This window comes from Tachypleus tridentatus, chromosome 6 (assembly GCF_004210375.1).
Source record: "Tachypleus tridentatus isolate NWPU-2018 chromosome 6, ASM421037v1, whole genome shotgun sequence".
Taxonomy (NCBI): domain Eukaryota; kingdom Metazoa; phylum Arthropoda; class Merostomata; order Xiphosura; family Limulidae; genus Tachypleus; species Tachypleus tridentatus.
The window spans coordinates 99,573,076-99,717,254 of NC_134830.1; the positions used below are offsets into that span (position 1 = coordinate 99,573,076).

Genomic DNA, 144,179 nt, shown 5'->3' on the forward strand with positions numbered 1-144,179 from the left:
CAATCCTTACAAATCTACATATTATTTAGATTTTTGTAAGGCATGTTTTGAAAGACTGAGTTAATCATAGGTGTTCGTCTTCTAGCAAAGAGTGCCTTCAGTTCCAGAGTTTCAATTTAAAATGGCAGGCTGAGTTATAAATCTACAAATGTTCGTGAGGGATGGGTTAGTTATACTTCTTCTGATATAAGTAAAATCTTTCATCTGCTAGTTACGAATGGTTAACCAATCTACCAGAAAGAACATTTTGAAAAGCGTATCTGTTCTATGTTTATTTTTTTTTAATACCAATTGTACATTTGTCGAAGATCGGGTTTAGTGAACTATTAAAACATTGAATATATGTTACAATAATTTCATACCTGGCTTAAAAATATTCAGTATACCAGTAATTTATGTGCATACAGCGGAAACCATAATTTGACATGTTAGTATGAATTGTATTTTAGCGCCTTTCTCCGGTTGTAACTTTTAGTACATTTTTCTGTCACCTTTGTTTTAACCTCTTAAATATTACGTAAAAAAGTAATTAAAAACAGGAATTTTATAGTAACACTTTAAACGTTTTCCAACTCATCTCTTTTGTAGAAATATGAGAATGAATTAGAATCAACGCACATAAATTTTATTAATTGTTACTTGGAGATGACTATCAAGATTAAAATTATAAACAGATAAATCAAAACGTAGCCTCACACAGATAAGCAGCAGCAAATCCTCAATCGAGGTACTTTCATCGTTCCTTTCAAATAATATTTTTTTCTCGAGAGAAGGTTAGGCCTAGTAATGAAAAGCATATCACTATAATTGTTACTTGTTTTATGTTCTTGTTTGATTCTTTTGAAGAATCATCTGACTGGCAGACATATTTTCACTTCCTTAGCGCGCATGAAATTTGTATACTCGCTCTTATACGTCTCCCATATCCAGAGGATCGTCTTTGCAGATGCCCCGCCTCCCTCGTCATTCTTCTCTTGGCTTTTCGACAAATGTCCACCTTATTTACAAAACCGGCGAAAGATTTGCCTACGTATCTTCTGCATTCTACTTCAGTCACAAAAGAATAGTGAGTCCAGGAGGAACATTTGCGTGTCTAAGATCACTGACAGCTTCTTGTCGTTGGCTGTTAGTAGTGTTATGTATTATAATTTATCTCGAACTAGTCTCCGATTTATTATGTTACGTACTTTAGGTCTTACGATTTCAAATAGTTGAAAGTTTTAATTTTAATTTTGAAGTAAATGAAATGTTAATATGCATCAAATTTATTATATCTGCCTACAGGAGTGATGTACACAATTTTCTTTCTTAATACAAATATGTTTTAATATACAAACAATACTATAATTTATAAAAACGGTTCATACAAATAATAATTCATGTACAAGTGTTTTACAAACTTATAGGCTGTACTGAGTCGTCTACCTGGTCTAGAAGTGAGTATTTTAATCGACGAGCAAATTAATTCTGAGTTGATATTGTTACACTTCGCTTAAGCTAGCTGGTTTGGCTGGCCTCATGCTACTTGTAAGCTGACTTTTTACCGAAGAAGATTGTTTTGGAATTTCGCGCAAAGCTACACGAGGGTTATCTGCGCTAGCCGCTCTTAATCCAGCAGTGTAAGACAAGAGAGAAGACAGCTAGTCATCACCGCAAACTCTTGGGCTACTCTTTTACCAACGAATAGTGGGATTGACCATCACATTATAACGCCCCCACGGCTGAAAGGGCGAGCATGTTTGGTGCGACGGGGATTCGAACCTGCGACCTTCAGATTACGAGTTGAAGGCCTTAACCCACCTGGCTATGCCGAATCCCCGCGGAAGATATTTAATGTTTTCTTATAAATACTAACGTCCGAAGTTATTTCATTGAAAATGAACAGTTTGTAACGTTGGAAATCTATAACAGTCCTGGTCAAATATATGCAGTTTTTCGATAAATAAGCATTCATCACAATTATAGCTTTAGAGACTTATAGTGTACTGACTGTAATGACGAAATAAATATTTTGTTCTGTCTCTCGGTGCGTTGGTTTATATACTTTAAAGAGAAATTCTAGAATGTTCAACAATGTTCGAAGACACGCTAGTGTTTTCGTAGACCATATATTGTTGATTCTTGCTGTCGAGATTCTTGCTTCTACAAATTTAGAAAATAGGCAGGAGTTGCGCAACGCACTTCCAACAATATACGTCACATGCATCAAACTGAAACTGCCTACTCAGTTTCAGTAAATCTGTTACAGCAGGATGGTGCTTCCCATTCTTTTTCATTTTTTTCTCTTTTCTCCTTCTCTCATAAGTTCAGTTGTTAAGCCTGCCGTCTGGTTACCTTCGTGTTTCACCCTCTTCTAATGTTTATTTGGTCCTCCCTAGAACCACATTAATTTTTTCAGGTATAAATATCTTGAGTCAGTGAGACTTCATAACCAGCTAGAATATGCCTTAATGATCACTTTTTTCACACTTGTGACAATTATCCTCGGTTGTATTTTTATATATATGTAAATTATGGGGTGACAGTAAAGCTTAATACATGGCATCATTACGATACTAAAACACCAATGGTTCCATCAACCAGTTTGTTCCAGGTCACTCGACTCTATTGCATCACAAGACATACGATCATTATGTTGGTCCCAAACATGAAGTCTGTATTTTAGCTTCACATTACACTTCACTCTACCTTTATAAATTTTCGAGGCTTTGATTGTTCTTAAATAACTTTCTGCTTATCCGACAGCTAATCGGGTAAACATTTGACCATTAGTCCTAGTACTGGTACTGACCGTGAATAATAAAATCAGTCGGGTTCAGTTAATCGTCTTCTAGCCTTGGGGGTCGTTTCAGGAGTATAGCTTCACTAAATTATTTGTAAAATGTTTAATTCTGTCTTCCAACATGAGGCCTAAGGTAGTAACCCTTACCTTGTCCGCTGGTCTACTTCCGGTTGTCACACAGCCTGTTCCTGGTTTCATTAAAATGAAGCAAAATATTAGAACTGAGTATGCTTCAAATCCCGCATCTGACATAAAATAAATAGGAAAGAATAACTAACACAAGCTAATTCGTATATATTTATAAACAAAGTTCATACTATAGTGCTAAAATCCGGGATTTGCTTCCTAGGGATGGACAGAGTGTAGATAGCCCACTTCGTAATTTTCTTCACTAAGAAAACAAACCCATTGTAGATTATATAGATTTTAAACAACAATTAATGTAAATACTAATAGTCGAAGATTTATTCTACATGTCAATTTATTCATCTGTATATGTGTCAGTGTATATAAAATATAAGTTTTTATCATGTTATCAAAATAAAATATGTATGAGATAGGTTATAACGCTAACAAACTTATTTTATCATTTCTGTATTAAGTGCCTAAATATTAAAACAGCCATAAAATAACGTATGAAGCATCGTAATCGCTTGTATAAAAGCTTCTAGAATTCTGCCAATCATCTCGCTTATTTGTCAGTAGTAAGTAATAATAAAGATAGATATTATTACTGCACACAGTTCTTTCTTCTATATTTATCTAATTAAAAACACTGGGTGTAAAACGAGGCCGCCAAAAAGGATTGAACGTGCGACGTGAAGGAGTAAAACCTAAATTGGTGGCCAAATGTATTACCGTGTTTCTCCGAAAATAAGACAGGGCTTATATTAATTTTCACTCCAAAATATGACACTAGGGCTTATTTTCGGGGGGATGTCTTATTTTGATATATTAAAAAAATGAAGTTACAAAGTAAAAATTATAAGACCTCTAAATAAATAGAAATTACGAAAAACATTTCTTTACAGAAGGCAGTAAGATTCTTGCCCTGTGATTCCTCCACTATGCTTCTTTTATACTCGATCGAATAGCATTTTCTTACATTCATCTTGTTCTGGAGTGAAAATAACTAAAAAAATTATATTCTATTTAATGTTGCAAACTATTAAACTAACCATTTAAAATAAACTATTATTAAACTATTAAACTAACTGATTAATACTTAAACAAACTAATTAACTAACTATTAAACTAATTAATAAATTATTTTTTTTTATTTCTTTCCTCTTCCTGCCACTCTTAACTAGGGCTTATTTTAAGGGTAGGGCTTATATTAAAACTATCCCCAAAAATCACACTAGGTCTTATTTTATGGGTAGGTCTTATTATCGGAGAAACACGGTAGTTAGCTTGGCCACATTTTTTTGTTTACTTGGAGCATGATGGTGGTTAAAACACTGGATACCTAACTGTAGGTAAAAAAACATTTATTAGAGTACCAAATTAAAAGAAAATTAATCAGTTTTTTATCACACGTGATCGGTACAAAAGAGAGAGAAAAAAAAAAGAATAAATTCAATTAAAATTGGAGATTTTATATCTTTCGTACTTCTGAATGGATTGCCATGAAATTTCGATACGTGAAACAAATGTACCCCAGAGTACTTCCACCAAAATATGGAAAATCTTGTGTTTCACTCTCTGAGCTATAGAAAATGGAAACATACCAAACTATCACTCTTCTTAATACCACACGGCTTTTCGTGCGGGTCGTCTGATCAACAAGAAGAAAAAAAAACGTTATAGTACATCATCACTTTAGGTTTAATATCTTCCATTTATCAACGACAGTATATAAAACTTTTTAGAATGATTGTAATATTGAACAAACGTCCATCTTTATACATGTAAGTAGCACACAATTTTACGTAGTTTATAACTTATTTACATAATTTTATTTCATACATTTATCAGTATCTATTATTCACACCTTTTTGAAATACAGCATATCTATCGAATTCTGTTTCTTATATACAATAACAGTTCATACGTTTTTAGTAACAGTAGGATTTTTATTGCATTTTTCTTAGAAATTGAACCTGAATTGAATTATATTAAGACTGCGAGCTTGCCTCAACCTTAAAAGCTCAATTTGTTTACATAAAGTCGTGGCTTGGCACAATGCGTCGGTGACAGAAAAATCAAAACATTTATATAATAGATAATTAAACATTAAATTATTGGTCGACTTTCCTCCTTTGTGAGATGATAAATTATATTTTTTGTTATGGTTTTGTTTACTGTTCATTATTTATTCTTTTTATCTTATGAATTCTTATTTACATTAAAATACTGACTTGAATTCTAGCTGGTCACGTTTAAGTAAATGCGTATGTATTATAAAAATTTACGCCAGCTTCCCTCATGGTGACGTAAATATACTATTAAGGTAGCAAAGGAATATTTAAATTTACGATCACAAGATGTACTCTCGTGACTTAACACAGTGAAAACAATACCCAATTATAAGTGTCATAAACTGAGTCACGAAATAGTGAATTATTACTGTCTGTTACCTGAGATTGTTATTAATATAGGAAGGTGATTTTGGAATACTCGACTTATTTCTTTTGGAACTAGGGTTTTTATTTTCCTAATTCCATTTTTTGAAGTTCGTGGATTTGCAACGCTAGAAACAGTTTCGATTCCCGTGGTGGGCAGACCACAGATAGCCCAATGAATAGCTTTATGCTTAACTTTAAAACACAGAAACAAACCATTATTTGAAATAATTAATATTAATATTTTATTATTCAGTAGCATTAGTATAAAGCCATAGTCAGGCACGTATTTATTTGCTGTGTATTTAGTAAGGGCTAAATTTTATTTCAAAATTATTATAAATTTAAACATGGTTGTAATAGCTCGTTATTTTAGATTGTTGCAACTTCCTGCTATACTATTCTGTTCGTATCTACACTCGAAAATATTTTACTAAAGGTACCACAGCTGTTTTATGTTTTTTAGAAAATACAATCACAAGCATTTGTTTTGAAAACGAAATGACAGAACTTACACAAAACTGAAACTTAGCAGACTACACTGTGTGGTATCGAGAAACGATTATTTTGTCTGACACATACCCGCGAGTTCTAAGTGGCTTTATTTTTTGATTAGTGGTTTAAATAATAATAATAAAAAAAACACACAGTTGTTGAGGTGACATTAGAATAGTAATTGATGTTATTAGTCAAGTGAGTTTTAAAATGCAATGATGTCGTAAAGCGTTCACTTTACAATTCCGCTAGCATTTTAAAAAAGGAATGCAAGTTGCACCTTGAAACTACTAAAAACTGAAGTTTTTTAAACAAAGTGTAGAATTCGTATCTTCTGCTCTCTAATCTTTTCTCCCTTGATTTCAACATCATTCAAACTGAAAAGACCTATCTCACTCCTACCCCAGCATTCTTTAGTTTGGACCTGTTATTAATTATGTGGTTCACGTTTCAGGTTGTTTTAGCTCTCTCAGCCTTTCGAAGTAATTACTATTTCTCATAAAATGGTTTCTTAGGAAAAGTATGTATAGTAACCTGTGAAAAAGTGAAGGAGATTCTGGTTTTTGAATGGTGTCTGGGTCATTTCAACACACGACTTTGTTATTGATTTTCTGTAGGCAGGAGGCCCTCGCGTGGCCCTTTATATTCTAATTGGCTAAGTTTAACTGAATGCCAGTATTGACTGTCTCCAATGGGTAATGTCTCATGCTGATATCCTTCCGTTGTTGTGCTACTGTATTTTTTTTGGTTTGTAGAAATCTAAGAAGGGCGGAACAGTGGATGATTAATATTTACTTTTTACGTATTGAAACTCCAACACCAAAAATCAAGCTAATAAAATAATGGTCACATATGAATGACTGTATGCACACAGTTATCATGTACCAATATTGCTATTGTTCCATTAACTAACAGGTAATTCAGAATCCATTATATTTACCTGTTTCAAACAAAAGGACTCGGAGAACTCGTTAATTATCCAAAATCAGAAAAAAAATATATGGGACCTGTTTGTCTGAAACACAATAACAAAAGAGCAAACATATCTTGAGCCAAACCAACTTGCTGATTTAAAGGCAGGTTACTTGAAATGCAAAGCCATATGTTCCAAAATATTTTCATTGTTTGGCTTTCTAAATAATTCTCGGCCAATATTCTGGAGTTTGCATTCATTGCAGTGACAAGGGCAATGACAGCAACAACTGCCAGTTAGCGATAAGCTGTATTAATTGCATTAATTTCCACGTCTTACTTTAAATCGTGCTAAAAATGGATTGAAGAGAAAAATGTACATAGAAGAAAAATTCTCAATAACATTTTTTACTCTTTAAAACGCAAAATGGTGACATCTTCCGAATCAGAATTATGTTGCTGAATTTTGATGTACTGATACAGAGAGAGTGCAGGCAAATATTTCTGTTTCCTAAAGAATTTTTGTGTAATGCTTTCAAAGCTTTGTTAACCTACACAGAAAAATGAATGAAATGACCAACATCCACTTCTGTTTCCATTTCTACTGGTAATACATTACGTGAAACAAACTTTTGACTAAAATTTGCAAGGCTATCATTCATACTCTTTGTTGTCCTAGCCATCTGATAGGGACCTACTCTTTCCACCCTGAACTGAATGTATTGAAGTTTGTAAGCCTACCATAAAGAAAACAAAATGCACACCATTTATATAATATCCATAAATTCTAGGTAAAAATGGATACGCTTATGCAGAGGAACTATAAACAGCTTCAAACTAATACTGATGATATCAAAGCCTTGATCAATTCTTATCACCTTGTATGCCTTTCTTTATGCAAGACCTTTCTTATAACTGCTAACACTATTACCATTCAGTATATTTCATTGCTAAATAGGAAAGGTTATGTGAGAGCTGTGTTTATGGAGTAACAGTATTGGAGGTTGACCAACATATTTCCTTCAGGTCTATTCAATTTTATATACCATTGGACGTTGTTGCCATATGTCTTTACTATGATCTTAGCTTTTGCGTCACAAGTAAAAGATGTTGATATAACAGATCATTATGATGTTGAATAGATGTCATCTTTCATCATAATTGGGTACCTAAATGGATATTGTCTGATTCTGGGTAGTTAATATTATAGATGGGAAAATTGCATTTGCTCTTTGATCAGGATATTTCTCTCTCTTTCTGTATTGAACACATGTGACGCCACCTATTTCCATGCCAATGGTTAGGCTTTTAATACTATTAATTTGTCTCTATATTCACTTCGTATTTTCTTTCATAGATGGGCAGTGATCCATGTGTTGCCGAAACTTTTCACACCATTAAATATATATGCTACAATGGAAACTAAACAAGTCCAATCGGTTCTTCTAAATTTTCTTAGAGCTTGAACTGTTCTAATTAACCTATACCTATTACTGTTTGCATGGAAACCCTAACAAATAATATTGTCCATGCAGCTTAACTTATTACTAAAACCTGATATTCTTACATAGTATAGACATTCATGGCAGATCTCTGCCAGATAAAAAGAGAGTCAGAATATCTTCAAGTATCACATTCTAACTGAATAATCATAGCTTATTATCTCAATAATACTATAAGCAATGTTGATAAATATGTTCCCAATTGAGCTTCATGAGTGTCGTAGTTCAGAAAATGTATGCATTTTGTTGTGATTGAAATTGCGTTTATGTGCGTTAAAAACACCAGATGTCTAGATGCATTGTCCCTGTACACTGTTCCTCTCTCTCATAGTTATTTGGGTATTTGTGTTTGTATATCCGGGAGGGTTAGGTTTCATCGACCTCTTCCTCCTTCCTTTGCACTGGTATTAGCAACTGTCAAGTTTATTTATACATTGTACACGAGGGCCAGAGTAGCCCGTACTTACTCAGGCCCCTATCAGGGCAATGGTGCAAATAAATCATTTCTCTTTATAGTTCCATAATTATTTGCACTTTTATTAGATAGGTATCAACTATAAAATATTCACATAAATCCCCTTCAATGTTTATTAGATAACCTCTAATCTAATGTGGAGTATAGTTTATAGGTGTCCTTTTTCTTTCATTCTGAAAATATATATTTACTGGGGAAAGGTGTTTAGGACTCTTCTAATCATGTATGCAGTATCTGTCTAGTTCGCTTACTAGTTCATTTTTTTACTCCAATTTTTGTCAATATAACTTATTGTACAATGTAGGAGTCTATCTGCTATTATTTCTATGTGTGCGTATTTATGCATGAATTCTGATGATTTAGTTGTGGGTACTTTATAAGCTGTTGTAAGTAGTGTATTTTGTATTGTTTGTAGTAGTTTACTTACATTTATCCATGCAGGGGATGCATGGTCAATTACGAGTCTAATGTATGCTTTATATATTTTTATGATGTTATCTGCCGTTGCTCCGCTATTTTCGCCAATTAGAATCCTAGCATAGTTTGTTATTTGCCAAATTATTTGTGTAGTTTACCCATATGTTAGCTTATAGACGAATGTCAGTCCTAAACATTTTGCAGATGTAGCAGTCTGAAGGAGTGCTCCATTCATATAGATCTGGGGTTTGTTTTTTTGTGTTTAGTTAACTTTGTGAATACTACTAGTTGTGTTTATTTTGATTCTATATTTTTGACAATATTCACTTATTCTATTTAATTGTGGTTATATGAGTACATAGAAGAATGGTAATGAAACAAACTAAAAAGAAATGACCCCCTTGGACAAACCAGATCTCATCATGGATAAAAATTAGGCATGAAGACAGTATATGAAGAAAACACTGGTAACTGAAGTTGATATAGAAGGGATCGAGTAAGAGGAAAAGGTAATAAAGGGCAAACTCGAACTGGAGCAACCATGAAAAACGCAGTAGTGCTGACCAGTATGGAGCAATCAAATTGCCTTGACAGAGTAGCATGGTTGACTGAAATCACCCTGTAAAGAATAGAGATGGTAGGATAGGTATACAGTTATTTGCTGGCCTAATCTTGTCTGAATGCATCGACAGCCAGAGCAAGAAAATGAGGAACCAGAGTTCAAAACAGAGATAACTTGATATTGAGGGTGTGACAATACCATCTAGGTAATGAGTATGTTACTAAAGACATAGCCACTGGAAAACAAGAGGCCACTTCACTGGATAAAGTTTCTCAGTATGGGAAAGATGGTATGTAACAACAATGAATGTACCCAGAATGACGCAAAGATACGAATATCGAGCATATGGAACCAAAAAAAGAATATCCAAGGTATGACCACAAAGCAAACGAAAATAGGTGCTGCTTTAGTGATTGATATAAAATACCACTATAGAGTTGTTGGAATGGATCAAAACCAGACAAGATGAAGAAAATGATCCAAAGCATGATGTAAAGCCAGACGCTCTAGAATGTTGATATGGTATGATCTCTTAGCTGAAGACCATCGATCTGAAACTTCCTGCTGATTGACCCACAATTTCAGCACTGGGAACGTCTGTGAAGATATGCAAATCCAAATGAAGGGTAATAGAGCAGAACATCTGCAAACATATGGGACTTATCCAACCACCAATGTAGTTGTCCTACAAGGGAAGGAAGGAAAATAGGACCTTCCAATGGATCCAGCACGATATCACTTTGGTCTTATACAGCTTACTGAATAGACCTCATATGCATACACCCAAGGGGATAAGTTCTTCCATGGAAGAATATATTCCAAAAGTGATATAACTTTGCAAGCTATAAGAGAAGCAGCAGAAAGGGCATGGAAAAATGAACTTTTCATTACATTCAGTCAAAGAGAATGTTGGGTCTGTCTAAGATAAGTGTTAAAAAACAACTCAAATAGACAAATATTGAGTAGGTATAAAGAATGACTTCATTAACTAACCCACAGAAGCTGCTTTTAGGAGCAGCAGATAAATGTAATGGACTCTTGTTCATAACAAGCTAATAGAAGCCAGTCATCCATGTAATGATAGAAGTGCAACCTAAGAGTATGCAAATATCAGACAAAACACTTGACTACCCAAAGAAAGACACACAGGGTCAAAGCAAGCGTGAAGGGCTAGGAGCAAAATTGATAAACTACACATTGATGAATGAACCAAAGGTAGCTCGTTCACTAATGAAATATAGGGGCATGCAGTAAGCATTCACAACGTCTACCTTGTTCATCCACAAACCTGAAAAAAACGATCACACAAGGGTGAGAAGAAACTCTACAGTAAGTAGGGGTAGAACCAAAATTGATTGAGTAGGGCAAGTTGAGCAAAGGCCCCTAAGTCCCTGGTTATCTTGAGTATCACAAACAGTCTGAAATAAAAACCTGGAGAATGGTGACTGACAAATTCAATGGCCTGCTCGGTAGGATACTGAGGTAATGGGTATATGAAACAATGGAAGAGGGGGAAAAAAGGATGACAAGTCCCTCGGATAATACCAGAATATCTTGGATACCTGTGACAAAAAGTTGTTAAAGGGGAACAAAACTGGTCAGCTGAGCCCTCACTGGACTGGAACCCACTAGGTAGTCACTGATATGGTGGAAAGATGTCCATCTGTATTGAATAAAATGAGGTGAGAAGCCAATAATTGCTGGGGAGGAGTTGAACGGAAAACAGTGTGAATGTATAGGCTCTAAATGAAGCAAACAATCCATCAAAGAAGAAATAATAGTTTGGTGTCACACCAACTTTTCAAATAAGATTTCAAAGCCTTAGTAACATTATCAAAAACATACTTCTGTAGAAAAGAGGCCATATGCAAGTTCCAAAGATAAGTAGATGGTAAACAAACTTGAGACAAAGCAGAATCCATCCACAGGAGATCTCAACAACAGAGAATATATTATGAATTTTGTGCAAAGCTACACAAGGGCTCTCTGCGCTTGCTGTCCCTAATTTAGGAGTATAAGGCTAGAAACTAAAAGGAAGACAGCTAGTTATCACCACACACTACTAACTCTTGGTCTACTCTTTTACCAATGAATAGTGGGACTGACCATAATATTATAATGCCCCCACAGCTGAAAGGACGAGCATGTTTGGTGTGACAACAGAAATCTTGTGTGCAAGGATAGAGCAGAATGAGACAAATGTGCCAACATGGAAGTAATTAGAGAAAGGCTATCCTCAGAAGCTCTCAGAACCTTTGAGGATTGCTTTGGAAAGAGGTAGATGGCAGACAGGTACCATAAGAGAGTTGACAGGATAAGATAAAAGGCAGAAAAATTGGGCAGGGGATAAATGAACATGATGATCAGGGTTTGCCCCCACATTGGCAAAATCGATTCTAATTATTAAGAATCAAAAAGTGGATATTCATCATGATTATACAAAACCTTAAATGATCCAAAGCCCATTACCCATCCGAGAAACAAAATGTTTAGCATGAACTATAATATCCAAAGAAGGGGAGAAAACCAAGTACCTAGAGGAGGAGGTATCATCTAATACAGAAGGATGGGGATCATATAGAATCAGGAAAATGGATAAAATAGAATAAATCTGAGAAATGATGTATAAAAAAGCTATATTAGAGCTAGCTAATTCCACATTAAGAACATATGAAGAGAAAAAAAAGCTGTCAAAATCCTCATTGACTCAAACAGGTTCTGCATGTTTGGGAGGAGTAGGGAAAAATTCAGGAAAAACAGGTTAACTCATATAACGATCAATTTCATGGCAGATGATAGCTGATAAATTCATAGACGAGTTACCCCCACCTGCAGCCTGTGTGAGTGTGCTAGTTAAAGGTATTATTTCTGAAGTGGTAATTGAACTTTAGAATTCATTGTTACACAATGAAAAACCAAACACAGTTGTCTGATCAGGAAAAAGAAAATCAGGGAAATAAGTTAACTGAAAAGTTAACTCTAGAAAAAAAAATCCACTTTGGAATAACAACAACAAAAAAAGAACATGATTGTATAATACACTAAAAAGTCTTGTTATGAGTAAAATTGAAAAGAGGGAGCCACATGCATAAAGAGAGTGTCATACTCTTATTGGTGAAGGGTTGTTGCATGATGATTTATGTGATATGCAGTTGAACTAGTTTGTAAAGTACATGGTAGCTCAAGGATGTGATAGCAGATAACATACTATACAGGAAATACAGTAACAAATATTTTCTTCCTTGCTTTTAAAGTTCACATTTTGCTGTGCTGTATTCTACAGAATGCATAATTGTTCTCATGATTCATGGCATGCACAAGCTTTACTGACATCATGACAGTACAAACTGCAACACCAAGCATCCCTTATGTGATGCCCTTTTATTGTTTACTGACTGACTGACAGACAACACAATACTCTTTAATGGTACGAGTGGTTAAAAAAGGTGACCCCTCTTGGCAGCCTTCTGACACCTTTCCGGAAAATGAGTGAATAGGAAGTTAATTGACACAGGGATGTCTTCAAATTGGGAAGGGTGGTGAGCATGTAATAAACGTTTGTTACGTTAAAATAGGGTCAAGAATCAAGGCTATTACATTTTAATACAAGTTACGGCACACTGAAACCTTAATTAATACTACAGAAAACAGAACTATTTTATAAATACAACAAACTGAAAGAAATTTTGAGATTTTTTGACACAAGGAATTCTAGTTTAAGATTCTTATCAATACTCTTAGATTATTTATTACAACAGAAAGTAATTCAATTTCATAAACTGTCCATACATAGTTTAACAGAGTTCATGCTGTTTTTGTTTTTTTTTTAAACAAATTGACATTCCTGTAAGGAATTTTACAATTTCAGTAGCATTTGAAAATTTACTTCTATTATTTCTAGTTCCAAATTAGGAAGCACAAAATGTGTGCCTTTTGGTTTATATGCTTAAAACAAAATTTATTCATAAATATAAACATATTAATCAACAAACTTTGTAACAATCTTTGAAATACATGGACAACACTAAAACATCTATCAGGTACAAAAAAAATCAAAACAAATGTTTATCACATACAAAGAAAATAATTAAGAAAAAAAAGTTGATGGAGTAACATACTCTCAAGGATCTGTTCTCCACAATATACACCAAAATGGAATTAAATTATATAATACCATCTAGAAATAATACATTGTTTAGTTATAAAACATTATATTTTGAAATACTTAAAACCTCTTCAGAAAACTATTATTTTTATTAATAAGGTAGATTAAAGTTTTGTTAATAACTTTATACACAATATTAACACTTAAAACTATACAACAGAATATGAAAATCTTCACTAAATTATTTCCCTTTGTTGTTTCAAAGTTATTTTTGTGAAGAATGTTTTTAAGTGCTAAGAAGTTTAATACAAGCAGTTATTTCCTGACTTTCATCCTTATAAGAGTGATATGTATATTAGTGGTTTATGTGATATAACATCACAATAAAATTCTTAATTTATAAAAATCCTTTTCATGTCCTGTACAGGTTTCCAATTTGAAAGAATATTAGTCGTCACTTCACACCTCATGTGACGTGTGCTGATAAGGCCTTTTAGATTACCAGATCTCAGCAAGTCATGCAGTATTGTTTAAAATGCTATTAATGTCAGCTGTTTAAAATATATAAATTATTATGGTATATAAATGTCATATGCCACTGAAGCTTGATCTCTATATTAGTAAGTAGAGTGATGTAATAAGAATGACATTAACTTCTCCCAAATATTTCTGGCAGTAAAGAAAGACTTGCTTAAAATTATAACCAGATTTATTGTGATACATTGATCTTTTATACAGTTTTCAATAAAGAAATGCCAAACAGTAAAGGAAATATTGTAATTAAAACTATATGTGAATCAACTTATCTTTGATTTGTCAGAGTTTACGAATGATTCTAATTAATTGAAGAGATAAGATTTTTACATTAATTCTTATTACACAAAGGGAAGAATATAGATTTTGTAATGACTAAACATAAAGCAAAGGTTTATTCATTAATCTGAAGAGATGACATGAGACAAAATAATGTTTCAAGAAGGGTCTATCTAGCAATAATGGTCCTAAAAATAATTAAAAAAATAGTCTTATTGCAATGTTTTACAACATTCTTAACCAAAAGGTTTTATGATTTGCCAGTTTGATATTACAAATAACTAAATTTAAGATTAAAATATCTACATTTCATTAAAAAAAATAATTTTTTTCAGGGTTTTGAGTTAACCAAATTCTTTCACATGAAATGGGAAGTTGCATAATAAAAATAAACATTAATTTGGTGCAAAACTGAAAATGTACCTCATTCTTATTTTCTGTCATGTTGTGATTAAATTGAAAGCCTTTAAGCACATTTCCTTGCAGATTTTAAAAGTTTAATTTTTTACGTTTATTTTCACATATCACATTACGTGCTGTTTACTATTTTTAAATGGTCAATCTCATATTTTCTTATGTTTCACATCAAAAGTACTACAGAAAACACTTCGAGTTAAGGATTCTGAAGAACTGTCATCACCACAATGACTTGGTAAGAGATAAAAGCAAGGTTCATCTATTATTTTTGCAAGTTTTTGGTTATCTTTGAGTTTTATTTACATGTATTAAAAAAAAATTGTGATTGATTTTGCAATGATAGTGCTCTGTCTGCCATGATGAGTACTGATCAGTGATTGTATTGATAAATGAGGTAAAAATAAGCCTGACCAGAAACTATTTTATTAAGCTTAAATATTTTTCAGGAAAAAGTTTGGAGTTTCTAAGACATTTTGGAACCTACAAAGAACAAGAACTTTGTAGAATATGCACATGGAATATTATGCAGATAAATCTGACACTATGTAAACTGTAGGTATAAAAGTCCACTTATTTTGTAAAAGAAATATTTCATGTTAAGTAATCAAAACTTCAAAATAACAGGGTTGGTTCTTTAGTCCCAACTAATTATGCAATTCTTGAGAAGTTCTGATATTTTGGTTGTTGAAATATTTGTTCATAAATTTATTTTAATAACTAACAGAAAACTGGTTTCATGACCACATTTGTGAGAGATGTCTTTCTTACTTTTGAAAAGGGTAGGAATAGTTTTTTTTCCGATACCTCATACTTATAATTAGGTACTTTTGGGAATACCTCTGATACCTCTGCTATTTATTTCACAATTGAAAAAAATACCAATTTGTTTATTAAAAGACATTTTCTTATTGTCTGAAAATATGAACGTCTTTAAGTTCAAACACCCTACCTTAGGACACCCATAATAATTCTGGTATCTGGATGCCTATTCATCTTAACTTCTAACACCAGATGTCAACAAAACTTGAGTCACTTGTAAGCTACAATTTAAAAGAACAGAATTCCATGGATACCATTTTCTGTATTCTGTCTTTTGAGTAACCAATTTTTTTTTTACTCCTACATACTGCATAAAAAAATTTAAAAAAAATTGCAAAACAATATTATATGTAATAAGAGTTATAAAATGGAATTGTAGGCAGTGGTTTTGGGATTTCACACATGTGAACAACTATTCCTGCCCTGCTTCTGAAGTTCAACAGTTAATATCTTGATATAAAAAAATACATCAACAACTGGAAAAGCTGAGAAAACTTGGCCAAAAATTTAGCCAATATCAGATAGAACAGTTATATGAAAGAAATTAAAAACAGTCATTCATCAAGATAACTTTGCAAGATCATGTGTACTTTAACACATGCACATTTCTAATTACTATTTTTATACATGCTTGAAATGTTACAAAACTAGAAATATACATCTACACATTTCTTTTAATCCTAACTTTCCTGTTTTCTAATCTTAGAATATCTGAACAAAATCATAATCTGATTACTTTCACTTAAAAAATGTTGAGCCCGTAAATAACAAATGTGCACACTCACCACCAGCTGAAGTCAGCATGAATGTTTTAAACATTCATCATATTTTGTGCTGATATATACATTTTTTTACAACAAAATTTAAAAATAGGTATATATTTTTTAAAAATTCAATGATGTTTATGTTATTCTTCCAGCGATATTGTTATAATAATACATATCAGGTTTCAAATTTTATAAATAAAATATGCCTCCTTTATACATACAGTAATTTGTTTAGCTTGAATTCACTACTTTTAATCTATCATGCTTTAACAAATAACAAGTAAACTGAATAACTACAACAGTAAAGGATGTCCAAGTTAAAAACTGCTTAAAGTTTGTGTGAAACTAAAAAATATTAATATTTAAATTTCACAAAATAATAACTAAGATAATACGAAGCACTTATAGGACAATTTATCTGTAAATATCTCATGACTGTATTAGACTTTATACAGCTCAAAAACACAACACACACACACACACACACACATACATATGCAATATCTGTCAGATTTAAGACTAAATAATTTATGCAAGTGATCTCTGATATTGCATTACACTTTTACTGTACAAAACATTTACTTAAATACAGATATCCTTAATTTCATGTTTTACTACCTTTATCTAACACATGAAACAGGAAGTGTTAAAATATTTTATAACGAAACCATAGAAACTTGGTTAAATTTTTTCTTTAAAAAAACAACAAATCCGTTATGACAAAAATGTTAAAGTTATAAACTTTAAAATATACCTACACTTGAAGATATACTTAAACAGTAAAATAAGAAGAATAAAGATTATTCAAACTAAAACAATAACTTAGATTCTTGTGTACATAATTCTCAATACATAATGTACGGTACAGCCTTGAACTATACTCTCAAAGTGATCATACAGTCAAGTCTTACTATCTGATACTTATGGAGATTCAATGTTAATATAAATTGTACATTTTCATGATTGGTAAGATGAAAACTTTCTGGTCGTCTATTTCTGATACTCTTTACAATCATCTTCTTTACTGATGATACAACACATTTTTTTATTTCTACTTAATTATGTTCATTATTAAGAGAGAAATAAAAATGAGCAAAATGTGACTTGTTAATTTAAAATTAATAGTCAGTTGCTACAAGAGTAAGAAAAATGGAATTTCTTTGTATATGTGAATAAGTATCAACCACAACTTCCTGGTCTATAAAGTGTATCTCTTTCTAAAAGCCAGAAAAGTGTGTGGACAACTTTATTTTTACTATAGTGATCTTTATCCGATAAATATATTAAGAAATAAAAAACTTTTGTGGACTAAATTTGTTATACTAAACAATTAAATTGATTATAATAAATAACTTTGTGCCATTGATGATGAAAATAATTTTAGAAGAACATAATGTAGGTTGATGAAATTTCAGAATATAGGATGAAAAACACAACTTTAGAGAATTATTGAAAACACATCACTTACTTCCTATCTATTACACAAGAAACTGTCTTTAACATTTAAAATAGAGTATAAAACAAATTTAGAAAAATACACAAGTTTCTCATAGAACCTTAGTTTAGTTGAACAAGTAAAAATATTATTTCAAGTTTGATTCTAGTTCACACAATCTCCATGATGTCAAACAACTACATTTAACTTTACTTTGAAGCAGTTTCCTTTAGATTCATTTGTGAAAATGTTCTGTAATGAGAATCATTCCTAACCAGTCACATTTATGGTAAGTCCATTTACCAAAATGATGTCACAAAGAGCTTTTTTGTTCTCAAGTGGAAATTTATGGCAGATATATTTTGATATTTTTGTGTACTTCCACAGTAAAAGTTTACTAAAATTCATGTAGTAGCATCTTTCAGATTCCTGTAGATATCACGTTTAGTTGTGTCTACAAGCTGACCAGTAACACCAAGGTACGCCTTTCTGCAACTGTCAGCAAATCTATTTTGTCTGCAAACAATCTTGTATTGAGATGGTGACAGAACACCTTCCATATTGCTAACCTTAATGTCTGTCTGTGTGTCTGCATTAGGTGCTGATGATGACGGAAGGGAAGTGTTCTGAGAAACAGCTTCTTCTTCAGTTATTGGTGTCAGTATAGCTCGGTGATGCACACTGGATAAGAATGCTACAAGGCCAATAAAACCCATTTAGATGGTGAAGTGTCATAAACCAGCTAAATTTATGAGTTTCAAATATTTAAAAATGACACACAAGGTTTTTGTAAAGCTAGTCAGAAATCTAAAGAAATATTTAAAGCTGAAAAATCAGAGATATTAATAAAACAACAGTTTACATTTTAATACCTGGTGTTGATGCAGATCTCCGCATTCCTGTTGCAACTGAAACACAAGTAGGGCTTATAAGGTCACTTTCACTCCCAGGGAACCTTAACTGCTGGTAGATGAGATGCCCTCTGCTACTGGAGTTAAACGTTGAGGTTGTAGACTAAAACATATTTTGAAAATTATGCACCAGATGTTTTTTTCATATACATTTTTAACTTGCTATTTTTCATCAATAACATACTACTGTTTAAAAACTAAACAAGGGATTGTTAAACATAAACAATTTATTACAGATAAACATTTTGATAATTTAAATAATGACCATATTTCTTATAGCAGTTTATTGTAATTCATAAATAAACACCTGAATATTGTAGGCCACATTCACATTATTACAAGAAATATGACAAGGATCTCAGTAACATTGTATATAGTATAAAAAATAAGTTATTCATAAAATAATTTGTAGACGACATGATGGGTCTTAAAATTGAGGAATCACTAGAATTCATTTGAACAAATAAGTAAACTTTATTTACTACCAAACTGTTACACAAAATAAATCAAGTTAAAAAAAGAATATTAAATATTTTCCTATCAATTCTCAAACCTAAGTGACAGATTTTGTCTGTTCTTCCTTTTCTGTTTTATCACAAGCAACAAAATTACATGATTTTGTATGTAAATTTAGTCTAAATATTAATGCTCTATTCATAGCAACCACACTGTACTTGTATAACCAATGAATTTCCAGATCTTTAATAACACCTGATATTTTGTATTTTTTTCATGGTTAAAGTTTTAATTTTTTGTATGTATGTTATGGGTCTGCTATGAAAGTGAGAATAAAACAGTACATTTGGTATTAACACTTCTGATTCTCAAATCTGTTAGTGCTCATTTTAAGTTACAGATAGGAGTGTCTGAATTTATTTTCCGTCATGGCTCTTCAAATCTTAAATCTTCCAACATAATGCTATTAAATGAAAAATGTCTTGACTACAATAATTTTAGCTGCAGAGTCTCAGGTTTGAACACATATAGTAGTATTTCTTCTTCTGTTATATACAGATAATTGTTGCATCTAGTCATCTTTAGATATTTCAGTTACTTTTTAACATTTCATCTTCTAAAGGTAGATTAAAGCCAAAAGTTATGGAATTTGTTGTTTTTCTTTTCTTTCAGCCATGGATGTTTTGTAGTTGTCTTTTTACAGCTCTCACAAAGATACAAGATGGCTATCTGAATTATTTATCCAAAATATTGATCTGACAGACAAGAGAGTTGCTCTTGTTTTTCTGAATAACATGATTTCATAATCAGTTATAAAAGATTTGTTGCCATTAATTCTAGTACACAATTATATTTTGGTAACAGGATATAAATGATGGACCAACAAAACCACAGCCCAGCATGTTAATCACTGGGCCATGCTCATTCCACGTTTTATAATAAATTTATGTTTATTTAATTTTGTTTCCCTTTTTTATTTGTTAATGAGTCTCTTTGGGTTTATTTTTAACTCTGCATAAAAATGAGTACTCTACAAATGTTTATTGACAACTGTATTGTTTGCACCTTTTATGCTAGTATTTACTTAATGTACACTAGTACACAAAATATTGTTGAGAATAGCTGCAAAAGAATGTAATTTGGTAACCATTTTCAATAAAGTGGCACTAAAATATACTTTATCAGTAAGTAAACTAAAAAAAAAACTATCAGAATAATGTCTGTTTAACTACTGAGAATAGCTGTATATTTAACTTACTTTTAAGAAAATAGTAGCTATGTTTTTCATTACAAACAAAAGTTTCCTATACTGAAAATGTATTTCTGACAGGTACTTCCTTCTTCTCACAAGATTAGCTTTCCCATTTTATGCTGCTCTCTACAAGCAAACCTTTTTTTTTCTTATAATGCATGCTACAAATGATTCCAACACATCTCTCATACAAATCATCATGCGTCATTTCTCCATCAATAGAATACCACCATTATCATATGATGTATGTGACTTCCTCTATGCTCCACTACCAAATCATCACTTCAAAGTCTGGCATAAGACGTACGCATTGGAAGATTGTGGGAAGTGTGATGAAAGGAAGTACCCACTGGAAATACATTTTCAGTGTAGGAAGATTAGAACTTCTGATATAGTACTTCCCTCCTCTCCCAAGTTTAACTAGAATCCCACAATAAAAAGGAGGAGGGATTGGTGTGAGGAAAAAAAGATGTACTTCCCAGAAAGCATCAAAGATACTTCTGTAGATGAGAGAAAAACAGATAATGTGATCCAAGAAGGGGCACAGCATCACTCATGAACCAAGTATTTCCTTGCTGTGACCAGCTAGGAACAAACATGGCAGGAAAGGAAGGGAGCACCATCCAACTGAGAGAGGATAAGTCAGGAAAGTGATCCCAACTAGATAACTATGGAAACTTAATCCCACAAAAGTAGATAAGTAGGATAAGGATCATACAAACTTCACCTCTAGCTCTAAAATTGAGGTCTTGAGAAAAACAGATTTCAGGACACAACACAGGATGAGCAGTGAGTCAGAAATCTGGGAATGTTAATCCAGCATCTGTCCACCAAATGTAATAAACTCCCACAACAGTGAGACTGGTCTGAAACATCCACAGGTCAATAACATCCCTGTCACAAGAGAGAATGAGGGAGTACCTTTGACATATACATCCCACGTGAACCCACTACACAAAAGGAAGAATCTTGGAAGGATGATGGACAACCCCAAACATGTGTCAGGATTTAAATTGATTGGCTTACTCAATATCCAAAACCAACCCATGGGATATCAATATCCATACAAGGGTAGCAAAGGGTGAATTGTATCAAGACTTCTCATTTATTAGTATGTATCACTTGTTCAGGAGGATGGAATGCCTTCTACAAAGAACACCATTGTCCTACCCTGAACTGAATGATTATAGCCATCTATGTGGAACCAATCTAGCAGGTAGCCCTTCATGGAAATGGTAAGGACTCCCATATTCCACTGGAAGAAAGGGAGAAAAAAGAGCATTGAGAGTCTGGAGTAATGGTTACACCTAAAACAGTGCAATGGAGAATTGCAAAACCCTATTTTGAAAAGCAGACCATATCAATTTATTCAATCCAGGCATGGTAGAGATGAGCAGCTGTCTCCTCTTGCTTTACCCATGCTGTCAATTGGTGGTACACAGATTCATTTATGAAGCAAATGCCACGAGGCTATTGACCATCCAGTGATCTTGTGAAACACCCCATCTCAAAATTGAGCCTGCAGAGCCAAGGAAAGAGCATGAGAATCATCATAGCACACACACTGTGGATTTGTTTGTAAACATATCTAATCAAGATGGGACAGGTCAATGATTGGTCCCAAGTCTTCTATCATTTTGGGAATTACAAACAAGCAGGAGTAAAATTCCCCCAAACTATATGGAGCAGATTTGATAGCCCATTGTGTGAGGAAGTCTTGCACCATCTTGGATAGATGTTGGCATGACAACAGCACTGAACATGAAATGGTTTCACTAATGAATGAAGGTCACTAAACAAGCTCACACTGGACCTGAACCCATCAAGGTAGTCACCTCAACCATTGTTAGTGTACTATGCATTGTCAGAAAAACTGATGAACAGTGGAACTTTGGGATGGAGGAATAGGCAAGGGCTTGGAAGGGAATGGTTGGGAGACAGGAACCAGTACCACACTCTGCTCAAACTGGTATGAATGGGTCATCAGATAAGGAAGACTTGTGGCATGCTTTAAAAAGAGGTTTGCACACAGAAGACAGTACAAAATGAGAAAGCTAATCTTGTGAGTGGAGAAAACTACCATAAATGAATTATTAGTTTTATTTACTTGTGGTATTTCAAAATTAAATTTGGTCTTGAGCTGAAAGTTAGTACAATTAGATAATATTAATTACAAATAGTAGATAAATGAACAATTTACCCCATCTCCAGAGATTCCCAATAGCCTGTCATCATCATCTGATGACCAACCACGCACAGGATGAAATACAAGGATCATTACCCATATTGGTAAGAGATATTTGATGACCTACAAAGAAAAAAGCAAAACAAAAAACATTAAATCTCTATATTTCTCACAACTAAAGACCAGAAATTCATTAATATAAAATAAATATCTATATACATGCAACTTGTACTTCATGCAGATATTTTTACGAAAACTGAAAACAACATAGTATAATATTTACTAATGATATGGGAAAACAAATATGCTAGTTTCTGAATATTTTACACATCTACAAAACATAAAAAATAATTGTAATAATACTTTTTGTCTGAATATCTTGTTTCACTATGATATTTATCATAAGACAATAATAACAAATACATGCTATTATTTTTGTATACTATATGTCTATAATACTAACCATGAGGAAAGCAAACACTGGAGAATATATGGACTGTGTGTGACCCTGAGCAAGAATAAAAAAAAATAAAAATCAAATACATATGTTTTTCACACTTCATATTTTAACAGAGTGTATGAGTAAAATATGAGTAAGAATACACAATCTCTCATTCTTTGATGAAATATCTTTGTGATGCCAGAACAAAAGACTACTTATTATATAGTCTCAAACCTGATTTTGAAATAAAGTACATCATAATACTTTAATACAACTCAATAAAAATCAGTTAAACTTGAAGTATGAAGTATCAGAAATGCTAGATTGAAAAAAAAATGTGTGTTGAAAAGATGAAGTTAGCATAGAGTACATAAACATATTTTCAAGACCAAAAAAACCACTTTCTGCTAATTCTTATGCATCAGTTTGGAAAATATATGAAAAGGATAAGGATAAAGCTTTTTCTTTGACCTAAGAAACAGCCACATCTGTAATAATACTGTGTATAAAGTTTTGCATATGTACAGGCACAAGTAAATTCTTATTATTCTCCGAGCAGTTGTTTAACTTACTTAGTCAATCCAAAATGAGAAATATTTAGTGTATTTTAAACCACATTTAATAAGTTTAGATAATTTGATTCAGACAGCCTCTGAGAGTAAAGATCTTGAAATTTTGTTGAATAATACATGAAAGCTAAAACCTATACATTTTATTTTGATGGGATAAGCAATAATATAGATTTAGTTAAATTAAATAGGGATATTACATTTAAACAGATTTTTACATACTTACATATATTACATTTAAACAGATTTTTACATACATATATTACATTTAAACAGATTTTTACATACTTACATATATTACATTTAAACAGATTTTTACATACATATATTACACTTAAACAGATTTTTACATACTTACATATATTCCACTGCATCCTGAGTCTTGATCCCCCACTACCAAATTAAACATTAACAAACATTGATTATATTTCAAATACTATGAAAGAAACTATACATGTGTATGTGTGTGTGTGTGTCTATATATATAAGTAAATAATTCTTGTATTATAAAATATATTACATATACGCAATCAACTTAGTGCTAGATAACAACGATGGAAGTTAGTATAAAAACCAAAACCAAGATGTCTATTATGAGATTCTAACATAAAAAAAAATTAAAAAATTGACCACTACCAGTCCTTATGATTATTAATTAACCCATTACAAAACATGTGTGTGGTCACAGCACTTAAAGGATATTGCCAGTGTATCTACTAAGCATGATCCAAATACAAATGTGAAACTAGGTAGTTGTTATACAAGATCAAATTAGGGGGCAGGAGTTGAGTGCTTTAAACCCCAATATCTTGACATAAAAGACAGTTATTGATATATCCTTACAGTAGAAGTAAACCACCCTATAATTCTATGTTTGTACAATTCCCCATCTCTGTCCTTGAAATAATTATTACAGAATGATAGTAATTACAACTATAAACCCGTATCATGATAAATGTGGTAATAATAAATTAAACACCCACCTTCATTCCTTGACAAACTTATTCAAGTGTAACCTAGACAAGCCAAGACATAACTATTCACTTGAAAATGATACATGGGATTATGTTGTTTGAGGTTGGTACATCAAGGATGGGAAAACTGAAGTCTCTCTTTTTTTTTTTAAATAAAATAACAGTCATTTGTATTTTGTCATTGATGAAAACAATATCCACATTTAACTTATGTACACTATTACTGTTGATGCTTCTTTTTAATTTATTTTGAATAAATTTGAGCAGAATCAAAGTTTAAATTATTGCTACAAACTAAGGTACTAATATAGTGAAAAAGAATAAGTATACAAGTTAGGATTTATTAGTTGGTGTGAAAAGATATTTTCATAGAAGTACAAATATAAGTTAACCATATCTGAGGAGAAATTACCTCCTAAAGAATGTCAATTATATGTTTAAATACTTGTTTAGTAAAACAAATGTAATTATATATACAAAAAAGCATATTTTTAATTTGATTATTTGTATTTTTGAATAATTATATTAGTGTCCAAAAATTAATTAATTAAATACTCAAAAACTAATAAAATCTTTTACATCTATTTTAGTATTTAATGTATTAAAATCAAAAGTAATATAAATTAATGAATTGATATTCTTTGAAATCTGTTAAGATTTTAAAAGTGGTATATTGTTTTTTTATAATCCTAGAACAGTGATAAAAATAATTTTTATACCAATTTTACTTTTGTGTATAGAACAATTAAAATTTTATTAAATGTACAGAAAGAAATTTAGTAACAGCATTTAACGAGTTTGTAATGAATCCAAATTTAACAAATGTTATGTAATTTTAACTGCATACAAAATATGCAGATTAGAACAAGCAAAATATATGTTTTTATTTCAGTTTTTATGGTTTTCATTAAACTAGTAATAACCATATTCTTATCTAATGTACTTTTTGAAAATATTTTAGTTTGTTTTAATTTCATTAATTCATATTTGTGTGTGTGTGTATTTTATATACATCTCTTAATTTACAAATAAAACCAAAATTACAACCTGCTCTATTAACAGAGGATATAAATAATTTGTTTTGAATTTCTATAATTTTATTTTCAAAGATAAGAAATGCAATATCTATACATTTAGATAAATTTGTTAAAGTACTTAACTATTTTATTATTGAATTAATATTAATTTCCACTTAAAAAAGAAACACAGAAGGTAACATTTTAATAATGTAATCATTTTTTCTAAACTTAATATTTCACTTTGTTTGCTTTAAATTTCTAAATTTAGCACTTTTTTCAGAATTACTTTTAAATCATCTTTAATAACATCATGAAAAATCAAATAAATAATTATTGATACAGTTTTAAAGTAAATTACTAATTTATTCTAGATTAAGTATAGAAATACATTTTTTATAATTAAAAGGAAAGATCTTACTGGTTTATTTAAATTTGAAATTTAAAATAAACTTACAAAAATATTTCACTTTTGTCAAATTCAATTTAAATAATTATATATTTAAAAAATAGCAAATATATCAAAACCAGGATCTAAATCCTTAACAAAGGTTCTCAAAATTAATAGTTGCTTACTTTTACCTTTACTTCTTTTACTGTTATAAATTTCAAACTGACATAAATAAGTTCATACTTTTCCTACAATAGTGATTTTAATATCGGAAAATAAATGTCTATTAAAACGATACATTTTAAAAGAATATTGAAAACTTTTATTAATTTTTGGTCTGTGTAGATTAATTTTCAGGTGTCTAAGCATTTGCAAGTTTGGACTTTATTTTATATTGCATATACAACAAGGTAATAAATAAGTTACTTTAATTATAAAAAAATTTCTTGACAAAAGTACTGATAATCTTTAACAGCCACACAAGTTAGACATTTGAAATTATTGCAAGTAATATCTATCTATGTTTTAATTTCTTTGAATGGATTAAACTTAGACCCTACTCAAATTTATCCATAAAAACATGCTTTACAAATAACTTTACAAATTGTTTAGATTTAGGTAATGTTTTCGAAGAAGGCTGAGTGCAATTTATCATTTCTGACAGAAGAAGATATTTTAGTTTAACCATCTTTGGTCTACCTACTCTAAACAGTATAGTACCATATATCATGTTACAGGGAATAGTTATCCCAAAAGTAAAATATATATTTGGCTAATTGTAGCAATGGTAATTCTCTTACAGAAAGTATTCAATTACTATATAATAAAAAATAATAGATTTAAATATTGGGAAACAATAAAAATGTTTTATCCTTTTTTATAATAACTATTGAAACAAAGTTCTTTTAATTCATAATAAATAATCATCTTCTGCAGTTTTCATAATTTCAAACTGCTCAATGTTAGAGAACTGTCACTACAAATTACACATTTCAGAAAGTTTAATATACATCAGTATATTTTTTTGGTGCATTATATATCTCCTCTTTAGAGGCAGAAGCTCTTTTGATGTGCTCATTTATTATGCTAATTATTACTTTCACTGGAAAAATCTTTCTTGCTTAAATAACGTTTAATATAGGAATAGAAACTGGAATTTATAATAAACCTATATTTTCAGATCTATATTTTAACTATAAAAATTTTATATCAAAGAAATTTAAATAAAATCTTGTATACCTTTGGTATTCAACACTCAAACTTACCAGATATACAGAATTATTTAAAAAAACAACTAAATATCATGAAAATGATTCCAACAAATATCTGGCAAAAGGAATGAGAATATCAAGAAAGTTTCCACCACTAAACAGGAGATATATATAATGATCTAAAAAAAACAAACTTATGTAACACAACCATTCACTGGTAAACATATTTCGAAAATAAACATGTAAAGACTTTACTGAGCAACATTTATTAACAAGTTCTTAAACCAAATGTCTTCTACAGGTAATGATCTGAGTGTTCTAGAGCATATATAGGTTATACCAGAAGAAGAATGGCTGATAAAGGAGCATAGTCTATACAAGTATGTGGAAGTATCAAACATTCTAAAAATGTATTAGTCTATAGTGCCAAATCTGCACCTATTAATTAATTAATTTTAAATTATAGGAACTGAAGGAAATCATTATTTATTATGCATTAGAGAGACATTACCAACATTAAGCCATTACCAACATGTTAACAAACAAGTTTTTATATGTATGAAATGAATATATTTTGCAATCATAAAGAGGACCACAGTTATTTAAGGTCATCTAAAGTTTGAAAATAGCTAGGCCTAAAATATTATGTATTGGCTCTTTCAATATACCAGACCAGATAGCTGAGCTTGTCTCAAACTTTCCCAGCTTATACTTGAATGAGTTTGTCAGGAATGAGGATGGGTGTTTAATTTATTATTACCACATTTATCATAAGGGTTTATAGTTAAAATTACTAATCACTTTGTAATAACTATTTAAAGAGGGGAGATTGGGAATCATACAAATGTATAAATAAAGGGTAGTTTCCTTCTAATTTAAGAACATTTTAATAACTGTCTTTTATGTCAAGATATTGGGAGAGGCAATTCTCTTTCTACAGTTGACTGCAGACAGTGAAAAGTGGTGGGAATCAAGACATTGTTGGTTAAAGCCATCATATCATAAGCTCTAATTTTATCTTTCATAATAGCTGTCTAGTTTGACATTTGCCTTTGGGATCAGGTCTGGTACATGGAAAATATCTTCAATGACTTTTGGTGCTGAGCCTCAGAGATTTTCCATTATGAGGAATAAATAATAACTAGCAATGGCTTAGTATTTCCTTTTTTAGGCTAAATCTTATAGCAGGCATCATTGGTTTACACCCACAACTACAGTATCAGGAATAACAACAGAAACTGTAAATAAGAGGGGTATAAAATATAAACACTGTTGAATTATAGAACCTGAGAAGATTAAATTGCAACCAAACAGCCTGGTTAAAATGTGGGAAGTAACATGTGATATTTGGAACAATGTTTCAAAGCAATACATTATTAGCAAAAAAAACAAGTTATACTACTCTGCTTCAAGCATGCACAAAATACTAGTGCACTGTACATGCATTTCCTGTAAAAATTTATTGTAATAATGATAAATTAACCATTTTGTTTGAATTACCCATTGCTTGTAACTTGTGTGTGTATCACATAATGCATTTTAATAATTATTTTTAATACTGTAAGTGATACAGCTACTTAAAAAAAATTTACTAGCTGTTTATACTTCTAATAATTGATTTCATAAAAGTGAAAAAATAATTGCTCTTTTTTGTGAAATAAAATTCTAAAGTTATCATGCAAAATATCCAACTGAGCACAATATTACAGTATGGTTTATTAAATCACAGCCTTCCTTCTTTTGAGGTAATTTCTAGTTTTGTGTATTATTCTGGCTAATTTTTAGTTGATTTAGTAATAAACATTCCTCATATTTAAAAAAATAACATTTGTTTGACCATTTTATGATCTCCAAGTTTTATATATAAATGTTATCCAGTTTCACCAACATATGATTAGAAGGTACTACATAGACAATGCTCTTTATTTTAAGGTATACACTTTTCCAAGAGCAAGAAATTTCTAATGATTTTGAGATGCTTATCTAAAAAAAACAAAAACAAACAACTTTAAAATTGTTTTTTTCAAATAAACTGTGTCAATCCTATGAAAAACCTTGCATTAGTGAAATTGGAAAATGTTAAAATGCGTTTTCATACAAATTTCTTGTTCCATAATGTTGGATCTAAGTTTTAATTTAGGTTACATGGAATTGTTTATTTACCTAATACACACATGCTGTTTAAAATAAAATAGACAAAGTGGTTACAAAAAGTAATTTTTCCCCAAATCTTTTTATCAATGAGTAACTTAGCATTTCAGTTACCAACTTGAATATTTTACACAGCAATTTATAAACCTTTTATTTTAAAAGTAGCTCTTTAGCATGTCATTAATCCCTAAATGTAAAATGAAATGAAATTTCATAATTGGAGGTCTCAAATTTTTTTTTTTAAAGAATACAAAATTTCTTTTAATTATGTGAAACTTATCTGAGGGCTTATAATGCTACAAATTGAGACTTAATATCAATGTACAGAGCACAGATACCCTATTTTGTAGCTTTGTGCTTACACTTATTCACACGACACATACTAGGTACATAAGGACAATAACCCTACCACCCCAGGTATCCTTTACTGTGCATGACAAAGTTTTAGTGTCATACATTCAAAATTTTATTAAACTACTTTCCGTTTATGTTATACCAATTACAATAGCATAAAATCTTAGCTAATAATTCATATTTTAATAGTACAGGTAAACATCGATATAAAACAAATTGATAAAGCGCGATAATCAATTGGGCGCGACGGGGTCTTAGGCCCCAAATTTTTTGGGGTTTCTACAGAGGCCGCCACTTAATATTACCACTGCTTAATGTAATCAGCCGGTTAATGTGATCAAAAATCAAAAACCAAATCCACTTCAATCTTTTTGTATAGTTTCACGCCGCATATTGTGATCAAATTACAAAATAATTAGTAAATAAATTATCAAAATTAATTACTATTTGCATTAACTTTTAAAATTGAACTAATTTTAATCAGCGTCTAATTGTAAAAACGATCACATGATTGCTCTGATGAAACTACTTTTAGAATATCAGCCCCATCAAAGTAATGAATTCGATAAATTTCTTTAGAATTCTGCTTTTACATTTAATTTCAGTCTTAAAATTGAGTTTAATAAATAAAAATAAATAAAAAAAATGCTATATCATTGGTGTAAGTAGTTTTGTTTGTTTTTCTTTATTTCACTACAAAACGCGTAAATTTTGCATTATCGCTCACTACGAGGGTCAAAAAAATATATAATCAAATCGGTATAAGGCGCAATCAGATACAACGTGGTCGAATTTTTTGGACCCCAACTAGTGCCTTATATCGATGTTTGACTGTATATGTTTTAAGCTCTTAATTCTAAAAGGCAATATTTAAAAAAATCATGAATTTCCCCTACCCCTAGTGTAAAATTTTCTCTGACCATGTTATCCCTATTTTATCCACCCTCAAAAAGTAAAAAAATTAAATACAAATTACTCTATAAAATTGTCTGTCCTCAGATAAACCACATTTATTAAAGTCTTCAACTTTAGCTACAAAGCTATTGATTAGAAAATCAGACCTATCCTGCTGCATCTACCTGTCACATTCATAATTCATTAATAGTCCACTCTTATGTTTAATTATATATTACCTATAACCAATATATTTGTTTGTTTTTTTAAGTTTCTCACAAAGCTACATGAGGGCTATCTGCACTAGCTATCCCTAATTTAGCAGTGCAAGACTAGAGGGAAAGCAGCCAGTCATCACCACCCACTGCAAACTCTCAGGCTACTCTTTTACCATCAAATAGTGGGGTTCACTGTCACATTATAAACACCCCCACAGCTAAAAGGGCATAACCAATAGAAACAAGATTTTAATCTACCAAATGATGCATTGTATAACATTATGTTCTAAAAATGTTAAATGTCAATTTCACTCAGAGTATGAACATTGTTCCCATGGGAAAATTAATAACTAGCTTGGATGAATTTGAAACAATTCTTTTTGTAGTTAGAAAACTAGAAAATATTTGAGAGGTACAGGAATTTATCTACTTTTTCTGTATTATTAGTCTACAATGTTTGGAGCATTATTTAATTAAATAAAAATTAACTGTAATATTACGAGTAGTATAAAAGATTGGGGTTAACTGTCTTCCACAACCGAGAGCAATAAATAAAATTTGATAAGTATTTTACTTCATGTTCTTAATGTTTATTCTTTATGTATAATTATAAAAGCAACTAAAATGTATAAGAAAATATTTTCAGGTTAATTAAGATGAAGTAAAATAAATAATAATAATAATGAAATAAAAATATTTCACTAGGTAAGCACGAGAACTGTTGTACTAGTTTGTGGGATATTCAATTTGATAGTGTAACATGAGCTGCACATATCCCAAATGATTTACAACTTATAATAACATAGACAACAGTTATTCATTCATTGTTCAAAGGAAAATAAAGCAATAAAATTTTTTTTTACAAATACATGTATACTATTAAAACTTAGAGCTATTTAGGATAAACAAATGTTGTTTCATATTATAATATGAAGTCATTCTAAAAAGACAAAAGGGTAATTTTAGGGGTTTTTTTTATAGATCCCATTTTAAGTTAGGTTAGAGAAAATAACAAACTGTCAAGTTTTACTAAAGAAACATTTGAAATATATTTAAGAGGTATTAAGAATTACACAAAGGAAGTTTGAGATATTTGAATTAAGAAAAAGTACTTTTAATTTTAACATAAAAATTACTTATAACATGGACTATTCAAAACAAATACTCAATATATTTGTGAACAAATTTATTTTATTAGAAATGTATCATTAAAAATGATTTTTTTCTATGTTAAAGACTTATTAATTGAAATACTGCCAATTTTAAGAAGAAATACATATATTGAAAGTTAGAAGTTTTAAATCTAAAATTACTTGAAATGAGTACAAAAAAGTTGCATAGTTGGTAGTATGGATCGAGCATGTGTTGAGAGAATTAATCTGAAAAAATTAGGCAACTTCTTACAGAGTTATGATTATATAATGTACAAATACTTACTAATCTGTATGGTTGTGTCGTAGGAGAGAGCTACAAGAGCTGAGAATTCATATGCTACAATAACACTGAAATAAAAACAAAACAGATGTGAAATAAAAGTTTTAAATAACTTGTTTGGCTGTGTACATAATTTATTCAATAACTATTAATAAATAAAGTTTCAAAATGTCGAGTACAAAAGAATAGCCCTCTCTCCATAGACATCTTTTTCTGCACATGACAAGGTTTTGGTAGGCTACATTCATAATTTATTTAAATTACTTTCTTTTTGTGATATACAATAAATACAGCATAACAACATAGCTAATAATCCATATCTTAACAGTTTACAAGTTTTAACTTTTTATTTTTATAAGGCAATATTTAAAAAAGTATAGAATTTCTCCTTGTGAGAGAATTGTGACATTTGCTCTCTAGGCATCCCTTCCTCTCTAATTTAATTATCATCTATCCAACAAAAATAAAATGTAACCTACACTACTTATTATATCATCAGCATTGCCCAGGTAAGCATAATTTTTCATAGTATTCAATTGTATTTGGTTATAAAGGTATGAAATTGACAATGAGACCCCTCTCCCTGCACACACAACACATCCTCTTTTTCATAAATTGCCATTAGTTCTCTCCAACATTCAATGCTGTAGTATTTATAACCAACAGGATGCTAAAGTAGTCTTACATCTTGTTGACAATTGACAAAAAGAAAGAAAACTGGGTAAGGACCATTTCTTGTTTTTTATGTTTATTCTTTATTTAGTAAAGTAACAAATATAAAAATAGCAAACTTTTATGTTAGTTAGTTTTAGATTAGGTGAAATAAATCAATAACAATTTTTTTTTTCACAAAGAACACTCATTAATAGCTTGTGCATAATGCAAGTTGACAGTGTAACATGAGTTGCATGTTTGTCAAATGATTTACAACTTATAATACCACAAATAATAGTTGAGACAGGCTTCAGAAAACAGTACTGTTGTGAGTTTAAAGCTATTTAGGATAAACAAATGCAGTTTCATGTTACAATTTGAAGTCATTCCAGAAAGGAAAAAAGGGTAATTTTGATTTGTTTAGTGGTTATAAGGTCAGTTAAATTGACCAACCTTGTATAGAGTTGAGAAAATAACAGATAAGATAAAGTTTAACAGATAAAAACATTTTAAATTTATTTAAAAGGCTTTAGAAACTATGGAAATAAAAAGTGAGATTTTGGAAGGAAATATTTTTAATCTTGATGTGGAAATCACTTAGCTCTTGAACTAGTATACAGAAATGCTACATATATTCACGGACAAATCTTGAGAAAAATTCTTCATTGAAAAACTTAATGTTCTGTGTACAAATTACTTGAAATGTGTTAAATAAAGTCTGCCAAATTTTGTGAAGATACATAAAGTGTAGTAAAAGTTGTACGATGTAAACTATAATAAATAAGTGGTTATGAGGTTGTTTGATTCAACTGACTTTGTTTTGAAAAATATATATAGTTACCTCCTTTCAGAATGATGAATATCATTGATTGTAGGATCATTCTTTTGTGTAGATGATACAACACAGAAATTACATGCATAAAGTTTATCAGCTATATTTTGAACATGTTCATATTCTCTTTCAAAATCAGTCTTTCCTAACAGTTGGAAAATCAACCATTTCTATGTAACATGGTTTTTCTATGATTTGTTTGAAAAGTTTCTAAAAGAAATTACACCTAGAAATAATGGAACCTTCATTAATTTCAGTATCTTGACACATACTAAAAATGTATAATAAGTCACAAGACCTTCAAACAGAACTAAAGGACACATAATCTAAGTAAATTTATTTAATTTCAAAACATTTAACCCCACTGTATAATTAGTAGTAAAGTTTCATGATAGAAAGGTTGAATGTAATATAAACTTAAAAAGAGTAGCTACATTTGAACATGCAGGCATTAAAGGCTTCATAGGCATTTATTTCTTAATTAATACACAAGTTATTCTTTTCAAACAGCAGTTTCCCTCAAAGAAGTTCTATTTAACATTTATGATAAATGTTGATCTTCAGCCATAAAATTTTTACTGTATGAAAAAACAAAACAACAAAAACATTACTTATCACATAAATTTCACATAATTAAATAAAAATTTTAAACCTTTACTTTTGAGATTAGTCAAAAGATTGTTTGGGTTGGTGCAGTGTGTTGGAGGTTCCATTTCAAACCAATTATGAAAAAATACAAATACATATAAATGGTACAACCCAAAAACAAGATTTTTTACTCTGCAAATCAGAGTATTTAAGGAAACAGGTAATTCTTCAAGTTACTGTGTAGGTTGCTTTCTTCATCAGTGCTGAGTGAGTGTGAATAGAAAACAACTAAATGGATGATACTCGCCTTTCTATCAACGTGTAAAAAACTTGTGCAGTAAGAAAAACTATAATATATATAATAATTATAGTTAGGAGCCAGAAAAATTTAAAGTTGATGTTAGTTTTTAAATGAACCTTGCCCAGGCTAGGCAATCTGATAAATATAAACAAGTTTCATTTAATTCTTATACTTCCTATTAACTGGACATTGTGAAAAAAAAAAAGGAATTGACAGATGATAAAAAGTCTCCCTCATTTGAAAAAAGTTTCTATAAAAGAAAAACTTAAATTTGAAATTGTCAAGTTAGGAGTAATATCACTAAAAACCAATTTTATTGTTTATATGTTTGTCAGTATGTTGGAAAGTCCATTAAATGGAGTGAGCACGATATCAAGTCTGAGGAGTTTATGCAGTAATGGATTTTCACTGAAATGCAGAAGATAGTGATATTTTGAAGGGTAATTATTTTCACAATTACAATAACATCTGCTACATTAAGTGCTCCTAAAAATTTGCTACACATGTAGTTTCATGGATGGATTTGATGGAAAAGAAAGAAAGAAATATATTGTAGTTACCTCCACAAATCTCTTTTCTGTTCCCGTTTAAAGGAATCCATTGAAGATACTGCATTAATTTTTTGAGTGATATACACTCCAGCAGTCATAAAGAGCTGGACAAATAAGAACTCTGCAGCTGACAACATCAACCAATAAGGTTCTGAAAATTTTGAAAGTAAATTCTTAGGTTAGATTCATGATGTTAGAAAAATATGTAGGTTCAATAAATCTTGAAACAAAATTGTAAAAACCCTATAACCCACTTTTGAAAGGTAAACTTTTCTTTGTTAGGGGCAAACTGGGAATGACAGAGTGATCAAATGAGTGATATATATTTTAAGAGTTAACTGATGTCATGAAGGTCATCTGAACTTCCAGGAAATGTTTAGTATATTTTTCCAGGTACTGTTGTCTCCTTCCATAAAAGCAAAACTGTAAAAGATATCCTTATTCACATAAAAATGAATTACATCCCACCAAATGTTGTCATCTATGCAACAAAGATTATAGTGAAACCTGAAAGTTCATAAAAACCACCGATTCATTTTCTGACAAGCACAACCAAAGAAATTTTACAATTTCTAAAGAAATCACTTATGGAACACAAAACACCATTTACCATGTACAGTGTAAAAAATGAAATCACCAATATGCAAGACACACAAATAACTATTAGAGAACATTTCAATAACTGTAAATTGTCTACCAACACAAAAAAAGACTTGGTCATTTCATTAACAATATTATTCTCATTGGCATTGAAACAGAATTCAAAACTGAAACTGATACAGAGATAAAAGAAGCTTATCAGATCACTAATCTAAATGCTCTTCAACCTTGTGGAATCAATTTAAATTCTGGAATCAGTTATCTCAATCAATGGTTCCATTTCAGTAAGAAAAATCACTTGTATTATTTAATTCATGTAGCACAAACCCTAATTTTTCTGAAACTTACTATCTATTTTAGATAATTTTCCATACCTGTTTGTATAAATCAATTAGATTAACATGTTGTTCTCAATTTACAGGTGGTACCTTTATTTCACTTAAACACTTACATGCAGTTTTATGTGGTTTTCTTTTTGTAAATATTTGTAAGGCAAAATATACCTACACCTTTTTATATAATGCTCTCATTGCCAGCCACGTTGTACTGGATATGAAATACATTTACATGGAAAAGTACATTAAACACTTTCCAAAAGACCAGATCACCTTCATGGTGTTACTCAACTCCCTTTATATATCACTCATTCAGTTATACCCTTCTAAATTTGCCAATCAAGAAGAAAGGTCCACCTTTTGAAAGTGCTTAGGCAATAGAGTTTTTACAGGTAAGAATAACAAAAGTACATTGTAATGACAACATAAGTATAAATTTATTGCTCTTAAAATGATTTTAAAAATGAAGAGATCAAGGTTGACATAATGAAGAAGAGTAGGAAAAAAAAAGAAGATAGAGAACAAAGGTCAAGAGAGTATTTAAAATAACTATTTGTATCATTTTACAAATACGTATCTTTGAAAATTAAAACAATAAAATGAATTGTTGAAACAAAAAATCCAGTAACTTCAAACTAAGTTCTTCGTGATGACTAGAAACCCCACTTGAAATAAAAATGCATCTCGAAACAGCTGGTATGGGTATTAACACTTTTATTGATAAGGAGATAATGTTTCAACTTTTCTAAGTCATCTTCATGTTAAGAAAGAGAGTTTGAACATGACTGTTGACGGACACGTCTTAGGCACGAGAGTACAAATGAGTACCGGACTGTAGGGGGCATTGCAGGTGGATGTTAGGTTATTAATTAGTATAGGTATAAAAGTGTTCCTTTATATTGGTTTAATTTTGGTTTTAGTTGCTGTATAAGTAGGGCTTCTTTGATTTTGCATTTGTTTATATTTGTTTCCCTACTTAATATCTAGTTGTTTTCTGTGGTTATGTTGTGTTTATTTGATTTGCAATATTCAAAAATGTGTGAAAACACCCAGATATTAAGTAGAGAAACAAATATAAACAAATGCAAAATCAAAGAAGCCCTACTTATACCAGAACAAAAACCAAAATTAAACCAATATAAAGGAACACCTTTATATCTATACTAATTAATAACCTAACATCCACCTGCAATGCCCCCCTACAATCCTGTACCAGTTTATACTCTCGTCTCTAGGACATGCCTATCAGCAGCTACATTCAAATTCTATCTTTCTTAACCTGGAGATGACCTAAGAAGGTCAAAAGGTTGTTCTGTCCTTATCAATTATAATTGTTAATACCCATACCAGCTGTTCTGAGAAACAAACTAAGTTCTTGTTACCAAGAGAACTGTTGAGCTATATGGTAAGAAAATGTGTTCTAAGTAAAGAGGTCAACAGTCTCTAGATGATGGAATGAAAGTGAGCTGCCAGATCATGGTCATCAGTAGCTAGTTAACTCTTCATAAGAAAGTGAACTGCAGAATCCTAGTGGTCAGAATTCAAGAAAATAAAGTGCTAGGCTACAATGTGTAACACTCTAGTTCTCATTAAGTAAATGAGCTATTGGCTCAAAATGAAAAATAATCTTGTTAATTACTTATAAAGCAATAATCTGTAACCATTCATTAAATAAAAATGACCTACTGGGTACTACTAAAGAACAGTAAATTATTTCTTATGAAATGTCTGGCCCAGTAGAATAATATGCTAGTTTTGTTTTGGATAATACTGGAGAGTGCACTTGAAATCATCTGGTAAACTGTAAAAAAAAATGAGTAACTAATGAAATGTTTACTAATAGACTGAATTAGAAGGTCTATTTCAATACGGTGTGGTTACATCTAACACAAAAAAGGCAGATTTCATAGCTCAAACTATCTTCCATTCTTATACCAAAAAAAACCCAATTTCATTTCATATTTAGATTGAATTTAAAGAAAAACAGATCTGTGATGAAAATATGCAATACTTGCTAAAAATGTGAAATAGAGTAATTAATTATTATTAATATGATTAAATAATGTGAATTGAAATACATTTCCCTCATAAAATATCACAGAAGAGAATAATGAAGTGGTCTAGAAAGTGATATTAACTGATGTTCACCATTATACAATGAACTAAAAAACATTTAACTGCTTTCATATATCAAACATTGTTTTTTTAAAAGAATCTACTGAAGGTAGTAGAGAGGAATCACATATGTTTGCTAACAACCAGGTACATTACAATGAGAAAAATAAACAAAGCAAAAAACTTTTTAGAATCATTTGTACAAAGTTACACAGAAGTCATTTGTGTATGACCAATCCAAGCTTTGAGTTGATACAGTGAATGCAGCTAGTTAAACTTTTATTTGACTGAATAGTTGGATTTAACTAAACCACTTTTACACTAGACCTAAAGTCCCAATCCCACTACCAGTCACAAGTACTTGGATTCACAATCTAGAAACACTAGCCACTAAGCCTCACTTGAACAACAGATAAAATGACAGAGCCTTCAAGACTTCATCCTTTAAGTCTACTTAGTTTTAAATTTGTAAAATTCTAGAGCATATTCCAATACTTTCAATTTAAGAACACCTGCTATATTTATAGATAATTACATTAAATGGTCTGAACCTGCAATGTGTAAAGGTGTCAAAAGCTTTAGCTGTAAAATTCAATCAGCTTACACACACACACACACACACACACACATATATGAAATACATGAATCTTACAGTTAGAAATAGCTTTTTTTTTAATACATTAGATCAAAAATCACATGACTAGTCTAATTTCCATTAACTTTGGAATTCTAAATTGGTTAAGCTTGTGTATACAAAATTAATAAATTGTATCATAGGGCTAAACAACTCACAAAAGAGTGTTATGTAACAACAGGTATGTACTTCTTATTTTAACCCCAAGAAATATAAACAATTGTATATTTAATGCACTAATATAAATACAAAATCTTCATAAATCTGCACACCACTGACCATCCTATGTAACTTGAGAATGTTTGGACAAGTGGTCATTGCAACCCAATAACTTTGGTGTCCCATGAAATGTTTTGGATGTAACTTTAAAGAATGCAAGTCACAAGGCTCATCTGCTACAGAAAAAGCCTACTTAAAACTGCTTCAGTCCCTTTACCTATTTTTCCCCACCTTTATGATCTTTGTACTTTGTTACCCCTGTTTCCTCAAGTAACATTGCCATGGAGTTGAATCTACATTTACTTATACAACATTTTCTATTTTACATATCTGCATACTTCTGTTAGTCAGTAGAGGTTGTGCACAATTTAAAATGTTTCAAAGATGTACTACTTGCTATAATTGGAGGTTAACTGTATATCAATAAAATATTATAAGGTATTAAGATGACAATTTGAATTTTAGCTACCATAGGCATTAATCATCATGAACACTAAAAAGTTTCCTTCTATTGTTACATGTTGTTTGAAATTAATTGTACAACATTGTAATTTATGAGTAACACAAGTTTTGACTACGTTTTAGAAAACAAATAATTTTGCACTGACTAGTTGATCAGTAAGTGAAAAGAATCCTACTTTTTATTTCTGTAGCCAAAGATATCAATACAAAATCTGATATGCTAGTAAATATTGAAATAAAGATGTATTCTAACTCAAAATTCTGATTTTAATGACCAGGGATCATCATAAGTTAAAAAAAAAAAAAAGGAAAATTTTGCACAATTAATGGATATGTCTAGAATAAATAAATAAAACAAAAATGACCACAACTTTGAAGACACAAAACTCAAAATTTACTATCAAGAGATTATGATACAACAAAAAACAAGCTATTTTATATGAATAGGGGTTATTTTGATGTACATGTGCAAAAACTGGTAAACTTAAATATTTGTGAAAAAAACTAAAAATTATACAAATGATATATTCATATACATTGTTTTTTTTTTAAATGACAAGGAGCTGCCATTCAAAGTGTAATAACTTAGGAAAAATTGTATTCACCAAATTTCCAACTATAGAAAATATGCACGACACTAAAATTTACTTCAACATGAACCTGTGGTCACTTGACAATTAGCCAGAATTAAAATCTTGAAATACTGTACAGCAACAATGTTTAAAATAGATTTTCAGTACTGAATCTCTCAAATACTAGATATTTATATTTAATGGTACCAGTAATTCTATCAAAGTGTAGATGGTGTTATTTACTAAACTAGAATAAAACTGAAAAATAATTAAGTATGAAATTTTTAGTAACAGAAATTCACTTACCTAAACATTCTAACCTAGGTTTATCAGTACTGATGATAGCCAGGACAGCCACAACAGTAAAATAAGCAAAGAACAATCCAAGAATAGGCAGGATCACACTATAATGAAACAGAATATGGACTTGTGAAACAAACATAGTACTTGGTTGTAGTTAGTATATGATTGTAGAGTTTACTGACTGATGTAGCTCAATGCTTCTTATTTTATTATGCTTATGACTATTTACCATTATTTCAGTATATATAGTTTTTACAATAAAATACTGATGCTGTGTATGAAATATAGACAGAAATGTTAAAAAAGACATGTTTTTTGACTGATTAAAGCACAATATAATGAAGAAAATTTAAAAATTTAAATCATAAGTCACTACTTGGTTGTTGCAAAAATTCAGTTTTATACATAGTGTATGAATCAGTACCCTCTTCATTATTTTGAGTCATATCTCTTATGGTTTTCCCTTCCCTGAAGTTGAAATTGCAAAAATGTTTCTGATGGACATGTTGACAAACTTATCTAAAACTACTTAATATCCCTATGATCCAATATTATTACAAATTTTAAAAGTCCCCTGTATGAGAAAAACAAAACAGAAATGAAACATAATAGAACTACAGATATGTTTATTTTGTACAAGAACAAAGCTGAAAATTGTTTTATTAATTCATATGTGGCTAATTCATCTACCAGGACTTTCATCATCATAAAAAATGACTCAAATATTAACAGTTTATGTTACAAGACATTTAAAATCAAACAAGGAGGTTCAAACTAAGAGTTATTTAATCTCTGTCATTTACACTTACAATTAAAAACAATTTCTCATTCTACATCAACCTAAGTGCAAAGGTCTAGAACACAGAAATCAAAATTTGTGTTTATTAGCTGTTGATAAGTTCGTGCAAAATCAATTAAAGAACAAAGTCAAAATACTTTTTCATGGTTAGAACATATCTAATTATAATACAGATAAGGTACACAACAGTGTATCTCAATGTCTGTGTGTGCATGTTTATATGTATATATAATTGTCAATTATAAATCAAATACACTTTATCTTACTTACATCTTAATAAGTTTTTCTTTATGAAGGATTCTTGTTGCCAGAGACCAATGGAAATGGCAGATGAGAATAAACTGAATCATTTTCATATAAATTGCTCCAAATTCTAACCATGGGAAGTCATGAATAGAGATCACCCATTTTGGTCCTCTGATTGAAAAGGAACAGAATGACTGATATGAATTCTAATGGAAAAGTACAGACATTAACTTTAATATAACCAACAGAAAATATTACATGAAAGTATAGGAGAAAGAATCTTAATATGAAGTTACAGAACTTACAATCAGAAAAAAAATTGAAGCTAAAGTTTTTTAATATTTCAAGTGTAATGATAAAGGTTTTCTAGAGTTGCACTTAACTAGGATAAAAAAAATGATTCTTCATAAAACATATGCTAAAATAATAGTTTGCGAATGTCTCGAATGGTACAGTTACTGTAGTATAAGTAGAAATGTGATTAACTTTCAGTGGAATCTTGATATATAAAAAAAAATTCTTAGCATATTCTAAAAAAAGAAAAAAGTGGTAATTCATAACCAATAAAATAAAATAGCTGTGTAGAACTTACAGAAAAGAAACTTCCACAGTTGCAAAGTAAAAAATCAAATACTGATGAATTTGTGGATGATGGAGCACATGAAGTCGAACAATCCGATGAATGCAAAGGACAAGGGTAATGAAATCTAATCCTGCAAGTATCCCACTCCTTCAAACATTCAGTTCCAAAGAAAAAAATCATAATCAATTCTAAAAGACTATATAACACAAAACAGTAGATAGATTATTGTTCATTTGTTTAAATCTTTTCACCTATGCTATCTGCAATATATATACGTAACCATAAAGAAAGAATTAAAGTTTAAATATTTGTGAATCAATAATAAAAGTAACATGGATTCAGGAAAAAAAATAGCTAATGTTTTATTTCATTTGGTGCACACAGTTTAAGTATTTTTAATATTTTAGTACATGTACTTGAGACTAATAAAATACTGTTTGTTTGTTTGTTTGTTTTGGAATTTCGCACAAAGCTACTCGAGGGCTATCTGTGCTAGCCGTCCCTAATTTAGCAGTGTAAGACTAGAGGGAAGGCAGCTAGTCATCACCACCCACCGCCATCTCTTGGGCTACTCTTTTACCAACGAAAAGTGGGATTGACCGTCACATTATAACGCCCCCACGGCTGGGAGGGCGAGCATGTTTAGCGCGACGCGGGCGCGAACCTCGGATTACGAGTCGCGTGCCTTACGCGCTTGGCCATGAATAAAATACTGAATAAATCAGTTTTGGTAAGGTTGGATATAAGACTATAATCCCATAAGCTCTCTTCTCTTCAATTACACACGAGAACGAGTTGAAGAAGGCATTTTGCAACACCCTGGAGGCATTAATTAGGGACAAAATGGTAGTTTTACTAAGACCACTTGATTTTAAGTTTTTTTAGTTATTTATATTATTTTAGTTAATTAAAATATACTACTTTGTAGTCTACATAATCTTAGCATTTACTCACAAGTTGAAGTTGTTAAGTTTATAAAATATCACTATTTTATTGCAACCTTTATATTTGATACACCAGTTTTACTAACATAACTGATACCAGGTTCCAATAATTAGAAATGTGTATTACACTAATTACATAGAGACCAGGACCACCAAGCTGTTACTACCAAAAGTGAGCATAAGAAAATCTTCAAAATTGTTATAAGCTAATTACTAAAACACTTGTAATTTTCAAGACAGTTTGGATGGAAAGTAAATGCAATTTTAGGAAAATAAAAACCTTCTGTACTATTTCTTATTACAACTTTTCATAGAATATGAGAAATATCTCCAGGTTTTCACATTAATGTATACTGAATAAAAAATTTAACATATCATATAACTTCTTTGTTAATATATATAGACTTTAAAGAGTTAGGCACTGCCAACTATATGGACGACCATCATTCAATATGTAATAATAAACTTTCTGACTTACAATTACTAAAATTACACTACAAACATATTTAAGTGCATCTATATTGAGCATCTTTATTAGGGAAAAAAATAAACCGAGTTTAGTGAACTATCGAAGAACAAGACAATTGTATCTTCACAAATGCAATTTATAATGATCTTGGTTTTGTCAGTGAAGACATCATCAAGTACATGGTTGTAATACATGATGTACTCATGAAATATAAAATTGTCTTGTTTTTCCTCAATTCTGGATTTTCACCAAGTACCAATGGTTTCAAGTATGAATTATAAAATTCAAGTTTGTATTAAACTTATCAGAAACAGATCAGCCCTTAGTGGATTTTAGTCAAATTGTGAGGCACTTCTACTCATCCACAAATGATTAGTATTAATAAAGTACAAATCATAAAATATATCCTACTGATAATATGACATTACTAACTATACTTTATATGATAAACAGTATTTTAAACTCACCTCACACATGCAACTGTATCATATTCACCAAAACATCCTTTCACTGTGACATCAATACTTAAGTTCTTGATGCTTGTCCCATTGGTACCTTGTGTTGGGATTACATTCATCCAAGACATGCTTCTTTGGGTTTACACAATGTGATCATGCAAAGTATTCTTACCAACTTTCAGAGATACTGAAATTTATCTGCCTCACAGATAACTAATAGAGATTAAAATATATAATAAATATTTACAAATTCTTATTGAATCATTGTCACAAGATTCATGTAGATTTAAAATTTTTTTTGCTTTTGTTCCAAATTTACAATAGCTGTATTTAAACAAGTCTTTGCAAGTTTAAAATCAATAAGGTGGTTTTAATATACGAAAACACAAATGAATGAGTTACTGCTTAATGTCCACTAATAACAATGGTAACTTAAATTGTACCAATTAAATTAAATAACTGTACACTGAAAATTCTACAGCAAAAATAAACAAACAAAAAAACTAGAATTTTTTATTTAAAGTTTAAAATGATAATGTACTAACAACTCACAATTCCAGCTTATGAGCATGTACTGCATTACACAGATGAAATGTTAATAAGGAATTCAGTATTTAGTGCATGCACACTTTCAAAAGTTTATTTTCATAAATATATACAGATGACTTCAAAGGCTGCATGAACACAAACATACAAAAAACATTTATACAATTGTTTGTTTACAAAACATATCTTGTACATTTAAGAAAATTATAAGATGTAATTTCTAGATTTAGCAGTAAGTTAAAATGGTAATTGATGGGTGGATAGAAAGCTAACATGAAAAAGCACTGTTGGATTAAACTTTTTTTTCATTACTTACTTCTACTTGAACAATTACATAATTCAATTAATGTCTTTCAACTGATATTGCCAACACATGCAAAATATTCTTCACTGGCTATAGTTTTATTCTTAATTCTCATAAAGGAGACTAGGTGAAAAAGAAAGTATAGAGGAATGTGTACATCTGTGTATGTATACATGAAGTATATTTTCTTTATAAAAACTAGCAGAAATATTCTCCTCTGGATCACTACTTGTGCTAGCAATTACTGATCATAGCATTCATATATCGCAGAAAAAAGTGAATATTTTCTAAAAACGATATTTTGTGGGACGTACTGCACGGGAAACGTTTGGATTTTGCTATTTAATTAAATGAACTAACTGCATCAAAATAACTCAATATATATAGCTCACAATTTTTAACTTTATTCATATAAATTGTAATGTTTTTATATATTAAAATGTTGAAAAAATAACAGCTTTAAGAATTCCAGTTTCTCTGTACTACATTTAAAAATATCAATAAACATATTATCAAACCCTCATGTACAGTCCTAATGAAACTTGTTTTTATTATGAGGAGAGTACTTTAATTTAAATGTTTTATTATAAAGAAATGTGGGCACAACATTGGTCTCCACTCAGACTTTTTCTCCAGAGGAATAATGGGACATTTTTGTACCTGAAATATATGATAGTTACTTACCTTTCTTCACCTTACACATTACTCATGTGTCTGCCTGTGAGATTTTGTGCTATCTCCCACCTAATACATGTTTGAATGTGAACTGTTATAGTACAGAATGTAAAAAATATGCAACAAACCATTCTATCAATTAGGATGATGACACATCCTAAATTGAGTAGATTCTTATAAGCACTTGCAATCAAAATTAACTTCATACTTAGATGAGGCAAGGACAAAGTGCACCAGTTGTGGGCCAAAAATGATGGGAAGGTGTGCAGAGAGGTAAGTATCTATTGGAAATACATTTTCAAATAAGGAAAATTTTATCTTAAAAAAAAACACACAAAAAATGCACACACACAAACACAAAATGCCCTCACCTTTATGAACAAAATAGCTAGAATCCATCACTCATGTGGTGGAGGGGCAGGTGTAATTATAAAAGCATAGATCAGATCCCTTCAGAGAAAGCCCATGGAGTATGTCACACAATAGTGAGGGCTAACTAGAAGGGCAACACTTATGAGACCACATCTATCTCATGGAGGTTATCTTCTTCAGGATGAAAGAAGGAAGAGTAAGCTGATGTGTTAGAAGGATAGCCAAAAAAGTGCATGATCAATCTACCATTTACACATAACTAGTCAGTTGGACAGAAGGTGTAATATGGCTAGGGGAATGATCATACAGTTTGGTATGTGCTCTATTGTATCATCTATTCATTGTACATTACAGGAATGGAAACAAAGGTTCCTGTCAATCATAGAAATACACATTGCCCCACCTTTTTGGTCAGTCTACCATGAAATTGGCAGATGATGTAAGGGGGGGGGGTAATTTGCAGTACATTATAATGGACACCCATACTATCCTTCTCACCACACTGAGGTGTCCACTCTGACTCTTTCTCCAGAAGAATTGTATAACTGGTGAAGAACTTTCCATGTCAAAATACCCCTGCAACTAGGAACTGGTAAGGGTCTCTTATGCTTCATTAAGATGGAGAAATTCATAGTGGGAAGCCACCAGAATTGTACCCTGACATAATTAGACAGACCTAACTGCTGTAAAGGTTTTTTTACTAGTGAAAGTGCAAAGAGTTACCACAAAACCAAATCTGAAAAGCCAGCACATGTGAGCTAGAGAGGTGAGTAGACACATTCCCAGTACTGGCTTTTTCCATGATAGTTCATGGAAGGTATGGTCTGGAATGAACAATGAAATGTATATACATTGTCTCAACAGCAGATACTTCAGAAGTAAGTGAGGATGGATTTAACTGTTTTGCCTGAATGACTTTCTTGCCCAAAAGATTTGATACTATGGCCTCAATATGCAAAAACACTTAAGACTGGAAGGGAGAGGAAAGGAACAAAAAAAGAAGACAAAAGAAGAGATGATAAAAGCCTTGTGTAAGAACTGGAATGACCCACCAAACAGCTACAAATGGAGTCCAGAGATCTGCACACAGAAACAGTTTGCTTTCTTGGGACTTGAGCCAACTTGTTACAAAGGAATGTAGTCATTGATGGGATACATGATAGAATTTCAACAAGAGGGGGTGCTGTGAGAAGAAATATAGAGGGATGACAACCAGGAAAACAGGGAGGTGGAGATTTCAAAGCAAAGGAATATGTATGAAGATACAAGGTTGGTAAAGACAATGAAATAAAGAAGAAAGGGAGAGAGTGTCCTAAAACCATGGCTCAAGTCTGCAAGGTGTTAAGAACACTACTAGAGACTTCAATGTGAAGAAAAGGAGCAACACAGATTTCACAGTGGTAAGAAGAGGGAAGACAAACAGCAGAGAGAAAAAGCATCACAAGCTAGAAATATCAAAATTTTGCAGCATTATCTTAAGATTTCTCTTATAAAAGGCCCTCTATATGGTGGAAACTACATAACATGGACAGAAAACTATCTTTTCACTTACCTCATCTAACAAAAAGTAGGATTAGAAACTGAGTTAGGTGGAAAAAATGTTTTTGATTAAATATTTATTTCTTATTTAATAAATAATTTCTTTAAATATTAACAAATTCTGCATTTTGTTACAGTAAGTATTAGTTAAATATATTCTGTTCTTTTTTCTGCTGTCATTATTCAGGAAGTCGCATTTCAAAAGAACAACTGACTGTACTTTTGGTCACAATTGTTGATGGAAAACTAGAAACCACGAGTAATAGGTAAAAGTGAAAATCTGCACTGTTTCAAAACTTTACGAAGGAAGAATCAACTTCCTATGGAATGGAAAGTAAATAATAAACTGTGGATGACAAGTGGATGAGGAATTTTTGGACAAATTAAAAGAATGGAACAAGAAAATAGGAATGTTCTACTTTTCCTAGATAATGCAACTAGTTACCAAAATGTTCAACTTTTAAATGTTTGTTTAGTCTTTCTACCTCCATATACAACATCAGTTCTACAGTCACTAGATAATGGAACTATACAGTGCATAAAGTTGAAATATAGAAAATTGATGCTTCAGCATATTATTGCAAATATGGACGACTGTAAGAGAGTTTTTGAAATAATCATGGAAATTGACGTGTTAGATAGAATTGCATTTTTAAGTCATTCAATCAAATGCATAAAAGATGAATGCATAATATAGTGTTTTCAAAATTGTAGATTTGTTCTTGATAATGGCAGAAATTGTGGAGAAGTTGTTTGTAATAGTGAAATCCAAACTATGAGAAGATTGATGCAGATGGTTCTATGAATGTGGAAAGTTTTGTGAATGTTGACAAGAATATTTTAATAGAAACTGAGGAAACTGATTTCAAATCTGTAATAGAATCACAAGATGGTAACAGTGCGAGCGATTCCGAAGATAAACAAAATGGAAAAGATAGTGAGGAAAAAGAAATTCCTACTTCATCACAAGTGTTAGGTTATATTAACACTATCAAATTGTATGCAAAAATGAAGGGGGAAACTGAATGTCATGAAAAGGCCACAGTATTGGCATTCTCTTTTAACTGCATGAGAAAACCCATTAAAAAAATGAAACAGTTGAAATTGGAAACTTTTCAAATAAATTTGATTAAGATTTTTTTACTTATGTATATTTTGAATGTATAGTTTTGTTCTTATTCTAATAAATATAACATAAACAATATAATAACTATATTTACAAACATCTTAATTCCCTTGAGTCAAACAAGTATACCATTATGCTAAAACATTATATATAGTTAAGGAAATGCATGTTCACTGTCTAAGGTGCAGATAGCCCTCAAGTAGCTTTGTGCAAAATTGAAAAAACCAAAACAGTCACTGTCTGAGCCAGAAATTTTACTCTGTCTGTGCAATTCCACCTCAAACAGGTTTTACTGTATCAACCATGTTGGACCACTTTTATTTCAACCTACATGTTTCTGGACAGAATGAACTCATTTCCTGATCTATATAAATCAAACTGTTAGGTTGTTCAAAAAATAATGGCAGATTTTTATACTAAAATTATAATCATTTATAGGGATAAGAAACCTTTCTTACATCTTCATATTTACCATTTAAAAACTAAAGCTTTCTTCAATTCATTAGTACTTTTATTTTCTAAAACTTTATTTCCAATATTTCAGAACCTTACAATTAATGATGGATAAAAAATTTGTGCATAATGTTTTTGCATGAATTCAATCTTGATCATAACACATTACAAACAGCTCACAATACCAATCAAGCATGGAGCAAAAGAACCACCTCCGAACATACAGTATATTACTGGCTCTAAAGGTTTCGTAATGGAGATGCGTGCCTTGAAGATGAGGAGAGCACAGGATATCCTTCTGCTGTAGAAAACAACTAACTGAGACCATTAGTGGAAAGAAATCCACATCACACTGTTTAAGAAATTGCACAAGGATTGAGTGTTGGTATTTTCACAATTTTGGACCATCTCGAGCAAATTGGAAAAGAGAAAAAACTTGACAGGTGGGTTCCACACAAACTCTGTGAAAATCAGAAAAATTGCCATTTTAAACAGTGTTCTAGTGATTTTGTGCAATAGAAATAACCAATTTCTTGATTGAATTGTCATTTACGACAAAAAGTGGATCCTTTAAGACAACAGAAAGAAATTTGCCAATGGTTCAACCGAGACGAGGCTCCAAAACACTTCCCAAAGCCAAAGTTACACCAACAGAAAATTACGATCACTATATGATGGTCTGCAGCTGGTATTAACCATTACAGCTTGCTCAACCAGGGCCAGAATATCACTGCTGAGGTTCACTGTCAAGAATTGGAAGCAATGCATAGAAAGTTGCATGAAAAAATGCCAGCATTAGTCAATCGAAGAGGACCAATCTTGCTTCATGATAATGCTCAGCCACATATTACTCAAATAACATTGCAAAAGCTCAACAATAAGTGCTATGAAACATTGCCTTGTCCTCCTTACTCCCCAGACCTGTCATACCCCCCTCCCCAATACCACTTTAAGCATTTGGAAAACCTTTTACGGGACAAAAGATTCAACAACAGAGCAGCAGCAGAGAAGAATGGCTTTCAAGAATTTCTAAGTTCTAGGACATTAATGTTTTATTATCATGGCATAAACAATCTTGTTTCTCATTGGCAAAAGTGTATAGATTCATTAAGTTCTTACTTTGAATAAAGTTGCTTTTGAATTTTGTTATTTCTTATTACAGTTAAAGTATTAAATCTGCCATTATTTTTCAAACAACCTATTATCCACTAATACAGGCCTTGAAAAATATTTTAAGCCAGTTGGTTAAGATACAAAAATAGTTTTACACTGAAAAATATTGGGTTCACTATTAAACTATTATATAAGTTAAACTTTAATATGTGCAATTACTAACCCTTTCACTATGGCTGGGATATACATTTCCCAGTGAAACCACCCTCTGACACTACAAATGAGACAAATATTCTCCACTGTCATTCAAAATTGCCAATTGTGACACATGGGAGTAAAATGGGTTGAAAAGTATTTATTAGCATCCCACCTAATGTTGATACATGATTTGCCTCAATATTTTCTCCTTAACCCTTCAGTAACCAAAAGACACCTAAGCAGAAATTACAAAAACTGCATACCTGTATTGCTAGGGCAGTAAGTAGCAACCCAAATTACTATGTAAATATGCTTGATACACTTGACTCAGAACCTTAGAAGATAGTGAGAGAGAGTAGGTGGTGTTCAAATGTGTGATGGTGAACAGGAAATGAGATAGGAGGATGCCGGCTTTCCATCTGGTAATGACAGTCATGATGATGAACGTGGAGCCAGCAGAGAAAGACATAACAGCATCAAAAATGGAAAATATTTGTCTCCTGCTGCAATGTAAGCACTAGGAAGTATACGTTACAGCCATAGTTAAATGGTTAAAATAATAGACTAAATAACTGTAACTTAGATGTATTCTTGCAAAGAATGAAAATAAAAGAAACACAATCAGTACAATATTAATAGGTCAAGCAGGTTGTTCCAGATTAGGTCTAATCTGCTCATCACTATACAATGATAAACAAAGCTCTTTTGGTGTGCCTAATCTAACTTTATTACTGTTTGTACTGGGAAATGAGAGCTATGTATATTTACTTTCACAGCAATGAGTGTATGCTAGTGACCACATTATATCAACAACCACTTAATAGTATTGTCAAAACTGCCTTTAGTTTCATACAAGTCTAAAGATGTGCACCAATTGGTTGAATTCAGAGAGAAGAAAAACAAAATGGTACGAAATTAGTGATGTGTTGTGCAACTACTGTGTTTCATTTCTGAAAAAAACATGAAGTGCTAAATCTACTATTAAAATCCTTGATACAAAATGTTATTTTGGACTAAAAGAATGTAAAAATAGTTCTGGACTTACAAGAGTTGAAAACTGTTCTAGATTTGAGTTCTATTCAGCATACTTATATGCATGAATAAAAGGAGAAAAATATTAGCCACCATGATGAAATCTTTAGTTGTCATGATGACCAGGATGAGTTATTCTATTAGTGCACGTCTTGACAAAAGTACCTAGTGTTTTTTTGCTATGTATTTTAACAAGAAAAGCTAAAAACATCAAAACAAGACAGAAAAATATATTGTAGCTTATCCATGGGAGCCTTCTTCATGTAAATTTTGTGAACTATGGAACTTTGATAAGAGAAATAGCTTTTAAATTACTATTCATTTTACTAATATTTATGAAAACAACTTAATGGAATGAAACACTAAAAGGGATGTATAGTTAAACAATTTTAACAATGCAATTTAATAAGGTTGACAAAAATTGAAAATACTAGTTTTTATTAGTTGATTATTTTCATGATACTGATAAATTTAATTGTAATTTTGATTAACTGATTATTTTACATGACACAAATCAATGTGCTCATATTGTAGGGTGACTACCTCTATACATTTACTTTATAGTAAGCTAATTAAACATCAGTCATGTTGGATCATTATTGTATTGTCCAGTGTTTGTGAACAAGTCTAACATTAATTTCAATCATGTGACCTCACACCCTAATATGTACAAATCAAGTTAGTATACATTGAAGCAAATTATGACTAAAGTATGTAGCTTTTCCATATTTATATTTTACAAGAAATTTAAAAACAACCAAGTTCAAGGAAATCCATATAATTCATGAGTTCAGACAAGTAAAACTACAAGTAAACACCAAGATATTTACTATACTGTTTCAGATAAAAATACTGGATTATTCTTTGGTTTTAGAAAAGTAAAATGCAAAACCATCTAAAATTCAATGTCACAGTAGAAATGAAATTCAAATTAACCAGCAGCTTTAAAGGTAATTTACAGGTGCCAAACCACAGGTAATGGTAATCATTATAAATATTATAATACCACATACAGTAAAGTTACCCAACAGATGAATCAATCTATTCTAATCTTTGAGTTTCTATTTTCTTACAGCATCTTTTATGGCTTTACACATGTTTATAATCTTAGTTCACCTGTTATAATAAATTACCTAATTTATTTCTTACATTATTACTTTATTTTTTTCTATGACTAGTGGAGTTAGCTTACTTTAGTTCAAAACTTACTGATATTTTGATTGTATGAATTTAATATTAATTTATTACAAAAATCTTTCAGAAAGCAATTATATATAAATTTCATGCCATTAGGAAGAAAAACATTAAAAAACAAATGAAACATGAATAATCAGGGCATGATATAAAAATGGAGGAATGCCTCAAATAAGATTAAGTTTCCTAGATCTCTGTCCCTCTCACTGTAAAAGTCATGTTTCTACATGTACTCCTAAATGCCAAAATATAATTAAATAATATTCTAATTTGTTGTTTATATCTTGTGATGATTTATATTTATTAATTTCGTTACTTTATTTTCAATAGTCTAATTTTTGATTTACATAAAAGAATTTATACACACACATCTTAAATCCATACACGATGTTATTTATAAATTACTTTAAATAATAAATTCCACTATACCTGTCACTGATCAATGGCAGAGTTTAACTACATTTCCAAAACGATGGTAATCTCTGTCTTCACACACACCGCAAATATTTCATGCTCAATACAAGTGATTTATGTTAAGCTATTATTTAGACTTTTATTCCAGTGCTAGAAATAACTGAGGAGAAAACACAAACAGAATGCATCTTCTACACATGTACTACCCAAACAAAACTATGTAGCATACATGTACTCCTGTAACGTTGTTATCCGATAAGTTAAACCTATAAATTCATATAAAACCTTGCGAGGCCTCCCACGCTCACCCATTGCGCAGTCAGCATCACATGTACAGCACGTGCTCATCAGTTAGTGTCATTGGTTCTCAATTCCGGTATCAAGATGTGTTTCTATGACAACCGTTTTGCGTATTTTCACCGAGATCATATGTTTCGTCACCTTTGTAGTCGAACACGTGCACATAGCGGGTAAGCTTCCCTCAGTGCCTGGAGTATCAACTGAGATATTGCACCATCAGCTGTTGTTTCTATACGCCTATTTTCAAGAAAATTCAATATTTATTTTGTATCCCCGATATTTAACAGAAAGATTCAACAGCATAAAATAAGGTCAATGACCTTTTATTCAATAACGACAGTACCCCTGAAACTACTATTAAAAACAAAGTATTAACTACACGGAACAGTTTGTGAACTGTACAAAATTGTACCAACGAATAGTGGAATTAACATTCACATTATTACATCCCGACGGTTGAAAGGGCGAGCATGTTTGGTGTGACGCGGATTCGAACCCACGACCCTCAGATTACGAGTCGAGCGCCCTAACTACTTGGCCATGCCGGGTCTTTACGTCATAGTATTACGACGCAGAATATAACAATCGCCAATTCATAGCAATTGAACTACACAACGCACGATTCGTAAACAAACTTGCGATAAGCTATCACTCCTTAAAATAACTAAATTTAACACTCAAGCAATTTAAATTATGTAAATCACAAAACTCGCATTATATACGTAAATACGGCTGATTTAGGTTGAGAAAATTTTTATGTAGAGGAGCCAACAACGAAGGTTGAAACGTTGTTCGCTCCTCTACATAAATTTTTTTTCAACCCAAACCAGCCGTTTTTACTTATATATTTTTCTCTACAAGTGTTTTCTCGTTATTACTGAAACCTCGCATTACTTAAATTGAAACAATTGTGTATATTTAAAAAGCTTTTCAAAACTTCTGTAAAGTAAATTATGTGTATATTTAAGCGCTAATCGATGTATTAAATTACGAACAACGAAGCCAACTATTTTTTCATAAATAAAATAATACAATGTTTTTAAAACTATTAATAAATTACATATTTAACCAAGAGGAATGGTGATAATGATAATTCCTAATTTACGTGTAAGGAAAACTCAATAAATGCGTATGTCTTACAATCAAATTTGGAAAGGTGCGGAAATAAATTACTGCTTCCGCAGATTTATATGCAAAAACGGCTCGTTTGGGTTGAGAAAATATTTTACATAGAAGAGCGAACAACGTTTCGACCTTCTTCGGTCATCGTCAGGTTCACAAAGAAAGAGGTAACTGACCGGAAGCTGACCACATGTTTGAAAGGGGGTGTGTAACTGAGTGTCGAAATGTAGAGGGCGGTATTAGATGTTTGAATATATAATTTTATTTATTTTATTATATTAATATAGGTATAAAGGCGTTCCTTTATATTGGTTTATTTTGGATTTAAGTTGTTGTATAAGTAAGGCTTCTTTAATTTTGCGTTTGTTTATGTTTGTTTCTTTATTTAGTATTTGAGTGTTTTCTATGGTTATGTTGTGTTTATTTGACTTGCAGTGTTCGAAAACGTGTGAAGCTGACTTTTTATGTTCTTTGATCAACCAACAGAAAGACAACTTAGATAATTTTAGTGACATCCAACAGCCAAACTTCCCAGGTAAAATTACAAATTTATATTTTCCAAAAACACCTAAAAACAACATCTTAAACGATTGTTTCAAAGAATTTTCTCACAAAACCATCAATATAATTTCACAAAACAGAAAACTAAAAAACAACCTTAATTAATTCCATTAAAAACCTAAAACAAGACAAAAACATAAAAATTCTAAAAGCAGATAAAGGTAACGCTATAGTCATAATGAACACGAATGAATACATCCAAAAAATGAATAACATCCTATTAGACACGAACAAATTTAAACCAATACACACAAATCCAACAAAGACACACGAGACGCAACTGAACAAATTGCTACTACAAATGAAAAAAGCCAACACAATTTCACAAACACTTTATTCCTACCTACGTAAAACCGACTCACGCACACCGAAAATATACGGCATCCCCAAACCTCATAAACCAGATTGTCCATTACGACCAATAATGTCCACATATGAATCGTTTAATTACAATCTTGGTAAATACATAGCATGGGCATTCTCCAAATATGTAACATCAGCCAGCTCATTCATCAAAGACTCTTTTAATTTCAAGTCTAATCTAAATCAACTTAATCATAAAGCCTTAATGGCCAGTTTCGATGTTATATCCCTCTTTACAGAAGTTCCAACCACTGAAGCCTGCAAGATAGCCTTAGAACTCTATATCAGAGACCCTAACCCAACTATTGACATTCCCAGTAACCAGTTAGCAACCCTCATAGAATTCACCACGATAAAGACAAACTTCATGTTCAACAACCAAAACTATATACAAACAAATGGCCTAAGCATGGGCAACCCAGTATCACCAGTTCTAGCCAATATTTTTATGACACAAGTTGAAACACAAGCAATTAACACAGCATTACATCCACCACTATACTGGTACAGATATGTAGATGACACGGTTGCGGGATTCAAATCTACAGAACACATACTTAATTTTTTCAATCACATTAACGCTATACATCCCAACATTAACTTCACATGTGAACAGGAAGAAAGCAATCAAATATCATTTCTTAACCTCAAAATTACAAGAACCGACACACAATTCAAAACAGAAATCCACCGGAAAATCACCCATACTGGACTATACATTCCTTGGGACTCAGTATACGAAACAAAACAAAAACTCAACATACTAAGAAACCAAATAAACACAGCCATAAAACTATGCTCACCAGATAAAATTAACGATGAATTAGACAAAATAAAACAATACTTCATCAACATCAATAAGTTTCCTCCACAAACCGTGGAAAACATTATACGCACACACCTAGACAGAAAGCAAAATCAACCAACTAAAGTAAATATATCTCACGAATCAAAAAATCACGAAACCATATACTGCTGTATACCATATATTCCCGACATCAGCAAAGAAATAACCAACATTTGGCAAAAACTAGTAACAAAATATGACATTCCAGTTAATACCAAATTTATTCAAAAACCAGGCACAAAACTGAGGTCTATACTATGTAAAAACTACACTGACAAACACCACACCAACATTATTTACAAAATACAATGTGATAACTGCCACGACTTCTATATTGGAGAAACAAGTAGAAAAATGGAAACCAGATTCAAAGAACATAAAAAGTCACCTTCACACGTTTTCGAACACTGCAAGTCAAATAAACACAACATAACCATAGAAAACACTCAAATACTAAATAAAGAAACAAACAAACAAACGCAAAATTAAAGAAGCCTTACTTATACAACAACTTAAATCCAAAATAAACCAATATAAAGGAACGCCTTTATACCTATATTAATATAATAAAATAAATAAAATTATATATTCAAACATCTAATACCGCCCTCTACATTCCGACACTCAGTTACACAACCCCTTTCAAACATGTGGTCAGCTTCCGGTCAGTTACCTCTTTCTTTGTGAACCTGACGATGACCGAAGAAGGTCGAAACGTTGTTCGCTCTTCTATATAAAATATTTTCTCAACCCAAACGAGCCGTTTTTGCATATAAATTTCTCAACAAGTGGGTTTCTCGACATCACTTCCGCAGATTGATTACGTTATATTAAAACGATTTTGGAATCTCATCACGTCGAAAGTACATGTTGCCACGTCGGATCATTCTCTATCTAACGACTATGCATCTTGACAGAACCAGCGTAGTTTCCACAAAAGAAAGGTGTTGTAAGAATTTCGTATCACTATTGTCCGTAAACCATCTCGATGTTAACCCAGCGCCCTTGCACTAATCTGAATGCTCAGAAATCCACAGGTGCTACGTTTAGCGACTTGACCGATACATTTTCGTACTTACTAGCATAAAAACCCAGTTTATTTTCCAGCTGCTCGAAGTATGTGATGGTTGAAGGGACAGTTCGTGAAGCAACTTGTATATACATAACTTTTGTTGCTTTTAAAGGAAAACATTTTATGTTCGTAAAGTCTCATTTATTACAAAAAGCCAAACTCTACTTATCACACCTGCTTTCAGGTCTCTTTTTGGATGGCTTTGCTCATCCATATTATTTGGTTTTCCAAAGCAATAAAGTATAACGGATGCTTTACACCGTCTTGGGAAATTAAATCCCTGACCTGTAAAGGTTGTTACATATCTGACCGAAAACTAGCCATTTTTTGGCGGCATCACATTACCTATGTGTCGCCCAAAACATTTCACCGCGATTTTATAGTTCACATTGTTTTGAATTTTGCGCAAAGCTCCTCGAAGGCTCTTTGTGTTAGCTTGTTTAGCAAATAGAATGAAAGCTGCTTGTCAACGTCTTCCAGTGACACTTCTTGGATTACTCTTTTACCAACAAAAAGTAAGATTGGCTGTCACATTAAAAAGCCTCCACGGCTGAAAGAGCGAGCATATTCAGTGACCAAGAATTTGAGTCCAAGATCCGCAGAATGCGAGTCGAGCGTTTTAGTCACCAGACTATGCCACGACCCACGACTTTATATCGGATATAGTTGTCGTGTGGTTCATTGACTTACATATTCAAAACCGTTTTAATATAGCGCACTCAACGTTTTGTAGTGTTTTATCGGAAAACAACCTAAAATGATTGTTTTAAACGTACAGCTACATAACTGACACTACGAGAATCGAAGCATAAATTATACCTCAAAGCTTTCCACTGGGTTACATGTGGGCAAACGTAAGTCTTAGGTACGTTGGCATACACTGTGTGGTAAATACAAAATTTATTTAAGGAACAACAAAACAACAAAATTTTAGGCCACAGGTAATATCTTCCAAGATGTTAAATGATTACTTTATACAATAAGACAAATTTATTTATATAGAAAAATAAAATCTTTCACGGTTATGGCCATAATCGTCAACCCTCCTTTAAGCACTGTCATACGAGTCCGGAATTTTGTACCACCATGTTTGCTTGTTTGTAGTTCAATATAAAGATATACAAAGGATTATCTGTGTTCTGCCAACTACGGGTATCGAAAGCCAGTTTCTAGCGTCGCAGACCGCAAACATAACGATCTGCCACTGGATAGATCTACCACTATGAAGGTTTCCCTTCAAACTTTACCAGTTATACGTTTTGAATAAATAATATTAAAACTTTCATTTGTTTCTATTGTATACTTAACCAAATTAGTTACTTGGAGAGTCATTTATCTATAAATGTCACAATTAACGGGTTAAATGTTTAAACTGATTCGGTAAATTTCATAGTACCAAGAATAACTTTTATTCGTTGTCGTAAAAACGTGGTTTTAGTCCTAGAGAAGTGGTGAGTTTAGTTTCCTATCCTACGTTTATAGAATAAACCGTACAAATAAAAAGAAAAAAAGGATTATATAATGACGAGATTCATCTAAACGTACTTTTCTTAAAAAACTTTGAAAAAATGAAAACAAATATATATTGTATATGTAGTTATTTAATCAATGCACGGAATACATGTCACACAACCAAATTATCCAAAAAAACTTCACTATTTATTATTTATTATATAACATGCAATTTAGGTTCAAACTCAATATCAAGAAGTTTTGTCATTTAAAATCGTCGACCACTTACATTCAATAATTATTAAAATGCCACATTTCAGTAAACGATGAAAATAATAAAAAAAGTTATCTAAATCCTTAATAAGTTGTCATCAGTCAATTAGCTAGGCTTCAAACACTATTCCTGTGTATTTACATTAGAAAATGACTCGTCGAATTCAGTGCATCAGATAAATATCGAAGTGAATAAATGTATTTTAAATTACTTTTCAACTAGATATTATCGTTTGTTCATACTTTTTAACAATACCGTCTCTGTCCCAGTTACGATCATTTAAAACCATAAGCACTTATATCTGTTCGTAGTTTAGTTCAAAGCTACACAATAGGTCATCTATGCTGTACCCACTAGAGGTATTGAAACCCAGTTTTAACAACATAAATCTGTGTTACTGAGACAAATTATGAGGGAAAAAGTAAATGACACAAAAGATGAATTCCCACAGAAATTCATAAATGGACATACATTATTACTATAAAAGGTAAAACAAGAGGGAGTTCTCCTTAATTGCATCTCTTGAAATTCTTTTAGGCAGGATTAGAGTGAATTAATTTATGAGACCTTTTTGTCCTTTAATTAGCCCTCGAGTAGCTTTGCGCGAAATTCAAAACCAAAACAAACTTAACATTGCAGTACGATAATGCAAAAATGTTTCTACTCTTGTTTACGGAAATTCAATAAATTAAATTTTATAGATGAATTATGAAATAGCTATAATATAAATCATTTGAAATTACATACAAAGTCTCATTTATAAGCACACAAACAAAATGTTTAGAATCAGGACATAAACCAACATGTTAAATACAATCTCTCCTGTATTAAGTACATGTATCATAATGACTAACAACACATTCTCTTGAAGGTTAATCTTTCTTATGAACATTTTAGATTTTACATGTTCTATTTATGAAACCACGTACCTTTTTGTGATAATTATTTCTCTTGTAATAATTTCTAATATTCTGATGTTTGAATTTTAAATGTCAAAAATCCTGGATTAATTAAAGCAGGTTAGAGATTTTCTGAAAGCTGATTATATCTGTACATTATAGTTATTCAATCAATTGTTCTTTAACCTTTCTTGGCAACTCACCACCTTTAATGTCATGCAAAGTTCTTTGGTTTGGCGTTTTATGGCGTAAAGCAACTAGGCTATCTTCGCCAAACATCCGGTAAAAAGTTAAAATTCGTAAATCTGAATAAAGGTAAGACAAAAAAAAGTTCAATTTTTGAATTGAAAACTTAAATAACATTAAATCTAATATTTAAATCTAGTTTACAACAGTAAGAGAGAAACTACAGTGATACAAGTTGAAAAGACTTTTTGTAGCATAATTTTAATCATCATAACTCGCCAGAAGTTGGCCTTTCCAGTCCTGGTTTCGAGTTATTTGACGTTTCGGCTATTTTATACTTTCATATAGAACTAGTTGTACTTTAATTTGTAATAAGGAATTATATTTAAAAAATCTAATTTATGAATTAAAAACTTAAATAGCGTTAAAAAGGTCAATGGCCTTTAACAATCTAAAAACATTTGTAAAGCGGATAGTTTCACCATCGCCAATGACACTGTACAAAGTTATGGATAAACCTTGGGACAAAACATGTCTAAAATGGAGCCGTCGTTGAGAGTTGTAACGACGCAAGACAACAAATGTGGCTTATTGTGACCCACAGACAACACACTGATGCAGTCCCAGATAAAAGAAAACGATGTGTTAAAAAAACTGTGACCAATGCATAGTCTAGTAAGGACTTCCTCTCTTCGATCCTTACGGAAACAAGACGGCCAAAGTCGAATAGAGAGTTTTATTTGGGAAATACTGTTTTCACGTTGCTTACTCCAAATCGACTGCCAACTGACACGAAGCCGAGCCTTGAATACAGGATCATAGTCCATGGATAGAACAGATACAGCAGTGATAGCGCCAGATCAAACAGACTTAACCGCGTTGTCGGCGAGCTCGTTCCGGCGAATACTAACGTAGCCTGGATAGAAGTAGATGTTAAAGAGAAATGGTCCAGTCGGTTTTGAATATCGGCGATAAAAGGGTGTGAACTAACGTGAAGCGAGTCCAGGGAGAGTAGAGAACTAAGCGAGTCACTATAAATAATGCAACTCGAATACCGCTTACCTCTCTACGTGATCCAGGGCAAGAGAAATAGCATACAGTCAAGCAGCGAGTATAGATACTGTAGAGGGGATTCTGTGTGCAACCACCGAACCACAACAAACCATGACAGAGTCACCTCATTTCACGCCATCCATATAAATGGGAATGAAAGGATGGCCCAAAAGATGTTCAGCAAATAACAGACGGCACTTACAATCGGGAGTATCTGATTTCCTCAGATGACTTAAAAAAAGGTCACATTTGAGGATTGTAATAAGCCATGGTGGGATGGGCTGACCAGTGGATACAGCAATGTTTTCCAAGGACAGACCCAATTCATCTAACTGTGCCTGGATACGAAAGCCAAAAGAAACAATGACACACTGTCTGTTCTCATAAAGTATGACCCACTGAAGAAGGAAAACACAATTCCAGGTGGGATCCTGTGGAAAGGATAAAAGTTTTGAAGCATACAGTAAACACAGCTGCAAACGGCAGAGGTGTAGAGGAAGTTCACGATACTGTGTACAAACTCTGGACTGGGGAAGTGCAGAAAGCCCCAGTGCAAAGCCAAAGTCCCTGATGATGAATGGGGTCCAACATCTTCAAGGCTGAGGTCCTGACAGAGCCATAGACCAGTAACCTGTAGTCTAGTTTTGATCGAATAAGAGGGCACTATATCTTTAGCACAGAACATAGATCCCCTCCCCCAAGTGGTGGAAGAGAGGACACGGGAGATGTTCAGTGCTCTTGTGCATTTGACTCGTAGCTGTTTGAGGTGTGGTATAAATGTCAGCTTAAAGTCAAAGAAAAGGACGAAGAGCTTTGTGTCAGGGACCATTGGTAGCAGAACTTCACCAACATGGAGTTCAGGATCAGAATGAATACCCAGTTGGTGGCAAAAGTGCATGCAAACGGTATTAGAGAGAGAGAGGGAAGTTAAAACCGTTTCCTGTGTGGTCTACTTCAATAAATTATTGAAGGCATTTTATAGCTAATGCTCAATACACCTCATGTTCGACGACTGACATGAGATGTGAAAGCCATCGACATAAGAGCCCGTATGCAACAGGAAGAGGGAGGTGTTCAGTATAAAGATTAATGCCATTACTGAAGTGTTACACTCAAACCACAGCCATGGTGGACTCCAAGTTCCTGTAGTAAAGAATGGAAAAGTATCGAACCCACATGAACTTAGAATCACTTGCCCATTAAAAAAAATTATAATAAAAATAGGCAAATGACCCCGTAACCCATATAAATGGAGGTCTCGCAAAATGCCATACCTCCACGTAGTATTATAGGCTTTCTCAATGTCAAAGAATACTGATAAAAGATGTTGTCATTTGAGAAAGGCTTCTCTGAGTAAAGTTTCAAGTCGAATCATTTGGTTCATGGTGGAGCGCTGTGGCCAGAACCCACACTGGGTGGGCAAGAGAAGGTTGTTTGATTTGAGGAACCAAACAAGACGAGCATTAAACATCTTCTCTTACCTTTCTTACAGAGACAGCTCAAAGCAATTGGACAGTAGTTTGAAGGAAACTTGGGATCCTTTCCAGGCTTTGGGAAAGGTAAGACAACAGCCTGGTGCCAGGCATCAGAAAAACATTTTCCTTTCACATTCTGCTAAAAACAATAAGAAGAATAGCAAGTGAAGCAGGTGATAGATGGCGCAGCATCGCGTAGTTTATATCATCAGATCCAACCAATATATTGCCAGACCAACTTCTGCAAGAGCAGTGAAAGAGAGCCAGTTGGCTTGATCCAGTTTCCACTGAGGTGCGCGGGACAGGTGGCATCGACAGGAATGACAGGAAAATGACCACTGCCTCGTGGGTTACTGTCAACCCTCTATGAAAGGTAGGAGAATAGTGAAAGGGAGCAAACTGAGAAATCAATAGCAGTAAAGGACTGATAGATGCATAAAAGTAAGTATAAGAATCAGTAATGAAAAGAGAAAAGTAGTAATCTGAGAGCATATGCTCTATGAAGTGACCCCTCCCGTGAATATCAGTACACCCCCAAAGAGGATTATGTCCAAATCTCCCAGGATTAAAAGGGAGATGGCAAGTGCTCATCAACAGCATTAAGGTCTGATTGATCATAGGCTTCTTCAGGAGACAGAGAGAACAAATGATGGTATGACCAAAGGAAACATGGATGGCTATGGCCTCCAAAGGTGTGTTGAGTGGCAAAGACAGGGTGGGCACATGCTGATCAACCAACAGTGCCACTCCTCCATGCACTCGTCCATCACACAACCTGTCATTTACGTACAAAGAAAATTGCCGAAAAGTGACTGTATCAGCAGGTTTCAGAAATGTTTCCCGTAAAGAAAGACAGAGGAATGGTAAGAAGCAATCAGTGCTTTGATGTCACCCAGATTAAAACGTAAACCTTGACAGTTCCATTGTATCAAGGTGACCATTTTTATTTATGTTTAGGTGAACTGGGTGGAGAACCCTTCTGTTTCTTACTACTTCTATTTTGTTTATTCAAGGGAGGTCTATCGACCTTCATGGATCTTGCCCTGGGTCAATTAGACAGGTCTCTCTTGCTGGAAGAGGATTTCAGTGACTGAGAACATGTACAAATGATTGTTTTGCATCTTAGGATGGGAGAAGAAAATGCACCCGAGAAAATGCCCATAGCCCGAATCTAAGGAAGTGTATCTTGGGATTTACTGGAATGATGTTGGGGACAGATATGGGTGTTGACGTTGATTCATCAATTTTCTTAACCATGGAGGCCAAAAGACCTTCATATGAGAATGATTCTTTTGGAAGCATGGAGAGATCCATCTGCACTCCCACTGGAGTAGTGAAAAAAAGTGCAGCAGCATACTTCCAAGGTGAAGTTGTGTATAGTAACTTTCGAGACTCAGTGAAAGTAATGTTTTGAATCGTTTTCAAACATTGCCCCTCTTTTTCTTCCAATCACTTAGAGTAAGAACAAAAGTAGAATGGGTGACTGCCATTGCAATTAACGCAATGAGAGTCTGTTTCACATTCATAAGCATCATCGTCCTTGCCTCCTTAACGAGCAAACATCAAGGAACCATGACATGATGTCTTCATGTGACTGAACCACTAACACTTGAAACATTTGAGGGGATTTGGAATATATGGCCGTACCTTGCAATTAAGATCACCTGCCTTCATGGTGGCAGGTGGATGCAGTGATGCAAATGTTAAAATGAATGCATTGGGTGACATCATAATTCCATCTTTGCAAATGTAGATACACCTCACTGCAGAAAATCCTTTGGTGGAGAAACCAGTGATAATCTCCGACTCAGGGATGTTCTTCAAATCCCTCTCAACAATAACTCCTCGTGACAAATTCAAAGTAGAATGGGGAGTAACCTTAATGGGTATATCTTCAAACACCTTTAAATGTAAGAAGAGTTCACTGTGTTTAGATATGGATGTTTTCACCAATATGTCAGAATGAACTGACTTTAAATAGCCAGCAAGTTCCTCTAGTTTCTTCTGAATAAAAAGGGAGACATTTGCCTTAAAGGTTTGTCTGAAAGAGAATGTAATATAAGAAAATGAGGTATAAGTGTTTTTTGAAGATTGCTTCTCAAAATATTCAAGATGTGGTCGTTTACATTCGGACTGTTTTTCACTGGTTTATTTAAGTTTTTATTTGGGAGATCCATAATAAAAAAAAAGATATTTCTGTGTCCATTGACCCCACCCACCATGGAGCCCTACGAGGGGACGCATTACAATGCTAAACAAGGGCACTGCAGCAACGTCAGAGTTTCGAGAGCACAATACCCAAACACCAGCATCAGATACAATGTCCACAACACCTGTTGAGAACATCCAACACTGATACTTGGTTTACCCTAACCCAAGTGGACCAGCCAATTGACCCCAGAAGACCATCCCAAAGCTGCCCATCTATAGGGATTCAAGGCCAAAGTGGTGTGTTAAGGTTGGATGCCTCAACTATCAAGATCCTCTCCTCCCTTTCATCAACTGAAGAGATCCCATACACAAGAAGCAATGTGGAATTATAAAGTTACCCTAGGTTCTGAAGGTGACTGAGAAGTAGGACCCACAATAAAGTGGGGATACACCATTTATCAGTCTTATCCAGCTTAACATAAGGAAAAAAAGAGCAGTGTAGGGTGATACATATGTGAGATGCTGTAGGCTTGAGCACCCACATTTTGCTCTCCTAATTTTTAATTCTATATCCACAGCTACTCTTTTTCTTGTCCTGAGAGATTATTGGTTTGAAGAATAAATATGTCATTACTAAGGATATCAACTCAAATAATGAGAGCCATACCAATTCTAGATGGAACATTGCAAAATGTAGGGTTGTACATGTAGTACCTCCAAACCAAAGAATATCAGTAGTAGTTACCTTAGAAACAAGAAGTAGGAAATCTTACCACCTCATCAATAGGAGCTGCAAGACTGCAGCTGTGAAGATCTTACAACTGATCAATTTCACCCATAGAATAACAAGATCTTCTCCCTCAGCAAATCTTATACCTTGTAAGATTGATACTGGGGACACCATATATCAGCTCACATGACAACTTCCAGATGTAGAGAAGGGAAAAGCTTTCAAATAAACAAAAGTCGCAAATGATACCCTTGATACTCCCACTTACTCTGATCCTGACTATACAGCAACCATCCACTGATAGGAGTGCAACGTTACTACTATCATATTTAATGCCCTTTCTGTTCCTACATTAAACCACACTGGAAGTGGAAAGGATGGGTGAAAAACTTGAGGAGATAAGTATCTATTGGAAATAAATTTTCAGTTTAAGGAAATGTTAACTTACAATATAATATCTTACATCTAATCACAAAAAGCTAGAATCCCATAATAAACAGGTGGAGAGTTAATAACAACAGGAAGTCCCCAATGGAAAACCACATGGTGTCAAAGAAGTGCAAGTAGTATGTTGTCAAATGGGTAGATACAGAAGAGGGACCCCAAGAAAAATTAAATAAATAATGCTCCTCCCCTCAGTGTAGAGTACTTATGGCATGGCAAAGGCATAAATGAGAGTTCAACCTCAATCACCACTTGTAAGCATCTGAAGTTCCACACTAAATCAACAGTAGGAAGACACTTCTCTACTTTTCATCTCATAAACAGGTACTTATAGGGAAGAGGAGATTACATGCCAATTACCTGCCTCTGAAAGTATGGACCTCAAATACAATCAACACCATATTTACTGGGAACAGACATGGCCAAAAGCAGAAATGCAAAGGGCCCAGGTGGATATTCATATCTAGTCCAAAAGCTGGTGGCACTGTAAATTTTTGAACCAAACTACAGGAGGAAAATACCGAACTTTATGCCTGTGGAAATTCACGTGTCTTATCCAGCTCCAACAAACATCAGATCCACTGGAAACTAACATTGAGGTGATGGTAGGAAGGGGGATGGTGGCTATATTGGTTGGCATCTCCAGTTCGAAACTATCCAATTTAATGTGAGAACTTATATGGCTGGTCTAGCTACAACCAGAATCAGATCCTCGGGAACCAATATCCTAACTGACACACACATCTATAATATACAGATGATGGAGTACTACATCCAACATATGGTGGCATCTGGGATTATACATCACATCTGGAGTAAGAAGGATATCATGCCAAATATATGAGCAGAATGCCCCTACCTTATTTTCAACTGAGTGGCATTATGCACAGTCCAGAGGACAGGCCTCTACTCAGTGTCTAGAAACTAACAAGCCACAAAGACTCCCACACACACCCAACTAGAAGGAGGAGGGAAATAATGCACTGCAGAGTCCAGAGGACTGCAGCATCTGAAATAGTGCTATGAGTGACCATGAAACCCTATTTTGAAAAGCAGAGTAATCACATTGACAAGGCACATCATCCAATACTTGGTGGCATCTGGAATTGTATGTTGGGTCCATGGTAAGATGAGCATCGAATGCTGTGGACCATGATAGGTGGGCAGTGATCCCTGTTTACTTGTGTTAGTTCATGAGTGGATGATCAGGGATGAACACATTTATGAAGCAAAAGACCATGAAGTATACTTATACTTATGAATGGTTCTACAGAATACCTCATCTTAACATGGGTGTTATACGACTTGAACATATATTATGGCATTGTATTTTGAAAACATAGAGGGCATCTAGCAGCATATGGAATAGTAATCAGGTCTGTAATAGCAAGAAAATCACCTAGTATGGTATATGATCACAGGTCATGCAATGTGGATTTAAGACTAAGTATACCTGGTCAGGCAACACTTGCCATAGCATGGTATCCAAACATGCAGTAAGGGACCCTGTAAAGGAAAGGAAAATAAACTGAGTACTAACCACATACAAATAAACTTTCATAGCACTGATGATGTCCTTCAGGGCAAGAAGGAAATGTGCAGTCATGGACATGGTAAGGTAACAGATCTTGTGGGCATAAAACACAAAAATGTTGATAAACATCAGAAGAAAATGCCAGACAAATGAACTGGTAAATTCAACCCATAAAGGTAATGAGAAAAAATTATGAGAAAGGTAAAGATTTCATGAAATAAATAGATTCTGAAACCCCATAAGAGTGCAGTATGTGTCATACAAGCTCAAAAAGCCCTGACTGGGCAAAAAATTAGAATGGTCATAAAGGTGAGAAATGGAGAGAAAGAAAAAGGGTGCAAAGGTAGAAATAACCTCTTTAAAAGCTAATGTATTGAGCATTAAGGACCAATTAGGTAAGAGGAAAACAAAGGAACTATAAAACAAAATGAAGTGAACAACAATCACTAACATATCAGAACAACACAAGCAAGAACAGGGACTTCAAATAAACATGATATAATAAACACAAAGGTTCAAACAGAGGAGTGGCTCCAATCATGAAGGAAAGACAAGAAATGCAAAAAGACTGAAGCAACAGAGATCAGACTAGCAACTGGAAAACACAAGCAAACTTGATAAACCAAAATGTGTCAAATAACTCTGCCTAATAGCCTACAAGAGAGGAAATCAAAAGACCCCTGTCAAAAAGGATATTATGTGAGGAACAATAGGTTAAGAAGGATAATAACCTTGTCTGATAGGTCAACTCTGGTATGTGAACCAGTTATGCTGCTAAACCACCATGAAGGTGAGATGAACTGGATGGGAAACAAAGGAAGGTGCATGTTGCAAATATCCAGCCCTTCTGATGGAGGACCAGACAAAAGTCATGAATAAAAGTAGAGCATGGTAATGAATGGATGATGTATGCTTGAGTGGGGCTAATGAAAGAGTGTTAGAAATAAAGGAAGTCGAAGGAGGGAAACATCAAAAGCCATACAGCAGCATAAGCCATGATTGAGCTAACCAATATCGAGCCACCAATATACAATAATACATAGTGGTTTGCATTATAACAAGAACCCTTAGGAGAAGACAAGTAGGAGGACATGCATATAGGTACCCAACCTGTAAACTTCTAACCAGATTCCACACACTCAGAATATGACATACCAAGAAAGTGATGTGATGGCACTGGATCAATATCGAAAATTCAATGTTTCAAAACAGAAATTTCTTGACCAAATGCTCTCTTGCCTGGTGATATGCAAGACTACTGTGGAACCAATTGGCCCTGAGATTCTAGAGAAAATTAAGTAACGCTTGATATATAGTAAAAAGTTCCAAGAGACTGACATGGAGGGAAGACTTAGAAAGGAAAAAAAAAGAGTCTAATGTCCCAAATCATTTCAAGTTGTCAAGATAGGATTCCCAACCAGGAAGAGAATCATCCATAAAATAGGTGACATTTGGGAAAAGGAAGGTAACAACTGCTGTAGTATTGTTCTGATCCAACCACAAGGAAAACTCAGTCTGTAAGAGAATGGCAACTAAAGTATCTCAAACTAGATTCCACTGGTCTATTAAAACCCAATAAAGATGGCAAATATACATGCAACCAAGAGGAATGAGGGCTTCTAGAGGAATCCACATTCCAAAAAGAGAGAGAACCTTTTGTGCAGTAGGAGAGGATAAGACAATGTATATGAGACATTACATAACTCTAAACCAAAGTGGAGGATATTGGGCCTCACTGAGAAGAGTTTAAAAACACACTAAATAAACTGAATATGTAGGACTGAGTCATCTTCTGAAGAGGCAAGAAGTCACCAGTCATCTATTTAATAGTGGAAATAAAAGATACTGGAACCAAGAAGGTAGGCAAAAGCCTGGACCTCTCTACAGAATGCATATGGTGCTAAAACAAATTTGAACAGAAGTACCTGAAATTGAAACACATGGGTATGATGAACAAAGAAGGTATTGTTAGGATGCTGGAGAGATGGAGAAATGCATTTGAGATATCAACCTTTGTATCTCACAAACCTGGAGTGAAAAACCAAATGAAGAGCTAGGCTCAACTCCATGGTGAAAACATTTTAGTTATGGCAAATCAATGACCAAGAGATGAAAAGAATCTCATTTGATAGCATCTTTGTGAAGTAAATCTTGAAGAACCATTTCCAAAAGGTGCTGGAAAGAAATGGAATTCTGAGGAGGAGAGAAGGAAATGGGAGCAAGAAACAAGAAGAATGGCAGTGGAGGATCAGTCCTTCAGAGACAATGTTCAGATTTTAGAGATCAATTACAAAGGGATTCCAAACCTAGACAAAGTGAAGGAATGCGGCTCCCACTGGCTCTGACTTGAAAACATTGAGAGATATGCAGATAATGTGACTCAATCCTTGTCTCCCAAAAGTCAAGGGAAGATAAGGAATGGAGAACATACCTGACTTATCAATTCCAGAAAAGGGGAAATAGGTCAGCAGTTCTCCAGAAATGACAATTGATTGAGAAGCATATTCAGGAAGGGGAAAAGAGTTGTCCAAATCCTTATCTTACACATCAGTCAAACCAGTGAGCAAAAGAGAAAGTAAAACCATTAGATAGCACTGAATGTTGCATGAAATTGGTTAATTCTCAATTTACTAGAGCAGCCATATCATGGGATGGTAACTGAGGCTCTAATCCAGTAAATGTTGTCAGTAAATACATTACAGCAGCAACAGCAGTTGTAGTCCTGACCACTTGAAATCATAAATGCATAATTCTTGCAGTGAAAAAAGGAAGAAAAGAAATATGATACATAAACCATAACCCTCCACACATACACACAAAAACCAAAATGATAAATAATATCAAAACTGAAGAAGAAAACTTAAAAAAATAAAAACTTTTTGATAAGTTAATCCAATTGTGAGCAAACCCATGTCTATTCAAGAACACTACAAATCAAGAAGTGGCTAGCTCCTGTGTGTGTGTGTGAGAGTGGGGGGGGGGGGTAAAATTTAGCTGTATTAGACACTTGAAAAAAAAGAAAGAGGAGTATGATGTTTTTTTCATATAAGAAATAATCTACAACCTGTTGTGATAAAACTGAAGGGAAAAAATTGTAGTTAATAAACCAAGTCTACATGGGTTACAATCAAGGACTTCAGGTGGTAATTGTCTTTCAGTGAAGGTTTATGGATCATCTGATCAGGCAAGTGAGGTCAATGTGATATTGTAAAAGATCTAACTTATTACTAAATAGGGTGTTGAAATTGACCTGGAAATTACAGGACAGTCAGCCTTAATTTTGTAGTGGAAACAGTTATATTGGGTGATAAAAGAATCTTTACAGAGCCATTTAACAAAATATTACATAATAAACTAAATACAATACTGTCTTCATTGAGGGGAAATCATGACTTATTAATCTGTTAACTTTTTATAAGAACATTATAATTTTTATATGGTTGAAGGAAAAATTTAAATTTTGTTATATCAGATTTTCAAAAAACTTAATAATTGTGTGTGTGTGTGTGTGTAAGATCAGTTAATCTGCTGAGTGGCTAGGTAACAGGAAGCAAGCTGTTATTAATAGAGTCTAATCAGAGCAGACCTTCATGTTTAGGTCTTTTCCTTCTCTTCTGATTAATACTGACAAGATTATCATTACTATTAGAAACACTATCCTGTATGGGTGGATGTTTGTGCAAGTAATTACTAATCATAGGATCCATAACTCGATGAATGAAGTCTAAAAAAAGTGAACATCTCCTAGAAATGGATTTTCCTATGAGGGGAAGAGTTCAGATTGTGATGATATCAACTTTAATGTTTTTTGTATATCAAAAGTAGTACCATTTATTGAAAAAAGACAATACATTTTTAATACAATATTTAATAAAGATATAATCAAATCCTCATGTACAGTCCTACTGAAAGTGGTGTTCTTAATGTGAGGAAGGTACTTTTATTTGAAACTGTGTTCTATTATAAAGAAATCATTGTTGTACATACCATAATTATTTTTGTAATTGTCCAGATCTTGAATTTACAAAGAGTGATTTTTTTATGGATTTTTGTTTGTGATGCAAATCAATAGATAGCACCACATTATATTTATTATTTCAGCCATATACAACAAAACATGCATGCATGCTGTATTGATTTTGGTTAGAGTAAATTTACTGGAAATGATATTAAACTGGTAGGTATTTCTAATTATATTGTAAAGGTTCAGGTACTATAAAATAGCCTGAATAAACTGATAAGTTGGACAAATTATTAGAAAAAACCTTTAATTGCATGTATTTGAATCACACATTAAACATATCCAAACAGAAGAAAACAATTTTGCCAGAGTAGTATTGTATTTGAATATACTGTCCATTTCTATCTTCTTTTAGTATATTTATTCTGAATTTATTATTTTTTTGAATATGTGAAGTTTTCACAATAGAAGTGATCGTGAAAAACCATTATGTTACTATCTACAAGAATAGTGCTTAAAATGACTATGTAAGGATGTTGACAGCAGTATATATCATAAATAGTTATTTAAGTGATATCAGGAAGTTATGACCTCCTCCCCATGTTGTAACAAGAATGATCATTAATTTAGGTAGTATATTTCACTCTGAATAAATAAGTTTCTTGTACAGTAAGACAGGTTGCAGTTAAACACTCTGGTACAATATCTCAATGGATAAAGTCTGAAGGAAGATACTTAATCCAGTAAATTCATCTGGTATACAGAAATACACACTTAGTATCTATTTCATTGTGTAACAAATACTGTGTATTTTGTTATATATTTAGGTCTGGTCTCATTATTTTGTTTACCATTAGTTATAGAGTTTAGTATTACTCTACACCCAATATCTCAATCAAGGACCTATATGATGACTGCTTTTAATACTGTTCACCTGTCATACTAAAGCAATAGTTAACATTGAAGAAGAGCATGGGACTTCATAGTCTATTCAGGCTGACATCGTACTATATTAAACCAAAATCATCTCAAAGCCAGTCTTTATCATTCAAATATTTATCAATATTTCTGTTAAATGCATCCATTACATCTGAAAGTAGCCTGTTTCACAGACCAAATGCCCTATCATAAAAGCAATGCTGTCTTAACTGAAGATGACTTCTTTCTTGCCAAGATTTATATTTGTTCCCTAGTTTTAGCAATCTAACTGTTAAATATGAAAAAAAAAGATGTGTCAACACTATCAATTCCCTTATCAACCTTAAACATCTAAATTAGATCCACTCTAAATCTTATTTTCTCAAGAGACAAAAAAGTTGAGATTCTAGCTTATTCTTGAAAGATAAACTTTTCATCCCATGTGTTATCACAGCAATCCTCTTTTGAAACCTTTCCAACAAATCATTGTCCTTTTCTGAGGTAAAGAACCAAAAGCTGAACACAATACACTAAATATGACCTAACCAATGACCTATACAATGGCATTATAACCTATTTAGACTTGTATATAATATTTCTGTAGATATAACCTAAAATCCTATTTGCCCTGCCACTAGCAATAATACATTGCTTGGATGGGTCAACACACTGCTCAGATAAAACACTTAAGATACCTTCCTTACAAAAAACTGTTAAAGGTTATTCTCAAAAATTATACTCATAATTCAAATCATGATATCCCATATGCACTCCTTGCATTTATTATAATTAAACTTCATTTACCATTTTTTGTCTAACTCGCCAAATAATCCACAAGCTTTTGTAAGACAGTAGCATCCTCCTTTCCAGCTGGCAACACCAAAATTTTTAATATTATCAGCAAATTTAAATGCTCTATTGACAATACCTTCATCTATGTTAGTGATGTAAATCCAAATGTATATGTCCTAACACTAAATCCTGAGGTACACCACTCATAACATTAATACAGCTTGAATAAATTAAATTATAAGAACTCCATTTCCTTCCAGCTAGCCAATTTTCTGTTCAACATCTTATCTCCCATGCCTAAAAAGAAAGCCTTTTATGTGGCACCTTGTTGAATGCTTTCTGAAAATCCAATTACAAGATGGTTGTTCAAAAAGTTTGTAATCAAATATAAACAAAACATAAATGGTATTCTTTAATAGATTGTTTAGGCACAGCATTCATTAAATTTTGTAGAATAGATGGTAACTGCATGTTGTGGAGACACAAGTGTAGAGGACAATGTTTCAAAAGTCTTCCCCCTTTCATCTTTCTGAGCTATAAGTGTTCATTATATTCTCAAACAAATCTTCATAACAATATCCAGCTGCAGCTTAACATTTTACACCATGAATTAATGCAATCAAATAATCACTAGTTACACTAAATCATCATTAACCATATCAGTTCCTAGCTATGTTTATTATCATCACATTGTATAAACACAGCTACCATATCAAGTAATCCTTTGCCAATAATTTAACATATATAAAAAGTCAGCAAACAAGGATGAAAATACTTCAGACAATATCTTCTTGAACTACAAATCTTGACTCCATTAAATGTAATTCTAGATAACAGCACAAAGCAAAAAAAAAGGGTTTGTAGTTTGAGTAAATAACAATATCTCCACCATTGTTTCCTTATTTTTTAGTTATGATCCCTATTTGCAAGTTTTTAAATTCCAAATTTTTTATTTATCTTGTAATAATTGTACATAACTTTAATAAGAGGTATACAAGTTTACAAAAGGCCCTAATACCAATAACATACATAAACATTTACCTGTTAAATTCCACACACAAAACAATCCTTCCCTCCTAAGTGTTGGAGAATTTGAATTACAGTTTTGTTAACATAAAACAAACACCAAATTGTATTATAAGATATGAAATTAATGGGTATGTATAAAGGAACTATTTACCATCAGAGTCCCAGATTTACCAGATTTAAAATTTTAAATTTTTACTTAGTTATAACATTGTTTACTTCTTGTTGCTTGGTTACAGTGATTAATTTGTATCTAAAAAAAAAACAAAAACACAAAAACTTTAGAAGTCTTAAAGTGTTTGTTATTTCATAAAATATAAAGGTTAAATTGCTAATTGCTGCTGATGGTGGAATTGCACTAGTTGTGCAACATCCTTTTATATTTATTGCTTTACTTTTTACATTAAGAGAGTATTGCATACTTCTAAATCCTACGAAATAATTAATGCATAATATTTTCTTGCATAATTATCAATTTAAAGGTGTGTTAATTTCAAGCTGTTGGTCACAAAACCATTTTTTTGTTTTTCTTTTACTCCGTGAAAATTTGGGCCTTGAGCTATGCATAAAATACTGAAACATTAATAATGATTTTATTAAATATATACGATTCTGGGTGTAATATCTGGAATATGTATGTCTTGCACGTTTTGTATACCTTTAAAATAGTAGCACTATCAGTATTACTAATAATTAAAAAAGTAGGAAGGAGTATTTGGAGGCAATAACCCTTGTTTTCTATGTAGTACATTTTCACTGAAAATTGGTGTGTTGGGGGGCATAATCGTGGTTTTTAAGACTGTTAGGGGTTTGGAATTCAAAAATCTATATTTATATTTTAAAGATAGTAAGGCTAGTGTACACAAGTTGAAGTTACAGAAAGCTCAAATGCAACTCCAATTAAGGTAGAATTACTTTTTTAAGGGAGTTGTCAATCTGTGGAATAGTTTGGAGGCATTTTAGAGGAAGTTAGAAAGTTTTTAAGAGATAATAAATGGATATAAGAAAAAAAGGTTTCAATATGTAATTTGAAGTAGAGTGTCAATAAAAAACAGAATAGTCTCAGTGGACCATATGGTCAACTGGAAATGAAGTAATCAATAAATGTTATAATACAACCTTTGTTAATCTGAATTCTCCGACTCATTATTTCAAAAATAAAATGAGTGGTTAGATTTACTTCAGAATGTCGTTAGATTGGTAAGTACGGTCTGTAGAGTAGACTACATTATAATTTGGGTCAACCTACCCAATCTTTTATGAATGAAAAACAAGTTTTACTGTTCATTGTTGCTACCCCACAGACGGATCTGAACCCTTAATACTGGTCTACTACAATTAGTATTGCAACGGGTTAAGGTTAGAATTTATCAAATTAGAATCTTGATAATACTACAAGTTATAATTTTATGTTACGACAAACACAAGTTACTTTATAACTAAGATGGTACTACTAAGTAGTATAGTATGTTATTACTATTAAAAGTTCTACTAGAACAATTTATATTACAGCCTTTGCTCAATACAAAATTTTAAAACTATTTATTAATTATTTAATTTTGTGACAGGTTATTTTGGTCCGGTCTAACTATACTGAACGTAGTAATTTAAAGTTATTTAGTGGCAGGAGTAGCTTAGTTATTATATACATTTTAATGTATGTAAAAAACAACAACTTACATATAAATACAAAAGTTAAAAACGGTGTTAAAATAATGATCACTTACTTACAAAAATAAATAATTTCTTCCAATTTATAGATGACGTAATCACTCAGGCACTAACAGCCCATCCAGCTACATATATTTATTAATGTTTTTGTCACGTGATAAATTTAATTTTAGTGCCCTCTCATAGCAAATATTATTTGTCGAAAACTAACTCATCATAATTTTTAAAAACAAGGAGTCTGTTGAACCATCGAGACTATTCCATCCACTATACTCAAGTATATTTTTGAATAATAAATAAATAGAAACAAATAATAGTAACAAAAGCATCTTCAAAAATAGCTCTCATAGTTTAAATATTTACCAATTCTTCCATTAAACTTCCTTAAATGCACTTTATCTCCTACATCTGATGGTAGCCTATTTCAAAGGTCAATCACCTCATTAAAAAAATAAAACTGTTTAATTTAAGATGATTTATAACCTTTCAATACTTATACATGTTTTCACTTGCCGACCCTATCCATGCGCTTAATGATCTTATAAACCCCAATCAGATTCTTTATAACTCTTATATCTATAAACGATTGTTTGTTGGTTTTAGAATTTCACTTAAAGCCACACGAGGGCTATTTGCACTAGCCGTCCTTAATTTAGTAGTGTAAGTCATCATCACCCACTGCCAACTTTTGGGCTACTCTTTTATCAACAAATAGGGGGATTGATCGTACTTTATAACGTCCTTACGGCTGAAAAGGCGAGTATGTTTGGTGTGGCGAGGATTCGAACCCGCAACCCTCAGATTACGAGTCGAGTGCCTTAACCATCTAGCCATGCCAGGCTCAATTTCAAACCGTTTTAACTTGCTAAAATAAATATTAAGTGGTCAGTTTAAAACGTTTATAGTCAGGAATAAAACCCTAGAGGAAAGGTGAGCTTATTTTAAATGTCATCTGTGAAACTACTCATAAAGACGTGTTTTCACTGTCGTACTCAAATATTAAACGGGATTTCAATATCTTAAACAATGCTTAACAATGAAGTAATGTTTCAAAATTGAAACAGTAATTAGATTGATAACAGTTTCGATATTGTATCATAAATTTATTTAAATAAGCATTGTTGATTTGTTCTTTTTCAATTTTCGCGTAAAGCTACACGAGGGCTATATGCGCTGGCCATCCCTAGTTTAGTAGTGTAAGATCAGAGGGAAAGTAGCTAGTCATTATCACCCCCACTGCTAACCCTTGGGTTACTACCCTTTTACTAGCGAACAGTGGGATTGAGCACCACATTATAACACCCCACGGCTGAAAGGGCGAGCATATTTGATGTGACTGGGGTTCGAACCCGTGACCCTCGGATTACGAGTCGAGTACTAAACCACCTGGCTATGCTCGGCCAGGAGTGACGATATCAATTCAGAATTAATTTGCTCGTCATGGACCTGGATCGTCGATAAAATATTCATTTGTAGACCGGATATAAGAATGAGTATTATTTGTAAGGTTGTTAACATTTTGTGTATAGACCATCATCTGTAATAACTATTAGTAATAACCGTTATTATAAAATTGTATTTTTTTGTTTATGTATTTGTGTTAAAGAAAGAAAATTGTGTATATCAGTCTTGTTGATAAATATAAATTTCATACCTATAAATATTTAATTAACTTTTAAAATAAAATTAAAAATTCTGGTTATTTGAAGTAGTAATACGTAACGTACTTAACATAATAAATCGGAGACTCGTACGAAATAAATTATAATACGTAACATCATTTTGACTTTTTGAGTTAAAGTTCTTTACGTTTACAGTGTTATATTATTTCAAATAATGCAAGAATATTTATTTAAAATAAATACTTATTGGTTCTCGCATGAAGTAAATTATATTAGGTTTGATAAAATATGATACAATTTTTGAATTCAACCACAAATTCAAATATTTTTAGGTTAACGTATTGTATTATGTTAAATGTATGTATACCATTAAAAATAGTATTATAGTCTTGGCTGGTATTAAGAGTTATATTCAACTCGGGATGGTTATGTTCCGTTTGGATCTCTTTTTCTATTTAAAATAAGTTAAGTTGTTCAATATTACATTTACATTTTCCATAAATCATAAAACATCCTCTCTTTCTCCTCTCCCCTTAAGCCTTTATACAAATGTTTTCTGCCTTGTGTTTAGAATATTGTAAGCTGAACTAAAACTCTTAAGCGACAGTTTGGGGCCTGTTACCAGTTTGGTTCGAGTTCTGAGACGTGATGATTCAAATACACTTCCATAATAATCTGTAATAATGAAAGAACATACACCCTTTAAACATGGGGACTCGTGGAACATCTTACAGCATCTGTGTACGAAGTATAATATTCACGACACAACAGACAAATTTATGTCGGTCAACTTGAGAATAAGTAGTATTTATGCAACTTAGAAAATGTTACAATTACTAAACTGAAGTAGCAATTAAGAAATCAAAATTTAACGACACCGCTTTTTATTAATTGTGTGCTTGACCAAATTTATGAATATTAGTATCAAGGAATTAATTATATTCTAAGTTATTAAATATGTTATAAATTCATAAGATGACAAATATGTTCATCGAAAATAACAGTAACGCTCTCTCGGTTTCATTCCTACTTCACAAGTTCAAATTTCAGTTTCTGAACATATCCATCATTTCAGCCGTGAGGGTGTTATATTGAGAATGTCAATCCCAATATTCGTTGGTAAAACAGTAGTCCGACAATTGGTGGTGTTGACTAGCTGATTCCCCCCAGTTTATCACTAAATTAGGAACGGCTAGCACAGATAGTCCTCGTGTAGCTTTGCACGAAATTAAAAAAACAACAAACCAAATCTATCTCTTTGGAGAAAAGATTTTTTTGTTTGTTTGTTTGGAAATTTCGCACAAAGATACTCGAGGGCTATCTGTGCTAGCCGTCCCTAATTTAGCAGTGTAAGACTAGAGGGAAGGCAGCTAGTCATCACCACCCACCGCCAACTCTTGGGCTACTCTTTACCAACGAATAGTGGGATTGACCGTCACATTATACACCCCCACGGCTGGGAGGGCGAGCATGTTTAGCGCGACGCGGGCGCGAACCCGCGACCCTCGGATTACGAGTCGCACGCCTTACGCGCTAGGCCATGCCGGGCCTTTGGAGAAAAGAACACAGCTAAAAATTGTCAAGAAATGTTGAAAAATCATTTAAAAAAGGTAAAATGCTCAAATTCTAAATATCGAATTTAAATAATCCTAACAATTTAATATTAACTAACTGAAAATATTTTCATTATGAACATTTACTTAACAAAGAGAAAATTTAAATATGGATTATTTTTAACCGTTTTACTTAACTAAATTTACAAAAGTTTTTGTTTTTCCATCATTAAAGCTAATTTCTTTATGTCATTAGTTACGTTTTTCTATATCTTCCACTGAATAATCATCAAAGTCAAGTGTTATTTTTCATTTTATTATAATTACTTTTTGTAATATTTTTTACTCAGTATATATATATATATCTTGTTGATGATTTCTTACATATATGTGGTATATTTCTAAAATAATCAGGAAAATAATTTTTTCAATATAATAACTCTTTGTTTTCATACGTAGCTTATATTTCTTTGCAATATTACACTTACTTATATTAACTATTTTAAAAGTATTTTATTTCGTTGAACTAAAACTTTTGACCAGGTAGTATTTAGGCTAATTTCATAATGTTCACATTTCCCTATTAAATGCTAAAAAGTTTTTTAATTTTATTTTTCTTTTACTTATTTTCATCTTTCGAAGCTCTACTCAAAAAAGTGGTTGAGTGTAACAATGCAAAATGCATATTTTTTCTTTATGTTCATTGGCCTTAAGATTTTGGCGAGCAGTGTATATCTTATTTCATCATTCGAACTTAATGCTTCCTTGATAACTTAAACAGAATATATTTCATGCATTTTACTTCTTATTAAATCCACAGTTTGACATGTTTCTCTCTGATAAGAGAAATATTCTTTGATTGAGATTCCAATTTTTAATAGTACACTTTTTACAAATTGAGACTTCTTACAAATTTTATCACATTCTAGATATATTCTGTTTCAGCCCTTTTACTAAATCTATATTTAACTATATCTTAGGCACTATATTTTGTCAAATTAATCTTCATTCATTTATGTTCCATTAACATACACACACAAAAAGACATGATTGTCATTGATTTTCGTTCCATCTACGCCACTAATGTAAATCATTACACACAACCTTAAGAGTTATATATGTTTCTACATTATTTTAAAATCTAATGAGTATGAAAGTAACCACAAGAACTGAAAAAAAAAAGACACGAAAGCTAGACCAAGTTATTTGGTTATGTATAGTTTGGCATAACCTGATAGTTACGATTGAACATGCTTGCCCTTTCGTTTGTTTCGTTTCGTTTGTTTTGAAATTCGCACAAAGCTACTCGAGGGTTATCTGTGCTAGCCGTCCCTAATTTAGTAGTGTAAGACTAGAGGGAAGGCAGCTAGTCATCACCACCCACCGCCAACTCTTGGACTACTCTTTTACCAACGAAAAGTGGGATTGACTGTAACATTATAACGCCCCCACGGCTGGGAGGGCGAGCATGTTTAGCGCGACTCGGATACGAACCCGCGACCCTCGCTTGCCCTTTCAAACAAAGAAAGGGTATAAAGCTGTTCAAAAGCAATCTCATAATCCGCCTACAAAACAAGACCGAAATCTTTATTTCTTCTTATCCAGCTCTTCACAAGGAAGTTTTTTATACAAAGCATTTTTTTTCGAAACACATACCTTAAGTATTTCTTGGCGAAAATAATTTTCTCATTCTTAACTAATGCGCCTGCGAGACACTTAAAACATCTACTCTACCCAAACTATCGTTTTGTACCTGTTTACCGTATCTAGGGATACAGAACTTCTTTGTCATAAAACAGTTGAAAAATTACGTAACTTCTAATATCCTCAAATTAGTTTGAAAGTTATTTTTAAAACTAGTTTTAGACTTAAATTATTTTTCCGCTGCTGAGATCGTGAGCCGATTGCCCATTGTCCATATCTCGTCTTTCTCTTCATCTGCAGAGACTATAAGACCTCCAATATTAATCAAACTAAGTGTTATTTTAAAGTTCGACCATTTGAACGTATGGGGTATACCTATAAAAGCTAGAATAAAAGTTACAAATCTTACCATATCCACTATTTATTGTAGCTGATTTACTGTTATACTTACAAATTTATTTTAATATCTACGCTTGTTTTAGTTTAATGCATGTAACGCATATTGTATATTGTGCAAGTCTCGCCCGTTCTCTATATTTGTAGAATATTCTTAAGTGTAAGAATCAACAATATATTTTTTGTGAAAGCACTAGCGTAACTTCGAATATTGTTGCCAAGTAAATTTTCGAGAACTTCACTTAATAAGTATAAAAGACAGGTATAGCAACACGTGGAGAGACAGTTAAAGAATATTGTTAGCCAGATACAGATAGTATACTACAAGTCACGGAAGCTATAATTGTGATAAACGTTTATTAGTTGGAACACTACAGATACTTGACTAGGAATGTTTAGAGATTTCGAGCATTACAAACCGTTTAACTTCCGTGAATTAACTTCAGACATCAGTATTTCTACGAGGACATTGGATATTGTCGTCGGTGAAAAATGCACGTGTGCTTCAAGCTAGCCAGCTGTGTATCAACATAGAATTAATTTTCTCTTCGTGAACGTCGATAAAAGATCCAGTTCCAGACCAGAGAGAAAAACCAGTATTGTTTGTAAGTTTGTAAAACTTTTGTGTGAAAACTATTGTTTGTAATAACTATCTGTGATAACTGTTATTTTAAATTATATTTTGTTGTTTGTATGTCAAAATATACGATTTTAAGAAAGAAAATCGCATGTGTGTGTGTCACACTTGCTGGTAAGTATCATTAATTTAATACCTATCGATATCTAATTAACCTGTAAATTAAAATTGAAATTTCCGGCTATTTGAAATCACAATACGTAATGTACGGAATATAATAAATTGGAAACCCATCCGAGATAACTTATATCATGTAACACTACAGACACAATATAGAAACAAGGAATCTAATTTCTCTCTCCAATTTTAAAATTCTCTCAACAGCTAAGCATGATATCAAACTTCTTATAAAAGAAATGTAGTACATGAAAATATTTCTTTCATTTATAAATAATACACATTTTTAATATGTTTTAAATATATATTAATATAAACTAATTCATTTCTGCCCCCTACCTTTCATTTTCTACTGTTGTAATTTTATATTCGGATTGTTTACTGGTTATTTCTTACGGATTGTATCATATTTTTGGTTACTTACCGTTGTGTTTGTTTGCACCTGTAGCTTACTGAAATTCTAAAACGTTTAATAAATGCTTCGTGTAACTTTCAAAATATAGAGTACTGAACCACAATGTAAAATACCTAGTTCGCTTCTTGTACAATATATTAAGAATGTTTCGGAAACTATTTTACTGTAATGTAAGCTGGCCTTCACATGCAACAGTTTGTTTGTCTATGAGATTATGAGCATCTTCTAATAGAAATATTTTCAAATCAGTACATTTATGCTATGATTTCTTAATAGGAACTGGTGGAAATTCGAATATTCAATCGTTAGAATCTCGATTATTCATGATTTATTATTTACTGCTCTTAATCTTCGTACAGTGTTCTTGTCAATGTTTGTATGATCATAGTAATGTAATTCTGAATAAGACGTACTTCAGGTAACTGAGATAAAACAGTTGGAAAACGTGTAATTATCGTTTATTGTAACTAATGCCAGTGGTGATGATTCAGTATTATTTCTTACAACAGTAGACTAACATATAAATTAACATATTTATATGTAAAGTTTAATGGTACCTTTCATGATAACGACGCGTATATAATGAGCTTGTCAGGCTGTTTTAATATGTGTAACGATTTGTTTGTTTGTTTTTTGAATTTTGCACAAAGCTACTCGAGTGATATCTGTGCTAACCGTCCCTAATTTAGTAATGTAAGACTAGAGGGAAGGCAGCTAGTCATCACCACCCACCGCCAACTCTTGGGCTACTCTTTTACCAACGAATAGTGGGATTGACCGTCACAATATAACGCTCCTACGGCTGAAAGGGCGAGCATGTTTGGCGCGACGGGGATGCAAATCCCGCACCCTCAGATTACGAGTCGCACACCTTAACACGCTTGACCATGCCGGGCATATGTAATGAACACTTAGTTTTCTGCACAATATTTCAAATGAAATCGGTGTAGTTGCATTGCCTCTCTACGATAACTTAGTGTTGTATTATATACTACGTTAAGCAGTTTTTATTATGTTGTGACAAAAATGCAATAAAAAATCCAAAATACTTTTTATTAGCCAGTAAAATTCACACTACCAGATTTTTACAACATACAAAGAAAACCTTGCTTTATATAACTTTTTGTAAATATTATGTATTTTTGTTCGTTAATTACTCACATATATTTAAAAATCAGAGTATGTGTACAATTTTTTTCTTGCAATTAAATAACAACAACACATAATAATGTACAACATTTAAATTACAAGTACATTCAGATTACACACATTCAATCAAATAAACCACAAGGGATGATAGTAGCTCTGTCTGTACCTTTTAATATAAACAATTAACATAGATATAACGATGCTTTTGTTATTTCATTTATGTTAGGTTTTAATTATTTGATAGGCCCGGCATGGCCAGGTGGTTCGAATCCCCATCACACCAAATATGCTCGCTTTTTCAGTCGTAGGGGTGTTATAATGTGTTATTCGTTGGTAAAAGAGTAGCCCAAGGTGGTGATGACTAGTTGCCTTCTCTCTTGTCTTAATTAGGGACGGTTAGCGCAGGTAGCCCTCGTGTAGCTTTGCGTGAAATTCAAAACAAAACATTGTTTTCTTGATTGTGTTATCAGTTATAAACATTTTCATTTTTATATTTGAAGTATTATTTTGGTTCGACATTTGTTTTCGTCCTCAGTCTCAGTGCCATTATTATATAACCTTAACATTTTCCGATTTTTACATTTTTATTATGTGTCGGAAATCAATTTCCTTATGGGACACTGTGTGACTTATCTTTGTGTAAATTTTCAAATTTGATATTTCTTTTTTTCCTTATTGAGTTTTGAAGTTTAATATTTCCATATCTCCTTACGTTTACGCAAAGGAAGCTTTTTCTTCTTTTCCTATTGTAAATTTATGTCTTTGTCTTGTTTATTAATGTGTTCAAAACAGCTCACAGTTTCTTTCTCTACCTTAAGGCCACAAAGTATACGTCACCTTATTTCCAACAAAAAAGTGGTGTAATAGTGGTTGTGATAAGTCTTTGTTTCCGTGCTGATAAAAAATAGTGTTGCTGATACTGGAGATAATGAACTTCCCATTCTTAAAACTCCGTAGATAGGAGATCTTTGTTGTTGTTAGTTTCTTCCAAACATTAAACAATTGCTAGTTCATATTCCCACTATTTGTTTCATAATCTTCTAAATGTATATTTATATCCTTATTTTGATGAACTGTAATTGAACTCGTTACAGTCAGCTACTATTTTCGGCATAGGCTTTCTATACCAAGACGGTAATATCTGTTGTACCAAATGGCATTATAAATTAAAGGAATATTCACCAACTCAAGGCACCAAGACCTGTAACGAATCGTCTCATAACTATGGTAACCAAAGTGTATCTTCTTGCTATAGGTGATAATCTACGAATATAAAGGTTACTAGCAAAAGCCGTCAACGTGGTCTTGGCAAAAACATAGTAAAAAAGAATCTCCATGTGGAACAGCAAATGAAGTTGTGTGCATATCATTCCAACAATCGCGTACCTAAAACATTTGGAAAATAAAAAGGCTATTTCTGGTATTCCATAAAAATACATAACAAGCAAGTTAACAGATGCCATTCCTATGCTTTCCTTAGGGACAAGCCTGTTTAAATGGACGTTTTTATACCATCATTTTCGTATATTAGATGGATTATCAGAACCCACTAGGGAGACGATGTATACTTTGAGCATGACACCCTTAAAATGGCAACTTTTGCCATAAAAATTACAGTGTAATTATTTTTAAGATGCGCAATCGTCAGACAGAGCACAGTCAGACGTGACGACATGGTCTAGAAATACGTGTTGAGGCTTCAAAATAGTTTCAATAAATTTTAGTTATGTAATAATCACCATCTATATACATATTTTAGATATTCTCTTCAGTGGGGAGTTTTCATCTTTTTGATAATTGTTTTTAGTGTTCATACCACTTCTCGATGTCTTGATGTGAATATAACTATAATAATAGTTTTCACACATTGATTAAAACACCTGTCGCATCCTAATAACCAGATTTGCATCACGTAGAGCCAAAAGAATCTTCTGTCGTAGAAAGCTCAGAACCAGTGACTGTATCACAGTTCAGAAATTAAATTTACATGTTTCATAAAAGTGACATACAGCGCCATCTTACAAACACAAATGTTAATGAGGGTTGTTTACTGTTCATGTTTCACCAGCAATCTGAAAAGGTCATGTTTCACCTTTCTTTGCAACAAGCAACATCCTAGTTAAATCTGGGCACTTCACCCGCCCCACCCCATATCCCTGTTTGATAGTGTGTTGGAGTATTTCAGAATAATATTGTATAAAAGTCGTGATAGTGTCTTGGAGTTTTCTACAACAAATTTTCCTTTTAGCATGATGTGTTGGAGCATTTCGCAATTAACCCAACGAACAAAACCTCATAGTTATGATAGTATGTTGGAGTATTTCATAATTATACTAATGAATGTAACATTTGTTTTAATATTATAACGTTAAATTAACTCTGTTGTTGTCATTTTGTGATGTATTTATTCTATAATGTTCTCTAAAATACCATGTTAGTCGCTTGATCGTTATGGTTTTAGATTAATAGCTGTTTAGTATAAGTTTTTAGAATCTATGTAGTACTTTAAGTAATAACTGGATATGTGTATAGTGAGCACGATTGTTAAGCATTTAGTGTTTAAACATATGATATGCAGAGTAAAATACGACTGAAACTAATAGTCAGTTTGCATAGAAAACAATAAAGTAATATCAAAATATACGATTTATGTACCATTTTTCATAAAGTAATTTAACAGATCTGTATGTAAATACAAACCAACCAACAATGTAAATGAGTTATTGTCGTATAAGTACTCAAAATATCAGAAAGAGATCATTACAGAAAGGAGTACTGCGTACATACTTCCAATAAAATAAATAAACATAATGGGGAGCCAACGTCATTCCTGATGTCATTATGTATCAAAGGTATTCGATGTTACTTGTATATAAGGATTAACATGTATTTAAAAAGTTTAAAAATAGGTAATAAATGCTTCTACTTAGCATGTATCAATACGTATTATAATTAATTCCTTCTTTTACACTCGAATATATTGAAATCCTTTCATTCAAAGAACTGTCAGAAAATCGTTTAATGTCTCTAGAGGATGTACGATACCAAACAAGCAAAGGTTAAATTGAACGTCTCAAGTCTCTTTGAGATGAAACAGTAACATATGTCTCACGTCAAAGCTAACAGAATACAAGCGTGTATTTGCAAAACTACTGTTCATCTGGGGATATCTCTAGAGAATAATGGTTTATAAGGGAAGAAATTCCTTGAAAGACTCAGGAGGGGATCCCAGATTTCTATTATTGGGTGGAGAGTTGTATCAGGTACCTTTATTTTCTTGTCCATCAAAAGATGAGGTTGGAACCCTCTTCCTTTAGGTTTATTCTTAAGATTGTATGCTTCTTATATATATATAATTTTCGATTTCTACTGATTACTTGGGAAATATCCCCCCTCGCTAGTACAGCGGTAAGAGTATGGATTTACAACGCTAAAATCAGGGATTCGATTCCTCTTGGTAAGCTCAGCAGATAGCCCGACGTGGCTTTGCTATAAGAAAAACACACACTTGTAAAATGGTATCAATATTTATAACTTTTCTCTGATTATTTTGGAAATGCAGTTGACGTTAGAAACAAATTGTTTAATTAGTGGGGAAATGTTTTTGGAGTTATAAACTTATTGCTTAATAACTGGAGAAATGTTGACAAGTTTATCAACTGAAACTCAAGCGATATAATAAGTGAGCTAGTAAAATTAATAGTCAAAGAACATCGAAATTATTATTATTTCTTTACATTCTGGCTTTATTGTCCTTCCTTATGCCTTTACGTTAGGCATCGTAAAAAATTAATAAAATCATAATAAGAACCATAATGACACCTTAAACACATACTAATTTCATTCATTGGTGTTATTGGGCTGCGCATTTGTTTTGGTCAAAAATACTGTATCTACTACATATTTTTGAGTCCAGATAGTTTTGTTTTAAATACATTCACAAAATCTGATGGGCCTGGCATGGCCTAGCGCGTTAAGGCGTGCGCTTCGTAATATGAGGGTCGCGGGTTCGCGCCCGAGTCGTGCCAAACATGCTCGCCCTCTCAGCCGTGGGGGCGTTATAATGTGACGGTCAATTCCACTATTCGTTGGTCAAAGAGTAGCCCAAGAGTTGGCGGTGGGTGGTGATGACTAGCTGCCTTCCCTCTAGTCTTACACTGCTAAATTAGGGACGGCTAGCACAGATAGCCCTCGAGTAGCTTTGTGCGAAATTCCATAAACAACAACAACAACACAAAATCTGCATACCAAAAGAACATTTCTTGTCAAGGCTATATACGCATAAGGCACATGGTAAGATAATGTTTGATATTTTGATGGTAAAAGTGAAAGATATATGTCAACAAAGCATCAATACTGTTATAATATATGCAGAAATCACAAACATCGTTATAAAAAGGCAATAGGCGAGAGTCACCAGAGAACCTCAAAATGTGATAAAAAATGTTAAAACCCTATAATACGAGCAATTTCGAAATGTTTATGGTAAACTGGAAATGTGATAATATACGTACAAACTACATTTAAATAGAACAGGACCCGGCATGGCCAGGTGGTTGAGGCGTTGTACTCATAATCTGAGGGTCGCAGGTTCAAATCTCGTCACTACCAAACATACTCGCCCTTTCTGTCGTGGGGGTGTTATAATGTGACAGACAATATTACTGTTCGTTGGTAAAAGAGTAGCCCAAGGTGGTGATGACTAGCTACCTTTCCTCTATTCTTACACTGCTAAATTAGGGACGTCTAGCACTGATAACCCTCGTGTAGATTTGCGCGAAATTCAAACAAACAAACGTTTTCGTTAGTTTTCGTTAGTGAATCTGAAAAATATCAAATCTTTCATTCATATAAATTTAATCCTACGCATACTGTAATTTGGTCTGTTGACTCGCACCTTTTGTATTCTTATAACGACATATCACATTTAGTTCTTATTGATACCTGTATTGTCACACCTTAAAATGCTCTTGACTCGCATTCCTGCCTTTTTATAACAACATGTTCTATTTGTTTGCTTGTTTGAATTTCGCGCAAAGCTACACGAGGGCTATCTGCGCTAGCCATTCCTAATTTAGCAGTGTAAGACTAGAGGGAAGGCATTTAGTCATCACCAACCACCGCCAACTTTTGGGCTATTCTTTTACCAACGAATAGTGGGATTGTCTGTAACATTACAACGCCCCCACGGCTGAAAGGGTGAGCATGGTTGGTGCAACGGGGATTTGAGCCCGCGACCCTCAGGCTACAAGTCGAACGCCTTAACCCACCTGGCCATGTCGGGCTCACCTAAATCATTAGTCCACAAAACGTTTTATATCGAACAGTTAACACAGAAGATACATGTCCAAGAATATTTGTTACTGTGATAGTATACAAAGATACAAGAAAACAAAGCATGTCACATGTAACTACATACAGAGGGGTGAACGTAAAAATATGATACCATAATGTAACATTATATCTAGAGGTTCATTTCAACAGAGCATCTTGTAGTGAAACGTCATACACAGAGGCACACGTTGAGCAGAACATCTACTATTGTTACACGTACACTGATGTAAATGACAACGATACATCTTACGTTATAAAAGTGTGAGTGAAAAAAAAATCACATTTCAAGAAATTCACATGAATAAAATATATATATTATTAGTACATATAAAGAACATAAATGTCGACAGGACATCTCATATTTTACTTCACGTTTGGAAGGTGCAAGGCAGCAGAATATCTCATACTAGTGTACTCAGGGAAGTTTTCAGGGTACACAACACGTGATATTTGTATATCCAGAATACAAGCTACGTCAGTAGGATAACATAAGCTGTGACTGCACATGATAGGTTCATGCGAAAAGAATATCTGATACTAACACGGTATACACAGAATGTCAGCATAGCATTTCAGCACATAAATAAATCCTTTGAAATTGTTGTTACTTTAGTGAACCAGACACAGATGATATTGAAACTGGCAAGATAAGACATATCAGCAGTGTTCATGTTAAAGTGTTACTGAAACTGGTACCATAAGACACACCAACAGTGTTCATGTCAAGGTGTTACTGAACCTGGTACAATAAGACATATCAACAATGTTCTGGTTAAGGTGATATTATTATATTTAGTACAAAGCATTATATAAACTTCGAAACCAAATAGATTGAAGGAAATATTTGTTACTGGTGTTTGTTAAATATGTATATATTTCTACAGATTTTTTTTTTTTATACCTGTAAACCTTTCCATACACTATTGCTTATGGTAACTGGTTAATGTTTGTATTAACCAATAAAATCCTTAGGGTTATATGAAAAACAACATATTGTTATATCGTTAGGGAGAAAAATAATTTTGGGTAAAGTACAAGAAAGGACACTTGGTATACATAAAATTAGCACTGTTTATATTTAGGGGAAAATAAGGGTTGACAGGTTTGTGTGTTTTTTGTTTTTTTTAATTAAGCACCAAGCTACACAATGAGCTCTCTGTGCCCTGACCACCAAGGGTATCGAAACCCCGTTTATAGCGGTGTGAGTCCGCAGACATACCACTGTGCCCATGGGGGACAGTGACTGGGGGATAGGGTGGACAACGCAGACATACCGCTGTGTCCACGGGGGACAGTTACTAGGGGATAGGGTGGACAAGATTCTGTTGTTACTGCTATCAGGAGACTAACGTTATAAATAAATTACTAGTTCAAGCAAAGACAGGAACGGGTGTGAAATAAAGAAACACGAGTCTTGTGTACTATGAATTTTGTATGGCTACAAAGTAGGAATTTCACTTTGTTTTAAGCACTGGAGAACTATAGACAACTGAATACGGTGTAAGTAAAATACAATACAAGAACATTTATTTTTCCATCAGTGCAATGACTTTTAATGAGTCACTTAGGGTATGATAATTTCTTCATCGTAGGGCTTGTTTGTTTGTTTGTTTTGGAATTTCGCACAAAGCTACTCGAGGGCTATCTGTGCTAGCCGTCCCTAATTTAGCAGTGTAAGACTAGAGGGAAGGCAGCTAGTCATCACCACCCACCGCCAACTCTTGGGCTACTCTTTAATTAACGAATAGTGGGATTAACCGTCACATTATAACGCCCCCACGGCTGGGAGGGCGAGCATGTTTAGCGCGACGCGGGCGCGAACCCGCGACCCTCGGATTACGAGTCGCACGCCTTACGCGCTTGGCCATGCCAGGCCACCATCATCGTAGGGCAGTCTGATCAAACACCAACGACTGTGCGTTGGTAAAAGAGTTGGCCAAGAGTTGGCGGTGGGTGGTAATTAGCTGCATTCCCTCTAGTCTTACACTGCTAAATTGAAGATGGTTAGCGCGGATAGCCCTTGTGTAGTTTTGCGTGAAATTGAAACAAACAAATAAACCCTGGAGAGGATATTGCAATCGGGTCCGTGTGAGTTTGTTTATGTTTTCGACACGCTTATCTAAAAAACTAATAGTCCGACATAAACGAAAACTGTATACAAGATGGGAACTCCGTATGGGATAGTCCCACCTAAATGTAGTTCGGATCCAAATCCAGATCCGGATTCTAGATCTTTTTGAAGCAGTTTTTATAATGGGGAGGTAGGACATTTTAGATTAATAACTCTCTAAGATGTGATCGGATTTGTGTCAACTTTCATAAGTACATTAAGGTTAAAACTGTTCATCACACTACACAAAAGATCCGGATTTTTTATCTTTGTTGATGTGAAAAGAATTTTCTGAATTTTCGAAGGTGAATTTTGAGGATATCTAATAAAAACATATAGGACTTAGAAAAGAAGTGGTGGAGAAAGACTGTGCAATCTGTCTGATTGCTCTTGTCTTTATGTAGCTTTTTCGCATGTTGAATTTATTAACCTGCTTTAGATTAAAGGTTCATTATTTAACTTTTCAAAGATGGCTTGTATTAACGTATATAGAGTAAATCTGTATGAACTAGATATGTGTATTGTTTGTTTGTTTGTTTTTGAATTTCGCACAAAGCTACTCGAGGGCTATCTGTGCTAGCCGTCCCTAATTTAGTAGTGTAAGACTAGAAGGAAGGCAGCTAGTCATCACCACCCACCGCCAACTCTTGGGCTATTCTTTTACCAACGAATAGTGGAATTGACCGTCACATTATAACACCCCCATGGCTGAAAGGACGAGCATGTTTGGCGCGACAGGGATGCGAACCCGCGACCCTCAGATTACGAGTCGCACGCCTTAACACGCTTGGCCATGCCGGGCCAAATATGTGTATGTAGTGTGTTTATGTGATTTTTTTTATAAAGCAAAGCCACATAGGACAATCTGTTATGTAGACGGTAATGGTATACTTATCGCCGAAACAATATTGACTGACTGATTATAACAATTTTGAATTTATTATAAAGTTTCTACTAAAATTTGCTGAATCAAAATAATTTATAAAGTCCATACTAAGGTGTTAATTATAATTATTATATAGAAATCGAGTATACTATATCAAAATGATTTAGAAGATTTATCATGTCGTTACAGTCCCTGTTTCCACATAACACCATCCTCTATCTGACGACCGTACATCTTGACAATAAACTTTCATCATTGTTTCTACTTCAAATTGTTTAATAATTAGGTTGCCATGCTCAAAATACATTCTCTATTTCCTGCTTGCAATCTAGTGTGCGAGGATGAGAGTTTTTCAGCGCCTGTTTTAACAGTCCGATCGCAGCATACTTGTTTCTCTTCGTTGGGAGTATCATAAATACCAGTTTCATTTCCCAGCTGACTGTAGTAGGCGACATTTGAAGGGATATGTCATGGAATAAACGTGTGGGCTTATGTCGTTTTTCCAGACGAATATTCTTCTTGATTACATTTAATTCTGTTGACTGAGATATGTGAATGGTTTTTTTATGTTGATATTTGTATTTGTGGATTCCCAATTTAAAAAACGCTACATTTGGTTATCATTACTAGAATACGATTTGTCGCAGGTCTGTTTTTAAATGGTCCTGATTTCCCAAACTGATTTATGCTTCTTTGTTATCCAATACCATTACGTCAGACGGATATCCCCGTTTTGGAAATTATAAATCCTCGGTGTGAACACATTCTTATGATATGAGTTATGAATATTTTGCACTAGAAAGTGACCAATTTTTCGTAGTATTACACTATATACTAAAAGTTAATTAATATTACAACGTAGTTTATATACATTCTGTTCCACGGCGATTTTATATCAGCTGTGTTTTTCGTGCCTTCCTGAGCCCTACATTCTATATTGTTTTAATAGACTGTTTATCTTTAAACATTCTATCCTCAGCGAGTGATTTCATGAACACAAATAGTTTTCGTTGAAGAAATTATCTTATTGAAACATTTAAAATGATTTCGTGTACAAAAATCATTTGTCATGCAAAAGAAACGGCGCGACTTTTACACACGATGACTCGAACAAGCAGATATAAATCTGTTTTAAGTGTTTTTTTTAATTTATTTTTAACGTTAATTTTTTTCTCTTTAAATAAAGAGAGACAAAATAAAGCTTTCGTTAGACCGTGGATACTTTACTAAATACGGTAATGGTATTGTGGAAGTTTTACTGAGTAATTTATTGTAGTTTTTATGAATCACTTGTAATGTTATATTTGTAATGAAATATTAACTGTATTGTGTATTTATAATTTATCTTGAAATGTGTATATATATAATAGCAGCTATGTCAAAAATCGATAAAATTTTGAAAATACATACACAAGTGATGTAAATTATTTACAATGTATGTGTGCATCAAGTTGTTAGAACCCTCAAACACAGAGATTATTAAAATTTGACTCTGTTTACGTATGTTTTGGATCTTTCAATGCAATCCGCACAGCGGCATGTCTGCGGATTCATACTGCTAGAAACCCGGTTTCGATACTTGTGGTGGATAGGGCATAGATGCCCGTTGTCTAGTTTTGTGCTTCAACTACAAACAAACTAAAACTGCATAGTGAATTTGAAGAACTCTTCACTAGTCGGCGTTAGAAACACTGAATAAATAAAACGTTTTATTTGTTTTCTGGGGTATCTGTACAGTGTCCACCACTCATATCGAAACCCAGATTTTCGCGTTATATACTTTCAGACTTACTGCTTAATAATAAGGGAGCATAAATGAATAGATTAATGTTATAGTTTAAATTTTTTCATTAATGAACAAATTAAGTTAATAAATAAATTAGAGCTCAAAGAGAAATGAAGTGACACAAATAAGAAACTGAAAAGTTAACAACATATAATGTTTCATAATATAGTTATCAGGCTAAAGAGAAAATTAATTAACAGTGATAGTGATTTAGATAATACTGAAGACTGAAATAATACAAATTCATAGTATAGTAATATATAAACTTATTCAATTATGATCAGGCGCAGTTTCACGCTATTTTGACATGTAGTTTTAATATGCAGATACTGAATATATTACTTTTATAACATAAGTTTTCTGTCTGACTTTAAAATAAAAAAATCTAATTTATGATTTGAAACATCATAAATCCAGTCGAGACGAGCCTCGGATGTTATTTTGTGTAGTTTGACTGTTCAAGGAGTCTATCTGTTGCTTCATGAGACAGTTGTTTGTCACCTACCTGACCTCGTGTGGAGCTATTTTGCAACTGTTACATGGAGCACAAATATTTCTGTAATTTGGTGCTCTTTCTTCTGATTGGTCAGCTACAGAGAGATAGAATACTTATTCTGAATGCAGTTTTACTAATTTCAGATGGGTCCAGCATGGCCAGGTGGTTAAGGCGTTCGACTTGTAATCTGAGGGTCGTGGGTTCGAATTCCCTTCACACCAAAACATGTTCGCCCTTTTAGCTGCGGGGGAGTTTTAACGTGATGTTCAATCCCACTATTCGTTGGTAAAAGAGTAGTCCAAGAGTTGTGTAGCTTTGCGCGATGTTCAAAAACAAACCTTTCAGAAGTGATTCGCTTTAGTTTCTAAGAAAAAATCGCCTATTTGTTTTCTACCTGCTGATCGTATTTATTACATTTGAATTCTTCCTTTACGTTTCATTCCTTTATTTCTTCTATCTACAATCGTTCTACTATTCTAAAAGTTAGCTGTGTCCAGTTTCCTTTTCTTTAATAAATAGTATTTCGATTTTATTGTGATTTCAATATTTTGTACAGACTTTTTAAAATTTCACTTGCAACAAATCAGTGTCTATTATTTCGCATATTAAATTCACAAACATCTTGTTTTTGATGAGACTGAGTGATTGTGAACTAGGTTTATTTTTAAATTACCACAGTACAGCGATTTTTAATTAACTAAGTTTCTCTTTTGTTTCAAGTGACATAAAGAAGTAAACATATTTTGAATAACAAATTTTGTCTGCCTCTGTCCGTAGTTCAAGATGTTATCGAGATCATAAGCCAATCTAAGACTGATTTTAGTAACGTTCAAGGACCAATTACTTAGTTGATTAGAAATATAACATGCAATGGCTACTTGAAACATACAACTTTCTTATAAAGGTCAAATAAATATATCGACAATAACATCACTAATTACTTCCTGTATGATATAGCTTATTATCAAAAGTAATTAGTTTTAAACAGGAATTATACGCATTAAGAGAAGCGTCTTGGATAGTCCGTCACCTAGCAAAAATGTTTGAAGTTCTGTGAGCTGATTTTCATTAATTAGTATTTAACCAGTAAGTAAATTATCGAGTTTCTTATATATGCAGGTAACGTAAATATGATACTATAATATAAACAATTCACACTCACAAGTGTAAGATGGTCTAGCACAAGCACTTCAAAATCTGAATCAAAGATATAAATAATTGAACTGAAAGACGCTTAAGTACATATGACATTGCTACTGTTTAGTAACTTTTTAATTTTTGAAACCAAATATTAAAGTTAAGTACTTTGTTTTAGTTTAATATCAAATTACATTTTATTACTTTTGATTAATACTTACTGTTGCTATGAGAAGATTGCCCTCTTTGTTTTTTCATGAGTTAGGTTGATTTGAAAATGTATGGTGTGTGTGTATATATATATATATATACATGTTGGTATATGTCCTCTTACAAGTTACAAAACGATTCATCGATTACCTACTATCTAGTTTAGGGATTTAATACACATTGTTGTCTTATACAAGCGGAGAATAAATTATCCCAAAGCTAGTTGGTAAGAAGTGTTATATTGGGTAACAATAACACCTGATAGTAGTTTTCAAGAATTCCTTACTTTAAACCAAGAATGACGCACTCAAACTATTATCAGTTTTTATCGTAATGCAAAAGTCACAAATTACCAACTAATATTATTCCTACTAATTAGGACACCCAGTAATTATTATTATTAATAATGAAATGCATTTCAGCTTTAAATCTTAACCTTCTGAAAGAAACATTAAACATTATAGAAACAACACAAGAAAGTTTCTGCGTTTCTTGTTACAGTGTTACTCTTTATTCTTTGGTGACAAGTGGATGTAAAATACAAGAAGTCTGATATAAAACACAATCAAATTGACAACTCACGTAAAAAATTATTTGTACATTTTTAATTTACAAACTAACGAGAGCATACGTATAAATTGAGCTTATAGACAAAACTTATTCCGCTGAACTTCTTTCTTACATAGTAAGATGGGAATTAGATCATATCACAGAAAACATAGAACACTTAAAGAAAGTGAAATTGACAGAACACATACAATATTCAACGATTATTCACCATTATTCAACTTGTAGGTCATAACATCGTGAATTATTTATTCAAATTATTAGAAAATTACGAGTTCATTTAAAATATTGTGCTAAGCATTTTCATAAGTTACTCTTACAAACAAGATACAAAATTACTATTCTATTTTACAGCATGTCTACAATGCAGCTCGAATGTAGAATAAAAGTTTAAAATACGTGCGCAGTTTGAATCGAAATTACAAGGATATATCTCGTGTTTCCACAAATACATTTTTAAGATCTAAAGACTCGATATCATTATCTAGATACAAATATACATACAAAAGACATTTCTGTACATAAGACATCGTAACGTTTTATCTTTGCCTTGTTAGCATAAAGAATAAACAAAACTTGATAATGTAGCCACTAGATGATTAAGGCTGTATTTTAAAATATAAGGTTCAGGGAACTGAAGGATACAATTACAGCACTGAAGATTCAGGGTATATACTGAAGATTAGGTTTACACTAAGTACATTAAAGTATGAGGTAACAGCTGAAGTTCATGTTGGACTTTCTCACTGCCATTAACATCTAAACAAGATAACAGAAATTTTAAATCGGTATATACAAGTGATGCTCATCTGGAACGACAAGAAGCTAATTTAATAGCAGAACGTATCATATACATCTGATATTACTAAAAATATTATTTTAATCCATACTTTACGTTAGTAGGATCGACAACCATTTTTTTTTTCAGCTTGTTAAAGTTTATTGAAAATATTTATGTTGATTTATCGAGACACGAAGAACACCAGAGTTTTCAACAGCAAATAAAGGCAGATTTTTCTTAAGCTGATGGGCCCATCAAGCATGCATAACATACAATCCATAAGTACGTATACCGCGCAAGGAAAAAAAGGATTTAAAAAAAAACATACAAAATCCAGTTAAATAAATAAATAACTCAGCGGAAAATATAATGTAAAAGAAATAAAGACGTTCTTATTTCGTTTTTCTCACTTTTAATCGTTCTATTTATTTTCAAAATGAATGAAGTATTCACACAATTTCTAATAGAGAGCTTTCATTGATGATTTTATTTTGAAGCTGGGCTATCATGATGGAAGTTATCTAACAGTATTTAATAGTATTAGCACACAGGCTATCAATAAACATTTATTTCATTTAAATCGGAAGTTTTTTATGCTATTTTGTTTTCCTACAGTGATTTTTTAAAGAATTTCCGTGGCAAAAATAAAATTCCATTACAAATGTGTAGAGGTCGCATGAAAGAAAGGCTTGATTGTGAAAGTAATCAACAGAAATTTAATCTTAGTTCTGAAGAAATCAGTCTTGATATAATTACTTATATAATTTTAGTTTTTGTAGTTGTAACGGACATGCGCTGTATCTTTTAAAAAAAATTATTAGGTAAAAGAAGTCATGACATGACCAAATACTGCTTGGACAACCTGTATGTATTTTAGTATGTATATATAGATATATATTTTTTCTATTGTTTCAACTTATAGTAACAAGTAAAAGCTGGTTTGATAATTTTATAATATTGACCAAACTATTTTTTATTTCATTTTCCCAACACAATTATTAGATTTCAAAATTTAAATCCGGGTATTACTTTCAAATTGATGTTTTTGTGTAATGGATTACGACTAATTTGCCTTTAGCTAATGGTTTTGCCACTAATGAGTTTCAAGTCTGAAGTTAATATTTAAAGCCTAGATTTTTTGGACTGATAGTTGTCGAGCAGATGCACTTAGAGCTGATGATCTATTGAACTTATGATTTTAATGATCATTTTTGAGCAATATATTAGCTAAAAGACATTTTTAGTTGATCATATTGAATAAAAGATGGAGTTTTTAAAAATGCTAAAAGAACTCAACAGTGAATTTCAAATTATTTATCCAATAGCTTCTAGAGCAAACTTGGAAATAAAAAAATATACGGAAAAGCTAGTGTTACAATTTAGCAGCAGTATAAAAATTAAAAAGAATTAACACAAAGTTACATTTTAAATGCAACAATGACTTCGTTTCTAAACTCTAACGCAGGACAACACTTGACGACAAAAGAAAAGTTAGTTTTATCTCTTTTGTAAACGTTGCTCACGCTTGGTCACTTGTTGTTTAAATAAGGTTTGATGGATGTTTATAACATGAGCAAAATTATTCAATATCTACTATCAATGCCTTCTTTTCGTTTTCATGACTGAGGAAATGCGATGACTCGCAGTCTCTCCAACGCCTGTCAAGGCCAATAAGAAAACGTTAGAATTTCCTCGAACGAATGTTCCGGTTACTTACTGATCAGCCTGTTCTGATGCACTTCACCAGGGAAAGTGACGCCATCTCTGAACAACATGGTATACTTTCTGCTAAAGGATGCCATTGCGCCACAGGTGTCCGAGGGCTATCGAGCATTTCCATCCAATGGTCGCGTCCGAGACCGATACACCCGTTTCCGATTGTACAACAACCCATCACTTCATTGGTTCCAACCCTGAAATTTTAGGAATTACAAAATAAAAGTCAGTATGTGGTTACAAAATTCACGTTTTTTAAAAGTTAATTTGCGATTAAGTAGTTTGATCCCATAAACAAATTTTAGACTTTAAAATAACTAATTCACTTTAGAAGATGTGACAACCATGAATATCAAATCGATGTATAAAATTTATGTAATTAAATAAATTGTATAGAATTTTACATTTGTTAAACGTGAAAATTCATTGTTCCTAATGGCATTTCAAACAGAATTTTTAAGAGACATTTCAGAGCACTTGTTCCACTCACTGAGATAATTGCCCCAAAACGTTCATCAGGTTACTTACCTTAATGACTTAAAATTATTCCATCTATATATAAACTTGTATTAATTATGATATACAGTAATTTCATTCACGCAAACTGGAATTAACGCTTGTTATTGAAAGAATAGAATGGTGAAATAATAACAAAAATTTGAATTATTGATATTAAAATAATCAGAACAATACGAACCTGTCATAATTCAGAACTTTGACGATTAGGCTTACGTCTTCAATATTTGCTGCAGGAACATCAAATACTAACGCCTCCTTGTAAACGGGATTCAAAGTTTCTTTTTTGACTGATGTTTTCTTCTTTTTTATTCTTTTCCCTTGACACATCAAAGACACCTTTACATAAGGATCTGAAAACAGCAAACACAAAATCGGACCAAGTGTAATAGTATTTTGCTGTGAAATAATTTGTTAAATATTAACTTTTATTTATGGTAAGTGTATTTCGATATTAAATTAATAAAATGTTGTCTACCTTGGAATCCATCTTTTGTGATGGTTTACTTTTATTAACATACAGGCTCATTTTATCTGTTACTTCTGATCAAAGCAAATTTCCTTTATGAGTCAGAACTAAATATTAACCCATTAATTAATAAAACAAAGTTGATACTTCGGTGTAATTAGGAAATTCAATTTCATAAAATAAACATTTAAAAGGTTAGAATGTTTTAATTCATTAGTTGGATTTGTTTGATGCTAAGCACAAAGGGGCTATCAGTGTTCTGCACACCACAATTATTGGAACCCGGTGTAAAGCGTTATAAGTCCGTACATACGAGGGCTGTTCAAAAAAATACGCGGACTGTTTGAATTGCGCGGCTCCAGTTGGTTCCAGGGGAATCCGCTTGGTGTCGCTAGGTTCGCATATATCAGCTGATTACGACGCCATTTCCCGATTGCAGATATCTTCATTTGTGTATTAGCTACGCGGTTTTAAGTGAAGTGCGATTTTTTTCGTTTGGCGGATTTCAAAATGAATGACCTGAAGGAGCAACGACTTGCTGTGAAATTTTGTGTTAAACTTGGAACATCTGCGACTGAAACTTTTGTTATGCTTAACACGGCTTACGGTGATGTTGCTATGAACGTACGGCATGTTTCAGGTGGCATGAACGTTTTAAGGATGGTTGACAGTCCATTGAAGATGATGAGCGTCCTGGACGTCCTTCCACGTCAACTGACGACCCACACGTCGACAAAATCAACATACTGGTGCGGGCAAATCGACGTCTGACTGTCAGGGAGCTTGCTAAAGGGTGTGGGATATCAGTTGGATCTTGTTACGAGATTTTGACCGAAAAATTTAATATGCACCGCGTTGCTGCGAAATGAGCCTTCAGAACTCGTGAGTTTTTGGCCAAACACTCGATCATTGTTCTTCCCACCCTCCCCTACTCACCTGACCTTGCTCCTTGCGATTTTGTCTTGTTCCCCAAACTCAAAAGACCCTTGAAAGGAAGAAGATTTGAGACGATTCCCGAGATTAAGGCAAATGCGACGAAGGAGCTGGAGGATATTACAAAAGAAGCGTACCAGGACTGTTTCAACAAGTGGAAACACCGTTGGGATAAGTGTGTGCGTTGGGGAGAAGAGTACTTTGAAGGGGTCCCAGACCTGTAACTTCTAAATAAAGTACATTTTGTTTTATGACGTCAGTATATGACCTCGTATATCGCTGTGCTACTGTGTAGCATCACTTAGCTATTGGAATGACGCATAAAAGTACATAGATTAGTAACCTGAAGAGCCAGCGATAGCCGTAGCTTTTAGAGTCCTCGCTTTCAGTACAGTGACTGTTAGTCTTCCTGCTGTCGGTAGATAACACAGGGACAGCATAAGCTCTCCAAGGTCTCTCTTCTCCTTAAAGAAAAAAGATGGGAAAAGCAATTCTGAGAGAACAACTTAAAAGAACTAATTGGTTTTGTCTGTTAAAAAAGAAATACTCTGGTAATCTAATGTTCGAACTTTTCCGCTTCATAGGCTATTTTAGTTAGCAGGCTGTAAGATAACAATTGAAACTGTGTCTAATCAAATAATATAGATTCAGTCTGAAACTTTGTTATGTATGTTTGAAAAACATTCCTGAGGTTGGTGTTAATATACATTAACAAAATGTGTGGAGTACTTTCATTTAATATTAAATAAAAATTATAATTCTATATGATAACCAGAATTCGAATTGATCCCATATTTTCTAAATCAACTTACAGGAATTCGTTTAGTGTAATAAAAGTAAGTTTCAAACATTTTGGAGAGTTACAAGGCAGCTAAAAGCCACATAGAAATATGTTTCTTATAATCACTAGATTCCTATTGAAAGTTTCAATTTTGTTTGTAGTTAAGCACAAAGCTATACAATATCGAAACCCGGTTGCTAGCATTGTAAATCCACAAGCACTCATACTGCTGTGCAACGGAAGGGGGGCGAGAGTTTTGACTAGTGGATATTCACTCTCATTCTGTTGCAGATAATGTAATACACCGACTTTTTAAAGATTTGTTTGCATATTTTATAATGATGAACCAAAATGTTATGTATACGATTGTATTTCTAAGCCTTATAGAGCTGTTTTTTAACAGTTGATAAGAAACTGTTGCAATTTTATGTTTAAGAAATAACCGATTCATTTATTTGTATGCGTCATAAATTCAACTGTGAATCCTGTTAAAGAACTGTTTGTTTGTATTTTATATTTCGCATTTCGCGCAAAGCTAACCGTTCTTAATTTAGCCATATAAGGCTGGAGGGAAAGCAGCTAGTCAACACCGCCCAATACCAATTCTTGGGCTACTTTCTTTTGCCAACGAATAATGGGATTTATCATAATGTTACAACGCTCTCACGGCTGAAAGAGCGAACACATCTTGTGTGTCGAGGATTCGAACCCGCGACCCTCAGATTACGAGTCGAGAGCCCTAATCACCTGTCCATGTTAGGCACCTAATTTAAGAATAAATACCTTGTATTGATTTTCAACATACAGACCATAACCATATAATTTTAAATAGATCTTACAACTGCTTGTTATTTTATGGTAACTGGTGTTTTTAATTTAGGTTTTCAAAGCTACCAAAGATTAGAGAGACAAAAAGAATAAAATGCTGATTGTTGATAAAATATGCAGCGTTTGTTTAACAAGATTAATAATTCTAAACCACTCTAAACAAAGATTTATTTCTAAAACTACCGTCCTACCGGTGCCACATATTACATCATATTAAACAATTTATATTTTTGCCCATCAGAATACTCGTGTAAGAAACTGACCAAAACCATTTGATGAAACCACTCATTTTCTATGCAATATGTGTTGGGGTTTTCAGTAATAAATTGTGTGATTAATTACGATATTTAATATATATTGCGTAAATGTTTCGTATTACTCACATGTGTAAAATATCTGAGTAAAAGTATTTTCAGTCCAAAAAAAAAGGGAGGGATTTCATGACTATATGTAAGAAACATATTTTAAATTATTGGTCTCTAGGTGGCTATGAATGTTTTGTGTGTGTGTGTGTGTGTGTGTGTTTGACTCTTTGTATTTAACATTCTGAGATATATAATTTTGAAATATATGAGGTAATTTAGGAGTTTATTAAATGAAGTTTAATTTATGAAACTGTCTACACTTTCCTACATATAACTTTATATTCTATTTTATTTGTAACTTTTGGTAGCATCTTTTTCTATTTTAAAAGTCGTAAGCTCTGATCTACTTTTCATATTTAAAGTATTCATTAGTATTTTATCCAAGTTTTTAAACAAATATTTCTCAACATAAATACAAATATTTAGAAAAAATGCATTCTGTTTTTCTCCTTCAACTGTACAAAAACAACAAATTTGTATGTCGAGGATATCTTATAGTACTTACATCGTATTTTAAAAACAAGCAAAATACTAACCTTGCAATTAACTGTCTTTTTAACAGACACAATGAAGATTGAATAACTAAGACATTTATCAGCAGCTAAACAGGTATATTAAGAAGCAGTAAAATTTTGTTATACATACACCAATAAGACAGAGATGTTAGGTTAAACCAACAAGACTTGTGTTTTTAAAATGTCAGCTTTGTATGGTTCTAGCTCATTGAATAATGTCTCCTGGGAACAATTGGCAGAGAAAGTCGTTCAACGAGGATAATGAGTAAGAGCGTAGATCAACGTTTTCTTTTAACTCTTATGGTTTTATTCTAAATGTACTCTCGTTTACCCAAAATATGAAGCGAAACTTTAGTTCAAGAGCAACCATCTGGTATTTAATACCAAAAGTGAAAGGCCTTAGAAACACTTTAAATTACTTAGATGAAATAATAGGGTTTTCAAATTATGTTGTAATAATGATTTTGGTTTTCTACTTTTAGGTGTTAAATCTTTATTCACACCGAAAAGGTTAAAGAATCTCTATTAACAATGCGTGGAAACAATGGGAATATACACAATAATACTAACATATATGCATACTTGTTTACTTGACATTTGAGTTTCTGTCTTGATGTTCGTGGATAAATGTTTGTTCATGAAATTCTGTATGGACATTTAAGGACTCATTCGAAATAAATATATACTTTAACAGTTTCGAAATGCCAGAAAAGAGTTATTTTTTCACATTATATATGCTAATTACTTGCAAATTGTCAATTTATGGTGACTTGCAAGTAATTAGTATGTTTGTGGGTTAAAATATGTATTTGCTATTGATATTAAATGAAAATAATATTTGGCCATAAGAGGAGTTTCTTTTGATACTAAACTGTTCGCTCCGATTACCCATTTCTTTATATTTTTCATTCAGCTGATTACAATAATGAAATCTGATATGTGAGTAACTAACTCACCAAGAACGCAGTATTTTATGAAGTATCCACAGAAAAAATGTATATTTTAAAAGTATATACGATATGAAGAAAAATATTATTTGAAAAATATTTTTATGATGACATAAATTATTAATGTCCTATTTGATAGTCTCTTCCTCCTGGTGGGTAAACAATAAGTTTACGGACTTACAACGTCTAAATTCAACGTCCAGTTGATAAGAACGCAAATAGCCCATTATGTAGATTTACTCTAACACAATAGCTACTTATGTTGGATGTACATGCGTGAAAACTCAGTAGAATGAATGCTAATTTCCATGAATAATCGATTTCAACTGTTAACAGTAGACTACTAAGAAAATCACCATATTACAATCAGCAGCGAGCTGCCATTTAGGTTGCTATAACAAAATTAATAATAAGGAACTATACGCCTCAGTGTCTTATTAGAATTGTTAAAAGAACTACTTGCAAGGTTGCTATAAATGACGTCATACTAAGTCTTGACAGAGTTCTGTTAAACAAGTTGCCATGTTCTAAATGTTAATATATGTTGTAGTGCAGAAACTGAGTATTCCTAATTGAGGTCATGTCTCATGCGTCTGAAACTCACTTGTATTTTGACTACAGAATATACTCTTTCAACTTGTTTGTTTGTTTGTTTTTGAATTTCGCACAAAGCTACTCGGGGGCTATCTATGCTTGCCGTCCCTAACTTAGCAGTGTAAGACTAGAGGGAAGGCAGCTAGTCATCACCACCCACCGCCAACTCTTGGGCTACTCTTTTACCAACGAATAGTGGGATTTACCATCACATTGTAACGCCCCCACGGCTGAAATGGCGAGCATGTTCGGCGCGACGGGGATGCGAACCCGCGACCCTCGGATTACGAGTCGCACGCCTTAACACGCTTGGCCATGCCGGGCTGCTCTTTCAACATCAAGTTCTTTTTTTTTATAACAGAGAATATATCAGGTTATAGAAGATAGCAACTGTTCCAAACTATGCAGATAAATTTATTTGATACTGAGGTATTAAAATTACGTAAATTTTATAAGCTAATCAAACAATATGTGACTTTGGACAAAGCTTACACTATTAGTAATGTGACCATGAAATATCATTCATCGAAACTATCACTTTCAAAAATATTTTCCATTGTCATCATTATTTCAGGCTTATAACATGGCTTTTTCAACCTCTTCAGGAGTTTCAGTAAGGAACCAGCCTTAATAACTGAGACTCATCTCAAACATTCCTAAGTCACTGATACTAAGATAGTATAACAGCTTAGTTACGATAGTAATTTAGGATGTTGTTGAATTAAGCACAAAGCTACACAATGGGCTATCTGTGCTTTATTCACCACGAGTGTCGAAACCCGGTTTTTAGAGTTGTAAGTCCGCAGACATACCGCTGAGCCACTGGGGTGGGGCTAGTAATTTCGGACAGTACATGAATGATATACTTTCCTGCGGTAGGACTAACATCTGGCATTAAATAGTGTTAAAAACGTATGCAATATTTGAAATTACATTCATTATTATGTGTAAAGATCATAAAGATATTCTAGTATTTCAATGAGCTCGACCAAGAGAAAGGTTTTGTAATAGTTGTTATGGAAAATAGGTATCTTCACTTTCTAGTGTAATGTATATTTATCTACCTAAATAATACGCGCAATAGGAACAAGTTGTAATCTATATACCTTAGGGGAGCACATTACATTCATGGTGTACTCTACTTCATGAGCAATGTCACAAATTTCGCCGAAACCTTTGACTTGTACGTGGCCAATCAGGTCATGCCTAGAAAATCGATCAAAGTCGTACATGGAGAATTGCAAAGTCCTGTTCTTTAGCTGGTTTCGGGTCCCTCCGAAAACAAACGTTTCATTAAAAACAGGGTTGAGATTCTTACGATGAACCTGTAAGAAAATAAATTTGTTTTTGCTGTTATGCAAAAAGCTATACAATAAGCTATCTATGCTGTTCCTACCACGAGTATAGAAACCTGATTTTTAGCGTTATATGCTTCCAGACTTTCCACTGAGCCCCTAGGGGCAAAGAAAATAAAATATTTGACCGTTATATATATATACACACACGCGCACACGTATACCTGATATATACATTAAGTTGGTACTTGTTTTGTATTTGCCATTTAGCAGAGATAGACTCGGTCTCCCATAACTGCAGAGCAGTATTAAATCAATTTTATTAGGTTTAATGCAAAATTAAAGCACAGATCTTTCAAGCTGTTGTATAAAGTCATTAATTACAACTTGGCACAACGTTTATTTATTTTTTCCTTTTCCTACATTAAATGCAGTCAAACCTATCCAAATAACTTGTAATAATGACCATATGCTCCTTTTATTATACATTCGATAGTGATACCAGCTATAGTATAGCGAAGATAATTTTAGTATAGGATTTATGTAAGGGAACCATACTTTGAATTTTAGAAAAGTATGTTTGCTGAGTCTCTGTTTCTAGTTGTTTGTAACTCGTATCAAATATATCAATAAAATAACTTTCCAGTTTCTACGTAAGCTTTCAAAATACGATATTCATCTTATAAAATACAGAATATACAACTTACAATTTAGAGACGTGACCTACAATTTATAAAATACGTCTTGTATTGTAAAACGTTCACCTTTAAATATAGAATGCACAACTTAAAATATGAATACTTATGCACCTACGACTTAGAAGGCACTTTACGTTATAGAATATGTGAAACAATAGCATGTACGTTAAGAAAAACACAAGTGTAAAATTTCTAACTTCTGAATGTATTTAACAAATCCAGTCATTACGTACCCTGGTCTGGAAAATTTTCTTTCGGTCAGGAAGAAGGTAAATCTTTAAATAAGGATCAGCTGTTCCAGAGATGTCTTTAGGAGGAAGGTCTTGAGCCCGTAGAATCTGAAATGAAAACGTAGGAGTGTTTCAAAACTCAGCCATTTGATGTTATGGAATTACAAAGATAATCTACAAACTGTACTTACAGTCTGAATGGCAAAAGTCATAGTAATTCAACAAATGCAAAATATCTTAGCAGGTTTTAAAATATAAAGGATATTGATTATTTTATCTCTAGATTACTCTGTAGGTCATATAGCATTAGCAACGAAATATTTGCTAAAAATCAGTTATTGGCCTCATCGGGAAGTACACCCTTGTGCAAATGAATTGAAACAAATGGTCATTTTACAATATTTTCAGCATTGCAGCCAGTGTAGGCTTGCTGGACCAGCTGATTTCCTTTAATAGTCATTTTTTCACACAGACGGCGTCATTAGCTATGTTTTGCAGTACGGTCGATCTATTTTCGGGATATATGACGAAATATTGAGGAATATTACGTCATTCGAAATTGCGTTAGAAGGGCAAGGAGACCAGTCAAAAAAACAACTTCTTACCAAACTCAATGAAGAAAAACGGTATCAATGGGGTCTGAAATACAAGAACTGGATGCAAGAACAATGAAGGAAGATGTTATTCAGTGACGAGACTCATTTCTTCATATAGAGTAAGAGAAGTCTGCATGTTCGCAGATCTTCATGTGAGAAACTTCGAGAATCTCACATCAATCAGTTCGTAAAACATCCCTTGAAGAAGATGTTTTGGGGCTTTTTCAGCTACTATGGCGTCGGAGGCTTACATATCGTAGAAGGTATGATGCGAGGACCACAGTACATTGAAGTTTTGCAGAGAAGAGTCGTTCCAGAATTGAAAAAGAGATTTCCAGATGGATCTGGCATTTTTCAGCAAGATCTGCCTCCGTGCCACACATCGAAACTTGTGAAGAATTTTATGACTACAACGCGAATAAAGGTGCTGGACTGGCCTGGAAACTTTCCGGACTTAAATCCTATTGAAAATCTTTGGGCGATTTGTAAAGAAAGACTTCGGGGAAAAGACTGTACTACGAAAGATGAGCTAATTGAGGTCATAATTGAGATGTGGTACCGCGATCCAAAAATTAGTAAAGATTGCAGTCAACTTGTGGACTCGATGCCAAAGCGGATTAATGATCTTCTGAAAAATAAAGGCGGTCATATCATGTATTAATTTGTGAGTAATTTTTGGATTCTCAGAAATAAAACGCAAAATATTGAAAAAAATCGTAATTTTCTGTCTTGTTTCAATTAATTTGCTCAAGGGTGTAACAACTTACAAATAGTGTAAGTGCTAGTGTAAGTTTATATGTTTGTTTAGAATTAAGCAAAAGCTACATTGGTATCAAAACCCGATTTTTAGCAGTGTGAGTCTGCAGACATTCCGCTGTGCCACTGAGGAAGGAGCGCTAGTGTAAGAATATACTTACCCTGACGATGAGCCCTTCGACATCAGAATCGTATTTGAGTGTAAAATGTAATTTCCCACAAGGAATTAGCATATTTTTCTCTTCCTCCGGTGTGTCAATAGAAGCTTGTTTGACGAGTTCGTTCTTGTAAAGTTCAGGTTTAATTTCTCCCACCGATGGTTTTTCTCGGATTGGTTTGTGACAAACTTGAGATAAAATGATAGAAAGTTAGTTAGTTAGTTAGTTAGTTAGTAAACGAACAAAAATTACTAAATAATCAAAGCCTATTCATTTAGAGTGCTAGTAATGTGTAAGATTAAAATATATATATGATTTAATTACGGAATTATTAGTCAAATATTTGTAGATTACATTACTAGCAAAATGCATTTTGAAACATAAAAACATAATTTCAAAACTGTCAACAAATACTTAATTTTTATTAAGTTTTCAAAAGACCGTATAATAACAGCTAAATAAAATAATTAAATGACAAAGGTTCCCATATCAATCGATATTTTTTATTCATTTTAATTATGAGCATGCGGATTTTAGGCTCAAAAATAGGCGAATGTTTGTTGTTATATAAAAAAGTATATGTACTATTTTATTTTGTTAAAATCACGTAAAGAGTTAGCGTAAAAGAGATCTAATAAAATCCTGCAAATCTTTTACAATTTCATATATAGATATAAAGGATTTATATTGATTAAACAACTTCACATCCTTATTTTTCTTTTTGTTATTATATATATGTTTCATTCTACAAGTTGCTAGAGATGGCGTCTCTACCTACTTTCAAAAGGAACATTATTGGGTTCGAGACGATAGGAGAGCTGTCTTTGAAACGTCTGAAGTCTAGTCGGCACTGTTGGCAAAGTTGTTTGTCGAGGTGGGGCTTCTTTTTTAGTGTCTGGCCAGAAAGAATCCTTTTGCAATTCCTCTTTAATGTCTGGTAAGCTGTGACTTATCTTCAGAGAGGGAGGAGAGTTTAAAGGAGGTAAAAGAGCAGAGCTTCCATCTTCTGAGCATTTAATTGGTTGTAATCGAGAGATCAGCCATCGATAATTGAAGTATGTCATTACTCCCAGAATCACCCCAGCCAACACAATAATAGCTCCAATTAGCTGTGATAGCGCTATGTAGCCTAAAAAGTAACCATTGAATAATTTAATATTTTGAGTAATTTAATACGATATTTCTATTGCATAATCACCAACTGAAGGAGCTCATCCTATTCAGAAAAATTATACTTAGTTTTTTCATGAAGATGATTAAAAATAAATCTTATAATTACGTTTAAAAATCAAAATACCGATGAATAATTTTCTTGGACATATTATTCCACTTACAATGAGCTGCAAAATAATTCTATTACCTCCTAATGTTATTATTTTTTAAGATAATATAGAGAATGTTTCCCGAGCATAAGCAAATAAACAACTGAAATACTGAAATGAATAAATGCAAGATATATTAACGTAAATGAAATTATTTTTGTTTATATTGATCAACAAAAAGTATGTTGGTATAAGGCTAAATATAAGCTTATGACTAAAATCATATTAGCAACAATAGATAAATAAAGGTGATAAAAAAGTGTGTGGTTTTAATTGATATAGATGTGTGAGCTGAGTTTAAGCTGTGAGTAGTTATGATCACATTACTCAAAGAGTACAAACCTTTACTCGCTTCAGATTAACTCCTGTTGGATCTCACAATGTTAAGTGTATTACATTTTTATGTCAGTGTTTTTTTAACCATATTGTTTTTACCATTTTCTTGAGCAATCATTTATTTCTTTATATGTTATCACTTGGATCTTACTCTTTGTAAACTGAGTTTTTATTTAAAAGTTAATTCTTAAAAATTTAAAAACGTATGAAAACAGTTTTGAATTATCAAGACTTTCAGCTAATGACACAGGAAACAGCAGATACGTACCTATACACAAGGACCAAGAAATGCTTTCATTTCTCATACAGGGTGTTCGGAAAGTCACTGTGCAGTTTTTTCAGTGACTTTCCGAACACCCTGTATAATCAGACTATAATAAGCCGTAAAATTACAAGTAAAACAAAACGCCATTAAATGTATCAATAATTTAAATTATTAACATATATATCAGCTCAGTTATTTAAAGCAAATATTTTATTTTCATGCTTTAAACACCTTATACAAAAAAGTTATTTATAATTACTATCCCCAGAGGCACGATAGAGGGGAAAAGTAGGCGATTCTTAAGAGATGTTTAAAACAGTTTTCTTCTAGACGTAATTCTGTTTTCAGGATACATGCGGAATTTGTTCATACGTCATAATGACGCTAATATGAACATTTTGATTCGAATACTGGATGGATAATTATTAGCTGGGGTCTTTGGAATAATAACGAACTTGCCCGGGCAAGAAAGTTCTTTATAACTTTTGTGAGTTATTTTTCTATAATTAGTCCAACTGAAGCTAAAAATAAAAGAAGCTTTCCTGCTTGCTCTTGAATAGAAAGTGTATATAATTCAAATAAAGACCAAAATGATTACTTTTGTCACTGTAAGCACAGGTTTAAGCAATCAGTGAAGGAAAATCTTATATATACAAATATATGTTACATAAGAACGGATCAAATGGGAAAATAGTAATAATTAAAACCCAGTAAGACAGTTGATATATAATGCACGTTTTATCAAAAGCCTGAACTACTTCTTGATGTTGAACGTTTTTTCCACAATCCATAACAGGAACTATTTTCTTACGCATTAAAAAACTGAAAAGTAGAAACATTGGTGTTTAGAAGATAAAGTTAAAATGTTTTATTACTCTTGCTAAGATATTTCTATAATTTTACTAAATAACATATATAATGTAGTAACTGTTTTTTGAATAAATCTAATCAATGAATTGGCCAAATATGTACATCCATTTTTCTTACTCTTTTAATAATTCTTATAACAACTAGAATAAATTAGAATGAATGAAAAGAAAAAAATTACTAAAGATAAGGATCTTCTGTGAAACTTCACTGAATCAATAGGCTATGTTCCTGACAGACTTTAAATAAAAGATGCATTAAAGCTGTAAGCACTGTAATTGTCTGCGAGTTCAGAGAATATCGAACATCGAACCGTTCTTATACACGGTACTACATTTCTTCCAGAAAATAATGTGAAAGAAAGAAAAAAAGTGGCCGTCTATTGTGTAACAGATGAATTAAATTTATAAGAGTAGGTGCTTGTCTTGTTTACTTTGGTTCGTTCATAAAGAATATTGAGTGAAATATGAAGATTAATACAAATTTAATTTTTCTGTCTGTTGAAATTACTTCCAAGAATTCTGAAAGTGAATATGCCTAGGTTTTCATTTTTTTTTTAATTTCTTGAAAAGACATTTTAAATATATAAAGACTGAGTGCGAGTGCAAATAAATTATGGCCTTTCTTTTGAAGGGTGGTATTTTGTAGTCTTCTTTCAGGGTATCAAGAAAAAAAAAGAGTTTAATGTTAAAAATGATGGGATAGAACTTTCTTACATTGAAAACGTATTAATAATTAGAATGTAAACTTTGTTTATCTTATTGTTAAATTGACTAGAAGCACTTCTGCAACATATTATGACGAACTATCAAATGTTAGTGTTTACTAAAAACTAAAGTTTAACTGCATTACTAAAATTGCATCTAATAAAAAATATTTAGTGCATTTTGCAGATTTAGAGCAGTAACTACTTACATTTTCTATGTTATTTAAAGTTAGCAGTTTTATTTTTTGTTTTTCTTCTCATCACAATGCTCGTGGAAAATGTAACATCACTAAGACTTTGAGATATTCGATTCGTTCCCTTTTGGTATTCAGGTAACTTTTGATAGAAAATATGTCAATAACAAGAATATTACGTTATTATTAATTATTATGATGTTAACATTATAACCAGTAAGAGAAGTTTGTTTATTTGTTTTTGAATTTCGCACAAAGTTACTCGAGAGCTATCTGTGCTAGCCGTCCCTAATTTAGCAGTGTAAGACTAGAGGGAAGGCAGCTAGTCATCACCACCCACTCTTGGGCTACTCTTGTCCCAACAAATAGTGGGATTGATCGAAACATTATAACGCCCCCCACGGCTGAAAGGGCGAGCATGTTTGAGCGCGACGGGGATGCGAACCGGCGACCCTCAGATTACGAGTCGCACGCCTTAACACGCTTGGCCATGCCGGGCCCAGTAAGAGAAATAAACTACGTTAATATGAATAACCGAGATGATTAAGCTATGTTAACATTGCTAACCGGAAAAAGAGTAACTTGTGTTAGCATTACCAACTGAAAAAGGAGTACATTCTGTTAACATTACTGACGAAAAAAGAGTAAACTGTGTTCACATTACCAACCAAAAAAGGAGTAACTTGTGTTAACATTACCACCCGAAAAAGGAGTAAAATTATTGTTTTTGTACTATTTGTTTCGGATATTTGCGAAAAGTAACTCAAATTGCTATCTGTGCTAGCTGTTTCTTATTTTCAATACACAGACCAGGATAGAGGTAGCTAGACAACAGCGTCTACTTTCAAATTTTGAACTATTCTATTGAATACTTGTGTATTCAAGACAGTTGATATATAATGCACGTTTTATCAAAAGCCTGAACTACTTTGGCTTGTAGTTCCAAAGTACTACAATGAGTTAGTACTCATTAGTAATTTTATAAAGTTACTTATAAAAGCACCATTACTTTTATAACGCACACACAGTCCCAAAGTGTGAACCTCGATTTGTCTGTGTGGCAACTGTACTGTCAAAGCCGCAGTCCGGCATGCTGAATTAGGCTATACCCGAATCTGATTTATACTAATATTAACATGAACAAAGAGTAACCTAACCTTTAATATGTTAATGATCACGAAGGGAATAACGCAAGTCATTATTAAACAACCGTGAAGTAAAATAAGTAGTCATGTCGGTATTAAACACAGAAAGAGAAGGAAACTGTTTCAATACTGATAACCAAGTCGTTGTATCAATCTTAATAGAAGAAAGAGGAGTAATTTGTGTGAAAAAATGACCATCAGAAGTGGAATAAGTTGTGCCAATGTTAACAACTAGAAAGTACTTCTAGCGCAAAGATGCACAATGGGCATCTGCAGTCTGTCCACCGATAGGAATTAAATCCCAGAGAATGCAGCTACATGTCTATGATTTTTGGCAGTAATAGGTCATATTTATCACTTGTACCATTAAATACATTATAAAAAAGCGATAGTTTTATTTTCTGTTTTCTTTGCTCCATGTGAATACTAGGTCATTTCAGAGCTCTAGTATACAATGCAAATCAAATATGATAGTTTTTCAGCCAGCTCAAAAATGAACGCAATTAAATTTATGTGTTTTTTTTGTGTGTGTTTTTCATATAGCAAAGCCACAAAGGGCTATCTGATCAGCCCACCGAGGGGAATCGCACCCCTGATTTTAGCGTTGCAAATCCGGAGACATACCGCTGTACTAGCGGGGGGCATTAAATTTATGTCTCATTCCTAAAAAGAAGCACCTTATCAAGACCATCGGTAAGGATACACGTGGTATTCAAGTGCATGAAGAATAAATGTTAATATTCATGGTCTTTATAAAATTTTTAAACGTTGTCTGAATGTAAAATGAATTTACATATGTTTATTTAAGCATCGATTAACGTAATATTTGAATGAAAGTTAAAACACATGTGATTTATGCATTTACCCGTAGTCAGTTGCGCACTTATATATAATACATATGTAAGGTTCATCAGATTCCATGATCATATGCTAATATGTAAAGATGTGTCGCACAAACCACTTTTCACATTTAGTTATTCATACATACAAAAGGAACGTAAAATAGTTTCCAAAGTTATAAAGCAGTAGCGTGAATCAGTTATATACCTTCACTTGTTAAATGACACACTTGTAGCTAAAGATACGAATTTGTTGATAGTTATTGGTCATCAATAAGTGAACATGTTTCATCCAAAGCTTTATATGATTTTTCAATTTATTTACATTTCATTTTCGGAGTCTTGCAAGAAAGATATTGCATGATATTATTTCATAAATATAAGTATTAACTTACTAATTATGAAGTAGGACATATGTTTCACATTATGAAGTTTAAAATTCTAACACAATGTAAATCCCCAGCAGTTCTATGCCCAGACAGTCGCTTAGCAACAAGACAATTGTGACGTCAGTGTCACTATGCCAACCATAAAGCAAGAGAAAATTTCTGGTACCTTAAAACGGAGACGCAGAAGCACGCTCGAAACAGTTAGCTAACAAATAATATGCTAAAAAAAAATCCTATGTCCAGGAGATATGTATTTTTTCACTTTTTAATAATAAAGCCCTTAAGTAAACATATTTTCAAATTTTTAATTAAATGAGATGAAAATGGTAATTTAATTTTGTAAAACAAAAAGAAATTGCATAATCATCAAAATACGGAATTAAAGGGCTTTAAAAACAACCAAAAATCAAATTAAAAATTAATTTGTTATTCACAAATAATGGTGAAAAATATTAACTAAATATAAATTACGTTTGCCGTAGAATGTTGTTACGTGTTTGTTATATCTCTCATATTCACGTACAAATACAAAAAGAACATAATTAACGTAACAGATTTTACGACGTGCTATAAAAGTTTCTTTTATAGGCCAAAATGGATGCAGCTATGGAACAGAATCGTTCGAATATTGTATTTTTTTATTGTAAAGTGTGCTTTTAGCATATGTGCGCCAGAATGTGTTACATCAACATCAGAAACTCGATGTTACCTGTTAATGAAGTCAATATACTTTTTAAACCATTTGATAGAAAGGTGAATTTAAATAATAAATTTTTTATTGACAAACAAGAGCTGGAATTCAACGAAATATTTTCAGACAATATCTTTTAAGGCTACTAGGAAAGTCATTTTAAGAAGAATTGAAAACATTTTAGATCAAATTTTGGTTAGGTTATAGATTTAACGTGACTCGATAAATGTTTAGTCTACCAGTGAACGTTAAGCTACAAAATAAACCACAACTCTAAAAAACTTTAAGGTCGATTATCTTATATTAAAATGATTTTGAATATGTAAATCAGTAACGTATCAACCGTAGCCGATGTAATGCCGAGGAAGAGCGGATTATATCATAACTACATTGTGACATTGTACGGTGTTATGTAGGTAGTGTGATATAAACAAAAACTGATCGCTTTTGGGAAGGATATGCAATAGCCCTTTTCGACACAAAATATTCATGCATTTATATTGTATAAATTTTTTAAAATTTTGGGATCTAGGGTTGTTTTGTAGTTAATTATTTGAAAACAGAGGAATATGCAACAACCTGAGCAACCAGAATCATTGGGACAGAGACCTATAACAAGTCGTATATCAGCAATGCTAAGCAAGGTGTGGCATCTTGAAATAGTCAAGAGTACAGGAACAGAAAGGTTGACTGTAAAAACTGTCACACATGCCTCTCCCAACAGTACGTAAAATAATAGAAAAAAAATCTCAGTTTGGAAACAAGGCCAATAAAGTAAGGCTTCACCAAGATGAGGCTTCCAATTATAAAGTTAGGCTTCACCAAGATGAGGCTCCCAATTATAAAATAAGGCTTCACCAAGATGAGGCTTCCAATTATAAAGTAAGGCTTCACCAAGATGAGGCTTCCAATTATAAAGTAAGGCTTCACCAAGATGAGGCTTCCAATTATAAAGTAAGGCTTCACCAAGATGAAGCTTCCAATTATACCTACTATTCAATTGTCGCATACTTCCAGCAGCTAGAGAATGAACTGAGTATTTATTTAACTGTGGTCATGATATTCCACGTACTGATAAAGTTGTCTATGGATTTCTATGCAATCAGACTGTTGAAACAAGCACTGGGAAACCGCCATCTTTCTGCACTAGTAAGCTCGCAAGGAGTAGTGGTGAGCTTTGGATATGACAGCCTTACGACGGAACCTTTTGCAGTATATAACTGTAGTTAACCAGAAAGACATGTATCCAGATGTAATATTTTGTTGTACTTAGTAGTACGAAAAGCTACCAAAAACCACAGAAACTATAAATGTCGTTTCTTGACAGTGAAGCATATACATTTTTGACAAATGTAATCAAATATTGTTAAATCGTTAATCATATAATAGTTGATTGAGGTTTATGGGAATGTTCAGGGCGTCTACACAGTAAATCGTCAATAGTATGTTTGTGTGTGTGTGTGTGATAGGGGCTATTTTTGTTAATGGCTGTTTACTCTGTATGGTATGCTTGTCTTGTGTGTGATAGACCATGTTTTTTGTTTTTTTCTGCTAGTGGATGTTTACTTTATGTATGATAGCCCTGTTTTTTCTTATTAGTGGATATTTACAGTGTGTGGTATGCTTCCTAGTGTTTGGCAGGTATGCTACTGGATGTTTTTACGTGTTTGTAAGAGTATGAGAGATAATACCTTCAGTCATATCTGAACACCTGGTGTACACGCTTGTTAATGTTCTTGAGATGTGTTTTGTTGTTTTAATTTTATGGTGCATAAGCTTAGCTTACAGTTATTCTTAATATATTGAAGAACAAATTTAATTATATTAATTGAAGTCAACAAAAGTACACGACAAAATAACTGAACTTTTTTAAGAACGATTTCTTGTCCGAAAACGTGCAGATATAAACAATAAACATATTTTTCATAAGCGTAATTACGCTTAGGTTATCTTATAGTCAGCGTAAAAATCCCCAAGGATCGTTTTGACAATTACTTATGGACTTCTCGAGTGTCTGTATTTGGTATAACTTATATTTTTGAAACACAATAAAAGTTTTAAGCATATTTTACGGACTAGAGAATGTTTTATTTTAATGAATGTTCTAAAATATATTGAATTAAGTTGAAAAAACTCCGAGAACACCCAACAGTGATAGAAATATGTTTGCTTATCAAGCAAGATATTGCCACATTACAGATTCCACACAATCAAACCAAAACTAGTACAAGGCTATTGAAAAATGGCTAGTGTTAGAAGTTCAACTGCAATGTATAATTACCGATCAGAATCACTGTAGCCGCCAAGAAGATGGAATTTTAAAGTAAAAAATTTTCATTTTTAAAATAATTTCTGTTATAATTACTAATGACGTCTGAAGAAGGCACATTAAATTATTTTACCTACGAATAATGGGATTGACCGTTACATTATAACGCCTCCACGGCTGAAAGGGCAAGCATATTTGATGTAGGGGGTTTGAACCGCGACTACCAGATTGCGAATCGAACACCCTAACCACACGGCCATGTTGAGCTTAAGAAAATACTTATTTACACATCTTTTAAAGCAAGATTGTTATGGAATAATGACCATAAGATCTAAAAACAATATGAAACTATGCTCAACAAACAAAGACATGAATAACTGTAAAGAAACACAATTTAGTAACAAGTGAGTAATGAGAAAAAAAAATATTTTCGTAAATTATTTGTTTCCTTCCACCTATAATGCTATCATAGTGAGTGCTAATTTAGTTACAACCGAACACATTTCTAACAGCGATGATACCTAACTGACGAAACAATGCATTCTGATCTTTACAAGTAAAAATGTAAGAAAATCATATTTAATTAGGTAAGGACCATTATTTTAGTGATTCTAATTATGCTTTAAGAAGTAAGTTAATAAAAATAATGACAAATGATTCATTCTACTTCCTAACCTGTTTCTGGGGTGGGTTGAGCAGTACGCAAAGCTGATGCAAGGCTATTCCACGTTTCATTTCTTCCTAGAACTCCCATATCAGCTAAGTGGTTAAGAGTCAAACAGATGATCTTGATGCTCCAGGTTAATGTTGCACGAGACCGTATGCCATATCCTCCTTGAGCTCATGCTTTTGAATAAAACGCGGGGTGACGTCAGGATGCACGTGCTATCGAGCGTCATAGCATTGATAGAAAACAAGTGCTCATTCCAGGTTCTCTTGAAGATCGATAAAAACACGTTGATAGCTTAGAAAGCGAAAACAACATAATTTATTCATTTGATTGGTTGTTGACATCTTGTGACAGTATTTCCTGGTATTTCAGTCTGACTGTCTTTTAACGACATATTGCCATATTAGCCTGACTGTTAAAGACGTATATATATATATATATATATTCATCTGGTAGATTTATAATTGTGAAAGTGACAAGGTCATCCTTTCCAAGTATCATATAGCTTCAAGACAGGTAACGTTATAACAGTTTATCAACTTGTTATCGATTCTGTAGCAGTCGTTTCGGTTGCTTCAGGTGTGAAGTGAAAGGTTAGATATTTTACAAAGATTTGCTTATAAGCAGAAATGTTAACAACGATGATAACTCTTTCAGTTTTTGAAACAAGTCTTGTAACAGAGAAACGTTCGTGTCATATTACGTAATTGCTAATATTTGATAGGCCTACTCATAAACGGGCCATGACCAAGTAATGAAACTATTGAAATTTATCAATATGGAGCTGTAGCATTGGCTATCTTCTTGTACCATTCTGTTTTACAGAATGGAAGAGTTCTAGACAACATTCTGAGAACCACACACTCGTGGTTCTTTAGTTGTCGTTAGTCTCACCAGGAATAACATTTAGTTTCCCACACAGGGTTAGCGTTGTTCTTCTTATTATATAGAAACATTCATGTTCTTATAAATATTACAAATTGATAGTTACGTTCTTATCAACCGCTCGGCCTGACCGGGTGGTTAAGGCACTCCACTCGTACTCTGAGGGTTGTGGACTCCAATCCCCATCGTACCAAACATGCTTAGTCTTTTAGCAGTAGGAGCGTTATAATGTGACGTTCAATCTCACTATTCATTGGTAAAAGAGTGGCTCAAGAGTTGGCGGTGGGTGATGATGACTGCCTTTCCTTTAGTTTTACACTGCTAAATTAGGGAAGGCTAACCCAGATAACCTTCGTGTAGCTTTACGCGAAATTAAAAACCAAACATTCTTATCATTATCTTGTAGATATTGAGCTCAATCTTTTACTAGAATAATTATCGTGCTCGTCTCATTCTCAAATCATATTATTTACAATTTTCTACAGAACAATTCTTGACTTAACTCGCTATCTACCCACAATTATTCGTACTTCTCACGGAAAGTTGGTTTCAAAGAATAAATGCCTGAGAAAAATCACGCGTAAAAATTTGATTTATTTTAAAATTTTATTTTTAAATTTAAACTATTACTAACAGTAAAAATACTGAAAAAAAAAAAGAAATGAAGGACCCGGCATGGCCAGGTGATTAAGGTACTCGACTCGTAACGTAAGGGTCGCGGGTTCGAATCTTCGTCACACCAATCATGCTCGCCCTTTTGGCCACGGAAGCGTTATAATGTTACTGTGAATCCCACTATTCGTTGGTAAAAGAATAGCCCAAGAGTTGGCGGTGGGTGGTGATGACTAGTTGCCTTCCCACTAGTCTTATACTGCTAAACTAGAGATGGCTATTGCAGATAACTCTCGTGAAGCTTTGCACTAATTCCAAAATAAAGAGATCACCGTGCAATGTTCTATTTTGCGTGGGCCTGGCATGGCCTAGCGCGTTAAGGCGTGCGCTTCGTAATCTGAGGGTCGCGAGTTCGCGCCCGAGTCGCGCCAAATATGCTCGCCCTCCCAGGCGTGGGGGCGTTCTAATGTGACGGTCAATCCCATTATTCGTTGGTAAAAGAGTAGCCCAAGAGTTGGCGGTGGGTGGTGATAACTAGTTGCCTTCCCACTAGTCTTATACTGCTAAACTAGAGATGGCTATTGCAGATAACTCTCGTGAAGCTTTGCACTAATTCCAAAATAAAGAGATCACCGTGCAATGTTCTATTTTGCGTGGGCCTGGCATGGCCTAGCGCGTTAAGGCGTGCGCTTCGTAATCTGAGGGTCGCGAGTTCGCGCCCGAGTCGCGCCAAATATGCTCGCCCTCCCAGGTGTGGGGGCGTTCTAATGTGACGGTCAATCCCATTATTCGTTGGTAAAAGAGTAGCCCAAGAGTTGGCGGTGGGTGGTGATAACTAGTTGCCTTCCCACTAGTCTTATACTGCTAAACTAGAGATGGCTATTGCAGATAACTCTCGTGAAGCTTTGCACTAATTCCAAAATAAAGAGATCACCGTGCAATGTTCTATTTTGCGTGGGCCTGGCATGGCCTAGCGCGTTAAGGCGTGCGCTTCATAATCTGAGGGTCGCGAGTTCGCGCCCGAGTCGCGCCAAACATGCTCGCCCTCCCAGGCGTGGGGGCGTTCTAATGTGACGGTCAATCCCATTATTCGTTGGTAAAAGAGTAGCCCAAGAGTTGGCGGTGGGTGGTGATGACTAGCTGCCTTCCCTCTAGTCTTACACTGCTAAATTAGGGACGGCTAGCACAGGTAGCCCTCCAGTAGCTTTGTGCGAAATTTCAAAAACCAAACCTATTTTGCGTATTTTACTTTTAACAGTTTATAGTTTAATTTTGAAATATGTTTTTCAAATGGCAATTTATTTTTGTTATAAAACTTTGTTGATAAGAAACATTTCTTATTCTCATGAAATTTAGTTGATATTTTGACATAAATATTGTTAACACGTATTTGTTCTTTAACATATAAAATACCAGTAAATGGGCAAACACATTTTCTTACATAAGCCGCTTTGAGTTTAAATTTCAGAATCATGTGCACAAGAGAGTTAGAGGGACAGCTTTGAAAACACTTTGGTTATCTCAGTTATCTTTACAAAAAAGTTTACGTCCTGTGATGACACCTTGATAAGTTTCATATGTACTGCTCGTGACTTTTCTATCATTTTTGAGTCGATGTTTCGAATTCTCTGCCGAGTCACTTTAAATACCAAATCTACATTGAGTAATTCTAAGACGTCATGTGACATTTTTGGTTTAATTATTATTATGTCCTGATGAAAACAAACTACCTACATAAATCTCAACAAAAATAACTCAGTAATTAATATAGCTAATTTCAAATACTGAAATAATTGTTGATTCTTTAGTTGCTAAAAAATATTGCACTTAGCATTATTTTTTCGTTTGTTCCATTATACATTTTGCTGTCCGTTTTTCTACGTATTAGTCTAGCTCGACTTCTATTATTAACAGTCTTAAGTCTTGGTAAAGCTTTACTTGCTTTTTCTGTTAACAATTCCAGATCTTGGTCGCGCTTGATTCAACTTTTACCATTAACATTTCTTAGTCTTCATCGTATATTGACTGAGTCTTGCTTTTAACATATGTAATTCTTTATCGAGTATTAGCATGGTATGACCTGATATCATGTTAGTGCGCTGAACTCACAGTCTAAAGGTACGAATACCTGTCACACCAAATATGCTCGTATTTTCAGCCGTGGAGGTGTTATAATGTTACGGTCGAACACACTGTACGTTGGTGAAATAACCCATAAGTCTTGGGGAGAGGTGTTGACTAGCTGCCTTACATGTTGTTTATCACTGCTACATTAGGGACTAGTAACACAGATATTACTCATGTAACTTTGCGCGAAATTCAAAACAAACCAGTTACCGAGTATTAAATTAAAATCTTCACCGTTTATTAAAAGTTTTAAGTCTTCACCGACTATTAATTGTGCCACGCTATTAACCGTTATGAAAGATCACCGAGTACTTGTCTTTACCTAGCTTTAAGTTAATAATGATGTTTTAAGGTTTCATTTACTGATATTTGCCTCCTGATGTTTCCATGCTAACGCAACTTATTAAATATGTTAAATTATTTTGAAGAAGAACCAAAAAAATGATAGTAAATGATTCAAATGATTGAATATTGTTTCTTCAGGACCAAAAAAGTTTACTGACTGATATGGGGATTATGGGATTCAGATTTCAGATCTTTGATCTTAAATACTTAAATATCTACATTATGGGTGTAATTGCCATAATGAGCTAACTGTAAACTATCTAACGTGACTACATTTATATATTTATGTATATAATTCATAGTAAAAATGGTTTGTCAAGCTGATCAAGAGTAATGAAAGTAAAGAAAGTGTAGAGGAATACAAAGTGCCACTGTATGGACCCGGAATGGCCAGGTGGTTAAGGTGCTCGACTCGTAATCTGAGGGTCGTGGGTTCGAATCCCCATCCCTCCAAACATGCTCGCCTTTTCAGCCGTAGGGGCGTTATAATGTGACTGTCAATCCCACTATCCGTTAGTAAAAGAGTAACTCAAGAGGTGGCGGTGGGTGGTGATGACTAACTGCCTTCCCTCTAGTCTAACACTGCTAAATTATGGACGGCTAGCGTAGATAGCCCTCGTGTAGCTTTGCGCGAAATTCAAAACAAACCAAGCTAGTGTATGAATATAAATTAAATTTCAATAAACACCATTGAAATACAGATGTAAAATGAAATATAGAACATGATATTAAATTGATTTTGATTAATATGTTTAACATTACATATTGTCAAAAACGTCCTACATATTGTCAAAAACTAAAATGTATGCAGTTAACATAGTTTAAAGAGTAAACAAAACGAGAAGATAAAATATTTAATGAGAATTATGATTCGTTTGAAAATAAGGATTTAAGCAAAATGTTTTAACTGTGAATAAACTAAACTATTAGAAAGAATTCTGTTTTTTAATGTCACGAAAATTTTCATCGGTCGTACCGAGTATTTTTTTTAATTTGCTTACAACCTTTCACCATGTTTACTTGGCATCAGTTGTCTTGGGATAATGAATTTATTGTTATTATAGGACTCCAAAATGGTTTTGTATGATGCTAAAATATCTGGTGAAACGTTGTGAATAAAGTAAAAAAGGTTTACTCTGTACACCGATAAAACCTTTTGTGAAAGTTAGTTATGAACAGCTTGTGAATACCTTATTCGATTTTTAGGTTTATAATATTTGCACTTCTTTCCTTGATTGAGCTGAGTTATGTTACCGTTATAGCTTTATATATATATTGCACTTTAGGAGAAGAGAATTAATTTTTTTTTGGTTTGAAAAGGGGAACAGGGTTCGTCAAGAAATGCACAAACAAGTTGAATCAAAATGCAAAAACTATATTTACAAGCCTACAAATAAGGAATTTAAAAAAAGTAATCAAACTATACTGGAAATAGTGTCTATATTATATTTTCAAGCTACAAATCCTTTTTTTTTTTACTCCATATCTACAGTATTTATTAATTTTAGTAGAGTTAAAATTGGGATTTGTAGTTTTAGAAAATAATATTATATTATGTTATGTTGCCACTGTATGCCACAGGTTGTTACGGTAGCAGCAGCAAGCACAATCTAAACAACAGTCTTGGAGGGGGATTGGGTGCGTACAGATCCCCACAACAGTCTCGGAGGGAGATTGAGTGCTTACAGATCCCCAAACAGTCTCGGAGGGAGATTGGGTGCGTATAGATTCCCACAACAGTCTCGGAGGGAGATTGGGTGCGTACAGATACCCAAAACAGTCTCTGAGGGAGATTGGGTGCGTACAGATCCCCAAACAGTCTCTGAGGGAGATTGGGTGCGTACAGATCCCCAAAACAGTCTCTGAGGGAGATTGGGTGCGTACAGATCCCCACACAGAGAGAAAAGCCACAGAAGCTGAACTGCTATCATTTCACAAACAACCTTCTCAAAATTTCCACCTCAGACTCCGGGACCACGCGACTATGCCCTTCGATCCTTCACTAGCAAAAGACCTACTGACTCGACTTTACAAACTATAATGATTAGAGCGACGCCGACTAATACGACCGTACCTTACTAATTTTTCAACGTCTTGACTGTAATTTTCTCCTATGAAACTAATACGACCGTTTCTTTCTAAGTCCACAACGTCTTGACTGTAATTTTCTCCCATGAAACTAATACGACGTTCCTTTCTAAGTCTACAACGTCTTGACTGTAATTTTCTCCCATGAAACTAATACGACCGTTCCTTTCTAAGTCTACAACGTCTTGACTGTAATTTTCTCCTATGAAACTAATACGACCGTTTCTTTCTAAGTCCACAACGTCTTGACTGTAATTTTCTCCCATGAAACTAATACGACGTTCCTTTCTAAGTCTACAACGTCTTGACTGTAATTTTCTCCCATGAAACTAATACGACCGTTCCTTTCTAAGTCCACAACGTCTTGACTGTAATTTTCTCCTATGAAACTAATACGACCGTTTCTTTCTAAGTCTACAACGTCTTGACTGTAATTTTCTCCCATGAAACTAATACGACGTTCCTTTCTAAGTCTACAACGTCTTGACTGTAATTTTCTCCCATGAAACTAATACGACGTTCCTTTCTAAGTCCACAACGCCTTGACTGTAATTTTCTCCCATGAAACTAATACGACGTTCCTTTCTAAGTCCACAACGTCTTGACTGTAATTTTCTCCCATGAAACTAATACGACCGTTCCTTTCTAAGTCCATAACGTCTTGACTGTAATTTTCTCCCATGAAACTAATACGACCGTTCCTTTCTAAGTCTACAACGTCTTGACTGTAATTTTCTCCCATGAAACTAATACGACCGTTCCTTTCTAAGTCTACAACGTCTTGAATGTAATTTTCTCCTATGAAACTAATACACTGTTTTTCATTCTTGCCTTCTTAACCATTTACTTTATTTTCCGTTCTGGACTATTCTTCGGGCACTGCCCAAGCATACTTTTTCGGTGCTTAGACAATGAAAGTGGGTTTTATCGGGCCACTCCCGGTTTCTAACGTTTCAAGTCTCCAGACATTTCGCTGTGTCACTGGGTGTTTGTGTGTCACAAAGTGTTTCCAATAAACCTTTGCCAATAGCGTGGAGCTAAGAGAAGCTACATGACCTCTGAGCAATCTAAATTCTGTCTTGTCGTTTCTGTCCCTTACGTCAAGCTGTATGTCTCTGGGAACATCTTTATTAAACTTAAAAAAACAATAATGAAATAACTAGTTTAATACTATGGTACAAAGAATTGGAAGCTCATGTTTGCAAACCATACTAAGTTTTATAGCCACATTTTCTGTCTGAACCAAAAGTATTCTATTCCAATGGGATATCAGGAGTTGACTGTCCAATATCTTATCAAAACTACTATTTGCCTTATGCATAATAAAACGAAAACCAGGACTAAAATAATGACGTCTTTGTTATGATTATGCGTATTAAAGTTACGATTTCTATCATTCACTGAGATATTTATCATAGTTTATCTTTCTCAGCAATTTCAATATTACACATCTTGTTGTTTAGTTGTGTGCTCTTCTTCATGTGTAATTAAACTATAAAAGGTTAATAAATATTATTAAGCTAATAGTGTAAGCCTCTGTTATTGTATAGTTTTTTATCTTATTCTGTGAAAGTTATGTGAAAATTAAGTTTGCACAATATATTCTTATATCAGACAAAAATAAAATTCTTACAAATGCCGGCATTTGAGAAAGAAAGTATATTTCAGGGTTAGATTGGTTCTTGAAAAACAAACTAATGATCACGACATTGAAGAGATTGTTCCAGGAAGATATGATAAATAATAGTTCCAGTTTAGTTTCCTTGAAATACAGATATTGAAAAAGGATCTCCAATAGTTTGTACTCATGTAATTTAGTGATGGTCTAAAAGTCTTACGTTTTCTCACTTTATTACCATTAAGAACATTCTGTTGTATAATTATCTCATGTTACAGGTTTTGATATATACGTATATATCTATTTGTATTTCAGCAGTAGTTTATATAATGACATTTGTTTATCGTATAATGTAACGAATGATTAATAAGCCATTAGATAATGTTATAGCAAGGGAAGGAATTTGCTTTATTTTTTTGTATGATTCACAGTGTGTATAATGTATTAAACTACAAATATCAGACGTCTGAGTAGCTTTAAAGTACATCGTTTATTTTGTACTTAGATAATAACTTGAAGATATTTAAAATTTCATTACCATTAAATTTCAGGTGTCAAACTTCTCTTTAGCACGAAACTATACGTGATTAACTCCTAAGTAGCATAATTTATACATACGTAAAATAACTCTTATATACAATTAAACTCTAAGTAGAATTAAACTGCGGATATATGATATCCCATAATTATAAAAATCACCACAGTTATGAACCAACAGTAACATTAAATTAAAGTTTGTAATACCTCATTAGCATAAAAATTACATTTCTATCTTAAATTAATTCAGGTTATAGATGAGTATGTATGCAGGTTGACTCCTCTCACACATTTAGAACTAATGGAATCAGATTTAGCAGCAGTCTTGGGGTGGCCCGAGAGAGTCCATAGTTATAATCAGTGATGTCGAGAAAACCCACTTGTAGAGAAATATATATGTAAAAACGGTTCGTTTGGGTTGAGAAAATATTTTACGCAGAGGAGCAAACAACGTTTCGACCTTCTTCGGTCATCGTCAGGTTCACGAGCCGTTTTTACATATATAGCCCTTAGTTATATAGTGTAGCTCTCTTATTCAAGGGAAGGAAAGTAAAAGGCCTTGAGAGGACATCCAGGCATGATGCGGTTTAAGAATAGCTTTTCATAGCTGCCGAACCTGACATTCGGAATTTCTAGGGCATCGTGTTTGAAATTGTGTTCATATTCACATACCAAACTGGACATACGAAATAACTGTACAAGTAACAACTGGAAACAATGGAAAAACTTGACCAGTACACTGGGTCATCTGTGAATCATAAGAAGATCCTTTAAACCACACAGCAGAGTATGGGAATTTTAAGCTAGTAACACATGTTAGCATTAACAAATGAATAGTAAATAAATATAATTAAACTATCGATGTATAACATAAGTAGCATTAAACTGCAGTATTATTTTAATATTACCTTTGACTTAATACGAAGCAGTGTATTTAGAAAATAACGTGCTTCTTTAAGTGTGTGTGTTTTCTTACAGCAAAGTCACATCTGGCTATCTGCTGAATCCACCGCGGGGAATCGAACCCCTGATTTCAGCATTGTAAATCCGTAGACGTATCGCTGTACCAGCGGAAGGCGCGTGCTTCTTTTCTAATTATACGTAGCCTTCTATAATGTATAACTGACTTAACAAACGAAGGATGTAGAGAAAGTGCTATGAAGGTTCATAGCTAATAACTGATAGAAAAGTAACTTATTCAAGGTAAATGTTAAGTAATATAAAGTGAATGTCTGCATTACTATAACTTGTTCTGAATATAGTAATGAAACTGACAAAGTGTGAATTATACAGACAAAATAAATCTAAACGTTAGCTAATTACGAACTTGACCGTTTATCTTGTTGCCAAGTGGATGGTTTATTCGTTTCAACATTCAGGAAAGCGAGGAGTTAACCATGTGAAAGGTACTTCATTTGAATGTGTCGCTCCAAATTTTTATAACTTGGCAAAAACACTTTTAAGTAAATATGTTCTGTTATCTTAACTTTTATTTAGTATATTTAGTAGTATATACGAACTGGGTTATTTATATAATTAGAGTCTGAAATACTCTGAACGTTATACAGCTAGTTGTAAACAGGGTCATTATGTTTGTACATTTTGTAGAACGTAGAAGAATATAAGATACTTACCATTTCAACGAATTAAAATGAGGAATTTTAAATTTATTTAAAAGAGATCGTAATGTGCAACTTATAATGTAACATTCGTTGGCTTCCTGCAATTCAAACCATTTTAATACCCGACAGAGATTAAACTGTCCTCTTCTAGTTTTGATCTGTTTCGCAGTTATACTTCCTTAATAATTCACTTTAGTTGTAAAACATGCTTAGTTTTGTTTGCTATTACTTATTTATCGATTTTAGGAGCTTCTGTACGGATTTAGTTTTCCAGGCTGTTTTAGACATTTGCACCTTTTGAATAAATATAGTCATAAAAACAAAGAATTAAAAGAAGGGAACAGCGTTTCTATCATTTATACCAACTTTTGTTTATATCGTTACTAACGTTTCTTAAGTAAAACAAGTGTTCAAACAAGTGTCAGATTCAAACTGAAATACAAAAATATTTTTTCTTGAAAAACTTGTATTTATAAATATACCCGTGTTTCCTCTCACAAAAGAAAACAACAAACTAATGTTCTTCGTTAATTGTTTTGTATATTTATATTGCCAAGTCTACACACAACCGAATCTTATTAATATTCATCAACGCTGGAAACCGCTATTAAAAATAATGCAATAAAGTATTGCATATCAGGATTCATTGATCAGTAAATGTTTTAGTAAAGTAGGTACCCATAGGACGATTGGAACAAAATTATAATACATAGATAAAATACTGTTTTGAATAATTACCTTTGTAGTTAATACTTACATTTCATAATAGAGGTTGTTCAATAGACATTAATTTGTTGTAACAGTTATTTACCGATCGCCATTTTCTGTCATGTTTATTGTTATGAGACTACTTATTCTAGAACAAATGAACAATAAATCAGCAATTAAAGTAATGTGCCTAGGTGTTATACACATATAGTTAAATTATATTTTGGTGTTTTGTATAGCTGTAAATACTACCTTTTTGGATTTATGCTTGTCTGGTGTTAAGCTCTTCTATTGTAATACCGCATAGAAGTGAAACATCTGTAGTTTAATGTAGTTTTGATGTTATATTCATCTTCAGATTAATGCTTAGTTTTATTTCTTACGTTTTCATGCTGTACTGGCGTCATAAATATGTATTTAATAAGACCCAAGCACTATAAATTTATGATGTAATAGTAATTGTGTGATATTTACCTATATTTTTTCTGTTGCAAATGTATGTAGCGCCTGCACTTCAACGTTACTCCAGAGTTTAATGTAACTCTTGAATCGACATTATTTTTAGTCGTTACCCAAAGCTACAACATGAATAACATTTTCTTTTTTACTTTTCAGGTGTGATTCATTATTTTGTGAACAGGAGAATAAAAATTAATTTTCACTGGCGTTTTTTCTATGGCAATTTCAACACGGATATAAACCATGTAATAGAACACTTAACTGATGCTATCAAATTACAAAATACATCATATGTAAATTATCCAAATTGAAGAGTTTCTCATCATTATCTGTTATTTAACATTGATTGTGTTAATGTTAATATTTCATAATTACAATAATTTCGATCTTAATATTAAACAATATCTTCAGACCAGTAGGGCTGGTAATTAAAAATGTATTTTTCTTGGAGTTTTCAAACTCTCTTCATTATGGACTTAGATACGCTAGAATTAGCTTTCACTTGCCGCTGTGTTTGTTTAGTTTTCCCACATTTCAATATTTTTAACTGGGTGTACTTCTGGCAGAAACTTCCATTAGCCATAGCAATTCTAAAAACTTATCTCTAAACAAGGCACTTCTTAGTATGTAGGGATGGGCCGAGAAAAAAAAAAACCTGTTACATTCAGTCTATTACTCTATGACCCAAACAAATAACCACTAATGTTGAGTTATAACCTTAGCTAAGCACCTAATAATTGCCATTATAGAGTGTTTCATATATGTGCGATTCCCAGTGTGATTGAAAAGTGTTCCTAAAGTGGATAACTGATAATTAACTAAATATCCGAAGTGTTTATCCTTTTTCCCTTCTCCCACGTTAGCAAAAAATGATTGAAGTGTTTAAATGACTGTAATACTACAGAAAGTTTTTAAGAGCACCTGGGAACAAGCTATCAGTATAAATGTTTCTAGGGATGGGCCGATAAACTAATGATCAACGCATGCAATCTATTACTCTATAATGCTCACAAATAACTGCTAAAGTTGGGTTTCAGCTTTATTTGAGCATCTAATTGCCATAATCAGGTGATTCACAGCTTGTATAACAGTATTATTATTTTCTTGTTTTTTCTACAACACGTATTTTTGTTGTGAAATAATAAAAACAAAAACCACTGCTTAGCGGTGAGTTCAATTTATAAGTACATATTATTTCCGGCCTGGCGTGGCCAGGTGTTTAAGGCTCTCATCTCGTAATATGAGGGTCGTGGGTTCGAATCCTCGTCACACCAAACATACTCACCTTTCAGCCGTGGGGGCGTTATAATGTTACAGTCAGCCCCACTATTTGTTGGTGAAAGAGTAGCTCAAGAGTTGGTGGTGGGTGGTGATAATTAGCTACCTTCCCTCTAGTCTTACAGTGCTAAATTAGGGACAGTTAGCTTTCGTGTAGCTTTGCGCGAAATTTAAAACAAACCAAACCATATTATTTCCAATTTTTATAAATAACAGTTTCATATCTTATTCCTAGATGGCAGCATAAACTATTCATATAACGATACTTGGTGACTTTTGTATTGCAGAAATATGATATATTTCAAAACAATTCTGCAAAAAGAAAGAAAAAGGAAAAGAATAATTTGATTTAGTATTCAAGATATCGAGGAGCTCAACTGACAGATCTGTGAACGTATTGTTTATGTCTTAATGTAAAAAATACCACTTTCTTAATTATCATTAAAATACATTATATAATGGTCTACTTTTTTTTCCAAATTTTTAAAGCATCCGAGCCTGACACCTGTGTTCATGTATATCGTGTAACATTTCGTATACTGGAATCTATGCAATGTGCTTTCTGTTAATTGAAATGACACTAGCATATGGTGAAGTAGATTTTATGCACATGTAGTAAGTTTGGGTAAAAAACAAAAACAAAAAACTGACAGTAATTTCGGTTTGAAAAACTCTATCCCCGTAGAGGATAGAGATAACCGGGGGTGCTCAGAAAGATGGATTTTCTCTTCGCCCCGCTCATGAAATCAGAATATTGAAAGGCTACCCGAAAAAAAAACGAGCTGATTGCGAACCAGAGCAAGCAAAGAAGACGAGAAACCGGCGAACCGACACCAGACAACCAGATCCAATAGATCCAATGCCAGAATTTCGATGTGGAGGAAACGGGAGAACTCCGAGAAAACCCACTTTCACTAGCTAGTTCCAATGATCCAGCTAGTGCCAGTTTGGCTCACAACATGAGAGTGGGGGCCGCACTAGGAAAAGGAAGAGGCCGAGTCCCTATGAAGGACTAGCCTTTTCATAAGTTTTTGATAGCCATCGAGAGGTGGTGAGTTCACTGCACTGTGCGGCGGAACTCCAGGTTCGGGGTCTAGAACTGACCAGGGTAAATTCTCTGGATATACTTCAGTCGTCTGGAAAAGTTCACGTATAGTGTGTTTAACTTGAGATGACTTACACTATAAGAGTGGGGAGTCGCACGGGGAGAGAAAAGGGGTCGTGTCACGATGAAGTCCTCGCCCTTTCAATAACTTGTTAAAGCCAAAGATAGGTGTTGAGTCTTGTAGCTGGTAGCTTGTTTGGTGGATTTCGCGAAAATACGATGTACGGCGTATACCTCGGACTTTGTTTGACCCTCAATGGCGTATTTGATTTCGGAAGGATGAATGGAAGGGTGTATTCCTTTCAGGAAAACAGAGAAAAGGCTAGACGGGCTCTTAGTGGGTGAACATCTAATATTAATTGGGGTGTTCTATGGCTCACAAAGGAAAGATAAGTCTGCAGGCGTAGACGGCTGAAGGAGAATTCCCCCTCGGCGAAGGTATAGCAGAGGGAGAAAACACGTCTGACTAGTTCGGTGTCAAAGCTGGGAATGAAATGAATGAATGAATGAATGAAAAAATGAAATGATTTGGGTAAAGTGGAAGGCGTGGGCTTTATAAATATCTCCTTAACAACAGTCCAGCATTCTAGTGTACTTATGTCGTCAGGGAGAAGCAACAGCTACCAGTGTGACCCAAAATTAGAGAAAATGACAAAACGTATATGATATTTGTGATATATACACATATCACCATTGAGTTATAAAAATAAAACAAATGTTCACTTATCAATCTACTTCAATGAACTAGTTTTAAAAAGAAGGGAAACAAGTAATAAAAATTTTTGGAAAAAAATTACTATGACGCAGAGATGAAAATGCCAAAAAGTACTGAAACAAAGTAAGAATGACACACAAAACCATACAAATATTCGACATAAGTAGCCAGTAAATACTAAGTCAATCTTACAGGCTTATGGTTATTAGCCACTGTGTAGCACTATTCAGTGTAAATACTTGAACTAAAAATTGAAATCATTAGTCGTATGTAATAGTTATTCTTATGTAGATACTTTTTGTATGGTCTTGTGTATTCATCCTTAATTTGTTTCTGTACATTTTGCCTTTGTCTTCCTTACATCATAATTAATTTCTAAAACAAATTTTTATTGTTTATTTTAAACGATATTTGGTATGCACTGCTATTTCTTAATGTATATTATATTTGTGTTGTTGACTGCAGTTAGGAGGATTCATTATCACCAATTATTGAAATCTTTCTCTCAGTAAGAACCCAGTATATTTGTTTCTCTACAATACACCAAATAGTAAACTACGGGCCATGCAACCTCTCTTTCTCAACCTTCGTAATCTTAACATTTGCTAAACCACAAACAGAACTCTTGTTAATAAACAACAAACTTTACGTACTGAACAACAGCCAGTCTTCTTTCGGGTTGTGTTTATTTTAATTCGATAGTTGTTTATACATTTGCATGGTATATCAACATTATACCTGATATGAAACGTAATTTTCTTCTTTCTTTTGTTTAATAGAGTTCTCTTAAACCGTTTTCAACGAATAAAAGTCTTGTGTCACACAGAGATATATCTGCAGACTTATATTGCTAGAAACAGAGTTATTACAATAGTCACTGTGGACAGAGAACATATAGCCCTTTATATAGTTTTGTGCTTAATAACAAACAACAACAATTTAAAAAAAAGTCCCTGTTTTTATTCGCCTCAGTATCGTTGCCAAGCATATGAAAATAGAGCAATTATTGTTGTTATATCTCGCCATCACAACGTTACTTTTTCTATTATAATAATTTAATTTCTGTAGTACACGTTAGCGCATAAAAAACATTCAATATTAAAAGTAAACGACTTTAAAATACTATTTTTTTTATTTTACTTTAATTGGACACTGAACGTTTTTCTTTGCAGTTTCCTCGTGAGATTTGTCTAAAACACAAACCATAACTGACAGTAGAAAGGTCCAGATGGTTTAAATAATAAATTCTAATCGAATCTATAGCACGCATTTTTATAGTGTGCGTATTAAATATTAAATAGTAAATCTGATTGATCAAATAATTAACTACTACCGGTGGTAAATAAAAGTTATATTCAAGTTACAGATTGAAATAACAAACGATAAGAGGAAAAATAAAACAATTATAATTATAGTCGGCATCGTTTACATCTGTTCACCTGTGTTCATAGTTCGATATAAAGAGGTTCTTTAAATATTCTGTCAATGTACATCATAGGGATTTGTATAAAGAATGGTGGTTTCAGGTCAGGTTTCATTTGTCCATGATGAGCATAAAACAATCTGCAATTGCGTCTCTTACGTACTGTTATTTATGTCGATATGTTCTCCTATCCGTGTGTGTAAAGTTGTTTCTCCAACGTAATGTGCAGACAGATGTTATATGTAAGCTGGTAAATAACACTGGAGAGAAGATAAGTACTTTTAAATTGCAAACACATTTTTGTAGGACAGTTGGCTTTATTACATCGTATGGTATTGAACTGAGATTTTCAAAGTTGGCTTCTTAAATACCTGCCAATAAACGTTCCCAATTACTATACTTAGTTCAAGAACATTAAATCGGATATTGCAGGTAAAGAAAAGAAAAAATGTTCCTCAAGACTTAAGAAGAAATAAAGAATAAAATATGGCGAACGAACCACTAAATCAGAGACTTTCGTCACAAATGCTAATAACGATCAAGCATACATAAGAACAATAAAAAAGTAACAACAAAAAATGACCTCCAAATCTCGAATTACTCTTTGAACCCACTAGCTGAAGAACCTGATTTCAGAGTAGCAATTAAACTCTGCAAGGAAGTATATTTAAACGCATTTGCATCTATTATCAAAATTCTATATGACTGTGATGCCTCATAATTGAGTGACAAATATTTCTTTATAATGATTTACGAATCATCGGATATCAATAATGTTAGACTGTTGTCAATTTTGATTCACGAAATGAATGACTGCAGTGAAGTAAAAGAAATTTTTTGAGCATTACTAATTTAACACTAACTGATTCCAAAACCATTTTATGTTCACTAGAGACAGAATTAATGGAAAGGAACCTAGTTTACAAGAAAATAATTTCTTGCACTTTCGATGGGTATGACAATTTTCCAGGAAAATTAATTTGTATATATAAGCAGGAAGGGAATTTCCTTGTTTGTTTATTTGTTTTTTTTAATTTCGCGCAAATGTATACGAGGGTTATCTACGCTAGTCATCCTTAATTTAGTGGTGTAAGACTAGAGGAAAGGCAGCTAGTCATCACCACCCACCGCCAACTCTTGGGCTACTCTTTTACCAACGAATAGTGGGATTCACCGTAACATTATAACGACCCCACGGCTGAAAGGGTAAGCATGTCTGGTGTGATGAGAATTCGAACCCGCGACCCTCAGATTACGAGTCGAAAGCCTTAACCCACCTGGCCATGCCGGGCCAGAGAAATTTCCTTATGTACACTGTAGAGTTTGTTGTTTATCTTTAGCCTTAGTCGGTGCTAGAAATGAAATTATGTTTGTGAGGAGGGTTCTTCATGCTAGTTGGCATTTGAAAGGCACAAAACAATGGGGCTATCTGCACCAAAGATTAGTATAAACGTAAGAATAAAAAGTAAAACTTTATTAAAAGGCAAAAAAGAAATAAGTGAAAGCTAAACAATGCCCCAAAATTAGAAAAATCTCATACAAATGTAAAAAAGCCAATGACCATAAAAAGTTAAAAACACAACTGAGTTGAACAATGATACCATCCAAGCCAAGGGTAAGCATGTCTAAAATGATGCTGCTACTTACAGTCATAACGATGGCAGGAAAGTAAAATGTGAGCTATTGTGACTTGAGTGTCACTAAGGCCACACCTTAATGGATCAGACCCAGATAAAAGAAAGCAATGAGTTAAAAATTATGACCAATGCATAGACTAGCGAAGATAAGTTTACCTCTCCAAACCTTATGAAAAATAGATGGCCAAAAAGGAACAGTAGATTTAATATAGAAAAGCTTGTTATGAAGTTTCTTTTTCTAAATCGACTGTTAACTGGTGCAAAGTCATGCCCTTATCACAAGACAATAGTCCATACATAGAACAGGTAAGAATGGGAAAGCATTAGAGGATATGGAAAAGTGGTTAGATATGAAAGGTAGAAAAAAGTGGGCCATTCGTTTCGGAATATCGATGAGAACAGAAAAATAATTTTTTCATTCGTTTTAGGGCTAATGTGAAATTAAGAAAGTTGGTGTAAATAGTGCAGTTAGGTCAAAAGAACGAATGAAAAACTATATTTTGAAAGCCTATAGTCCACTGATTATGGAAGACACAACCCCAGTAGGAATGATGTAGTAAGTATCAAAGCGTGGCAACATACTGCAAAGAAATTTGCAGATGGTGAAGTGGAGGTTCATGGGATTTAGTGTACAGATTCTGGACTGGCCAATTGCAGAAAGCTTCTGTGTTGAGAAAATGTCCCAGATGGTGAATAGTTCCAACATCTTCAAGGCAGAAGGCCCAGCATAACTATAAACCAGAGGCCCATAGTCCAGCTTGGAACATAAGAAGGCATGATAGATATTCATTGATTCACTCTTCAAGAGGTGGAAGAGAGGACACAGAGGCTGTTCAGTGTCCATGTACATTTGACACAAAGCTACGTGATGTGAGAAATAAAAGTAAGCTTATGGTCAAAGATAAGCCTCAAAAACTTTGTCTGAGAAACACTGAAAGAATAATATCACCAAGACAGAGCTCTAGATTGGGGTACAAATCCCGGTGGTAGAAAAATTGGAAATACGCTGTTTGGAGAAAGAAGAGGTAAAACTGTTTCCTGTAATCCACTTCAAGAAGCAAGTGAGGTAAGTCTGAAGCTGTTGCTCAATAAAAATCACATTTGGTGACTAACAAGAAATGTGAAATTCATCAACATAGTGGTCATGTGCTATTGTAGGAAGAAGTTATTTGGTGATAGCATTCATCTTGATACTGAAATGGATAATAATCAAGACAGCCCTGTGTGAAGGAATGGGAAAAGAGCCAAATTCACATGGACTGTTAATTAAAAAATACAAATAAAAATGCTTATAAATGGCCACAAAACCCATAGAATTGGAGGTCTTACAAAATGCCATACCTCCATATAGTGTCATAAACCTAAACAATAATCAAAGAAAATAGACATAAAATATTCGCTCTTGAGAAAATCTTCCTTATTTAAGTTTCAAGTCGAATCAGGTGATCCACGGTGAAGTACTGTTGATGGAACCCGCATTGGGTGGGTGAGAGAAGGTTGTTTGATTCAAGGAACCAAACAAGCTGAGTATTAACCATTTTCTCTAAAACCTAATATAGACAGCTAGTCAAAGCAATAGGACAGTAATTCGAAGGAATCTTGAACTCCTTCCCAGGCTTTGAAAAAAGGTGTCTTTGCCACGTGTCAGGAAAACATTCTCCTGCCAGATCCAGTTAAAGAGAACCAAAAGAAGAGCAAGAAAGGAAGAAGAGAGATGGCAAGGTATCTTATAGTGAACATTATCAGGTTTCACTGATATACTGCCGACTGATAAAGAACAAGCTTAAGTTCTACTGGTGTATAGTCATAAGGATGATCAGTCGAAAAGAAAAGAGGCAACTGCTCTGCCTGAGACTCGACGACCACGAAGGAAGTGGAAGAAGTAGAAATGTTGGAAAAGTAAGTGAAGCTCTTCCTGAGATTATAGGTTATGCTTTGTACATCAACATCCTCAGAAGAGATGAAGGACATTGAACGTAACCCAAGATTCCTTTTGTCTTTGATGTTTGTCCTCCTAAGCATGAACATGGGTCTACTGGAAAGCAATGCAAATGGAAAGAGTGGGCTATCTGCAAAAGGCATTCCAGGCCCATTTCTGAGCCTTTGATGCCTGCTGGCAGGCGGACGACAATGATGAACGAAGATACTCTGTCAAGATTTTGGGGATAGAATGAATAGCTGCTTCAATGACACAATCAGTTGCTGCTTCCATGCGTCTTTAATAGATAAAAGGCTAATGACAGCAGGATCTAGGTCCGAGATAATGGTGAAGGAGAGCCATTCAACCTTCTACAAAACTCACTGCAGCATTTAGTTTAGGTGGCATTGACTATGGTCAACATCCATTACAACGATAGGAAAACGATCACGACCCTGTGGATTATTGTTAATCCTCCAAGAAAAATAAAAAAGAAGTAGAACAAATAGATAGACCAATAGCAGTAAAAGATTGAGTAGGTGCATAAAAATAGCAAAAAGAATCTGTACTCATGAGACAAAGATTTTGATTCATAAGCATATGCTCCATAGAATGACTCCTCACATCAATATCAGCATCACCAGAGAGGGTGTTCGCCACTAAAGTCTTCCAGGATTAGAAAAAAGGAAACAGCAGCCATTCTGGGTTTGATTAAACATAAGTCTTTCTGAGAAACAGGTGGATAGAACAAACAGTGATAGTACAACCAATGAAGATGCAGATAGCAAGTCTCACAGACAAGGTAGGTACATGCTGATAAACAAACAGTGCTACACCTCCATGGACGTTTAAAACACTGTACCTCTTTTTTACCTACTTATGACAAAACGATAGTAAGAGGATTGGAAACCACCACAATGAATGCAGCAAAGGTGCAGTTGACGTTGATAGACATCATGGTCTTTGCAACTACAACAAGCACGCGTCACAGGACAACATGCATTGAAATGAATGAACCACTGACAATGGAAACATCTGAGAGGATTGGGAATATGTGGCCGTATCATATAACTCAGATAACTTACATTGATAGTTGAAGGTAAAGGTGATGATGTAAACATAAAAATAATAACAACTCTAGGCAGCATAAATCCTTATTTATAAATGGAGGCACGTCTCACTGCAGAAACTCTCTGACTGGAGAAATCAGAAAGAATATCTGACTTGGAAATGTTCTTCAAATCCCATTCAATGATAAGGCTTCAGGAAAAAAAATAAAAACGCGTTGGGAGTAACATTAAAAGATATATCTCCAATGACCTTCAAGCCTTGTTAATCTATAGGAATTCCAGGCTAAAGTGGTGTGTTGAAGTGCGACAAACATAAAGTGACCCATAAACGACACCCCTCAACCATCAGGACCCTCTTCTGCCTTTCACAGGTCGCCATACATGGAAACACGTGGGTGGATGTTTAGATTTCAGAGGAGGTAACCTGGAAATACAGAACCTTCCCTGGGAGATTCCCTTATTATGTACAGGAATCCACATCGAGTGGGGACAAATGGAGCATCGATTCAATGATCAAGTAGTTTCACTCAACAATGTATGTGCTTCCTTCCAAACAATCCAGTCAGTTGATAAATACTGTAGACAATGAGTAAAAATAGGGATTTGTATCTCGAGAAAATAATATAGATAGTAAACTACAAGATACGGTAACATACTATAAAGATCTTAACTTATAAAATGCTTAATTAGCTTTCATACGATTTTTGTGTATTATGTTCATATTAATATTTCATTTAGAATTTATATTTTTCATTTATGTAACATTATGTAAAAATAAGAAAGGACGTATCCAAGACATGAATAAATTAATCAAGCATGTATGCTGCAGTCAAACAAAATTATTTGGTGACATCAGTAATATTTGTCCACACGTTTAGTGAATGTGAGATTTTAGTTTGCTTTCAGACTAAAGATCACATTTCAAATAATAACATGTCTATCTTAGTCTTCTACGATAAATTCTACCTCATGAATATCAGTTTCCAACAAATATGTTCGGACTCTAATACAAGACTTCAATGACAGCGCCTTCAAAGCTGACACCAGTGGAATCACCAGCTATCAACGGAAGTTTGATCCTTTAAAACTCGGTACTTCTTTGGGGTGGGAGACCAGCAGCATACTTACACCACCTTTCACTGGTATAATATATATATTCATCAATTTATGAGATTGTAGAAAAAATAAAAATAAACCATTATACTAATGTCCTATAACTTTTGCTTCGTTTTTTAGGCAAGAATTACACCATCTTTTTGATGAGTCTATACTTCCATAATTGCCTATTTCTGATTCAAAACTATGATATGAAATACGTAATTTTGCTAAATATAGCCTTTATTTAAGCTTTCGAAATTGTAATAGCACAACACTTTGTGGTTTTAGAACTGATTTAAGAGTAATTCAGTTATTCAATTCATTATCATCACATAAATACGAATACCAGTTTTAGATATGAATATCTTCAAGTCTTTGCTTAATTTTTCTTGGAAAAAAGTTATTTATTTCCAATTTGTTGTGTTTTCCATACATGACAAAATCTATCTGTGATAATACAATACCTTATTTTACCTTTTCATGTTACTCATATCATAACACGATTTAGAAAACTTCATTAAACTTTACCAAATTTATTAAACTTAAAATCCTGTTGCGTGTGTAACATTTATATCCTTCTATCTAGTACTAACTATCATTTCCAAATCTCATGTTTAATACAATGCATTTATATGATATTACTTAATAAAATTTAATAATTGGCAATTACAAAGGTTATTCAGCCCTTCAGTATTCCGCGAAATAAAACTTCTATGTTACCTTTGGGCTATGACTAATTTCCCAACGTAAATTGATATACATATATTAATTATCACTATTTTCTTTCTTTCTACTATGTATATATATATATATATCTTGACTTTCACTTCTTTTGATAAGTTTCTCGTAATTTATAAATACAAATATTTTTCATTTCGAAATTCAATCACTTTTTTCTCAACATTCTTTTTTTTTCTGTGTAGTCTAATAAATTATGTTTTATTAACTCTCACTTGAAATGTGTGACTATCTTCCTTTACTTTCTTTGCCTTCTTTCTAAATGCACCTGCAACTTTTATCTGTCACAAAATATTAGAAACGTCTCAATGATTTGTTATCAATCCTTTTTGCCCACTTATGGGTGTTTGTTCAATTTCTATTTTCTCAGCTTCTTCCATTTTAAAGTTCAATTCACACCTGGTGCTTTTTTATTTTATCTTCACAATTTCCTTCTTCATTTATTTCCTAGAAAATCAGATGATTTCTTTTATTTTGGTCTCCTAGTCTAGCTTTCATGTAATTTGTTTCACATTTGAACAATGTTAATTTCCTGTTTAATATTCCAACATTTTTTTAAAGTCATTTATTTCTTGTCGAACATTTTGATTCCTTTTTCGGTTTATTTTCCTAATTCCTCTTATACTTATTTTATTATTCACCTTATATTTCCTTAGTTCCTGTATTTTGGATTCTCATAACTGTCAGCTTTATTTAGATCTTTATCTATTAACGGTAAGTGCTTTATGATCTACACCCATTCTTGACAGTTGAGTTGAACAATCGAATGTTATGTAATTTGTAAAATTGTTTCTCAGAGTATGATCACGTTCAGGTGTTGGGTGTGTGTGTTTTTCTCATAGCAAAGCCTCATCAGGCTATCTGCTGAGCCCACCGAGGGGAACCGAAATCCTGATTTTAGCGATGTAAATCCGTAGACTTACCGCTGTACTTGCGTTGGGCTTTAAGCGTTGTATTATTCACGGATATATATGGGAGCTTACCTCTCTCCTTCAGTGTTTATTTGTTGACTTTTTTTTAAAGCTCAAGGATTCTGTTCTAAATCATCTGATATTATTAACAGAATTATTAATATTAACGCAGATACTAATGTTCTTTTAGAAATACCTGAATCTAATCCACCACAACAATCAAATTTTTTTATCTGTCTTCGTTTTTGCCATTAGCGACCAATCCTAACTATCCAAAAATGAACTGAAGTAATTATTTCATGTTTTGTTATTCTATTCATCATAGAATAAAACAGTTTAGCAGTTATTTTACACATGTCTAATCTTTTATCAACAGCAATACTTTTTCCTACCAAAACGACTGTAATATCAACATTATACGTTTCATCTGTATGTTTTAGTGTTTTTAAGCGATAAGCGGCCAGATCAGAAATTTCACAGCTCAGAAATAGCAGTCACTAACTTAAAATTTCTGAGCAGAGAGAGGGTAGCGACTTAGCACTCTCAACACCCGTCACCTCCACGATTAATGTTAAACTGAGTAGTAGGATAGACTATGACCATAGCTGAATGAATTTAGGGCATGTTGAGTGGAACATTGCAAAATTGAACCTTGGGCATATTTATATGGCATGACATGTTAATCAATAGGCTACACTCAGACTCGATAATTTTCCAATAGTGTTTTAAAGAAAATATCTAACTGTTCTACAGTTTCTTAAAATATTGATAAAAAGCATATATTGTGCACATTTATATCTACTGATACTTACATATAAATCTCTATATGCATGTATATATACATAGTGTAGACTTACACCTTTAGTCTGCTTTATGTGTTTGGATATTTTCTCAGTATCCTCTCCTTCATTCCTGTTTATTTTCTTTTTCTAAGTGACCCAAGTTTAGAGTTTTAGTAAGTGAAGCCATGAATTGGTTCCTGGCAAAACACTTTTTCATGTATTTTAAACAACAGTTAGGTAAATAATGTTGTTTTTGTCGTTATTACATATTTTGCTTATTATTGTTGTTTTTCGTTGTTAAGCACAAAGCTACACAAGGTCTATCTGTGCTCACCCCACCACGAGTATCGGAACCAAAATTTTAGCAATATCAGTCCAAAGACATACAGTTGTGCTACTGGCTGGCTTTTGCTTATTTATTTTAACTTTTGTAAAGTATCTTTGTATACATAACAAGAAGTTGTAAGCACTATATTTGTTGACATTATCAAATAGAGTGTCTTTCATTAAAAGTTGTTTTTGTATTTAATTTCAGGGGAGTTTGGTGAATTTTTCAATCCTTAAGCGTAAATATGTATCATACTAAACTAGTAACAAGTTGAATAAATTATTATATTAAAGTTGCTTTAGTGCCAATTATTTTTGGCCTATATTAGATTTTAAAAAATAAATATTTAAATAACTAACGAACTTGTTTAAGAGCGACTGTTTGTTTGTTTTGCAATTTCGCACAAAGCTACTCGAGGGCTATCTGTGCTAGCCGTCCCTAATTTAGCAGTGTAAGACTAGAGGAAAGGCAGCTAGTTATCACCACCCACCGCAAACTCTTGGGCTACTCTTTTACCAACGAATAGTGGGATTGACCGTAACATTATAACGCCTCCACGGCTGGGAGGGCGAGCATGTTTGGCGCGATTCGGTCGCGAACCCGTGACTCTCAAATTGCAAAGCGCACGCCTTAGCGCGCTAGGCTATGCCAGGCCACCAAGAGCGACTGAAAGGAAAGATAAAATTTTGAGTTCTCAATGTATACCTTTGTGTAATTTCTGATAATTTTTAAGGAGAATAATTAATGATAGTTAAAAATTAAAAACAAATTACCTTTATAAATGTTCCGCAGAATTTATTTGGCAAACAAAGCATTTCAAGCGAAGAGAAAATAATCGATTTAGAATAAAATTTAGTTTTAATTTTGTTTCAGTTTCACTCTAAGGGAATATATTGATTTACAGTTTACCAGAAAAATCATTTGGTGTAGTCGCTTTCCAGTGAATGATGTACTGTTTAAAAGTCACAAGTTAGTTGGAAATATGAAGAACACTGCTTTAGACGTAAATCTTAAGGAGCTAAATTCCAATTCTCTAATGGTAATGGGTTTTATACCTTAAATAAATGCGTAAAAATATGACATAATGAATTAAAATCACATCAATATGAAATACATCAAATCAAGTGAAAAGACGATCTTAGTTTAAAATTAAATAAATATGGAAATTCAAGTCCATAAAACTTCAGCAACTAAAGCTACCATTCATTGCCTTAATATTTACATGGAAAGGCAAAATATTTTTTTTTTATCACCGATATTTATATTGATATCCTTATCAACTATTTTAATTTTTAAATCTATATTAGCTATAGAGGCATATTATATAGATTTAAAAATTAAAGTAATTGATAAAGATATCAATATAAATGTTTGTGATAAAAGAAAATATTTTGCTTTTCCAATATGTAGTTTAACCTCTTTTAATAGTAATGTAGCATATCATTTTGTTATAAGTATTATAACTTCACAGTTATTCAGATTTTGTAAAATTTGTAATAAATTACAATATTTTATTAGTAATATTGAAATATTGTTACAAAAATTAATATTAAATATATTCAATAAAAAAACTTTAAATACAATTGTTAAAATATTCTGTAATAAATATAAGATTGTATTAAATAAATATAAAGAAATAAAAATTAAAGAAATTTTACTAAAATCTTCTTATAATTATTTTTAGATGCGAATAAGGTCATGAAACAACTTTACTTTATGCGGATGAACACCTTACCGCATATAAAGACATATTTAAAGTATGAAAACTGATAGTTACAGTAGACTTAGTGGTTGAGAGTTATACTAGTTATTTTAGATTAGTGGTTGGGATCGTTTATATTAGTATAATTCATTTATACTGGGTTACCAATTAGTGCATTACTGCCATAATAGAGGCTGGAATCTTAACAACAAGGGGTAAGTTTTTAACTTATTTACCCCCAAGTGGTAGTACCTTATTTTTCAATTTATTTTTTCTTCTTCCTTACTTTGGATTGCAGTCATCTTCCCGTAACTGTTTGTGGGCAGTGAAGGGTTATATAGATGTGGGACACTGTGGCCTTTAGTATCCACATATCAATATCCTAATTTCTATTTCTATATCTAGGCCCGGCATGGCCAAGCGTGTTAAGGCGTGCGACTCGTAATCTGAGCCAAACATGCTCGCTCTTTCAGCCGTGGGGGCGTTATAATGTTACGGTCAATCCCACTATTCGTTGGGAAAAGAGTAGCCCAAGAGTTGGTGGTGGGTGGTGATGAC

At 33.0% G+C, this 144,179-nt stretch overlaps 2 protein-coding genes, 1 long non-coding RNA gene and 1 pseudogene across 15 annotated transcripts; 2 read left to right on the forward strand and 2 right to left on the reverse strand.

Moving 5' to 3' along the window:
- Positions 1 to 254: 254 nt before the first annotated feature.
- On the reverse strand, positions 255 to 76,130 carry LOC143253173 (uncharacterized). 12 transcript variants are annotated; one of them, XM_076506561.1, is made up of 13 exons: positions 76,046 to 76,113; positions 53,170 to 53,691; positions 44,198 to 44,401; positions 42,327 to 42,464; positions 41,759 to 41,905; positions 40,693 to 40,790; positions 35,459 to 35,600; positions 32,527 to 32,591; positions 24,239 to 24,273; positions 23,333 to 23,377; positions 22,885 to 22,992; positions 18,938 to 19,079; positions 255 to 2,970 (listed from the first exon to the last, which is right to left on the reverse strand). In XM_076506561.1, the coding sequence occupies exons 3-13, from the start codon at positions 44,314 to 44,316 to the stop codon at positions 2,849 to 2,851; spliced, it is 1,161 nt and encodes a 386-aa protein (XP_076362676.1). In that variant the 5' UTR covers positions 44,317 to 44,401; positions 53,170 to 53,691; positions 76,046 to 76,113; the 3' UTR covers positions 255 to 2,848. The 12 variants fall into 12 exon arrangements, with proteins under 12 accessions (XP_076362676.1, XP_076362679.1, XP_076362677.1 ...); XM_076506564.1 differs by having other exon boundaries at positions 18,928 to 19,079; XM_076506559.1 differs by lacking the exon at positions 255 to 2,970 and adding an exon at positions 13,647 to 18,759 and having other exon boundaries at positions 41,759 to 41,940; positions 53,463 to 53,691.
- Positions 47,038 to 50,331, forward strand: LOC143251675 (histone-lysine N-methyltransferase SETMAR pseudogene; annotated as a pseudogene).
- A 21,420-nt stretch (positions 76,131 to 97,550) lies between the features above and the next one.
- Positions 97,551 to 98,939, forward strand: LOC143253175 (uncharacterized). The gene is made up of 2 exons (XR_013029424.1): positions 97,551 to 97,689; positions 98,453 to 98,939. It is a non-coding gene; the product is annotated as an uncharacterized LOC143253175 (long non-coding RNA).
- LOC143253174 (synaptotagmin-10-like) lies at positions 97,684 to 118,053 on the reverse strand. Of its 2 annotated transcripts, none has more exons than XM_076506566.1 (8): positions 117,921 to 118,053; positions 109,001 to 109,351; positions 108,226 to 108,410; positions 106,716 to 106,820; positions 105,596 to 105,814; positions 100,803 to 100,920; positions 99,239 to 99,410; positions 97,684 to 98,738 (listed from the first exon to the last, which is right to left on the reverse strand). In XM_076506566.1, exons 1-8 carry the CDS (start codon positions 117,997 to 117,999, stop codon positions 98,546 to 98,548), a joined length of 1,422 nt encoding a protein of 473 aa, XP_076362681.1. In that variant the 5' UTR covers positions 118,000 to 118,053; the 3' UTR covers positions 97,684 to 98,545. The 2 variants fall into 2 exon arrangements, with proteins under 2 accessions (XP_076362681.1, XP_076362680.1); XM_076506565.1 differs by having other exon boundaries at positions 100,803 to 100,923.
- Between the last annotated feature and the right edge of the window lie 26,126 nt (positions 118,054 to 144,179).

Excerpts from the sequence above, each read along its gene's own strand:
- LOC143253173 (XM_076506556.1), bottom strand. The coding sequence starts at position 44,316 with ATGTCTTGGATGAATGTAATCCCAACACAAGGTACCAATGGGACAAGC. Across the intron at positions 40,791-41,758 it reads AAAGAAAAACTTATTAAGAT|TGTGATCCTGCCTATTCTTG; the intron begins GTAAGTAAGATA and ends GTTTCATTATAG. Across the intron at positions 19,080-22,884 it reads TGGGAATCTCTGGAGATGGG|TCTACAACCTCAACGTTTAA; the intron begins GTAAATTGTTCA and ends AATATGTTTTAG.
- LOC143253174 (XM_076506565.1), bottom strand. The coding sequence starts at position 117,999 with ATGGGAGTTCTAGGAAGAAATGAAACGTGGAATAGCCTTGCATCAGCT. Across the intron at positions 109,352-117,920 it reads TCAACCCACCCCAGAAACAG|GCTACATAGCGCTATCACAG; the intron begins GTTAGGAAGTAG and ends GTTACTTTTTAG. Across the intron at positions 108,411-109,000 it reads CAATAATGTTCCTTTTGAAA|TTTGTCACAAACCAATCCGA; the intron begins GTAGGTAGAGAC and ends TTTTATCTCAAG.